The sequence below is a fragment of the Acomys russatus genome, chromosome 13 (genome assembly GCF_903995435.1).
Source record: "Acomys russatus chromosome 13, mAcoRus1.1, whole genome shotgun sequence".
Taxonomy (NCBI): Eukaryota; Metazoa; Chordata; class Mammalia; order Rodentia; family Muridae; genus Acomys; species Acomys russatus.
In genome coordinates this window covers 68,996,283-69,140,461 of record NC_067149.1, presented here as the reverse complement: position 1 = coordinate 69,140,461, position 144,179 = coordinate 68,996,283, and the positions used below count along the sequence as shown (strand labels likewise).

The following is a 144,179-nucleotide window of genomic DNA, read 5'->3' as shown; positions in this document are numbered from 1 at the left end:
AGTCACTGACGTGCACCAGCCTCCCAGCTGAATCCCACAAGGTGCCAGCGAAGAGGCTACAGTTAGGAACTTTTATACAGGAGGAAAGGCGAGCCCTTCAAAAGGTTGATTAATAAACCCAACAAATGAGCCCTCGGGATTCCAGCTCAGTCTCTGTAACGGGGATGTGCTCAGTCAGCGGAGTGCTGGCTTAGCGTCCATCAAGACCTTGGCTCACATCCCAGCATAAAACTGGCTGTGGCAGCGCACTCCATAGTCAGGAGGTGGAGGCAGGAGGATTAGGAGTTCAAAGTCACGCACAGGAGAGCTGGCTGGGCAGTTAGAGGCCCCCACTGCTCTTGCAGAAGGATTTGTGTTCTCGGCACCCCCACATAGCGGCTCACAACTGCCTGCAGCTCAAGCTCCAGGGGGTCTGATGCTTCTGCTCCCTGGGTATCTGTAGACACACACACACACACACACACACACACACGTAAAAGTGATAAAAATAAACAGAGAGAGTGCTTGCATAGCCAGTGTATGAGAAAATGCTTGAGGGAAGAGAGACACAGAGCTCTGGCATAAGGCTGGATGCTGCCTTCTAACCCCTGAGAACCTTTACTGTTTGCTGTCCCACAGCATCTGGATCTTTAAAGCTGCAGGATGCCCTACAGTCTTCCTGCCAACCCCAGTATCCAGGCTTTACCTCTGTACTGTGCTTTCTGTACTGTTGATTTTTTGTATACTGGTGTTGATTTTCTCCAACCAGTCAATGTGGTCAGCGCCGAGCTCTTTCATCTGTAGAGCCATCTTTGCATTCCAGGAGCTCAGCTTGAGGACCGAGCTCTCCGGGGCAGTCCTGCGGAAACAGAACACTGGACAGTGGTAAGTGGAAAACACCTCAAATGGCTCTGAACAATCTTCTTTGACTGACAAGTTGATCTATTTATGCATTTCCTATTACTAAAATGAACCAAGTGGTCATTATTTATCTGTGTAAACAGTATTTTAAAGCCCAAATAAAGCAAACAATTTTGCACAATACGTTTGTGTGTTAACTGAGAATCCAACCTAGGGCCTCACACAGCACCAACGCTCTACCACAGAGGTGCATGCCCAGCCTGGAGAATTGGCTCATTGGCTTCAAGCACTTGTTGCTTTTGCATAGACCCTGGGTTTGATTCCCAGCACCCACCTGGTGTTTCACAACCATAGAGAACTCTAGCTTGACACGATCCAACCGCCTCTTCTGACATCCTGGGGGCTCAAACGCAGTGCACATACACATACACATAGGACGGCAGCCAACCGTTCACGCACATGCTTTTTAAAGACGCTTCATGCATTTTTCTCAGTGCTAGAGATTGAAACTAGGGCCTCACACATGCTAAGTAAGTACACTACCACTGAGCGCCAGCCCTAAAAATAGGTATGTTTGAAATCTCCTTTTATATAGTGAATGTTAGATAGTGGTTGAGGATAACAGCAGGGGAGGAGAGGTGTACAACAGGGGTTGGCACACAAGGGCTTAATGGCAGGCTTTTAATGATTATTAGAATAATTTTCATATATAAGAAGTTAGCTCGGGGCTGGAGAGATGGCTCAGTGGTTAAGAGCACTGACCGCTCTTCCAGAGGTCCTCAGTTCAATTCCCAGCTCCACATGGTTGCTCAGAACTATCTATAACGTAATCTGATGCCCTCTTCTGACCCGCAGGTGTACATCCAGGCAGAGCACTATATACATAATAATAAATACGTTTAAAAAAAAAAAACCAAGAAGTTATCTGAGAGTGTTGACATACATATCAATTCTAAGCTCCAAGCCAGGCGGTGGTGGTACATACCTTTAATCCTAGGGCTTGGGAGGCAGAAGTAGGCAGATTGCTGTAAGTTCGAGGCCAGTCTGGTCTACAATGCTAGTCCAGGACAGCCAAGGCTGCACAGAAAAACTCTGTCTCAAAACAAAACAATTCTAAGCTCCAAACCCACAGAGGACCTGCTGGCTCTGCCAACATCTGTAGCCAAGGACAGGCTAGGGAAGGCCGATCCCCACCCCCCACTCCCATGCACGTGAATGCCGGATGGAGTTATAAGTCTCCCAGACTTTCTCCGAATGCCTTCCTAAGCCTCCTTGCCTCCCCCACATCACTCAGTGCTCTCCACTGGGTCCTGTCAAAGCTTACAGTGCAGGGGTGCTCTTCTCTGAGGATCCTTGAGGGCCCTCGCCAACAATAGCTGCTTCCTGCTCTTCCTGTTCGGCTGGTGGGTCCTGGCTGTGCTCAGTCTCCTGCTCCCACCTATCCTGGAAGAGATGGGGAAGGAAGGAAGTAGAACAAACGAGTGTTTGTAAGAGGTCCTGGTTCCTCCAGCCCCTCGCAGCACAGCCTGTCTGAGGCCCTGCCTTCTAATGTATGCATGGGATAGGGAGACGAACCCTCAGTCCCCCTTGTAGCAGGCTGGGACAGGCTTTCCAATGTTAGCGCCCTCCATGCCCCCCACACCTGACTGTGAACTCCAAAACTTGACTCAAATGATATGGCTGTTCTGGTCTCCTCAAAAACTCAACACCAGCCGGGCGTAATGGTGTACGCCTTTAATCCCAGCATTCAGGAGGCAGAGGCAAGCAGATCATTGTGAGTTTGAGGCCAGCCTGGTCTACAGAGCCAGTTCAGGACAGCCAAGGCTAACACAGAGAGACCTTGTCTCAAAAAAACCAAACCACAACAACAACAACAACAAAAACAAACAAAAAAACTCAAGGGTATCCATCTGTAACCTCGGCCTTCAGGAGGCTGGGGTAGGAGACTTCCAAGCTTACACAGAGAGTCCTGGGGCAGCCTGGGACAGCTATTGATTTATACGCTAGCCTGGACTACATAACAAGGCCACAACAAAACAAGGTCAAATAAAACAAAAGAAAAAAAAAAAAAAGGGCAAGGTAGAAGTGTTTCATATTAAGAAGAGTCTGCCAAGTTACAACAAGTAAGTGCATGGTATAGATCGTATCCCAATGATATTAAAAAGAAAAAAAGTACAGCCCTAAGACGCAAGTTCAGTTCCCAGCTCACAGTCATCTGTGACTTCAGCCCCAGATAATCTGGTGCCCTCTTCTGGCCTCTGAGGGCACCAGGAATGCACATGGTACACAGATACATATCTAGAAAAAACAGATAAACACATAAAATATAAACATAAAGCTTTTAAGATGATATAGGCTGAAAAACCATGTGAGGCATAATTGAGAAAACAGGAATTTTGAGAGAGTGAGAACATTAGAGCCTTTATGTGCAAAACTGCTAATTTCTCTTGCTGTGGTGACAGTATTTTGGGTATGTAGAAGAAAATCTTTATTTTTAGAGATGTTTTCTGAAGGCAGCAGGAACAAACTGTGACTGTTTGGCCTACTTTTAAATGGCATAGTGAAGTGCATCTATTTATACACAAAGATAAAACTAATGCTGTGAGTGCTAACTATTTTAACAGTGCAGCTGTAAGAACCTGGCTGATCATTGCTTCTGTGTCCTCTTGTTATTTATTTGTTTGTTTATTTATTTATTTATTTATTTTGATACTGTCCTGGACTCGCCTTTGTAGACCAGGCTGGCCTTGAACTCACAGCGATCCGTTTGCCTGGGCCTCCCGGGAGCTGGGATTAAAGTTGTGCACCACCAGGCCTGGCCTTTGTTATTTATTTTCATGGCAAAGGGTTTGAGAGAAATAGCATACTTTATTACTTAGTCCATAAAATTCCTTCTTTCCTTTCTCTTTCTCTTTCTTTTTTGTTTTGTTTCAGAAAAATATTAGAGGATGGAGAGATGGCTCAGTGGTTAAGAGCACTGACTGTTCTTCTAAAGGCCCTGAGTTCAATTCCAAGCAACCACATGGTGGTTCACAGTCATCTGTAATACCTTATGGCCTGCAGGTGTACATGCAGGCAGAGCATTATAAACATAATAATAAATAAGTAAATAAGTAAATCTAAAAAAAGAAAAATATCAAATTTATTCTATGCCATTTCAATTCTATACATGCAAAAATGACAAAAATGATAATATCTTAGAACACCTCCCTCCCGCCATCTTCCCCCCGCCCCATCCATCTCTCTCGGAAACTCTACTGTAAAATAGTTCTTCTGGCCTTTGAGGAAGTTTTAAACAAAACTCCTCTGCTTCAAGAAGACAAATTTTAAATCAGAAAGAGAAAAGTTTGGGGTGGTCAGAACCCATGAGTTCCTCACCAAAGACCTACCCCAGCCGAGGCCACGGGCTCATATTAAGCACTCTTCAGAGAGAGTGTGAGTCCTCACGACTGAGGGGACGCAGGTTGGGAATGTTCTTAGCCTCTGCCTGGTGGCTTGCCAGTGTTCATGTCACACAGTGGGTTAACTACTGGCGCCAGGCTGGTGTGCCCACCTCCCAGCACTGTGTGGGCCGCCTTATCTGGACAAGTCCTTGTAGACTTTGTCCTTGAGTTAAAAGTGCTGAAATCAGGTCGTTATAAAGTATCTGGACAGCTTCTACGTCCAGTGAGACTGGGCAAAGTGAGACGGAGGAGAAGATGCAGCTGTGGGAAAGGTGAGGGGAGCCGGAGACAGAAACTGCAGCGAGGCAGCCTGAGCCAGTGCTGGCCCAGAGGCAGTGAAGCAGGAAGGGGAGGGGTCCCCTGGGGATGGAGTCTGAGCTGACAGAATGGATGCTATTGGAAGACACTCTGCAGTCAGGGGACCATTCACACATAATACCTGCTCTAAGGGACCAACGCCAACTGCAATAAATCCCACAACAAAAACAACACATAACACATAGGAGGCATGAGAAAGCCAGGACGACCCCTGAGTGTGGACAGCAGTGTCCGGGAAACTGGCGCCTTTGTCTCAAGGTTACACCTGTGAAGAAAAAGCCCTTGAGGATTTTCTTCCTGCTTTGAGATGTACAGTGAGGTCATTTCTTTATCTGCTGTGACATTTATGTTTCCCTGACTCTTTTTTTTCCCCCAAACAGGGTTTCTCTGTGTAGCCTTGACTATCCTGGACTCACTTTGAAGACCAGGCTGGCCTTGAACTAACAGTGATCCACCTGCCTCTGCCTCCTGAGTGCTGTGCCACCACCACCCTGTTTTTTGTTTTTGTTTTTGCTTTTGTTTTGGTTCTATTGTACCACTGTATCCAAGGCTGACCTCAAACTCCTCATCCTCCTATTTTCACTTCCCAAGGCTGGGATTATAAGCATATACCAACAGGCCCCGCTTAGCTTACCCATTTTTTAGTGTCCATTTTGTAAAGAAGATCAATCTGTAGGCTTTCAGGAAATTTGTCTTTTTCATCCAGTCTGTCCGAGATGTGGTCCATTTTGGTAATTTCCCTTAGTAAGTGGCAAACAACGCAAAGCAAACAGGTAATTACTGTACAGTAGGAGCTCAGGGTGGTCCTCTGTCTAACGGGATTCTGACGAGACCTATGGGACACCCCCAGCCCCAGGAACATCTGCTGCCCTCATACTGACTTTGTCCTGTGTGAGTAATGCCATAGACAGTACATTTTGCAGAAGATAAATAGGAGGGCTGCATAAATATTTGTTTGCTGAATCTATAACTTATTTAACAGTGAGGCCCCAAATTCCAAATTGCTGCTATTTGTATTTGTGTGTAAAAAGTGTCCGAAAGGTAAACAGTAAGCAAATAGCCAAGGGTGGTGACCCCAAAACACAAATTCCAAAGGGTGGGTAGGCAGAGCGAGCTAGGACTGTGATGGCAGTGCCGTGACCATGAAAAGCGCCTGGGAGAGGGTCTCGGGTGTGGTGTGCTAAGGACCACTGTCTTGGAAGACACGCCCACTGTGGGGGGTGCCCATCCCTGGCTGGGAGTCTGGACTGTACAGACAGAGAAAAGGAGTTGGACAGGAGTGTGGAGATGCACTCTTGCGTAAGAACGCAGCGTGAGCAGCTGGGTCAGTCTTCCAATGCCTTGGTTTCTCCCGGCAAGATGGGCTGTGTCTTGAACTGGAGCCAAGATAAGCCCTGTCTCGCATGGCTTGCTTTTACTGTTGTTTTGTTTTTAATTGCAGCAAGCGTGCGGGCTGCCTTTCTCATTGCTGCGAACAGTTCCTGAGAAGGAGCAGTGAGGAGGCGGCGGAGGAGGCATGGGGAGAGCTTAAGGCTGCCTGCTCACACTCAGTCAGCAACCCGGAAGCAGAGAGGCCAGCGGGACCATCAGCTGGGACCAAGTGTTCAAACACACGAGGCTGTGGGACGTTTACTTCAAGCCACGTTCAAACCACAGAATCTCTAACTGTTTAGGCCACCTACAACGTTCTTTATTTTCTACTCTTTATTTATTCTTTCTTCCACAGAGGGCATGACAAACATGCAGGTTTCTGCGGGTCTATACAAATATGAGTGTATTAATACATATTATTCTGAATTTTGAATTTCCTTTCTAACAGCCTACTTGGAGTCCATTTCCTATTGCCACATGAGGACTTCATCTCTATGACTTTATGTGGGGGTAAGTATGATAACTTTATATTTCTGTTGTGTGTGCAGGGTATCCATGGTGTGTGCCTGTGTGCGCAGAGGTCAGAGGTCAACATAAATGCCTTCCTTTCTGGCCCTTTTTGAGCGCCGCTGACTAGGCAAGCCCTTGGGTTCCTCCAGGCTCTGCCTCCCGGCACTGGGGATACAGGTAAGTGCTTTATCCTTAGCAGCTACAGATAAGGGAGCCGTGACGTAATCAGTGTGGTGCGAGCAATTTCCCAAGTGGAAGCCTGAGTCTTGCCGACACTGCCTGGTGATGCCTCATTCATCCGGCTCACAAGTGCTCCATTAGTCTACGTCAGTGAACGTTTGGCTTGAAATGAAAGGAATTGGAGAAGAAAACGTCCACCCTCTGCCTGACCTGGAACTGTCTCATTATCTGTCTCCTGCTGGCCCCGGAAGTCTCTAGGCAGACCCAGATGTGACTCCTGAAAGCCCGCTCTCACTTACTTCACACCTTCAGCAACAGTGACATTTTGGAGAAAATCTCTGTTCTTCTCAGTCAGCTGTTGTTCCCTCCCCTCCGGCCATCCTTGTCTGTAAGGACATCTCATGGCTGAGGGCTGCGGGTGTGACAGCCATTCCTTCAGCACTGCAGGGACAATGGCAAGAGACTGTCAACAGGACCAACAATCTCCTGACGTATGGCTGATTGTCCCACAGAGAATGCAGCCTGTTTCCCACTGCTGCCAAGATGGCTGTCCGTTCTAAGAGACCCCACAGCAAGTGCTTGGGACTCTCTGTTCAAGCACCTGAGGGAGGATCTGTGTGCGACTGTCCCCAAGGATGTAGCTCATGTCTAAGTCTATAAATCACCCTTGAGTGCAGACGCCGTAGAGAAACACACAGCAGCCATGTTGTGGGCAGAACGCTTGATGTTTACAAGTTATTTCTGATTATGTAATATGCATGGTGCAAAAACTAGAAAGAAGAATATAAAATCACTAGTACTTCAGGGCTCAATAACCAGAGCTGGGCTCCAGAGACATCCAGATTTAAGAACTTAACCACTAAGATGGTGCTGGCCTATCAGTTTCCATCCGTAGACCTGATGTTTGTTTTGCTGTTCCCCACTGCTGATGACGTGTCATTTCTATCTCCTCTAGTTTAATAAGCAATGAACATCCTTGCTCAGAACAGTGCACTGAGCCCTTGCTACTCAGGCCACCTTCCTAGAACTGAATTTATTAGATCAAAGTGGGTATCATACAGATTCTTCAGCATTTAGAGAAATATTTCTAATGTTTGTTTGTTTTGTTTTCGAGACAAGGTTTGTCTGTGTAGCCTTGGATGTCCTGGACTCTCTTTGTAGACCAGGCTGGCCTCGAACTCACAGAGATCCACTCGCCTCTGCCTCTCAGAGTGCTGGGATTACAGGTGTGCGCCACTACGCCTGGCTTAGAGAAATATTTCTACACCTGCAGTCCAGGAGAGGGCATCAGATCTCATTATAGATGGTTGTGAGCTACCATGTGGTTGCTGGGAATTGAACTCAGGACCTTTGGAAGAGCAGTCAGTGCCCTTAGCCTCTGAGCCATGTCTCCAGCCCCAGAGAAACATTTCTAAATTGAACTTTAAAGTAACAACAAGAAGAACAACAAAATGTATGGAGTGAGTACCAGGACAGTCACAGCTATGCAGAGAGACTCTGCCTCAGAAGAAATCAAAATAAAAAACAAAACAAAAAGTTTGTATGAAAAATTGTAAACTGAACTTGGATCCTTAGCAAGAGCAGCAAGGGCTCTTACCTAAGCCCAGCCACCTCTCCAGTCCCCACCCCCACACTGAGCAGCCGTGCACCACCAGCAGCTGTGTGCTGAGCCCTGTCCTTCCTTCTGGCCTTCTGGAGAGCAGAGAGTCACGGAAGGGGAAGAGGGAAGGGTTTGGTACCTTAGCAACGAGGATGAAAAGAGGAGGAAGAAACAGTTCACATCTACATCCCAGCACTGGAAAAGCTGTGGCAGGGGGATTACCTTCACTTTAAGGCCAGCTCAGGCTACCTGTAGTTCCAGGCCAGCCAGGGCTACAGTATGAGGCCTTGTCTGAAAACAAACAGGCAGAGAAAGGTGAGACAGAAACAAATGTGAAAGCTGTAAGGAGGTGACGGGTGAGGCCTCTGTTGGTACAGAGACAGGCACATCTCTGGGTCCTGCTGGCGGGCCAGCCTAGCCTGCCGAATCCAGACCAGTCAGAAACTCTGTATCATAAAAATCAAATGGGGCCGTCAAAAGGGCTCAGTGGGCAAATGCACTTGCTACCCAGCCTGAGTGTGACCCCCCAGAACCCATATCTCAGGGAGAACTGATTCCTACATGTTGTCCTTTGACTCCACAAGCATGCCAGAGAAAACATGCACACACATTAAACAGATTGATTTAAAAAAATTAAAAACAAAGAGGGTGGCAAACAGAACACACACACACACACACACACACACACACACACACGTCCGCACACCCACGTGTGCACACACAGAAAAGGAAGCTAACCTGTGTTAACTTCACATAACACCGTAGTAATGATAACAATACTGACTGCACACGTGAGGTGCTTTTGATTAGTAAGGCGCAGTCATTCTGTTGTTTCAATCCATCCTCACCACGGCGCTGGGGGCCGTTAGCAAGGCAGGCCTAAGCTTCACTCTAAGGTAGAGACTTAATCCGCCAGTCTCACTGCGTGACGATCACCTATGAACATAGAACTGCTTTCCTAGGCCTGAGGCGGCCCACCTTCTGACGATAACTTCTGAGCGAAGAAGCCCTCTCTCTAAGCGTGGCCTGCGATGCCACATGCGCTCCGTGCTTGCTGACCACACAGACCCGCCCAGCCTCCCCAGCCTCACCGGATCAGCGCTGCCTTCATTTCAACAGGAAGCTGATGCCTCCTATTCACGGGAGAGTCTGGAAGCACTCATCCTTCCGGGCTTATTAAACAGCAGTCTCTCCTTCCTAATCAACGAGAGTGAACCCTTCTTCCTCCACACACCACAAAGACATTTAGAATTATTACTTTGGGGGGAAAAAGTGTTTCAGTCAAAAGGAGCGGATCAGTAGCTTTAGAAGGCGGCAGCTGACTCCCAGCGGATTGCTTCTCCCAACCCAAACTACCCTCCTAAGAGCCCACTTGTTGGATACTTTGGGATCTCAGAAATTCACCAAGCATTATTTGATAACCAGGGATTTGACGGAGAGACAGCACAGCACGCAGAGTGGCCCATAGCCTTGGCCTTCCTAATCTTGTAATCATCTGTACCTCAGAGTCCTGGGAGTCAGCGCTTGCTTCACTGGGGCTGGGACGTTTGGCTGGAGGTAGCACCTGTGTCTGGGGCAGAGAGGCCTTGCAGTGTGGCCCACACCTGGGCAGGAAAGCTTGCAGTTGGGCCTATGCTCTCTGACATTCTACTTGGAACCCGGCACGTGAAGTTCCTAACTCCCTCCCCTGAGGGTGAAGACCGCAGTGTCCCCTGCCTGCCTCTAACACCAACAGCTTTCTCCTTTTTGTTTTGTTTGTTTGTTAGTTTTTTTCTGAGACAAAGTTTCTCTGTGTAGCCTTGACTGTCCTGGACTCACTCTGTAGACCAGGCTGGCCTTGAACTCACAGCAATCCGCCTGCCTCTGCCTCCCGAGTGCTGGGATTAAAGGCGTGCGCCACCACGCATGACACAGGTTACAGCATGTGTGTGGAGGCCAGAGGACAATTTGTGGGAGTTGGTTCTCTTCTTCCATCACGTGGATGTGGGGAATTGAATTTGAGTTGTTGGGCATGGCAGCAAGCACCCTAACCAGCTGAGCCATCTTGCTGGCCCTGGGCGAGGTTTTGTCTTTTTAAGGCATGGTTTGGGCCACATGAACCAGGCTGACCCCAAAGTCACTGTATAGCCCAGGCTGGCCTCTGAGTGCTGGGAGGACAGGCATGTTAACCAAGTCTGCTGCAGGTCAGCTTCTCGCTCCTCAGGGCCAGCTGGTACTTCTCTTCCCATTGCTCATGTGGCCCACAACCTGTCCACACCCACCAGTGGATGCCAGAAGAGGAGCTCAGAGCTGAGTTCTGAAGCTAAGATCTACTTATTAAAGCATCGGGGTTCCCCCAAAACAAGGGTCTGTGTAAAGGAGTCCTGGTGTGAGAGGTGGGGAGGCTGTGGGAATGCTTGGAGTGGAGGAGAGCCTCAAGGGTGGTGTTTGGCCGTGGAGAGCCCCATCAGCTGGCCTTGATCAGTGCCGCAACACGGTGTGGATCACACCCAGCTGCTGAGGCCACACGTGTTGAAGTCAACAGAGATGCAAAAAAGTTTTGCTTAGTAACATTGAAAAACGGTGTGGTTGCTCATGCTAGCAGCCTCAGTGCTTGAGAGGGTGAGGCCAGAGCTATAAAGGACCCTTGCTCAAAAAAACAGAGCAAAACTAAGGAAATCATATTTGCTGGGTGTGGCAGTTCACATCTGTAATAATAGCCTTGGGAGAAAGAGGCAGGAAGACCAGGAATCCAAAGCTAGTCTTGGCTAAATAGTGAATCTGAGGCCAGCCTGCGCCACATGAGAACCTGTCTCCAAAACTTCTAAGTCATTATCATTGCCACCCCCACCCCCTCCACCACCCCCACCCCACCCCCCCACCCCCCCCCACCCCCCACCACCTCCACCACCCACCCCCACCCCACCCCCACCACCCCCCACCACCACCACCCCCACCCCTCCACTACCCCCACCCCCTCCACCACCACCTCCACCCCACCCCCTCCACCACCTCTATCACCCCCACCCCTCTAACCACCCCCCCCCTCCCCCCTTCCCTCACCCCCACCCCACCCCACCCCCTCCACCACCCCCACCCCCTCCACCACCTCTACCACCCCACCCCACCCCCCTACCACCCCCATCCCTTCCATCACCCCCCCACCCCACCCCCCCACCCCACCCCCTCCCCAACCCCCACCCCTCCACCACCCCTCTACCACCCCCACCCCCCACCCCCACCCCCCTCCACCCCATCCCCATCACCCCCACCCCACCACCCCTCCACCACCCCACCCCACCCCCTCCACCACCCCCACCCCCTCCACCACCCCCACCCCACCCCACCCCCTCCACCACCCCCACCACCTTTACTACCACCACCTCCACCACTACCATCATGACCACCACCACCACCTCCACCACCACCACCGCCATCACCACCACCACCATGAGATCCCAGTTTGAAGAGTGACTACAATACAGTATACCTAAAGGCATGGTCCCTGAGGACAGACTATCTAGATTTGGATGTGAAGCGCAGATCCTTCCCATTGAAGACTTGTTTAGAAAATTAGCTTATGTACATACAAGGCATACAAGAATAGCTGACACATTAGTGAACAGTCAGAAAGCATTTGCTATTATTGTGGCTATTAAATTAGAAGAACTGTGTGGGGTTTTTCCCTTAAAGAACCATGGAGTGCTGGGACACTAAAGAAAAGGGTATAATTTGTTGTTGTTTGTTTGTTTAGGTTTTTTTGCTTTTTCTTTTCTTTCTTTTTTACTTTTTTCTTTCTCTTCAGATTCCCCCTAGGAGATGCTGTCTCCCTGGGGGTGGGGCACATTTAAGGACACGTTTGTGGCATTGGACATACAAAGCCAGGAGAATGGCGCCACCTACAAAGACCCAGCTCACCTGGACGCTCTCCTATTTATCTCATTTTTATGTGACACGTTCGTTTGCTTGAAGTTCATCTTTGCCTCTCACAGAGATTTTTTATTGCATTTATGTATGTAGAAGGGGCAACGCCGTGTATATGGAGGGAGGCTTTTGGAGGGATTCTCCTTCCACTTGAGGAAGCGAGCTCAAGTGCCAGGGTTGTCGGCAGGCAGGCGCCTTTATCCACTGAGCCATCGCACCAGCCTGGTGGACGTTATCTCTAGCAGCACCTAACTAATTAGAGGACTCCCGCTTGCGACTTGGCTGTGGCCTGGCAGAGCTTCTCCGTGAGAACTTTGGCTCATGGTAATTCACTCCCTTCGAAGAATGGATTGAGTGTTCCTTTACGGCATCACCCTCAGCAGTAAAGTAATGCCTCCACTAGGTTATAAATTCCCCGTGGAGCAAGTTCGCAAGTTGGGTGCGTATTATACACCAGAAGCCCAGCATGTGCTGCCCCCTCAGCCAGCACAGGGTGAGTAGGCGTGTGGAGGAAGGAGTACTGAAAAAACAAACAAACAAACAAACAAACCTCAGTGCTTGCCTCAAACCCAAGGACAGGATAGGAAGGCTGGAATCGGGGCCAGGCTACCAGTTATGACCCTCAGCACAGTACGCACAGGCTGGCTTCCGGGGAGATGACCTCCATGGGCCTGTGAGACCTGGCTTAACTACATGTTCCTGCTCATGGCTTCCGGAGGTGATTGATAAGATCGGCTTGAGAAAAGGCTGTCTGGTCAGCATCAGGGTCATGACCTAAGACTGGCCAACGCTGAAAGATGAGAGAGAAAGGGCCCCATGCTTTCAGATCTCTGCAGGAGTGAAGTCTCATTGAATATCCCAGACTTGCTGGGTGGTGGTGGCGCACACCTTTAATCCCAGCACTTTGGAGAGGCAGAGGCAGGTGAAGCTCCATGAGTTCAAGGCCAGCCTGGACTACAGAGCAAGTTCCAGGACAGCCAGAGCTCAGAGAAACCCTGTCTTGGGGCGGGGCTGGGGGGTGGGGGACAATATCCCAGACTGACCTTTAATTTGACATCTCCTGGCTGTGGCTTCCCAAGGCACACACCACCATGCTTTGGCTACAGACTTTAGACACAGGTAGCCAGGCACTGAAGCTCAGGAAGTTGGTTCATGTTGGAGAACTTCCTTCTCTTGACTCTCCAGAGGGAAGTGCTCTTGTGGGAGCAGCACAGGTCCAGGCTGGGAACCTGAATGTCACCGAACCAAGCCAAGAGTGACAGGCGTCTGTGTTGCCAATGGACTGCTCAATTGATTTATATTATATACTTTCTATTTATTTGACACAGTGTCTTATGTAGCTCAAGATGGCCTCAAACTCACTTTGTGGCCAAGGATGACTTTGAACCCCTGATCTCTCTGCTCCCACCTCCCCAGTGCTGAGACTACAGGAGTGCTCCACCACACACAGCTCCTGCATTTTATTTATTAATTATTAATTAATTTTTAAGACACATTCTCACTATGTGGCCTGACATTCATAGCAATCCTCCTGCCTCAGCCTTCTCAGATACGAGCCGTAACTCCATCCGAGGCACAAGCCCTTTTAAGGTAAATTCTCCTCTGTGCAGGAAAAGTTTCCCCAAGGAAGAGGGGACGTCGTTCGTCTTGTAACTAACTCACTGATGGCTTGATAGATGGCTGACCTGTCCCTCACTTTGCTTTCCGGAAGCCCAGAGCACAGATTGCCTCTTAAGCATGTGCTTGGACTGAAGTTACAAGAAACATCTTTACGGCAGCATGGCCTTGGCTGCTGTACTCCATGGTGGAGTACAGGACACATATCATAATAAAAGTCTTCAGGGTAACAGGGCGCCTGAGGAGAATGCAACTTCAGGTGGGGAGACACAGCCGACTAACCCACAGGGCTCTTTCAGGGCGGCTGGGACCTGGAATCGCCCTGGGACCTCAGGGTGAAGGGTCAAAAGACTGGAAACCTTTCTCTGTGCAACTTTAGCCTGAGGCTGGTTGCGCTAACCAGACTCTTCTGTTCAAAGCTCATCTGCAGACCTGGGGCTGGAGCTCGGTCGGCACTGTGCTTGCCTAGCAAGTGTGAAGCCTTAGGTCCCGACCCATCACCTTAAGAACTGGGCGTGTGCACCCATAAACTGGGCGTGTGCACCCATAATCCAAGCACTTGGGAGGCAGAGGAGAAAAGACAGGAGGAGATCAGAAGTTCATGGTCAGCTTTGGCTAGGTAGCCAGTTCAAGGCCAGCGCAGGGTACATAAAAACAAACAGATAAATGAATGACTGGTCCATTTGTTTGCCAATCCACATTGAATTCTATAGATGCTGGGGAGAAGATTAAAAATATCAATTCCGGAGGCCCCGGGGCCTGACGACTGGCAAACGTGCCTTTAAGAGCACATCCGGAGCTCAGTGGTCTTGTCACTCTGACACAGAGAAAACATCGACTTCCACTCTCCTCTTCCTGTTTTTCCTTCCCTGCAGCGAGAGGACAGCAGGGTGGGGGCCGGCCGGCCGTGGACTCACAAGCAGCACCAGCTGAACGCTGTAGAGTCTCTGCGTGGGAACCCCAAGGGGAGGGTGCCTTATGGTGAGCCGCTGGCGTGTGTTGTCCTGAGTCCCTACTGTTATGACACTAATCCTGATGTGGTGAGTTAGAGCATCATGCAAACCTCATGCTGGGGCTGGAGAGACTCACTGTCCTGGCAGGGCCCATGAGTTGGGGCTCTCTAGCAGCTCAGGTGAGTGTGGTGACGCAGCACCCCAACTACCCTGGGTGAGTGTAGGAACCAGGCCCGACTGGGCTGCCTGTCTGTCTTGCTGTTTCATCTCCTATTTCTAGCAGCTTCCGTGTCTGTGTTTATGTTGGTCAACTGGTCATGTTTACTGCTACAAGAGTGCACCCCTCCCCTCCTCGGGACTTTTCCTCCTGTGCGCAATCACCTCTTGAGGGGTTTCCCCTGCGAGTGGCATGCCTGTTTTGCTGCCTATAAGAAGGCTCTTTGAACACTGAATAAAGGTTGTGGCGGCTGCTGCTCTCTTTGCATGAAGGACCCGCTGTGTTATTGTGTTTGTATGTGTGTGTGAGTTAAATCCGCAGTCCCTCGCCCTTGACTCGGTACCATGGTGCGCGGGCGCCACAGGTGAGTGTGTTGCTCCCGACTTAGTGGTGAGAGTTGGGTCAGGCATGGCTGATGCAGTTGGCTCTCTTGAGCCTGTGGGGTCCGGCCCTGGTTGTGGCAGTGGTGACAAGGGGCCTGAAGCACTTTGTCCTGTCCTCAGTGCACAGGCTCAGGTGCTACACAGTAAGAGGGTGGGTGGCAACTGCGACACCCACTGTGGTACTCACACAGGCCTGGATAACACTGGTGGTCAGAAGATTTTAGGGGTGGTAGGGACCGCAAAGGATTCAGGACAGTAAGACCTGTGCTGTCCCTTTCTACGGCTGCTGCTGTGGCACCTGCCCGGGAACAGGACTTGAGGTGACTTCTACACCATGCTTGGGGATGCACCAGTGGCTGGGACTTTTCTCACCTCAGCTCTTAGCGAAATGTCCACAGGGAGAGAGAGAGAATAAGAGTTGGGCAGAATTTTGCAGAACTTCCCTTGGTTGTGGCTTCTTGGAGCTAAGGCAGCAGCCAAGCTTGCTTCCCTCAGCTCCTTCAGGCAAAGTGTCACGATGTTCAGGTGTCACAATGTCACAGTGTTTATGTGTCATAGTGTTCAGGTGTCACGGTGTCACAGTTTTCAGGTGTCACAGTGTCCAGGTGTCACGATGTTCAGGTGTCACAGTGTTCAGGTGTCACAGTGTCCAGGTGTCACAGTGTTCAGGTGTCACGATGTTCAGGTGTCACAGTGTTCAGGTGTCACAGTGTGACAGTGTTCAGGTGAAGCGACACAGTGGTGACAGCTGGCTGTATTTGTCAATGGCTTGATTGGTTTTTCTGAGGCAATGTCTTGCTCTGTATCCCTGGCTAGAACTCACTGTGTAGACCAGGCTGTAGGCCATCTGGTGAGGAAGTGGAGGCAGGAACTTCAGTCCTGTCACACCACAGTCAAGAGCAGAGAGATGAACGCGTTGGATTTGTCCCTTGTGCAGCTCACGCCTTCCTGCCTAGGTAATGACTCTACCTCAGTTAACTAAGAAAACCCCTCAGAGGCACACCAGTTGACCAGTCCTGTCTAGGCAACTCCTCTTTGGGCCTTTCTTCTCAGGCAATGCTGGCTGTGTCAAGCTGACAAGTAATGCTGACCATCACAGGGGATGGGTGTGTGCTGGTGTGTGCAAGTGTGTAAGTGCGTGCGTCCTGGTGTGGGGGAGAAACCCTTACCTGGCCCATTGGTGTCCTCTTGTGCGGACTCCAGGCAGCACTCACCTCTCAGAAGGTGTCTGTTTTTATAAGCTTGGACTGGTTCACAGCTGGGAATGGCTATATTGTTTTTTTTTTCCCCTTTAGCTATCACAGTCATTAGCCCTGTAGTTAAATCTTTAACCCTGCTGTGCTTTTAGTATTATTTATAGGCAAAGTGTCTAATTCTAGAGGTAAAAGAGAATGCATTTTAAAGTTTATTTTCCCAAAATGCCAGCCAGTTTTCTTTTTCTTAGTCAAAAAATACAAAGACGATGTGTGTACTTTGGCACGAGGGTCATCATTGCTTGCCCAGTGTGTTCTCTGTGGGGAGGTCTCTATATTCTGACCTCAAACTGTGGGGAATTTTATTGTTTTTTTAAAATTATCTATCTATCTATCTATTTATGGAGGCCAGTTCTTGCTATGGAGCCCAGGCTGACTTTGAACTTGTGGGCCTCCTGTCTTGCCTCCCAGGCATGAGAGGATCTCAGGCTTGTCCTCCCACATCCCATGGGAGAAGTCTCTGACTACCAAAGTCCCTACCTCACGCAGGAGGGGCCTGAAAGGAGAAGCCTTGGTGAGTGCAATAAGCTGTACCAATCTCACTACAGAACCAATCTCACCACAGATGCTCCTGTGGCCTGGAGGGAGTTGCTGGGCGCTGGATTCCGCTCGTCAGCCAATGGAAGAGTCCCCTTGTGTGTGTTTCTGAAGTGATCCCATCGGACAAGGATGGCACAGTCCCGAGACCACAGACAGGGTCACTATGGCTTTTACATCCCTTCCTCCCTCCCAAGCCACCCTGTAGCCCAGGCTGGCTTCAAACTCGCCATCCTCCTGTCTCAGTTTCTGAGGTACAGACACACCCACACCTGGCCTTACATTTCTTTTTGATGAGTTCTGTTCCACTGTTAAATATGTTTACCGTGCCTCTTGCGCGTCAGCAGCACACGGTACGTCCTGGAAGGGAGGAACAGGCAGCCAGGTGTGATGGCTCAGGCTGTCATACCACTACCCAGAGATAAAGGCAAGGAAGTCAGTATTCAAGGCCATCCTCAGTAACAGACTGAGTTAAAGGCCGTACAGGGCTACATGTGAAAAAACAAAACATATAAACAAACAAAAAAAAACAGTCAAAAAAGGCTACAGTAATTTTTAAATAGGCATTTTTGTGAACTTAGGTGAGTGAGTGAAAGTCCTAAGTATAAAGATGTCTTCCTGCCTTGCTGGTCGCGTAACTACTGGTGTCACTTTTAGTGACTTGTCTCCTCTGAGCTCTGAAAAGGACCAAGCTAAGAGATGCTCTCCAGAGCTGTGGGAACACACAGACATCAAGACCTGAAAGAATCACCAGGCCATGGTGGAATATGCCTGTGGTCTCACAGCTCACCATTTTTAAATAAAAAGAGGGGCTGGAGAGATGGTTCAGTGCTTAAGATCACTGGCTGTTCTTCTAGAGGATTCTGGTTTGGACTCAGCTCTAGTTCCAAGTGCCCTCTTGTGGCTTCCTTGGGCAGCAGGCAGGCATGTGGTACACAGACACACATACAGGCAAAATATTCGTACACATAGAATAAACACTGTAAGATACAGTGAGCTCAAAATGTGGTCAGAGCACCTGAAGATGGATTTCTCCAAAGAATATAGACAAATGGCAGCAAACATGTGAAAGACTCTCATTAGATTTGCACAAATCAAAACCACAGTGAAGAAGTATTAAAGGCCTTTCAGGACGAACCCTGGTGGGAAAGGAAGCCAATAACAGAGTTGGCAAGACCCTGGAGGATGAGCAGCCTTACGTGCTATTGTCAGATAATAAAATAGTGAGACCGTATGGAAAGTAGTGTGTGGGTCCCTCAAAAATGTTTATAATGGAATCCCACCTCACTCTCTCTCGATAGAAATGAATAGATTACAGTAGATGACATATATTGATAGGTTATATAGATAGATGATAAATAGGTTACAGATAGGTGATTGATAATCAATAGATAGATGATAGATTGATGGATGATAGGTAGATAGATGATAAATGATAGACAGACAGACAGACAGACAGACAAGATTCAGGTTTAGACTCAGCACCCACATGACAGCTCACAACCATCTATAACCCTAGTTCCAGGTGATCTGATGCCCACTTGTGGCTTCCCTGGGCACCACAAATAGGTGATGGATAGACAGATGATAGACAGATAGACAGATGATAGACAGATAGACAGATGATAGACAGATAGACAGATGATAGACAGATAGACAGATGATAGACAGATGATAAATAGACATGGATAGAGGTTGGTGGGTAGAAAGGTAGAGGCACACACACTGAAGGCAGGATCTTGAGGAGATCGCTCCACATGCTCCTTCGGCACCTTCACAGTAGCTAAGAGAGAGAAGCCCCAAATATCCACCAGCAGATGAGTGGGTGGGGTGGGGTGCACGCAACAGAATGTTACAGCCTCAGAGAAGAAGGAAACCTGGTCACATCGCACAACAACAGACCTTGAGGTTTGTGTGCTAAGTGAAATGAGCCACTCAAAAACAAGTACTTCACATGACAGGTTCGTACAGTATCTGACAATAGCCTGACTCATAGACACAAAGTAGGGGTCTCCAGTGCCTGATGGCAGGGGTCACTCACAGCACAGATACAAAGTAGGGGTCACTCAGAGCATAGACACAAAGTAGGGGTCTCCAGTGCCTGATGGCAGGGGTCACTCACAGCACAGATACAAAGTAGGGGGTCACTCAGAGCATAGATACAAAATAGGGGTCTCCAGTGCCTGATGACAGGGTCACTCAGAGCATAGATACAAAGTAGGGGTCACCCAGTGCCTGATGACAGGGGCCACACCAACACGCAGCCAGCTCTCCACCTAGGTCTGGCACGGGCCCTAGGGACACAGGGGACTCAGGAGATGTTGGCTGGGCCACACCCCAGTGATGAGCCCAGAGATCCTGAAGACTGGGATGGACGATTTATTATTTATTCTGGTTTCAACGAGGCATAGCCTCATTGTGTAGCTCAGACTAGCCTCAAAATTATAGTGATCCTCCTGCCTCAACCTCCTGAATACTGGGATTGCAGGTGTGGCTTTTTAAATGAGACACTACCAAAAAGAAATCCCCCCTCTTTACCCTGCCAGCTCCTGTTCCTTCTGTGTTTCCTGCTGTCTTCCTGTCTCCCCGTGCGTTTCTGTGTTTATTGACCACATGGTATCAATATTAAACTCAAGTTTCATTTGGTTTCAAGGTATCAGCACAAAATAAAATCTCATTCTGTAGCCCAGGTTGGCCCAGAATTCTCAGAGATCTTGACTCAGTCTCTAAGGACCGGGGCTACAGGGGTGAATCACCTCATCCCTCAACCTTTGGTCCATGTTCATAACACCCACCGAGTGAATGTGCCAGTGTGGTGCTGCCCAGTAGAAACACGCACTCACCAATATGAGAGACCGAGCCAAAAATAGCATAAAGCTTAAAGGCTACAGGTACATTAGTTTAAAAAAATCCCATATATTCCAAATAGCATTTGAATAGTGAATACGAACTTGTTAATACAGCATTTCATGCCTTTCTGTGATACTGTCTTTGAGCACCAGTGTCAGCCACGGGCACAGTCCAAAACCACACACGGCAAATGGCAGCAGGGACAGGCCCCGGCCTGTGTCCACCTTTGCCTCCACACTGGGTCAGGGTTACAGAGACCAAGCTTCTCACCATGAGGATGCAGGCCGTCTGTAGAAAAATACTTGGTGAGCTGAAGACATCCACAGAGCAGGGACACAGCCCTCTGCTGACGGGTCTCAGGAGTGGCCTGTCCTCTGGCTGAGATAAAGATGGTCACGGCCCTAAAGCTCCTCTCAGACCATGAGGGTTTGTTCCACCCACTTTTGTTTTGAGACAGGGATTCATACTGTAGCCCAGGATGACCTAGAACTCTTGAGTGTAGGCAGACTTCAAAACTCACAGCTGTCCTCCTGCCTCAACCTCCTGGTGCTGGGATTACAGATGTGTAACACTGCTCTTTAGGACGGTCACCGTGACAGGTTATCCGGCCAAGACAGGCTGCTGCGAACCTGCCTGCCTATGTGCGGCCCCTAAGGGGGCGTGTGGGCAGACCGTCTCCGCTGGACCCCACTGTCTGCATGAAGCACTTCTTCAAGGCTCAGGCTTTCGCACCTCCAGCCTTGGGTGGGGTCGAGTGCAGCTCAGGAGGGGTGCCAGCGCCTCAACATCAAGGACACCGAGTCAGCTCAAGTGGACAGTGTGCCAATGCACCCGGTCACTGCAAAACTGCACACCTGAGACGCTGGCAGGCTGCTGCCACTTGTCACTTTGATCATCTATACAGTTGGCCACTAGGGGCGCTAGGGTGAGGGGCTCAGAGGGCCATTCGCTAGGAAGATGTAGCACCACAGAGAAAAAGGGGTCTGAACCTGCGCGAGAGCCAAGGGCTTCCCGGCTCCTTCCCACCCATCCGACTTGTGTCTGTAAAGCAGAGAAAAGGACACATGTGAGTGTACGCAGCAAAGACAGTTAACGCACAAGGTGATAGGTATGGCCTGGGTGGGTGGGGCCTGGGTGGGTGGGGCCTGAGCAGAGTCGGGCCTGAGGGATGGCTGGGTATTAGGAGCTTCTCTTCCGGAAGATCCCTATTGCAACTCACAGCTGTCTGTAATTCCCGCTCCAGGAGATTTGACGCCCCCTTGTGGCCTGCACAGGCACAGGCACAGGCATGCAAGTGGTGCACGGACATATTCGCAGGCAAAACACCCATATGCATAAAATAGGATAAAGAATGATTCTTCAGAAAGGCAAATAGGGAGAAATTTAAATACTTTTTTATTTTATTTACTTTTAAAGACAGGGTTTTATGGATCGCAGGCTGACCTCCAACTTGCTATGTAGTTTTAAGGCTGGCCTCAAACTCCTGACCCTTCTAAGTCTTTACCTTGTGGGTGCTGGGATTACACGTGTGTGCGACCACATCTGGTTTACCGTGCTAGGGACGGACCCCAGGGCCTTGTGCGTGCTAAGCAAGCACTCTGCCATCTGAGCTACATCCTAGGCTGGAATTTTAAATCATCTATTTGAGCTATCCCTGGGTTAACTACTGCTTGAAAATGCCTTCTAAAATTTAAATTATTACTAGGAAGCTGACTTATGAGCGCTTTCTGATTACCTCATGATTAAAGGACTGAATTTAAGCTGGGGATTATGGTGTATGGCTTTAATTCCAGCACATGGGAGGCAGAGACAGGTAGATCTCTATGATATCTATATGGGGCCAGCCTGGTCTACACAGTAAATTCCAGACCAGCCAGTGCTACATAGATTCTGTCTAAAAAAAAAAAAAAAACAGCAGCAGCAGCAACAACAACAAATAAAACCCATAAACAAAGCCAATAACAAACAACTGTATTTGCCATTGGTTTCGTTACTTTGGCTGAAGGTGAAGGGCAGTACCCAGCAATCGTCTAGCAGGATACCATGGTCTCCTACATCTGCTCGTCCATCAGGGACCGAGCTGTGTGTCGCCTTCACAAATGCAACTGGCTTGTATACGCTTCCTTATGCTTAAAAAGTGAAATGCAGGGGGCTGGAGAGATGGCTCAGCAATTAAGAGCACTGTCCACTCTTCTAGAGGTCCTGAGTTCAATTCCTAGCAACTACATGGTGGCTCACAACCATCTGTAATGTGATCTCTTCTGGCAAAAGGGTGTACATGCAAATAGAGCACTCATATACAATAAATAAATAAATTTTTTAAAAGTTTATTTTAAAAAGTGAAATGCAGGCCAGTGAGATAGCTGCCACCCATCCTTTGCCATGCCCTGCCACACGCTTGTGTGCACGCATGCACACGCGCACACACAGGAAAGATTATTTGCAGTAACAAAGCTTTACCTCTGTAAACGCAGAACCTCATTTGCTATATCAGTTCCAATACTCCTGGCACCAAGTACGGTGGTCCCCGAGGACCTGCCAGGCACACTGACGCAGGATTGCCTACATGAGTCTAAGTAACAGCTCAAGAGAAAAGTCAATGGAGGACAGTAAAGAGTGTACAACCTATTGGTGGTTTTCTTTCTACTCAGATAATTTCCTAGTTTTCTCCTGAAAAGAAGTAGATGAGGCAGAAAATGGGGCCTTTCACTCTCCAGCTCCAATGCCTGAGCCACTGTGAGCAGTGATCACAGATGTGCCCAGAGTCACCAAGGGCACAGCCATGACCCATGACCTTCAGCACAGTCCCTTCCCTTCTGACCTTTACAGCAAAGCCAGGGACACACCACTGTATATTTCACAGTTCCTTTTGTGTTGTGGCTTATTTTTATTTTATGTGTATGACTGTTTGCTTGCATGTATGTAGGTGCACCAAATACATGTCATGCCTGTGGAGGTCAGCAAAGGGCACAGAGTCATCTGGAGTTACAGGCAAATGTGAGCCGCCATGTGGGTGCTGAGAACAAAACTCAGCTCCTCCACAAAAGCAGCCAGGGCTCTTAGCCCCTGAGCTGCCTCTCCAACCCCAGGTGTGTGTGTATGTTTGTTTCAAAACAGGGTTTCTCTGTGTGGCCCTGGCTGTTGTTGAATATTTATTAAACTCCTGAGGGCTATATTACGACCTATCTAGCCCCCAAATAATTGAGCCAGAAGCCTGTGGGTTTATTTAAACAGCTTTAGCACAATAACTGGGTAGGCATGATTTACACTAATTTTCACTGGCAACCTCCCATTTGCTTTTCCCAAGTTACTCGGCCAATAAGTCGTCCTGTCTGGGCTGGGACTGCTCCATCGGGCCACATCCTCTCTCCGTGTGTGTGTGTGTGTGTGTGTGTGTGTGTGTGTGTGTGTGTGTGTCCCACTACTTCCCTCAGCTTCAAGTCCCCTACCTGAGAGTCTGCCTGGGAACCAAAGCTCCGCCCACCTCTATTCTACCCAGCTACAGGCTCCAGCCTTTCTTTATCAGCCAATGAGCAATAGTTGGGGAGCAAAGTTTACACATCACTTGGTATGTGTGAGAATTGTGCTTGTCTGGACTACAGCCAGATCTTGGGGGCCAGCACCTAGCACCTGAGTACACAGCAGCACCAGACCAACCCCCAACCCTGGCTGTCCTGGATCACTCTGTAGACGAGGCTATCCTTGAACTCACAGATTTGCTTGCTTCTGCCTTCTGGCTTTTGCTTTGTTTTGTTGGGACAGTGTCTCAAGCAACTGAGGCTGGCCTCTTACTCCTAACCTTCCTATCTCCCTTCCACGTGCTGGGATTGCACGCATAAGGCACTGCCGTAAGTGTCTTAGCTACGGAGTCACTTCTTGCCACGGTCTCTGTACCACAAGTAATCGCTGGACACTAAGCGTTTTCACAAGTCAAGTATCTTTGGATAATGAATATATATCCAAGCCCAATTATACAAGATCTTTCATGCCAGGAAAATCTGGGCCATATAAAAAGGAGAGAGAACACAACTCCAACTTTTTAACCTCAAGTAATAGTGTCTCATAAGAGCTTCATCTGGATTGAAAACTATAAGCAATCATATATTCCCGCACAGTCACCTCTATGTGAATACACTTATTGTATATGTCTGTAAAGGAATATTCTTTCTGCGTCCCTCCCTCCCTCCCTCCCTCTCTCTTCTCTCTAAGTGTGGATAAAAGTGTCATCAGCCAGCTTCCAGTCCCAAGCGCCACCATGTCTTCTCCACCACAGTGGACTCTGTCCCTCTAGAAGAAAACGCTTAAAAAATAACTCTTTCTTCCTATGGTTGCTTTTGGCCATGGTAATTCACCATAATGACAGAAAACTAACCAGTACGGAGACTGGTGGGCACGCCAGAGGAAGAACTCACTTTTGGCGTCTACGAGTTTTAGTGAAACATCACAAGAAAGTTGTTCCTTCACTTTGGCGACATCTTTTGGGTGTAAAAAGTCAAACAAATTCTGTCCCGTCAAGCGGGACAGACAGTATCTGTTATATATCACTTTTGGAGATTTCTTCACACACACAGCAGATAAGTACCCTTTCCTTGTTAAAGGTTGATTCCCGCCCCCCCGGTGTAGGGGGGCTCTGCCACTGAGCTACAAGTCCAGCCCCCAAAGGTGGACTTTACTTAAGCTCAGATATACATACAGTGCACCATGCGACATTAATTCAGGTTCTGTCTAAACACAAACAAGAATGCATTCTGAGGGGGGCAGAGATGGCTCAGAGGTTCCAGAGGACTCGGGACCGCAGGGCAGGGAACGCCATTGGTACTCCAGCCCCAGACCTCACCCCTCCTCTGGATTCTGTGGTGCACATGCATGCAAGAGGCACACAGACATACAAGCAGGCAAAACACTCATATACACAAAATAAGCATTTTAAAAGTGCATTTGAAATCATATCTGGATAGATACATATAAACTACATATAGACACCAAGTTCTGATATTCTTTTAAATCTTGTTACTGTGTAACCTTATTTAATATCTGTCAATTCAGGGTTGTTTCTAAGGCAGTAGAATTTAGGCTTTGTCATCACTTTCTCTATGTGTGTGTTCATGTGTGTTTGTGTTTGTGTGTGTGTGTGTGTGTGTGTGTGTGTGTGTGTGTGTGTATCCATCTCTGTGTGTCCATCCATCTCTGGTGAGTGTACATGCACATCATACAAAAAGAACCCAGTGTCCCGCCTTTTGTATGTATGCAATGCGTATTGCGTGCTTTGTTAGTATAAGCCCACGTGGAGAACTCATGCAGCCGGGTCAGGTTTCTGACTCTGAAAAGCCAAGAACTAGACTCAGCATCCCGCAGAGCAGACAGGGAGAGGCACAGTCACTGCCCAGCACCACTAGTGTGGAATTAAAGTTACCTTGAATTGTTGGTTACCAATGTATGTGTGCATTTTGTGTGCACATGTGTGTATGCAGTATGTGTGTTGTGTGTGTGCATGTGTGAATAAGCAATTATCTGTGCACTTGTGTATGTATGCGTGTATGTATGCATGTGTGTATGCATGTATGTATGCATGCATGTATGTATGTTATGCTCCAGTTAGAAGATGGATCATGTGTTCTTGTACTGTGTGGCCCCAGCTGCCTCCAGCTTTGCCTTCGTTGGTCTCCGGCCTCCCACACACAGGTTTGGACACCTCCTGTTATCAGTCTCATTAGCTGCACATCCTAAAACTGAACGCAGCAGAAGCCAGAGAGAGGCAACTCCCCACCAAAGCTGCACTCCGCCTGGGTTCTACAGCCACGTATGTGCTCTGAGGGACTGCTTTGGGGACAAGCTTCTGAGTAGCTGCCTGGAGCAAGTGGAGCTGAGCTCAGAAGAAATGCGTAGCGGGCTGGGCACATGAATGACGTGGCCTGAGCACATGTGCTGCCGGCATTTATTAGACGCATGTAACTTAGTAATGAACAGTGATGCTGGAGAGGCTGAGAGGGGCAACCGGCACTTTTCAGAGACTTGAGTGTGACAGTGTAGTCGGTCGCTACATCCTGCCAGTGGGGACAAAGCGAAGGTTCAGAAAATAATGTCCCTCTCCATGTCTGCAGGAGACATCAGTGATGGGCATAAGATTTCACTGTCCCCACCGTCTGCCATCTCTCTCTGAGCTCTAATGTAGCGACAAAGGGAAGGAGAGGCCAGATACAGATTTAAAGCAGGATTTGTTAAGAAGAATTCAGTAGATTTTTTGTTTGTTTTTTTTGTTTTTTGAGACAGGGTTTCTCTGTGTTAGCCCTGGCTGTCTCGAACTCACAGCGATCCGCCTGCCTCTGCCTCCCAGGTGCTGGGATTGAAGGCGTGCGCCGCCACCACCTGGCCAAATTCAGTAGATTTAAAGCAGGATTCGTTAAGAAGAATTCAGTACCACATGGAAAACACCGCAGCTTGATACCTGATCACAATGTAGCATCTTGGAGACGGACTTTAAAACAAAGAGAATTTTCCCTCTTTCACAGCCGACCACGAACAGGAAGCCTTCTGCTGTCTAGAGTTAAAACAAACAGAAATAGAGTAATTTCTCTAGCACTCATTCAGCTATCGAGGAGATAGCTGGGGCACCAAAACCCCTGGGGCCATTAGGAAGCTGGCAAATCTCAGTCTAAAATTTGTGTGCGATGTGTAAAGGCTGTCGAGTTGAATTGTCGTCTAAAGCCTTTGGCGTGAAAGATTTAGCTGTAGAAGATTCGGCTGAGGTATCTCTTATCATCAAACCACTTAATGGTGTGCGTGGGGGTCGTGGAAGTAGAAAGCAGACCGTGAGAGGAGAGGAGACGTTGGAGGAGGGTATGGAACCAGAATGTGTGACATGAAAGCCGAAGTGGGGACCATTTGGGATGAGAAAGGAGCCAGCAAGAGGGGAGCAGATCCTCTGAAACTGGGAATACAAACAGCTGTGAGCCACCGTGTGGGTGCTGGGAATTGAACTTGGGTCTTCTCGAAGAGAAGCCAGTGCTCTTATCCTCCAAGCCATGTCTCCAGACTGGACACTCTCCGTGGGAAACCTTTCTATGCTTTTTCATTTTGTTTTGATTTTTTGTTTGTTTGTTTGTTGGTTGGTTGGTTGGTTTTTCAAGACAGGGTTTCTCTGTGTATCCTTGGCTGTCCTGGACTCACTTTGTAGACCAGGCTGGCCTCAAACTCACAGCAATCCACCTGCCTCTGCCTCCCGAGTGCTGGGATTACAGGCGTGTGCCACCACACCCAGCCCCTTTCTATGCTTTTTGAATTATGATGCCACATATTAAAAATAAGTTTTAAATATTCTGATCTGTCCTTTATTTCTGTAATGCTCAGCCGGCAAATCACCGTGGGTAAGCCACCTGCCCAGAAAGGGGCAGAGCTGGACAGGGCACAAGTATGCTGTTCTGTCTCTTTTGAAATAGTCTCATGTGATTCAGGCTGGACTGAGGCTTGCCCTGTGGGGCAGGACAACCCTGACCTCCCAATCCTCCTGCTGGAACCACCCATGTGCTAGGATTCCAAGCGTTCGTCACCACACCTGGTTAAGCAGACCTGGCGCTCAAACCCAGGGTTCTGTGCATGTTAGGCAGGAACTCTGCCAGCTGAGCTGTACCCCAACTGAGCTGTACCCCAATGTTCTAACTCATTCATGCAGGCAAGAATAGGAGAAGAGACATGTGCTGGGGTACCAGGAAGGACGAGTGAGGAAAAACCGTCATGACTAGTGGCTCCCAGAGCGCTTGCTATGACCATCCACTTGAAAGATGCTTTGTGTACACAAAGTTCACTGCTTAGGGCCAGCAAGGGGGCTCAGGGGGCAAAGGCACCTGCTGCCAAGCCTGAGGACCTGAGTTTGAATCCTGGGACCCACATGACGAAAAGAGAGAATCAACTCCCACAAGTTGTTCTCTGATCTACACACACAGCCACACGCCATGCCATGCCTTCCCCTTTCCTGACAACTCAATACAATAAAATGCTTTAAATTAACCGTCCAGGGACTGGAGATACAGTTAAAAGCACTTGCCTTTTCTTCTGAAGAGCAGAGTTCTGTTTCCAACACCCACATCAGGGGACTTGAACCCTGTAACCCTGCTCTAAGAGAACTCTGTCCTCTGGGGGCAACTGCTCCCCCCCAACAAAACACACACACAAAACACATGTGCATGAATAAAAAATAAATCTTAAAGTTTAAGTTAAAAGTAACTTTTTTAAAAGTTTGTCGAAAGAATATCTTGTGTCTGTATAGTGACTTCACCTGTCAATAATAAATCTGATGGCCTACAGCTTAGGCAGGAAATGTGAGACGCAGGAGATGTGAGACGCAGGCTCTCTGATGTCTACAACAGGGTGACCCATCCAATTCCGGGGGTAACCACTTACCTTGAGGACTAGGTGACTAAGCTCCTTGTTCTGAATACATGAAGGTCTAGAATTTTCTCCTATGTAAGACCTAGAAACAAACAGGCCAAAATTACTGGAAATACAGTGACAGAAATTTAGTAATTGTTGAGTCAACACTGGCCTTGCACTGCTGCTGCTGCTGTTGCTGCCATAATAACCTGAGGTGGTGGCTACAATGTCTTGGGACCCTTGTGGCCATTCACTCTTCCTCCCTTCCTGTTGGGGTGAGCCACTGTGCACTGTGTGAAGGTTGTCTCTGTGTTTTCTTTTTCTCTTTTTTTTTAATTTTAATTTTTATTTAATCAATTTATTCAGATTACAACTCAATTGTTATCCCATCACTTGTATCCTCCTGTTCCTCCCTCCCTCTGAAGGAAGCTCAGACAGCTGTGCTCTCTGCAGCAACCCCAGCCTGGCGAGGCTGCTGAGGAGCCCACAGAACTTCCTGATCTCTGAAAGCCTCGCTCTGTGCTTTGCTTCACTGAAGAGATCTAAACAGGAACCACAAGGCAGCCAGCATGTATTCCCTTTTTTACACTTTTGTTTGTTTGCTTGAAACAAGGTCATGTAACCCAGGCTATCCTTGGACTTCATATGTAGCCCAGGCTGGCCTCCACCTCCCGGTGCTGGTAAGGTCTGACACCCTACCTTCTCACATGCAAACGAAAGTTCAACTGAGCACGGTGCGGGTAAAGTGGACAGACATCTCCACAGCCAGGAAACCACAGGGTAAGAGGACTCTGGTACAGAGTGGACGCTTGGCCCGGAGCAGCCGTCCTCCTGACCTACCTCTCAGAGACCTCAAGTACTGTACCGCCATCTTCAAGACGCTGAGCTTGTCCAGTTTGCAGGCTGTGGGGCTGCGTGGAGGGATCATAGAGGACAGCTCCTCAGTCAGGTGGTTCCTCCTGTCTCTGCGCCGCTTTTCTGTCTGGCTGTGAGCATCCCTGTGAGAGAGGAAGAGCCTCATGGGTAATGTCCACCCAGCACCTCTCTGTGTCTAGAAAGTGCCTGCACCCTGCTCCGAAAGTCACCTGCACTAACTCTGGTACTACTGTTGCTGAGGTTTTTACCCCAAGCCTCTGGTCTCCAGCTAGCTCCCTGAAAGCACATGGTCCCCACTGGCGCTGTCACTCCCCAGGCCCTGCTCCAAGTTTAAGATCACGGCAGCTCAAGCCTGTCACGCTGCACTTTGGAGACTGATGCAGGAAAAAAGACTGCAAGTATGAAGCCAGCCTGGTCTACACAGCTAATCCTGTCTCAAAAGCAGCAAACCAATTATAAGTCCACAAGCTGCCCACCATTTTAGAAAGTATTTCACAACTTGTATTTCATTTACTGCTGCTGCTGCTGCTGCTGCTACTTATCAGCATCATTGTCATTATCATTCTCATCATCATCATTACTACCACCACCAACATCATTGCCACCACCATCACATCATCACCACCATCATCATCATCACCATCACTGCTGTCACCATCATCACCATCATCATCATCACCACCATCACCATCATCACCATCACTGCTGTCACCATCACCACCATCACCATCATCACCACCATCACATCATCATCACCACCATCACATCATCATCACCACCATCATCACCATCATCATCATCACCACCATCATCACCACCATGACATCATCATCACCACCATGACATCATCATCACCACCAATCACCATCACCATCACCACCATGACATCATCATCACCAATCACCACCATCACCACCATCACATCACCATCATCACCATCATCACCATCACTGCCGTCACCATCACCACCATCATCATCACCATTGGGGGTACACGCCACAACACGCAGATGGAGTTCAGGCGACAGCTCTGTGGAGTCAGGCCTCTTTGCACTTTTCACATGTTCTAAGACGTGAGCTCAGGTAGTCAAGCTGGCCAGACCCTGGCCCTCTGCATCTGCCCTGGCTTCTCTGACCCTTCTACTCCTCATTTTCCTTGGTTTTCTTTGCTCAGCTCAGCACCTTAAATGATTTGCTCAGCTTCCCTTCTCCTTAAATATTGGTGTCACCACGATCCCCTGCTTGGTGCCTTGTAGGCTCAATTTTTTAGTTTAACATATTTTATTATAACTTATTAACCGAGTGTATGTTTCTTATAACCCGATTAACCAAAATAATAGGAAAAGAGAATTAAAGAACACAATAACAAAACCGTAAGGATATCAGTTTTAAGGAGCGATTTTTCTGGCGTAATTAGCAGGATTTCTTCTGCTGAAACCTGGAGTAACCAGAACCAAGAACCTCAGCAGAAGCCGGATCCCTGAAGCCTTCCCTCAAGTAGTTCTCTCTAGGAGCATCTGGGGGGGAGGGGAAGTCTCCAAAAAGCCCCGCCTCCAGTTCTGGGCTCATTTATATGTCTCCTCCCAGAGTCTGTTCACAGGATCTTTTCAGCTGGCAACAATCGAGCTCCCGCACGAGGTGGTTGGTCTTCTAGTGGATTAACCTCACCTGTTCTCTCACAAGACTGTTCTGATCCCACACTTGGGATCATAAAAAACAGGTTTATCTCTCCTTCAGTGCCTGTCTTCCCTTTGCAGAGCACCGAAAGCTTTGCATGGCTCCCTGGCTCTGTAGTATGGCAGCATCTGGCCTTGGAGGCAGTCCTGCCCCTGAAGGCCTCCCAAGAAGTCTCCACCTAAAGAAACTCCAAGCCAAATCCATTCCCTGCACCTGCCCGCTCGGCATCTCCTTCGTCCACTCCCCCGCACCCCTCCCTCAGTGTGGTGGATCTTGGCTGGTGGCGCACAGAGATTCATTCTCAACGCTCCCTCTTGTTATCCTCAAAGGGTCTAATGGCCACGAAGCTTGGTAGAGTCTAGTTTTTAGAATATTCCACAATCACGTCTGCTCCTCTCCAGCCACCATCAGCCTCGCTCTGGCATCTTGCATGGCTCTCCCAAAGCTTTTTTTTTTTTTTTTTTTTTTTCCCCGAGACAGGGTTTCTCTATGTAGCCTTGGCCATCCTGGACTCACTTTGTAGACCAGGCTGGCCTCGAACTCACAGCGATCCACCTGCCTCTGCCTCCCGAGTGCTGGGATTAAAGGCGTGCGCCACCACGCCCGGCTCCCAACGCTTTTTAAATGGCGCTTTCTTCCTGGGTCCTCCTCAGCTGCTCTGTGCTACCCCACCTTCCAGACCTAGCGACCCTCACCCAATGGCTACTGCTCTCCATCTGAGACACAGTGTGTCTCCTCTGTGTTCTAGCCTCTTACTCTACCAGGTTCACACAGTGGGTCCTTTTTGTTTTTAAATTGAGAGCTTGAGAAATGGCTCGTTGATTATGGGCACTGCTGTTCCATAGAGGAGTTGAGCTCAGTTCCCAGCACCCACAGGTGACTCATAAATGCCTTCCCACTCACACACAGTGCCAACCTAACATTTGTCCCTAATACTTTAACTGTGTAATCCTAGATATGGGAGAGTAATTAAAGAGTATCTCAGGGGCTGGAGAGATGGCTCAGAAGTTAAGAGCACTGGCTGCTCTTCCAAAGGTCAATTCCCAGCAACCACATGGTGGCTCATAACCATCTATCATGTGATGTGGCGCCCTCTTCTGGCTTGTATGTGTACATGCAGACAGAGCACTGTGTACATAATAAATAAATAAATCTTAAAAGAAAAAAAGAAAAGGATGTCTCAGGTGACCTGTAGTGGATGTAAAGATGTTTTTGTTTTGATCCCAAGTGTGGGATGTGAAACAGACTCGTGTGAGGGTGTGAGGTGTTTTCCCACTGGAAACAGACTTGTGAGAGAACAGGTGATGTTTGTCCACTGGAAGAGGAACCGCCTCTTGTGGGGGGCGGGGCATGGTCTTTGCCAGCTGATAAACATCCTCGTATGGACTCTGAGAGGACATATGTACATACATTATGAGCCCTGAAACAAGAGGATTGGATTTTTTTGTTGTTTTGGTCTTGGCATCATTTCCTGTTGTTTGGCTGTTCATCGCTCCCCTTTGACATGCTGCTAAAGAGAACAGTTCCAGCAAACGCTTCAAGGTTCTGGCTCCCACTTTGGGTTCCAGCAGCTATGGTTGCAGTCACCTTTGCTGAATTGCTGGTTCGCTGTTTAACGGGTCGGCTGATAGATATCCTGACTATGAAGACAGGAATCGCTTCCAGGAACTGAGTCTAAGAAGGTCTACTTATCCTGTTCCCACTAACCTCTCTTCTCTCCTATCTAGGGTAGGTGGGTTGAAAGGGACGTGTAAGCATTAAAAAACCCCAAATAAAGCAGGTTTGAAAAAGTTTAAAGGCTACAGTGACAAGCTGTGTAAGAGGGAGGGAAAGACAGACAGACAGACAGAGAGTGGAGGTAGGGTGAAGTGTGGCTCAGTGGTAGAGCACCTGCCTAAAATCCTCCAGTGAGGAGCTGGGGTGTGGCTCAGAAACGCAAATCTCCCCTGTAACACTCAAGGTCCTGGGTTTATTCCAAGCAACAGAAAAACAAACAAATAACAAGGGATTGTTTTATTTTATTTTCTTTATTATCTACATGACTTATATGATTAAACTGACCACAGATCTCCAAGGCTGGTTACCCTGTAATTGTTGAGTCAGTGGTCAGTGAGGGGAGAATTATTATTATTATTTTTTAAAGATTTATTTATTATTATGTGTACAGTGCTCTGCCTGCATGTACACCTGCATGCCAGGAGAGGAAGCCAGATCTCACTATAGATGGTTGTGAGCCACCATGTGGTTGCTGGGAATTGAACTCAGGTCCTCTGGAAGAGCAGACAGTGCTCTTAACCGTTGAGCCATCTCTCCAGCCTGGGGAGAATTATTTTTAAGCCAAACATTGATGATGAGGGAGAGGAGTCAGCAGTGACCATGAGCATTGTGTATTGATTATACCCCACCATCTCCTTCAGATTCCAGCTGACCCTCCTGGACGGCCATCAGCACCAGCGCTGGAAGGAAGAAGGCAGCGGTCGGGGTGACCAGCTCCATGCTGCCACAGACTTAGTGATTTAAGCACGGTTCATGGCATTAGAACAACAGGCACTTACTGGGGCAGCTCTGAGCCACTTCTTTTGCGTTTCCTTGGAAACTCCACTACAAGACAGTTGACAGGCCCAGGGGCTGTGACTTTTGTCGCTGGGGTCATGTGACTAGACACCGTCCCAGTAGGTGTCTGGCTCTCTATCAGCCCTTTACCTGGGAGTGAGAAAGCACATGAAGACGTGTTTCAGGCACCAGCTCTCAGCTTATGCATTATTGTATTATACAGGATTTAAACAGCGGTTCTGTCTTGATATCTAACCCGGGTGGGTAAGAAACACAGCTCTGAAATACACAGCTGAGGTCGGCTGCTCTGACACGCCTGTGGTCAACCCAGGGCTGATTATTACAAGGGAGAATTACTGAATTCAACACCAAGGGGTAGGACGGGGGGGTGTAGATCAGGCTAGAGCACTTGCCTAGCACCCACATACGGGCTGTGGGTTCCACCCTTAGTACCCCCAAACCCCACTGTTGTGGTAACACCCATCAATCAGCACTGAAAAATACAGACCAAAGGGCCTTAGGGAGGATGAGAGAACAGGAGCCAGCCCATCATTTCCCATGACTTTGGTAGTAATGAAAATTGTAAATTTTTAGCAGGCAATCTGAAACACAGTATCGAGGGTCATAGAACACACTGCCCCCGAGCCGGCATGCATTTCTTTGAGTGACCCTAAAACTACAGAGAGTTACTAAGCCTTTGCTCTGATGGGTTCATCAAGACCTTTCCACAATGGCTCAGTGTGACGTGAAAACCTGTAACCCCAGCATGCGGGAGGCGGCAGCAGGGAGTGGGCAAGCCTGGGCTACAGGAGCTCTCATCTGACATCTGACTGTGGAACCACATCCTCTAGCACCCTCGGATAAACCACAGGACCAGAGGAGAAGTCAAAATCAGGTATCGTGTCTGTCAAGATTCAACCGTCACATCCTGGAGACAAGATCAGGTGAGAGGTAGAGGGCAGACCCTCACCGGGCAGCAACTTCCGTGTGGACCGTCATGGAGGCGGAAGATGCGGCCAGGGGGAGCAGCTGGGGCTCCTTCACTGGTCTCACTTCACGGTAGTTTGGGCTTCCCTTTGGGTCCACCAAGCACCAGCGCAGCGCACAAGCTGATTATGGGCCAGTGAGGTCAGAGGCACACCGGGGAGCTTCAAGTTCATTGGATTTGGTCAGTACGGAGCCCAAGCCTGCCGCCCTGTCCAGCGGCCCGCAGCAGTACTTCATTGTTCTGTTATGGGAAGGAGACCTAACTGGTGGCTTCTTGGCAACCCATCTTCATAGAAACCTTCCATAAACCTCAGTTATGTTTGAGGTCCTACTAAGCCTGGTTAGTACACTCCGCAACCTCGAGCTCACCTTCAGCTGAACTCTGCTCTGTGCAACCCAGTCTTTCCCCAGCAAGGTTAGTAGGTCTTGCGTAGCCTTCATTACTCCTCATGTGTTCATCGCCTCTGACACATGAGAAATGTCTGAGCGAAATGGATAAACCCCACCCACGGTTTATCTTTTATCTTCCTTGGAGGAGACACTCCTGGGGGACCCCAGCAGCAGGGCCTCTCAGCCTGCCTGTGGCCAGTCCACCGAGCCAGCCCCACCAGCTCCCTGCTGATCCTCACTTAGTAAATGCCTCCCACACCTCTGCTCCTCTGCCTGACAGCCTGACACTTGCGCCTGCCAACACCACTCCTTTGTTAGGATGGTTTTGTGCAGTGTGTATTCCAATGCTGATTCCTGTGCCCAGAGCTCTGGTTGTTGTCGGACTTTGGCACTGTCCTTACTGTGAAGCATCGCCTGTCTCGGTGTGTGGTAAGCATTGTACTCCACCACCTTCTGATTGGTCAAATAAAGAGCTGAACAGCCAATAGCTGGACAGGAGAGGATGAGGAGGAACATGAGCCCAGTGAGAAGGGGGGGTCTCAGGTAGGGAAGGGAGAGAGGGAGGGAGAGGGGGCAAAGAGGGAAGGGGGAGGGAAAGGAGGGAGAGAGGGAGAGAGAGAGAGAGAGAGAGAAAGGAAGAGAAGGAACAGCTAGGGTGAGACTAAGCTGGCAGGTAACGGCCATGTGGCAGGAAGTAGGCCAGGCCTGTATTACTGGGTTAGAACAGCTGAGTGTCTGCCCAGCTACAGTGCCTGAAACTTTTAATAAATACAAAAGTTTCTGTGTCATTATTTGGGAGCTAGGGCAGGCATAGAAAGTCTTCCCTGATACAGTGAAGGCCAGCACTCCACTCTCCCTGCAAACAGACAGGCTCTGCCTCAGGTCACAGGAAAGACAGCCGAGGAAGTACTGCTGTCCAAGGCCAGGCAGAAAGGTCACGTGCTCCGGGGGCCAGTTCTGGGTTCACATTCTGGTTCAGCGTCCTTCCTTTTCAGGAGAGATGCTAAGTCCTCAACTCCTCAGTTCCTTATCGGGAACAGAGAATAAACTGGCACTGTTCTCACACAGCTGCTGCAGAGCCCGTGCACTACAGCCCGGAAGGCGCTCACCACTCACACAGTAAGAGGCAGAGGGTGAGCTGTTAACTTCCGGTGAGAATCACTGCCCGAGACAGATCCGTGTTCAAAGGGCAGGATAAAAGCCCTTGATGACTGTAAGGAAACTGAGTCATGGCATGCATGAGACAGTCAGAGTGGCACAAGCCCAAAGACCGTCTCTGCTGACGATGTCCAACCAGGACAGACGAGAGCAAGACAGAGATGCCTCCACCTGCTTCCAGACCTGGTGGGCCCCACAGAAGACCTGAGGCTGTGGCAGGTTTCCAGAGGGCCTGGGGTGGCTCTCAGTGTTACACAGGAGCCATCACCTCACATGAGAAACCCAGCCCACCAACACAGCTCCAGAAGACAGACGGATACTCCATATACTCATCATGCGGGATAATTAATGTCAGTGCGCTGGGCCCCAGTGGCCACTCAAGGAGGAGTGTTCTGCCATGCGAGTTAAACCACGTCAGCGGCTGAGGAAGGATCCATCGGTGTGCATAAAATACTTGCATGTCTTTTCAAAAAGCGTCAATTGTAGTACAAAGGGGCCTAATGAGAAGAAAAGGAAACCTCCACTATCTGAGACTGTGTGAGGGGTGAGAGTGAATGTGTGTGCGTGCGTGTGTGTGTGTGTGTGTGTGTGTGTGTATGTTTGCCTGTGTGTGTGTGCCTGTGTGTATGTGTGCCTGTGCCTCTATGTGTGTGTGTGTGCCTGTATGTGTGTGTGTGTGTGTGTGCCTGTATGTGTGTGTGTGCCTCTGTATGTGTGCCTGTGTTTCTGTGTGTGCCTGTATGTGTATGTGTACCTGTGTGTGTGTGTATGTATGTGTGTTTGCCTGTGTGTGTGTGCCTGTGTGTATGTGTGCGTGCGTGTGTGTGTGTGTGTGTGTGTGCATGTGTGCCTCTGTGTGTGTGTGTGTGTATGTTTGCCTGTGTGTGTGTGTGCCTGTGCCTCTATGTGTGTGTGTGTGTGCATGTGTGTGTGTTTGTGTATTTTGTTGAGAGTGTGTGTTTATTTTTGGTTTCTGTTTTGTTTTGACACAGGATATTGTGTATTGCAAAGCTTGGCCCTGGCAATAAGATAACCCTATCATTTATACCTTTAATACCACAGTTACCATAGCAACAGTGGGGCCCAGAATCTAAAATTGCTGTCAGTCCCTAGAGGAAAAAAAAAGTCATTTCTAAATCTTTCTCTAAATAGCTTGTGCTCACAGCGTTCTAAACTCTGAGGTGCGGATCTGACATCCATCAGCCATTTTGCTTCCTGTGTCATGGTGTTTCCGGCTTCCTTAAATGTTAGCATTTATTGCTTATTGCTTTTTAAAAATTTTATTTGTGCATGCTTAGTGTGTTTGTGTGTGTGTGTGCACATGTGTGTACATGTGTGTGTTCAAGCATGTCCCAGAGGTGACTGTGGTGATTATGTAAAGGATGGCCTAGGGCACAAAGCACCTGCTGCATCAGCCTGAGGAGAGAATTGACCTCTGACCTCCAGAAATGCGTATGTCATATGCTTGAACCAGGACACAAGGCAAGCTGGGTCTGATCTCTATTCTCTAAGTCAGGGTGGTTGCCCGAGAGACCCACTGAAGCTGTCTGTGGTGGCCTGTTGGAGTTCAGGCCTGTGTCTCCGTGGTAATGCAAGAGTCCTGGCCTTCAGCTGCCACACAAACTCAGACAGGACGTTTAATTCTCTAGTCAGGGAGCTCGTACACATCCAGAGTGACAGCTGGCCTGGGGGCTCACACCCAAGATTTCATCAGAATCGTCTGTTCCTGTAGGCATCTTTCTACAGAGCACTCAACTCAACCTCAACTGCGTTGACTGCATGCTAGCTTTAAACACCTGGACCGCCAGGTGCAGCGGTGAGTGTTTAAACACCTGGACCGCCAGATGCAGTGATGAGTGTCTGTAAACACAGTGTTCTCCAGGCTGGGTCAGGAGAAACTGGAGTTCAAGGGAAAGCTGAGCTACATCATGGATTCTAGGAGAGGCTGAGAAATGTAGTGAGATCCTCTTGACTAAGAAGAAAAGGCAGTGTGCGTGTGTGTGTGTGTGTGTGCACGCACGCGTGCGCTAGGGGGTGGGGTCGGGGGAGAGGGGGAGGCAGAATCCGTGTCTATTTTGGGTCTATGTGTTTGGTGCACTAGTGTGTGGAGGCCGGAGGACAACCTCCGGTGTCCTCAGCTGACATCACCTCTTCTGGCCTAGAACTCACCAAGTTCACTAGGCTGCTTGCCTGAGCCTCTGGACTCTCCTGTTTCTGCCATCTCAGCACTTTTCATCAGGCCTTCCCGCCCCATCCCCCAAGAGCTCTGGAGATCAAAACCAGGCGCTCCTGCTCTTCCTGGCCCCCAGATCTGTGTTTCTAAGAAAGACATTGGACATTTCTCTGAGTGTAGCAGGGTCCCTAAAAGCCTCCTACTGGCAGCGGGTATGGTCGCACACACCTTTAATCCCAGCACCTTTAATCCCAGGCAGAGGCAGGTGGATCTCTATGAGTTCAAGGCCAGCCTGGTCTACAAAGTGAGTCCAGGACAGCCAGGGCTGATACACAGAGAAACCCTGTCTCGAAAAAACCAAAACCAAACCAAACCAAACCAAAAAACAAAAACCAACCAACCAAACAAAAAAACTCAGCCTCCTACTAAACAACTAGTTGAAGGTGGCTTTGTTCATGGACACTACCCTCCCCAGGCTCCTTGTTGATAAACCTTCATTATGCATTTATATTAGAAGTCAAAGCTAAGGGTCTCAGCTCTGCTCTACAGAGCTCTGCGGGAAGGGTCTTTGGGTACCGTGTGTTTTGGTTTGGTTTTCCTGGTATGAGCCCAGGAACCAAAAAATAGAAGACGCATGCATCTTTCATTCTGGAAAAGTATGTGTCCCTCAAATGGACTTTCTGGGCTAACTGTTCACATGGCCCCACAGACCTTTTTTCTGGGGAAGTCCAACACAGCGCGGCAACCTCGGCAAAGTTGGCCTTCCTCTCCCAGATTCCAAAATCACGGAATACAGATGCCACACCCTTCAGTCACCCCCACTTTCCAGTTCTGTGACCTGAAAAATGTGCTTGCCTTCTCGGAGAGATAACTACCCAGATGCTAAAATGCGCCCTCTTGATAAATTACGAGGTGTCTCGCCGATTTTGAGGGGTGGGGGCTCATCCTCAATGGCTAGGCTGTTTTGTTTTGTTAATACACCGTGACGCTGAGGTCCACGTCTGATGTAGTTTGAAGGTGATGTGTCTTCTGTAGGCTCTCGTTACTGAACACTTAGTCCCTGGGTCACTCGCTGTGTGGTTTTGGAAAGTTGTGGAATCTTTCGAGGTGGGGACTCTGGAGTGGCTCACGGGGCTGTGCCTTAAGGTTTTAAAGCACAGCCATGCCTCCTGTCTGTCCTCTGCTTCCTGTGGACACAAGGTGAGCAGTGACCTCATACTTGCTCTCCCCACCATGGTGACTGCATCCCCTTGAACTGTGAGCCACGATAGACCTGCCTCTGAGTTGCTTCTGTGACATATTCAGTCAGACTCGGGGGAAAGTAATGACTAACATCTCACAACACTGCTGAGCTCTCTAACCTGGATGCTGGTTTGCACTGTCTACCTGTCTAGTCGGCACAGTGAACTTGATGTGTCCTTCACAGGTGAGTCGGCCCTGTGCGCTCCTTAAGCAAAGCCCCATTCCTTTAAGAGCTACAGTTTCTACTGGGCACTCACTAGAAGAAGAAATCAGAGAAGGGAAGGGTGACAAGAGCCTACTCCGCCCCCCTGAGACCAGCACACTGAGGTGGAGGCACGAAGCCAACACAAATAACTTGTGCCAGAGAGGAGACAAGAAGACTGCAACGTGAAAATAGAAATAAGAAAGGCTTTCTGTGGTAAAGATGGTGCCCTGGGGAAAGGCCATGAGGAAAAAGGAAACTGAGGGCCCAAAGCACACAGCTGGTAAACAATGATGTGTTCCTAAACAGATTCCCCACCATAAACAAATAGGAAAGAAATGATGCTGTGACTCACAGTTCAAGTCTGGGAAGATTCCACGGGCCTCGGGGGGTGGAGCCTAGCGGTAGGGCATGAGCCTGGCATGTGCAAGGTTCTCAGGACCACCAGAACAAGCAAACACACACACATCTGAAAAAAAAAAAACCCAACAGATTCTGCATGGCTGTGTGTGGATTTTGTGTGTAAGTATTTTGCCTGTGTGTGTGCATATGTGTGCTCTCTATGCCCGCAGAGGCTAGGGGAGGTCATCAAACTGCCTTGAACTGGATTTGGTATTAGAGACAGTTGTGAGCCACCATGTGGATGCTGGGAATTGAACCCAAGCCAAACCCTCTGTAAGAGCAGTCAGTGCTCAAACCACTGAACCATCCCTCCAGCCCCTAAATATGCATCTCAGTCTCACCCAACCCCAGGGATCCATAAAGGAGAAGCCTCTGTTGTCCCCGTTTTACAGAGATGTTAGATGCTGGAAGCTGGGAGGAGCCAGGGCCGGCCGAGGGCAAACACCTGGGCAGGAGAGAGAATCTGCAAGGCAGGCAGATGTCTCAGCGTCCCTCGGGCCATGCAGGATAACACTGGGTCCCAGATAACGCTAAGTGGGTTCTGGGCTGACCCATGCACCCAAGCACCCAAGCACAGAGCCCACCCTGGATCAGCTTGTGAGAGGCGTTCCCCGAGGCGGTCCTGGAGGAAACTGCCTCGGACCCAGGCCAGGAACAACAGCTTATGCAAAGCAAGATGGGACAGCAGTTTAGCTTCTGAGTCACACACATGAATTCAAGCCACTACGGTTGCAAAATGACACATCAAACGAGCTGGGTCTGATGATGTCACAGGTGAGGTGAGCTGGTGAAAGAGGGGAGGAGAGGGAGTGACCCTGGGGCACTCCGGCAGGCTGTCCTGGCCAGCGAGTGGAGTTTTGGAAGAGCGCTCTCCAAAGCTCCAAGGGTTCCGAACCATCTTCCAAGAGGATGCCCAGCCGCTGGGCAGCAGGCTCAAGAGTTTTGTTTTGGTTTCATTTGTTTTTCCAGACAGGGTCTCTCTGTGTAGCCTTGGCTGTCCTGGACTCACTTTGTAGACCAGGCTGGCCTCGAACTCACAGCGACCTGCCTGCCTCTGCCTCCCGAGTGCTGGGATTAAAGGTCTGCGCCACTACGCCCGGAGCAGGCTCAATGTTTAACCCATAAGATGGTCTCACAAAATGTTGAGTGGGCAGGCAATTACATTTGGCTCCACCTAAGGTTTTGTGGACATTTTCAAAACAGCCCTGAAGTTGTAAGGTCGTGTTGTTGCTGTCATTGTTTTTCACAGAGCGTAGGCCAAACTGCGTTGTCCCACTGTTAGCAGCAGCAGCAGGCACAGGACGTTTTAGATTATATTTTCCCCTCAGCACCCCAGTATCAAACGGAAGGACTTGAGGGTAGAAGTGTCCCATGTAAAGACCTGTTTTGTTTTGGGTTTCAGTTATCAATCTTCACTTTCCTGTAATCAGACGAGCCCACATTTCTGCAGTGTAGCCAAGCCGTAGTCACTCTTAGACAATGCTTGCACACTGGACACGAGGGTCCTTAAACCAAAAGGTGTGTACAGCTGATGTTCATGGGGTTTCCCAGGGTTTGGGCTCAGTACTCCAAATGCATTTGCAGCTTATTAGTCCTCGAAGTTGCATAGTGTAGACATGGTGGTAGCCATTGTGCCTGCCCACTTTACAGGGAGGAAACTGAGGCACCAGACAAGAATGAAGCAAAGCTCAGAGCAAGAAGCGACCTTCTTCTCAACAAAAGGCTTTGAGCACCACGTGGAAAGCCACGCGAGCCTCTGAAAGGTCACAGACAGAAATGCCACCCTTTACTAAAGCCAGCACTTGGGGCGCAAGTCCAGGTCAAGTTAGTGGTATAGCAAGCCCCAGGATAGCCAGGGGCTACACAGCAAGAAAGCAGTGAATCAATCAACCAACCAATCAACCAATCAACATCAGTCAGCCTTCGCGTCCGGGCCAGTCTTTATTTATTGGTGAGTTTTTCCCCCCTCCTGCATCCCACCTACCTTAACTAACAGCTTTTTTGTTTGTTTGTTTTTGTTTGTTTGGTTGGTTGGTTTTTCGAGACAAGGTCTCTCTGTGTTAGCCTTGGCTGTCCTGGAGTCACCAGGCTGGCCTCGAACTCACAGCAATCTGCCTGCCTCTGTCTCCCACGTGCTGGGATTACAGGCATGCGCCACCATGCCCGGCTTGTTTTTTTTTTTTTTGTTTGTTTTGTTTTGTTTTGTTTTTCGAGACAGGGCCTCTCTGGCTGCCCTGGACACGCTTTATAGACCAGACTGGCCTTGAACTTGCAGGGATCCGCCTGCCTCTGCCTCCCGAGAGTGGTGGGATTAAAGGCGTTTGTCACCATAGCCGGCTTAGAACGGCTTTTTATGATTATCCTCTGTGGAGTAATGGTCACAGTATTCCGGGAAGACACAACTCCAAGTTTTATCACAGATTGCAAGAGAGGCCAAACAAGGCCAATCTCCTAACTCACAACCCGAGAGGAGCACGCTGACGTCACAGCGCTGGCCCAGGAGTCCTAGGTGCGATCCCCATCCCCAGTCCAGAAAAGATCCCCCACCCCAAGTCCACTGCATGCTTTATGGAGACCGTGATGAGAAGGCTGCCTGCGCTCCCCGCCCTCCCCAGGCCGGGAAGTGGGGGGCTGTGCCGCAGCTCACCCTCTGCAGGGCGCGACCCACACCCAGGACTGGGTCCAGGAGGCGCTGCTGCATCAGCTCCAGGGCTGCAGGCACCCACTGCTTTGACTGCTGCTGTCTTCAGATGAAACCCTGGCATAGACGTGCGGGGACGACCCACCCTTCCCCCTCCCCAAAGCATAGCATCAGGGGATACAGGCTTCGCCATCAGGGACCCCCAACATGGGATGGAGGTGCTGGCTCACCGTCATGGACCCCGGGGCACAGTGTTGGGGTTTCCTCAAGCCACTCACCTGGCGCAGCCGTTCTGGTTGCAGCCATCGCACGCCCCGTAGCGCCTCTGCTCCCGGCAGGCGGCCTGGGCGCAGCCAGAGCCGGGTGCGAGCTCGGCCACCACCGAGACAGGGTTTCTCTGTGTAGCTTTGGCTGTGTAGACCTTGACTTGCTTTGTAGACCAGGCTGGCCTCGAACTCACAGGAATACACCTGCCTCTGCCTCCCAAGTGCTGAGATTAAAGGTGTACACCACCACACCGGTTTTCAACCAGAATTCCAGTTCCAGGGAGCTCTGTCATCCTCTCCTGACTTCACAGGCTCCTGTGGCACACACACATAAATGCAGGCAAAACACTCAAACACATAAAGATAAATCTTAAAAAAAAAACGAAAAAAAAAAAAAAAAAAACAACTCAGTTGATAAGTGGGGTAAAAACTACAGATGGTCAAGGAACACAAAAAAAGTGTTCAGAAATGCAAATTCAAACTATGCCGAGACCTCATCTCTGTCAGCAGGGCAGACACTGGGAAAAACAACTGATGGCGCATGCTCAGAAGGACTGGACAGATCTAACAGCGCATGCTCAGAAGGACTGGACAGAGGATCCCTAATAACGTCTGCTGGGGACCCACCCAGCCCAGCCGCTATGGAGCTCAGCATAGAGATGCCTTAAAAACCTAAAACAGGAGCCAGGCATGGTGGTGCTCGCCTTTAATCCCAGCACTCAAGAGAGGCAAAGGCAGAGGCCACCCTGCTCTACAAGTCAGACAGCCAAGGCTACAGAGAAACCTTGCCTCGAAAAACCAAAACCAAGACCAACCAAATAAACAAACAACAACTAAAATGGGGCATTTAGGTGACCCAGCTACCACCAGAGACACGGAAACATCGATGTTTACTGTAACCCTCGTCACAGAACTAAGTTTTACAAGCAACCCACGTCTGTCAGCAGGTGAGGGGGTGCTTGTGGTATGTGTGCACAGTGGGATCTCATTCAACCACAATGAACAGAATTATGTCATTCGCAGGGAAACGGGCAGAAGTGGAGATGATTATACTAAATGGATTAAGCCAGGGTCAGAAAAATGTGGTGAGTCCTTAGATCTTATGAAGTTAATATAGATGGTAAAACTCCCGATAGGGGAGACGGGCAAGCGGCGGGGAGGATGCGGGCAAAGCAGTTTGTATGACGGTGTCCCCAGGAAACCCAGGACAACATGTAATGAACACACAGCAATTAAAGAGAGAGAGAGAGAGAGAGAGAGAGAGAGAGAGAGAGAGAGAGAGAGAGAGAGAGAGGAGTATTTTGGCAAGGTCTCTCACAGATAACAGAAAGGAGAACAGAGGAGAGGTCAGGTCACCTCCAGAGTGGCGCCCTGCATGGCGGCCAGCGTGCTTAGCCGTGAATCACTGCAGTCATTTCTTGCAAAACCCCAAAGGGAAGAGTGCAGAAAGCAGGACGCTGAGGGCCCAGGCAGGGCCAGTTTCCTTGGGGGTCTGCGCTCTGCCTAGTGCCCTCACCCCTTAAGGAGACGGCATAAATGATTCATAAGAAAACCTCCATCAATCCAACAGCCCCAGGTTGTACAAATAATAAACGTTCACCAAGCATGCGACACAGAGATAAGACCAAAAAATGGGGGCTCAGTTTCGCTGGAGCTTCGTCAAACATCTGTGCTGGCTTTGTGACTTTTACTGTTCCCATAATTTAAATGTGTGTCCAAGTGTGCTAGTTCTTGGATGCTGTTTCTTTCTCCTGACACCAACTGCCTGGGACTCAAGTTTCACCTCTAGGCTTCCTGGCCAATGGATTTGGTATAATAGAAATTCAAATGTTATTTAAATATAGATAATTTTAAAGTTGTTTTAAACTGTTCTACTGTATTACCAGCTCTGAAAATGGGTTATTATTCACCCCTTTTCAGACCCAGGCATGTTTTTAAAGTTCAGGGTCAAAGGCAGGATTATTGACTTATAAATCATTGGATATCATTAAAACTCATAACTTTGGATTAGGTCATCTTAAACTATGTGACATGATCCCAAAGCTACTTTTTAAGTTGGAATATATTAATTTTAGAGACATTGAATTGTTTACACTGCTAGAACTTCTGAAAATTATGATTATGCTGTCTTCACTCTTAAGGTTAAAAATCACTGCTTTAAAAATGTGTTTAGCCTTGTTTTTGCTACTGTTATTAATCTATAATATAGATTTAGATTTTTATAAGCTATAGACTTTTTATAAACTAAGTCATACAGGAAACTGTTATGCTATATAGCAGAACTCCATAATAAGGTAAAAAAAAGTTCCCAGTCTTTTTATGGACTTTTAAAAGATTTATTTATTTATTATGTATACAGTGCTCTTCCTGCATGTACGCCTGCAGGCCAGAAGAGGTCTTCAGATCACATTATAGATGGTCATGAGCCACCATGTGGTTGTTGGGACTTGAACTCAGGACCTCTGGAAGAGCGAACAGTGCTCTTAACCTCTGAGCCATCTCTCCAGCCCCTATGGACTATGTTTAAATATTAATACATTTTATTTTGATACTAGAAGAGCTTCAATTTAGAATAATGATTTTTAAAGCTCTAAACCTAACAGGGTGGAAGCTAAGTCCAAGTCTTTAATGATAATTAAGAAATACAAGTTAACAGTCATTCACCTTATAAATGATCAAGTTCTTTAATGTGTCCAGAAATATATTTGTAGTCATGCTAAGAACTAACATGGTTAACTGTAAGATTAAGCTCTGTTTAGCCTTCTGTACATGTTTTCAAAGTTACGCAGGAAGTAACTAGAAACAAGCAAAGTTTGTCTATTTAGATCTATTTGAGATAGACATGGTGCGTCATGGTCCTCCCATCTAACAGGCTGTTTGACCCAGCAAGTTGTTTGTAAACCACCAGCTCCCTTGATGCTGGGGCCAGACCCCATAGGATCAGTGCGCAAGGGGGCATTCGATGAAACAATGGTAGCATCCGCCTCCATATCCACAATGCCTCTGATCTCAACCACATCCAAGAATATGGTCATTCAAGGGGAATACTCAAAGATAGAAAGGTTCTGCTGAATGGGGCGCGGGGTTTCCCTCTTACTGGCGGGGCTGAGGGTTGCCCCGGGAAGAGTTTAAAGGAGGGACAGATCTGCAGTCGTTAGCCCAGTGTGGCATCGAGGGCATGGGGTGCGAGGTCAGGAGGATAAGCCCTGCCCCCTTGGGCATGCACAGTGGAAATGGCCCAGTTGGCCACACCCCCAGCGTGTATGTCTTTGAGAAAGTTATCTGTTATCTATAGCCAGGCTCTGCAAAGAGGACCCAAGAGCCTTGAAGGGTGCCATCGTGGGGTTAGTATCTTTGGCAGCAGTGACCCACTTATGAATGTCTTCAGTGTGGATGGCTGCGGTGACATTCCGGGTTGCTGTGGAGGCTCCTTCCCACACCAACTGTTTAATCAGAGCCTCTCTAGCTGGACCAGGGGAGGTACATTGGTCCACCGACTCAGTCACACAAGTAATGAAGATGGTAAAGCCCTCTGCGGGCCCTTGTACAAGGCTGCAGAAAAAGGTTTCTGGCTTGCTAGGAAGGCAGGGCTTAAGGACCTGTAAAGAGATAGATTTAACTTGGTCAAAGTACCCCTGAAGGCCAGTGGTGGCTTGGGTGACAGGTCATGGACCCACATCCATAAGTGTGTCCAGGGAAATAGGAACCCCAAGTTGGAGTTTGCTGCAGGCCTGGGATTCGGCCAGGTCGTTATAGGCAGCTTTGCACTGAAGGAACTCACTAGGAGCGAGTACCTCTTTTAAGAGGGAATACCAGTCTTAATGGGTTTGCAAGTGAACGGCCTATTGTAGAAGAACCTGCTCCAAGTAGGGGGAGTGGACATCAGACTCTAGTGGGGTGGGAGACTAGGGTCTGGCCGCCATGTCACGTCCAACATTAACAGAGGAGGCAGCGGCCGGAGGGCAGCGTGGTGGAAGTTCCACCCCATAGTTACTGTATGGGGGGTTTTGTGGTTGGTGAGCAAGAGTGGGAGGGTGAGGTGTGAGAGGTGGGGCTGTTGGAGGAAGGGGGAGGTGTTGTATCGTGGAGGAGGAGCGATAAGAGTCGATTTCCGCCCATGGATAGGTGGGGGAGGCTCCAGTTGGGTTTGCACTGAATGAATGTGAGGTGATGCTAGCTGTGTGGGGGAGTAATCGTCCTCCTGGTCAGGAGTGGGAGGAAAGAGGGGAGGAGGTAAGCGCTAGCAGAACATTAGCCACAGTGGGAGGGTGGAGAGAGTTTGGGGGTTCAGGTGGCTTGACAGCACAGCCACAGGCCTCCCGGGAGGGCTGGCTGATGCTGCGCCCAGGGGTCTGAGAGCGGGTTGGTCAGGCCCTAATGAGATCCCCTTGGGAGGAACCAAATGAAGGGGCCAGCCCATAGTCGGAGCCATGATAGAAAATACGTGGCTGGGAATGACAGAAGGAGGGTGGCTGCATGCTCTCCCACGAGCATCCAGGAAGCTCACAGAACACAGAAGGGGTCTATCACCCAGAGAAACTGGAGGTGTCTCACCAACGTGGAGTGGGTCAAAGCCACGCTGGGTGCCAGGTGTTGCTCCTCCTCCCAAGAGTCTAACCTGTGGGTGAAGGCAGGGGTGTTCAGGCTGAGGGGGTGCGCGGCGGGGAGTCACCACACGGACACTGATAGTCTGGTGAAAGCAAACCACAAACTCAGGAATGGCTCCAGGAAGAGCCGGCAGGTTAGATGGCTTTGGACGACCAATCAGGTTCTTCCACGTCATCTCTGAGCTGGCCAATGGATACTCCTCCACCCCACTGTTTCTGCAGAAGCTGCCCAAGGCCTCCAGCCCCAAAGGCCTTTGTCAGCAATACCCACAACTGTCCAACTGGACAGGCAGGACTCAGAGAAGTCCACTGGCAGGCTTTGCCTAGACAAGGTCCTTACTAATTTCTGCTTCACAAAGAAGCGGGCCAGATCTTCTGGCGGCCAAAGATGGATGGCTCCACCAACACAGAGGAACCTCGGGTGACTCCAGGGAGCCGGGAAGCCTCTGTCGTTTTTATAGACTTGGGAGCTGCTTGGGCTGCACTTCCTACCTATTCAAATTTATCCTTCTCAGGTCTCCATTGGGTTTGAAGAGTAGGCTAGTGAAAGATTTATCACTTTAACAGCAGAGACCAAGGCTGCGGATGCCTTCTCAGACTTCACACCTTACATGTAAAGATCAGGCCGTAAGCCTCACTCTCCTAGAGCTGCAAGCGCTAGGTCTAGACATAGCCTACCTTGTTACCAGACTCAGAAAACAGACGGTTAGCTCCTCACCCCATGGTAATCCACCACCGTTAGTGAATTCATTAGCTAGCTGAAACTACTAGGCACTAGGGCTCTTATTAAAAAGGCAGCCAGGCTTGCCTTGCTCACAGGCTTCATGCTAAGCGATGAACAGGTCTTCGATGCAACGTTTTATTATTCCTTTATCTAAGAGAACTTGCTTTACGGTGACGGCTCCCAGCAATCTCACCTGTGTCTCACGGTAAATAATTGGGTAGGAGGGAAAATGTAAACTTCATGTAAGGCCTGAGGATATAGAAGTTATAAAGAAAGCATTTTAGGGTCTAAGAAGGTGGCTTAAGGCATACAAAAGGAATGAAAACCGCCTCAGATCTCCTCCCCTCTCTACGCTGCTCTTGTAGTAAGGACTTCAGAGCTTTGACACTAACTGGTGGAGCTCTGATTTATTAACCTAACTCTGGCGAAACATCCCACCATGTGACCCACTATCATAGTTCCAAGCTCAAGCTTTTAAATGCCCTTTGGTTGTCTTTTGGTTATAGACTTAAAAGTGTTTCTCACTGTGCTGGGCTTATATACATCCAGTCTTCTGGCCAGAGAGAAGACGCCCCTTCACGATGTGGAGTCAGACTGAAAACCAAGATGGAGTGAGCCTTTGCCCTGCTGCTCCATGAAATGTTTCTGTCTTTTCTGAGCTCGTCTTCTTCAGAAGAGAGTTCACGCCTTTAACCAAGAGTGTTCCCCACACTTCTGCTCTGCTAGGACACACAGATGCGCCTACTGCCACCTCTACAGTGTGGATTCAGTGCAGATCACAAACGATAACGCTAACATGTCCAAAGCTTGGCTCTTTCTGTGAACTTCAGAAGATTCCTGTAGCTTCAGGAAACTCTCCTCTCAGTTCAAGTGGATGCCAGCTAAGCACTGTCAGCCACCATATCTTTCCCAACTATCATCTACTTCAGAGGTGAGATTTCTCACCCTTTCCCTGGTTTTCAGACTCCCCTCCCCTCCCTGCAACTACCAAGGCCATGGGGCTAAAAGTTTCAAATGTACACCTAAGAAAAAAAAAATTTCTCCAACCTATTTAACTTAACCTTTTGTTCCAGGATCCTGCCAAGCCCAGGTGTTTGCTGCATCCAGGACAGCGGCAAAGCTGTTGCCCATGGACACTCCGGCTCAGCCAGGCTGCACACGTTCTCAAGCTCCGGAACAGCAGTGAAACAGTCAGTTCTCCCAGTACCTAACTAGCACCCCAATTTTCTTAGGGTCCCCAAAGATGACACAGTCCCAAATCAGCTAGAAGGAGCCCATAAAGAACACAATGTCCACACTCCTGTCACACCACCTTTCTAGTCCCTCCCTTTTAATTAAACAAAAAAGGGGAGTGCTCTCTCTCTCTCATGGACCACTCCCCTCCCTGCTCCTCAATACACCTCCTTTATACAAGATCTGCTGTGTGGCATTATTCCTCAAGTGGGGCCCACCATGGTGCCACCCCATGGCTGCCCCATCATCTTTATTGATCATCGCAACCAGGAGCTTGAGGTCATCCTCAGCTCACAGTGAGTTCAGGGCTAGCCTGGGCTACATGAGATCCTGTCCTAAAGCTAGAAAGATACTTTCTCCTTGGGGAAATTTTTGAGAAAACAGATTTGAAGCCCAATTCACAGAGTTCTGGTCAACACCAGTTGGTCCCTAGCTCAGAGCCCAGGAATGGCCTTGTGCGCAGGGCCCCTTGCTTACCCTAAGGGGGCAGTTGCTCTGCTTCTCTGCTAAAGGTTCTGTAAGATGGATTTTCAAGAAAGAGCGAGTAATCTTGTGCTCACCTGGGTAGGAGCCTGCTTCACAACCATGACTGGAGCCTTTCCCAACAGCTGGGGTCAAACAACAGCACAGATATTTTCCAAGATTCACAAAAACAACAAATATCCAATTCTGTGCTCTTAAAGAGTTTGAACAGAGACAAATCTACTGGTACTTCAAACGACCGTCTCCTCTGTCTCTGGCAATGATTCAGGAAAAGAATCCCCGGCTTGTGCTGTGGGTTGATGAGTGAGAGCTGTGTGGGGAAATGGAAAAAAATCTCCAGTTTGTAAAGACTGACAGAGCCACTGTGGGCTTCTGGGATGAAAAGAAGCACCTGGGTTTAGTCTAAGGTGTGTGTGTGTGTGTGTGTGTGTGTGTGTGAGAGAGAGAGAGAGAGAGAGAGAGAGAGAGAGAGAGAGAGAGAGAGAGAGAGAGAGAGAGAAGAGAGAGAGAGAAGAGAGAGAGGGGAGAGAGAGAGAAGAGAGAGAGAAGAGAGAGAGAGAAGAGAGACAGACAGAGACACAGAGACAGAGAGAGAGAGAGAGAGAGACAGACAGACAGAAGACACTGGGAGCCACGTGCGTTCACAGGAGAGGGGAGAATCTGAGGGATGCAGAGGAACTTGAGGAAGGCCTTTTAAAAGGGGGACACCTAGGGAGTTCTACTGGGTAGTGTGAACCCCGTACTGCTCACAAAGCTTGTGTTTTCAATGTCTTTAGAATTGTTTTTATTAAAAGCCAAAACCATTTAAAACTAGTCTTAGTTACAGAGCAGGGTCATCCGGCGCTTACCGTGTGCTACGCTCCGTGGGGCTTGTTCTGCTCCTGTTGCACACGGCCTGGGACTTTACACGGTTGTTCTCGCAATACACAGTACTTGCGGAGAGTCTGCCCGTGGCCTCTCTCCATACCCAAGAGGACAAGAGCGTGGTCTCAGCTCCACCCCAGTGTGGTCTCAGCTCCACCCCACGGGCTCCGGTCTTAGGGTGAGACATACTGCCGAGTTGTTTCAAAGAAGGCCCAGCAGTCTCGTGCACTACTCCAGGGATGCAGTACCCCAACTGTTAGAAATGGAAATTTCCTACACTAGGCTGTGGGCAGAGCAAGGGGAGAGTATTTCTCCAAACAAGAGGCCAATAAAGTCCTGAGAAAGCCACAGGCAGGTAGACTCAGAATGAGACTATCCGGCTGCGACAGGAGCAGCTCCAGCTCCTCCTGAGGACAGGAGTTTGGCTCCCAGCACCCACCTCGGGCACTTCACAACCACCTGTGAACTTCAAGGGACCCGATGCTCCCCTCTGGCCTCCGGCAACACTGCGCTCTCAGGTGCAAACCCACACATACACACTTTTTCTGTACAGAGAGGTCTTCCAGTTTTGCTCAAGAGGATACTTTACCAACACGGCCAAGTACAGACAGTGCTAGGTCACACAGCAGCTTCCCTTTCCTGGTAACGTGTCCCTTGGGAAGAGGCGTCAAAGCCATCTGACCACGGTTGCTCCCGTGAGGAGGTTAGGAACGCCTTCCTTCCTAACCTAGACACAGCACTTGAGTCAACCGTAGTGGGACAACCAACCTTGCTGGGGCGAGGAATTTAGTGTGTGTGGTTGCTCTCTATTTCCTCATAACCATTTTAAGGGGAAGGAGCCCACAGACACCACCTGGGCCAGAGGACAGAAGCGTCACCCCCTCACAGCACAAGGAACCTGGCCCCGGGCACCCAGCAGTGGTTCTCAGGAAGAACAAGGAGCAGCCTGCGACTCACCGGCTGTGACAGACCGAAGTGTTGCGGCTTTCTACTTCCTCCACCTTCCTTCTTTGAGGCAGGGTCTCACTGTGTAGCCCAGAGCAGGCTTGCATGTGTCTACATTTGTTTCTAGGGCCCTTTGACTAACTGAAGACTCTTGCAAGGACCCTAATTTGGTTTCAGGCATCCATAGGTGTGTAGCGAGGCCTACCTTGGTACTAGGAACCTAAATCCTTATTTAAGTCAACAACCAGCCCAGGTGCCAGTTAGTTAACAGTTAATACAGTCACAGCCAGTAGGGCACTTTCTGGCACGGCATTTTCTTTGCTCTTAGGATTTTATTTTTGTTTTGTCTAGTTACGTGAACGTGTGCCTGCAGATGTCAGGCACCCGATCCCCCTGGAGCTAGAGTTTGCAGGTGATTGGGTACTGGGACCCAAATTCAGGTCTTCTGTAAGAGGAGGGCTCACTCTTAACTGCTCAGCCCTTTCTTCAGCACACTCAGGCCCTCTTTAGGATCGCGGTGTGACACTGAAGTCTCTGCAGCAAAGCAACATGGATGACAGCGGTAGTAAAATGGAAGGGCTCGCGCGCTTCATGTTTTGCCATCCTGAACTAACCTAGAAGAGAGCTTGTGATCTTGTGTGACACGAGACCATTTCCTTACTGACGAAACCACTTCTACCTGCCTTGTATCACCTGTACTCGTTACTACTCCACGGGCACCTCTGTCATCTCACCTGGATCCGCCAGTGGAGCACGCTCTGTGCTCTGGAGCCAAGAAGTACTGGCTCGGGGCTCCTGGGCACTCCCATGTTCTGGTGACTCAGTTTCTTCGCAGAGCAGTTGTAACACATCAGTAAGTGAAAGCACACTTATGAATGTAAGTGGTTCCACTACACACTTCTGAGAGCGGGACTTAAGGTCTGAAAGTCTGCACTCCTCGCATTCTGACCTCCAGTGTTGCCACTGTTCTCACAACAGCGTCACTGACACTGACTGTGCTGGGACACAGAGCACAACTAGGCTGGAGTGGTGCTGCCGGGGTCCAGGGGATCCTGCCTGGCTCTCTGGGCTCAGTGGCAAGTCTGAGGCTGTGGCTCCCGCAAGAAGTCCCATTTCAGCTCTTATGAGTACAGTTCTGACCCACTTGAGGGGGTGCATAAAAGATCTATGCCCAGCAGGTACTATGGGTCTGAAAATTTTGGTTGCTGTTGTTTTGTGGTTTGTTTTGTTTTTCAAGACAGGGTTTGTCTGTGCTGCTCTGGCTGTCCTAGACTCGCTCTGGTAGAGCAAGCTGGCCTGGAACTCAGACCCGCCTGCCTCTAGACCTCCCAAGTCCTGGGATTAAAGGCATGCACCTCAATGTCCGGCTAAAGATCTATTTTTATTTTATCAACACTGGTGTTTGGCTGCACATGTGCCTGTGTGAGGGTGCTGGGTCCTGGGACAGGAGTTAGGGACAGTTGTGAGCTGCCATATAGGTGCTGGTAATTGAACCTGGGTCCTCTGCAAGAGCAGCCAGTGCTCTTAACTGCCAAGCCATCTCTCCAGCCCGGATCTGAACAATTTTAAACCCAGACTTGTTCAACTGTCTTGATTCAAAACTTCAAATACTTTAATCTTTTCATGATGTAATCTTTAAAGTGTCTTGGTAATTTCATTCACAAAATAGTATTTCTTGAGTTTTGGATTACACCAATCTTTAAACTCAGCAACAAAACAAATCAAAACACATTGACAGAACTTTTGTAAACATGGTTTTATTCTCAATGTGCTGTCAGTGAAGAGGCTCTTGCTGCCCCGCAGTCTTCCCAACACAAGACTTGGGAGTCTGATGTTCTGGACAACTGCTGGATTATATTGCTTTGAAAATAACTACAATACACTTTTATTACTTTAATCCTTTAAAAAGCATTATCTACTCACATCTTATAATAAAAATCTAAAGTATTCTAGTAGTCTCAAGTGTCTCATATTTATTAAGTGTTGGCTTCCTTAAGATTTTTCAGAAATAAGTACATTTCTGCAGAGAAAATAAATTTGGGTTAAAAATAATCATGATTGTGGCAAAATAGTTGCTTCTGAATTTTGTGAATTTTAACAACTCAAAGAGAGAATGTGTCAGGTAGTCAGGGACTCTTTTTATGACCCTCAAGGACCTTACTTGTAGACCACCAAAAGCCAGGTGGCTATTTCTTATGCCAGCAGAGAATGGCTGGTGGATGGTCTAAAGGTTTTCTACACCAAAACACCAAAAATAAGTATGTTTCAAAATATTTAAAAATGTATAGCTTGTAAGTTATGCATATGCTAAAAAGCTAAGCTGATATGGAAATAAGCGAACCCAACCGTATGTATCTATAGCGCACAGCTGGCACTGAACAGCGATGGGTCACCTGTGGTAAGTGGTCAACGCCAGGGAGTCAGACGAAGCGCTCTGTCCCTCTGTCCCTGCGTCATGGACACATAAGCTGGGTGATCTCAACCTACCCCAGTCACCTGGATGTGACCACACTGTCATCCTGCAGTAGTAGGTGGTGGTCACACCTGAGCTAGAGAGCTCAGCCAGGTCTCTGTACCCAGCTAGTCACCCTCACGCTAGTCAAGTCCCTACAGTTGCGGCCTCTGCTGCTCTTTGGAACAAATGATTTGGAGAAGCTCATAGGCCTGCAGAAAGGAAGGCAGCTCTTTAATCACAGCCACCATCTTCTGTGTCTTTCTCCAAATAGTCGGCCACGGGATCAGGCTACCGCAGACCCAGTAGGTCAGTGGGTGAGCAGGCAGCTGACTGAGCAACAAAGCGGGACACACGAGCTCTAAAAGACTCTGCAAAATACGTCAAGAGCTGATGGCCTTGAAGAAAGAGGGTCACAACACATGGCTCAGTCCCCTCAGGAGAGCCCATCGCATCACAGAGGAGAAACACAAGCCCTTCCCTGAGAGGCACAACTCACACCACTGATGCTCTTCAGAAAGCTGTCTGAGGATCAAACGCTGAGCAAGAAAAGATGCCGTGATCCTCAGGGGGACACCAGAGAATCCGACGGCCGTGCCCAGCATACCCTCACCCAGAGAATCCAACCCTGGAGTCCCCGCCGTGGCCTGCGCACCCTCCCGTGCACCCGCTCCCTTTACGTCACTGGTTTTAACCGAGGGGTGAGCTAATGGTTAACGGGCTGGCCTGTCAAAGGTCTGTACGGTGGGGTGCAGCACCCCTGGAAAGTGGAATTCCACTCACCGCCGACAGCTACTGTTCAGGGTCTTTGGTTCATTGGGAACAACGGCACTAGTGCTATCAGAGGGTCCCTAGCAATGGTATGTACCAACGTCTGCAGAAAGCAAAGCACGCCACGCTGTGCCCTCCATGTGTCCATTGACAAAATCACAAGTTTGACATTTAAAAAAATAGTTTAATAAAAATACACTAGGTTCTACAAGCAGCTTTCATGGTCATTTCTGAAACTCAACTCACTGCCATCCAATTAAAATAATGCTATGTCCACTCGTTAAAAAATAAGTCCTTGTGTCACAAGAAAAGTAGCTGGCAACTGCTCAGGTGCAGCAGCACATCTCCTATGCTCAGCACAGCCGGCCTCCGTGGAGTTTGGTGGGGTGAGAACGTCCCATCTGGACAGACGCTCGTCTTCCCTACCCCAGGGTCAGCTGAGAGCCTGACAGGAAACTAATGTTGAAGTCAGTGCACTTCTCCTTAAGTTCCTTAGAGCCATTGCAGAAACTGTCCTCATGTACAGCCTAGTGTCCCAAACAGCAGTTCTAACAGCAGCTATGGAAGATGGCTTTTTACTGATTCTAGACCCCGGAGCTTTGCAGAGAAGCAGGACACCAGGAGCGGCTCAGGCCGCCTCGGCCATCAGGCTACGCAGGTCTGGCTGGATTAGTGTTGCAGTCGGGAGCGCCTGGGCAGAGTGGACCTCAGCGTGCACGGAGGCGACGCAGATAGGAGGGAATGTCTGCTCCTTTGTCCCAGTACCTTTGTATAATAAAGTTAATTCAAATAGTAAAATCCTAAAAAAAAAAAAAAAAAAAAAAAAAAAAAAAAAAAAGCAGCGGCCTCGGAACCCCACGTGTGCTGCAGAAGCTCCTCTGGCCTGGAGCCTAGGAATGCGGCTACCTGAGCTCTCTCGGCTGGGGACTGCTGTCATTCATAACTTCCCAGCTTTCATGTACGTGGGGATGGAGCCGCGCTGAGTCAGCCCTTCAAACCTTTTGTAGGTGTAGTTGAGAAACACCCAGTCTTTGGATTTGTAGTCGGGCTCTGTGGTATTCGGCACTAGAAAGAGAGAAAAGTCAACCAAGGAGGACAAAGGGATTTCATTAGCGACACGTGGTCACCGCTCAGGTGGCTGCAGTGTGGCTGTGCTTGGGAACCTCTTACCCGGCTGTAAGATATCAGACTCAGGGAAGTCATCGAAGTTGGAGGTGTCGTCGATGCTCCTGATCTCTATAGGGATGGCCGCCGGCCTCTCCCTGCAAAACACAAGTCAGCAGCCACGGTAAAGTCCTTGGACTTGTAACTGTCCAACGAAGCACTCTTGGGAAGTCTTGCACCACCAGACAGGAAACCCACGGTGTCTGCCACGGAGCTCAACACAGCTAAGTAGATGTCAGGATGGCTGAGTGCAATTTTACTAAAATGTTTTCATTTACTTGACATTCTATAGTTTTGCATGAAGACTTTCTCATGCTTCCCAGTTCACCACTGGGAACTGAGTTCTTACTCAGATTACCCCAGCATATCATAGGACAATTTTATTTTTAGGTGAATGAAAAAAAGAGAAGAATTTTTACTGAAAGTGAGACAGTGGGTTACGATTTATCTAAGTAAATTAAGGCTAGAATTCTAGTGAATTAGTAAATACAAAGACATCTGCAAAAAAGAGGGGGCACACATATGTGTGATAAAATCTGAATGCAAACACTTGTCAGTCATATATATATTTTTTTGTTTGTTTTTTGTTGTTTTTTTTTTTTTTCTTCGAGTCAAGGTTTTCTGTGTAGCCTTGGCTGCCTAGACTTGCTTTGTAGACCAGGCTGACCTCGAACTCATAGTGATCCACTTGTCTCTGCTTCCCAAGTGCTGGGGTTAAAGGTGTGCGTCACCATGCCCCGCTAGTCATATAAATTTTAAGAGGTCCAGACAGGTCAGGTTAAAAAAGAAATCTATTCATGAAAATGCCTTCTTATGCTAAAAACATTGAATTATAGAAATAGTTAAACTATCACTTAAAACTTTTAAATTAGCCAGGTGGTGGTGGCGCATGCCTTTAATCCCAACACTTGGGAGGCAGAAGCAGGCGGATCTCTGAGTTTGAAGCCAGCCAAGTGAGTCCAAGCTAGCCTGAGCTATAAAGAAACCATGCCCTGAAAATCAAACAACAGTAAAATCCACCAAATTCCAAACAAAACAAATAAATAAAAAACATTTTAAGTTATATTTATGTATTTACACAAACACACACAGCAAGCGTAGCGGTCAAGGGACAACATTAAGCAGTTGGTTGTCCTGCTGCCACGCAGGACCTGGAACTGAGCTCAGGCCGTCAGTCCTGTCCTGTCGAGCCACCCCAACAGCCCCTCGTCAACTTCTTTTTCTTCAGCAAGTATTTAAAGGATCTACTAGGTGCTAAGCATGCCAAGTTTTGAAAAAGCATGTACTGTCCATATTCCTTTCTTGTTTTGTTTTGAAGACAGTGTTTCTCTGCATAGCCCTGGCTGTCCTGGACTCACAGAGATTCAGCTGAGTGGAGAGAGCCGCAGGCCTCTGTGACTCAGTTTTCCTGTCCCTAACTAGCAGTGTGAGTTTAGGCAGGCAGGGCCCTGCTCTGTGACCGCTTCCATGAACAACATGCCCTGTCTATAAATTCTAGCCCAGCCCCATGGACAAGACACTAACAGCTCCTCAGGGTAAGGTGAGAGATATACAGGACGCACTGCCTCTTGCACTTAGCCTAACGCTGGCTCTCCCTTCCTAGCGCTGTGGCCCTGTACTACAACTCCTCATGCTGCGATGACCCTTGACTATGACTATGACATTGCTTCTGCTGCCACTTTGTAACTGTCATTTTTCCTACTGTTATCAATCACAATGTGCTGCGTTTTTTGATGGTCTTACGCAAACCCTGTGAAGGCAGCCAGATGAAAGGCCGCAGCCCCAGGTGGAGAACCACAGCTAGAAGAGACAGCCTCACGGCAGGACCGAGTGCAGACGCTCAGGGGCTCTCTCAACACGTACCTGATGTGCCCCCAGTCTACGCCTTCAAAGAAGGGGTGGCCTTTGATCTCTTCTACACCTCCGTTCCCAATTCTGCTCTCAGAGTCCGTACAGAACCTAGAGAGAGGGAGACAGCTGTCAGGCGGGTCTCACAGGACACTCCCGCTGTCAGCTGCAGGGTCGTCAGAAAGCACTGCAGAGATCATCAGACTGTTCCAACCACTTATAAAAACTCTCATAAACTCCAATTTTTCACAACTAAAATAACACAAAAATATGACTAACTAACCTATGTGGTTATATATGCGATTAAATTCCTCAAAACAAAACTGCTAGGTCAAAGGACATGCACAGTTTAACAATTTTACACAACATGCTGCCAGCTGGCCAGTCACAAAGCTTGTCCCAATTCGCCCCCACCCCTTGCAGCAGTGCCGAGCCACCTCCTCCCAAACATAGGCGCACCGGTCACTTTGGTGGCAGGAACTTCTGCTCCTAACACATTTAGTCTCCTTTGCTCTCTGACGCACAGAGCCCTTGGAGTCTAACAGAGACACTTTCCAGTGTGTCTAGCAAGAACTCCTCTCTCTTCTGAGCCTCATTTCCCCACAGACTTCCAAGTGTTTGCAATTTGTGGGGCTAGAGAAACAGGTAGCGAGGAGCACTTGCTGCTCTTGTGTGGACCTGGGTTCAGTTCCCAGCATCCATGTTGGGCGGCTCACGTCTTTCTGTCATACCAGCTCCAAGGGACTGTGTAGCCTCCATGGGAAAAATGGCACCCACACACTTACACATAACAATAAATCTTTTTTTTTTTTTCTAAAGAAGTTTGAATTTTGTAAAACCCTTTTTCTAAAACTGACCTTCTTGATTAACCAGATCGGTGGTGTTTTCCTCCCAAACACCTGCCCAGCCTTGGAGACACAGACCACTCATGCTTTTGTGACGTCTTAAGAGTCACTAACCTGAGAATCAAGTCCTTGGCTTTCTCAGACACGGGCACTTCTGGAGGAAACGCCAGCGTCTCCTTCCAGCTCATAACTTTTCTGTATGTTTCTTGAGGTGTCTCAGAGCAGAATGGTGGAAAGCCTGGGCATCCGAGAGACAAAACTCCTCAGGTTTGTGACCGTTCCGCCAGACCCACAGGCACGTGCCGTAGGAAGCAGCCGTGCGTGCAGCCAGTCACCACACAGTCACCAGTGACGTCCCTAAGGGTTAAAGCCCCACCTCGCTGTAGCTGAGTCCTGCATAGCCAACTTGGAAAGGAGAGCCAAGCAAATCAACTATCTCCTGCCAGAGAATCCCCAGAGCAGCCACCAGGCATTTATACACATGTACTTAACACTGAAGAATGTGGGAAACAGGCTGACAAGGACCCTGCTCCTTCTGTCCTTAATAGCTGCAATATGTGCAGGCAACGGCACCAGAAGAGATGCCTATCAAGCAGGCAAGGAGAACCTACCTATTAGCATCTCATACATAATCACCCCCAAGGACCACCAGTCACACAGCTTGTTGTAGCCAGTCTGCATGAACACTTCTGGAGCGATGTAGTCTGGCGTCCCGACTGTGGAGTAGGCCTATAAAGAAGCAGCCTGTCAGCCTGGCACGCTGAGCCGCACATAAAGCATCTGCGTATGATTTACAGAGGAAGCGACCCCGGAGCCAAGGTTTCCCTGTGGGTGACTCTGCGTTACACGTAAAGCTGACTGACAGGTGCTGAGTGGGGCACTGTGCATAGAACACAGGATTCTGGCCCTAGGAGAGGCCCTGCCTCCACTTCAAAGAGAAATAAAAGGCTGAGTGAGTGGGCCTGACGCCCCTGCTCACTACTCATGTGCTCCAAAGATCCAGCTGGGGATCTACAGCAGCTTGATCTGAGTCTAAAACAAGAAAAGGCACACGCCCTGTACGTGCAGGCAGCTTCCTTACAACTAAATCCAGGCGTCACATCAGGGGCGATGTCAAATCTTATAAAGTCTCTCTAGGAATCCTCCAGAGTGTCATCTCGAGGACCTAGGAATTGTCATTGTTACCAGATTGGCAGCTGGTGGCTGGCTGAAGGCTTCTCCCTTGGGAGCCATGGACCTAGATGATGGCTCCTGGCCAAGAGAAGAGTGACTGTGCACCACGCACACTGCTGCATCTGGTCACTGTCACTACAAACCCTCTGCCGTGTTTGTATCTGTCTGAAGACGGGGTCTCACTGTGACGCCCAGGCTGCTTTCAAACCTCACGACTCCCTGCCTTAGCCTCTCAAGTAGTGGGATACAGGTGAGCGCCAATGCCTGCTGCTCACAAATTTTAAGCGTTATTCGCTTCTTCCTCTTTAAAAACAGGAAGACTGTAATATTCTTCTCAAATGTAAAATCTGATCAAAAATGACACATTTAAAAATAAAATGAAGGTTTTTTCCTTAATGCACAGCTAAGCACATTTTTAAAACTCTGAAAGCTTACTAGAATATGAATCTGCCGCTAGTTGGCAAATGAGCTCAGAAACGCAAAAGGTCATTTAATTCTGTCAGAGGCGCAGACTATCATTACCTCTCAGGCTAGCTCGTCCCAGGGGAATGGGGACATCAGCAGCTTCTTCACTGTTTACTTGAGCTAAACAAACCCTGACAAGGTGTCTGTACATGTTGGGCATTGTATAAGAGACCAGGAAAACAAAGTCAAAGCCACATTCCTAATCATAAATGTTGACGCCCCAGTTAACTACGTAACTGCAAAGAGGAACGGAAGGAAGCAGCCTTACATTCACTACAAAACAGAGTGCAACAGCACAGGCTGAGAAACAGCTGTGAAGTCCAGCACTCAGGGTCTGGGACCGAGGGACTGGGTCTGCCCACTAAAGTGCCACTTCACACCCCGGACTTCCGGTCCCCTTGGTTGGCTGTAGAGATTGGTGGTGGATGTCCAGGAGCTACACTGCACCCGGGCAATGAGAACACCTGCGACACGAAAAGCAGACATGTCTCCTGTTCAGGGACTTAGGGTCTGAAGGAAAAGGCCAGTGGTGGTGGCAGCTGCAGCTCTGACACCTTCCCTTGGGAAGCACGTCAGGCTCCGCTGCTCTTTCACACATGCCTGCCTCTGAGGTAGCTAGCGCACACATTCAGTTTCAAGCCAGCCCCATCTGTCTCAGGAAGGAGACCCACATCACCCACTGACAGCTAGCCAAGCAGACCTGCAGCCTCTTCTCTGTGGCCGGAGAACAAACTGTACTAACAGCACCCAAGACGCCTGCAGTCCAGAGAACTGGCCAGGCTCAGCAACCACCTCAGAGCCTAAAAGACCTGAAATGAGGAATCTCAACACTTCTCCTAAGGGCTTCCAGCACCACCACTCTACTGGCTTTCTCTTACTTTTCCTTAGTTTCTCACTTTTCTGAAATCCTCTGTAAAAGACATGCTGCCCACTCCCACAAGTCTCTGGGTCTTTAGTCCCCACTGGTGAGAAACAGTGAACTCTGGAGCCACCGTCCCAGTCAGCCTTTGGTGACCCTAGGTCCTTGGGTCAAGTACAGCTGAGCCAAGAAGGGCCGTCCCGCTCAGCCTGCAGCAGTGAGAGCCCTGAGGAGCCGTTCTGAGCCAGGGCCGGGCAAGCGCGCTTCAGACTTGGGCGACTCACCAGCTGCCTCCTGTTCTTCTTCCAGGTCTCTGCTTTCCGCTTCGAGTTCATGTTCTGAAAAGCTAATTTCAACAAGACGCAAGAGTGACCCGAGGCGGAACTTACAAAAGATGAAACTGCACACCTACATCTAAAACTTAGCAGCTTAGGAGGAGCGAGCCTCTCTTCCTCACAGAACCAAAGTGCAAACAAAGGAAAAAACACAACTTACAGAAGTCGCTTGGCGGGTTGTGTGAGAGGTTTCTGTAGAATTCAGTCCTGTGAGCTTTCTTTAACCCCGTGCACAACCCAAAATCTGATAATTTTACATGTCCCTAAAACAACAACAAATTCCAGTGAGTTAAACTATGTTAACTGTGAAAACAAAAGGCCTTATGATAAACTTTTAATGCAGTCATTACGAAGATCCCTAACTTAGAGCACACACAGCTGAAATATAACATTATACATGTTTGAGGATGGTTTTTAAAAGTGGAAAGCAGAGGGCGTATTTTAAGAAGCCATTTCTCCATGGCATCAGTCCAGCAGTCACTTGCTCTACCTTCTAGTTAACCCACAAGGACCTAAACCATGGCCGGGCGGTGGTGGCGCACGCCTGTAATCCCAGCACTTGGGAGGCAGAGGCAGGCAGATCTCTGTGAGTTCGAGGCCAGCCTGGTCTACAGAGCGAGTTCCAGGACAGCCAGAGCTGTTACATGGAGAAACTCTGTCTCAAAAAAAAAACCCGCCCCCCCCCCGAAAAAAAAACCCTAAGCCAGGACCACTGTCCGCAGCCAGGAGCCTGGCCGGCCTGAGGCCTCCCCTCACGCGCCTTGGCGTCCAGTAAAAGGTTGTCTGGCTTGATGTCCCGGTGGATGAAGCCCAGCTGGTGGATGGCATCGATCGCCAAGACCGTCTCTGAGATGTAGAACTGTGTCTCCTCCTCTGTCAAGGTGTCCTTCTTCATCAGCAACGTCATCATGTCACCTGAGTCGGACACATGTGTAGGAGCCTCAGCCTCAGGTCCATTTTTCCTGAGTTTTAGTAACTGTGCTCGGAACCCTAGTACTGGTACTACGGGCATGTGGCAGCACACACCCAGCTTAAGGGGAATATGCTGCAGGTATTTGATCACATGGTGAACCCCAAGATTGTGTTTACTGGAAAAACCTGTTTCTAGTTGTGGTCTGGCTCAGCCCTAGGACGCACCTTTAATCCAAGAGCTTTCTGTTTGAATTAAATAAAGTCATCCATAGGTCAGGAGGCAGAGCAGGCAACCAGTTGACAGGGAGTGAACATAGGAAAAACCCACAGCGAGTAAGAGGAAATCAGGAGGAAAGACAGAGAGGACAGGAAGTAGATGGGAGGGACATAAAGGTTTGAAGGCTTTTCGAGACAGCTTGGGGAAGGAGAATTCCTTTTTCTTCTGGGACACTGGCTGAGGAGGAAGGTCAGCTGGATGCTTCCTCTGCCTCTCTGAGCTAGCAGGATTTCACCCCAGCATCTGGCTCCCAAGTCTTTATTGGTAAAATTGAACATCTGAGATTTTGTTAAAACATTTGGAACACTCTTCCAGACTTCCTCTATATATACAGATTCTGTCAGTTTTGCAGTTTTATGACCTGTCCAGTGCGTGCCATGGTGCAGTGGGAGCGAGTAGAGTTCTCAGGGCAGAACTGCAGCTCAGAGGCACGAGGGGGAACACACGCACCTAGAAGCCAGAGTCTTGTTTTTCTGTATGCAGGGTTCACTAACCTACAGTGGGCTAGTGTACACAGAATGACAGTGTTTAAAATGTCAGCTTAATAGGCCTTCAACATCACAAGAGTTGTGGCTAAATCATCTTCCATTATCCTGGAAGTAAATACTAAAAAACAATGGCTATGTATAAAGTCAATAAAAATCAGTAGTAAAACTCACTGACATTGTTGCTGCACATGCAGATAGCTCAAGTCTGCCTGCCACTGCTTACCTCCGGGAAGGAACTCCATGATCAGATAGAGGTTCCGCTTGTCCTGAAAGCTGTAGAACATCTTCACCACCCAGGCGCCATCTGCTTCCACTAAAATGTCTCTTTCTGCACGAATATGAGCCACCTAGATGAACATATTTAGACAAGATCATAGACCTCTTCCAATTATCCATCCCTGACCATCACTCGGGAGATCTGTAGTTTTAGCAAGTACTGCAGCAGACACATGTCCATCTTCTCATTAAACACGCAGGACCCAGGAGCACTTATTTTAGCTTATCTCTGCAAGCCTCAAGGGGGCACAGATTTTGTAACTGCGAGGTCAGCAGATTCCTGTTCCCTATGTGAGTGTGGAGGGAAGGAAGCAGGAAGCATCAGAAACTAAACCCCACAGAGTCTGCCGACCGTGAACAGACCACGAGAAGGGAAGGCCGCTGTTGTTTTCAGCCTCCACGCTATGCTGTCTTCTAACAGCAGCTTCTTTTTATAATTTCCATGTAAGCACTACTCGAAGCCCTGTCACAGGAGCCCTCGGCAGCGCACGCGTGCTGAGACACACCTGTTCTTTCTCCAGCATGTCAGCTTTCCTGAGGATCTTCATGGCGTAGATGTGCCCCGTGTCCTTCTTCTGGACCAGCCGCACCTACAGCGCACACACACACACACACACTTATGGGAGGTGGCGTCTCTCACATCCCCGGCTGACGTCGAGCATCTGGTCCTCCTGCCTCCGACTCTGTACTCCTGAGTGCTGGAGTACAGAGCTTTGCCATCCCCTGGTCCCTATGTGCCGAGTCAAATGCGGGGAGGGCTCTGTGGAAACTACGCAAGCGCTCTTGCCAACTGACCCATGACCTCAGAGCCCAGGAAGCGTCTCCTTGCAGCAGTGGTGACCTGAAGGAAGCAGCTCACCTCTCCGAAAGCTCCCCTTCCTATGACCTTCAGGGACTCAAAGTCATCCAGGCCAAGTCTGGTCCTCTTGAGTCGTAAGAACTCTGTTTCTTTACGAGCATGCTGTGATCGCCGTAACTTTTTCTATTTAAAGAAAGATTTTAAAAAGATGATTTTAAAGTAAGGCATGTATAGCTTTAAAAGATGATACACATAAAAAGAAAGCCATGGCAGCTGGAGAGATAACTCAGCAGCTAAGACGCAGGATGCTCTTGCAGAGGACACAAGCTCAGCTACAGCATCCACGTTCAGCTCCAGGGTGTCAGCCCATCCTGGCCTCTGCAGGCTTTGCGCTCTCATCACAAATCCACACTCATTCACACACATAAATTTTAAACAAACAAATAGAGGCACACTATCTTAATTATTGTATGTGTCTGTAATCCATTTGCCCAGATCAAGTATTTATTAAGCAAGGGAAGAATAAAACAGTATTAGCATTCTTTAAACAATTATGACGTCTGTAGCTTTGAAAGCAGACTTTATGGATTACATAATTTTAACCAGTTTATTACAATGTAAATCACTGCCTTCTGAGTGGTAACTTAACTCACAGAGATACATTTTAGATAATGCAAATGCAGGGGTATTCTGACATGTGTATGTTTGGTTTTGAGATAGGATCTCACTGAGTAGCCCAGGTGTGCCTGGAACTCATGGCAATCCTCCTGCCCCAGCTCCTAAGTGCAGGGGTTACGGTACCAGGCTCTGATCCCTCTGACACTCATTTTTACTTTGTCAGGAGATCTGTACCAGCTCTTTTCTTTTCAAGGTGCTGCCACAGATTCTGAAACCTGTGATTCAAACTCATGGGACAGTGGCGTTTCCACAAACATTTAACTGTTTCTTGCATAAATTCACCAAATTGCTTGAAACTTCATAAAACTTTCTAAAGACATGAAATTGCAAAATAAAAATTACAAAGTACCAGCCGAGCGGGGTGGCGCATACCTTTAATCCCAGTACTTGGGAGAGGGAGGCAAAGGCAGGTGGATTACTGTGAGTTCAAGGCCAGCCTGGTCTACAAAGTGAGTCTAGGACAGCCAAGGCTATACAAGGAAACCCAGTCTTGAAAAAAAAAATTTTTTTTTTTTAAAGAAAGTACCACTAAATACCAAAGTTAGCTGGGCATGGTGGCACACACCTTCAATCCCAGCACTCAGGAGAAAGAGGCAGGCGGATATCTTTGAGTTCCACGTCAGCCAAGACTATATAGAGACCCTGTCTTGAAAGAAAGAAAGCAAGCCAGGCATGGTGGCTCATGCCTTTAATCCCAGCACTCAGGAGGCAAAGGCAGGTGGATTGCTGTGAGTTCAAGGCCAGCCTGGTCTACAAAGCGAGTCCAGGACAGCCAAGGCTACACAGAGAAACCCTGTCTTGCCAAACAAACAAACAATTAGTAAGCAACATTTTAAACACCTGAAGGCTGCATTTGGAAATCATTCAATTTCTTGTTGTAGCCGCACTGACCCCTCATCTAGTAAGATTCAGGCTCAGGCCACAGGGAGAGCTCTCAGTGGGGCAGCACCAGTGGGCAGTAAAAGCACTGAAGGCATCCGGCTCCTGCTCATGTTCACGGGACCCCATCAGTGTTTCACAGCTGGCGCTCAGACACACCGTGCCCTCATGCGGCTCAAAGCAGGGCCCCTCACCTTCCCAGCTCCAGCCTGCTGTAAAGTGTCAGGTGTGCAATGAGAAGCCTGTGTATCACAGACACGGAATCCTAACACGTGTCGCAGAGGAAGTGGGAAGCCAGAACTGTCTCTTCACTGCACATAGCTCAGTGAAGCAAATTACATGTTTAAATTTTAAATTTGTTTTATTTTGTGCATGTGAGCATTTTGCCTACATGTATATCTGTATACCATGTGCATGCCCGGTGTTCCGAGTTCAGAAGAGGGCATCAGATTCCCTGAAACTCAAGTTACAAATGGCTGTGAGCTGTCACATAGGTGTTGTGAACTGAACCTGGGCCCTGGGCAAGAGCAGCCAGTGCTCTCGACTGCTGAGCCATCTCTCCAGCCCCCGATTTCATTGATGTGATGTGTCTGTGGGTTTTGAGTAGGAACCAGGCAATACAGGAAATGAAGACACAGCCAACACTGCTCTATCAAATGCTCCCGTATCCAGCAGTTATATGTTGCACTTGTCTTGGGGTTTTCAAACCTTAACCCTTTAAGTAGTTCAATACAGCTGAAGTCATATCGGTGCCACCATAGTGCAAAGCGTGTGACATGGTCTCTTTTCCTACAGGAACCCCACCAGCTGCTGTTCTGTGCATGGGGTGGCAGCTCGGACACACAGCTTGTTTTAGGTTCTGGAACTGGAGCTCTCTTCGAGAGGCCACTTGGTGGCATGTTAGCTAGCACTGTGTCTCTTCTGCAATAAGAGGGCTTGCTTTAACTTGTAATTACACATAATAAGTGACGTAAGAATGTGTGTGTGGGGATTCTGAAGTTTTCCTTTTCATGGTCACAGAATACCACAGTCACGTTTAGCTACAGAACGCCGTCTCCTCTAAGCAGAGGAGACCTGGCTGTGCAGCTTCATAAAGTGTGCTTACGGTCTACAGACGAGAGTCTACAAAAAAGCAAACCAAAACAAAAAGAGCGACAACAAAAACTATAGTCGTCAAGTATGTGGTAGGCGCTCACATCTACCAGAGCACAGGCCTTCCTTCAACAACAAAAGGGGTGTGTGTCACATGGTCCCAGGGAAACCTACTCAGTGACTTTAGCCCCTCAGTCAGCACTGCAGCCCAGGGACAGCTGCAGAGTGTGTACTGAAGACAAGATCTGTGCTAATCCATCCTTTCCCTCCTACTGCTCCATAGCTCTCTCCTGCAGCTTACATAACTTATTTTGGTTTCTCCTTTAATAAACATCCATTTTTTATGATTCTTGATTAATTAATAGCCCACACCATACTTTGAATCAGAGTCACACTGTGTAGCTGGCAGTTTGTCTCCTCTCCCCGTGCCTAGAGGTTCCATTCCTTTTCAGATGGATCAGCTTCTCAACTGCAGGAGCCCAGGCAGCCTAAAGCAGAAAGGGTATTCCAGAGTTCTGAGACAATAAAGGGTCTCGCCCTCAACTTCATCTCAGCCACTGATGGTCGTAAATGGCCACATGGTTTAATCATCTCTCAGGGCACTCATGAACTATGTCACAGACCGCTTTCTATGACAGAATGAGTTGAGCAGTTTAGTTCGCATTGAAAAACGACACTTGAAGCAGGCTCAGTTGACAAGTGCTTACTTTGCAGACACAGGGCCTCAATCTAGGCACAGGCGCAGGCGTGAGGAAGTGCGTGCGTCTCAGCAGGGGAGACAGGGAAAGGTGGGGCCCTGAGGCAGCTAGCCAGCAGCTCCAGGCCAAGAGGTGGGGCCCTGAAGCAGCAGCTCCAGGCCAAGAGGTGGGGCCCTGAGGCAGCAGCTCCAGGCCAACAGGTGGGGCCCTGAGGCAGCAGCTCCAGGCCAATAGGTGGGGCCCTGAGGCAGCAGCTCCAGGCCAAGAGGTGGGGCCCTGAGGCAGCAGCTCCAAGCCAAGAGGTGGGGCCCTGAGGCAGCAGCTCCAGGCCAACAGGTGGGGCCCTGAGGGAGAAGCTCCAGGCCAACAGAAGGAGCTGCACAGTGCTGCTGAGAACCGGCACTCTAGGCTGGCCTCTGGCCTCCACATGCCACATACTTAAAAAAAATTTAAGTGTTTTTTTGGGGGGCAGGGGATGTTTCAAGACAGGGTTTCTCTGTGTAACAACCTGGCTGTCCTGGACTCACTTTGTAGACCAGGTTGACCTAGAATTCACAGAGATCCACCTGCCTCCTGAGTGCTGAAAAGTTTTTTGTTTGTTTTTTTTTAAGAAACAAGAAATCCTAATTCCTTATAACTATAGTTTCAACATTAAGGTTGAACGGATTTGTTGTTTTACGCACAATGTTGTAGAGGACTGTTAATTCAGAACACGGCTGCTTGGCAAGAGATCACATCCAAAGACCTTCTAGGTCTGTATATCTGGCTGAAATACAGATACACCTTTAATCCAGGAGACATAGGCAAGCAGATCTGAAATCAAGGCCAGGCTGGTATAAAGCAAGTATCAGGAAAAGAAAAGCTTAGATTCAGGCATGATAGCACATGCCTTTAATCCCAAACAATAAAAATAAAGTTATTTTGTAGAAGGAAGCACCCATGTTTGAAACTGATGTCTGAGTGGCAGAAAAAGTAACAAATCAGCAAAATCAGACAAAATAGGGCTCGCCCAACTCTCATGAGGAGAGAGAGGAAAGGGAAGCTACTTAAGAAGCAGGGGAGGGGAGGAGGAGGGAGAGAAAAAGAACACTCTGGTGAAGACCAAACGAGCCAGAGAATGAGGAGGAGCCAGGAGATTCGAACGGATTGTTGAGTTGGTTTGAGGCCAAGCAGAGCAATTCAGTGGCTGACAGAGAAGCCAGATTGAATAAGTCAGCTGAGAGAGGAGTTTGAGAACAGCTGAGTTGAACCAGCCAGCCCAGAGCTCAGTAAGAACAAGAAAGGGTGAGCTTATTCGGCAGTAAGGCTCAGAGGCTGAGAACATTGTAGGCCGAGGTTAGATTGTGTGGAGGCTGGAAACTCCCAGGACTAGGCCGAGGTTAGTAACCTTCCAAGACAACAATTGAAACGGGAATAAAAGTTCCTTTTACACCACATCTTCAAGGTCCTAGCACATGGCCTAACAATAAACATATAGGAATTTTAAAATATCCTTACAGAAAAAACTGGGATGTTTAAAGCAGATATTATGAGCCACCAACCTTTAGAAGTTAAATGAGTTGACATTTTCTATAAGCTATTTATAAGAATTAAGAAAAAAATAAAAATAAATTTAAAAAGAGAGAAGAAAAAAGAAAAAATACCACAAATACCCATCAGGGGGCAGCAAAGGCCCGCTACAAAATGAGCCTTGCCAGACAGTTCCTGACTCCCAAGTTGTTTTTAAAACTCTCTCCTCACTTTGCAAAATTTTAAAAAGCAAGAGACTTTATACAAAAGTCCAGACTCCCAGACCTTGCACAAAGGACACTGACCACAGTGGGCTAATGGAAGGAAGAGCAACTGTTCTGTAACTTGTCACCTGACATGGCTGCTCCTGAGCTCTTGGTATGTGACAAATGAGCAGGCCTTCATTAACATACAGTGTGAGAGCAAATGTATTTCAGAAAACATTTCTTCCTCCTTTCTCTTTCCTTTACTATTTTCCTCTGAGACCAGGCCCTGCTCTATCACACTGGCTGTCCTTCAGTGCGTTCAGCTGGGCATCTGTTCCGGGAACCTCTTCCTAGACTTTAAGCTCCTGTGTTTAAGATTTCCATATCAGACCAGGTGCAGAACCACACACCTGTACTTGGGACACAGGTGGATCTCGGTGAGTTTGAGGCCTGGTCTATAAAGTGCGTTCCAGGACAGCCGGGGCTGCTACACAGAGAAATCCTGTCTCAAAAAAACAAAAACAAACAAAAAAAGATTTCTATTCATCACAATTTTTACAGCTATAAGAAAGTTATAATATTAATGAGAAAATAAGGAAGATGTGCTCCCCTTTCTTTACGGACTAAGAGGAAGTCCTTAAATTACTGCCTCTCACTAAAGTTTAACAAGATAAAATGGTGTTTTAAAATCTTCTTAGTTTTACGTAGATAATAACTGTAAATGTATGTTTGCCTTCCCTAGCCTTCAGAAGACGTCAGCTGGCCGCTGGGCACAGCGCTAAGGAAGCTGCAGGGTGGGCTGGCCTCTTGGTTCAAGCCATCATTTGGTCAGCATTTTCAGTTCAAGCTCCTTTCGAACCACTCAGCCTAGGTATAACTCATTCTCACCTGGAAAATAAAGCTCTTTTTAGTAACTGCCCTAAATCTAGCTTTCCGTGCCTTCAGCTTCCTTCGTCACTTCTTGGTGCCCACCTCTGCATGCAGTCACTATTTCTGTGTATAGGACTGTCTGTGAAGTAAACTTTCCCATCAGGTAAGATTCAAGTCAGTTGCTAAATTTTCCATAAATCTTTTCTGAGGCCCTGTTTTTGTCTTTTGTCTTTTTTGGGGGGGTATCTGTGTATTTCCAAAGTTTGTTATATTCTGTAATGCTTACATATTTTGACTTACTGTGTGGAGGCTGCTGGTACTCAAACCATGGCTTTGCAAGCATTCTATCTGACCGACACTAGCAGCTCTATAGTTTACACAGGTTTTCACACATGTGTGCGGCCCATGTCAAAGCATATAGTAAGTCCTCTCTCCTTCCCATTCTGAGTCCTTGATGACGAGGAGGCCACTGCTCACCTACAGCAAAGCATCCATCCAGCCGTCTGCCTGCTCTGGGTTGATGTGTCTTTTAAGGTTGTCACAAGGACAGAAACAGTGCTACTGTGGAAGGTAGGACAAGTACATGCGTGACTAGGGAGGTTTTCCCAGTGAAGTGAGACCTACTGTGGGAAAGCTTAAGCTTTGTCACAGGTGGAAGCAGTCTTGGCGGGCTTTAGCCTTAGGGCACCCCATGAATACCTTGTGACAGACTGAGTGGAGCCATCCTGGGTCTGGAATTCAGGAAGCAGACCTGGGAACCCCACCTGGACTATTGTTTTTCTAATTGACCCTCACCTAGGAGAAGGAGACTTGACTCAGGCAGTTGGGGAGGAGAGAACAACAAGTTGAGCCTGGGGGGGAGAGCGTAGGGAGCAGCGGACTGGCTGGACCAGCACGTGGGCCAGAGAGACACCTAAGAACCCGTCCAGTGGAACGGATACCGGAAGGTTCACTCTTTTGTCCCATTAACCTTTTTCCTTCTTGTATAAGCTAGTTGGGTTGTATAATAAAGTTTAATTGTTAAGAAACAGAGTTAACACCTGGCGCCCAACGTGGGGCCCGATGGGTTCCACAGTCCCTAAGGGTATGGAGGAAGAGTCAGTATTCGAAAGTATAGAAATGCTGTTTCAGGGTATCAACAAAGTTGCAACTGCTGTTGCAAAACTTTTTCCTGCATTATACTTATAGGGAATTCTGTTTTTTCATTGTCCTTTTATTACAATATTTCATGCTTAGAAAGATTAAAAAAAAAGGCTAATGACATAAAAAAGCCAGAAGGGTCAGTAAGTTCTATCCTTTTGGAAAAGATTACAGATTTGACTGGACAGATGAAAGGCTGAGGAAAAAAATAAAGGGATGGGAAAACAAAAGAATTTTTGGTAATTGGTAGTGATGAAGAACAGAAAATAGAGAGACCGGAAAGCCAGAAAAAACCCAAGAGTCAGTAAGCTCTGTCCTTTTGGAAAGAATTACTGATTTGACTGAACAAATGGACAAAATACACACACACACACACACACACACACACACACACACACAAAAACCACTAAAAGGGCTAGAAAAGCAGAAGGCACCTTTGGTTAAAAAGGGTGGAAAAGGTCAGAAACCAGAGACAAAGGAAGCCAGACCGACCAAAAGGTCTTTGGAAGTAAATGTCCCAGTGGAGGACACCTCCACAGTCGCCCAGACACCTTCAGCTTTTCCAGTCACTGTAAGACATGTGCCCAAACAAAATGGTGCTGAGGGTTATGACGAAATGGCCTGGCATCCTGTAGACATGATGGATTTAAAACATTTTTAAAAATCTGTCGTCAAATATGGTATGCACTCTACCTTTGGTAAACAAATGTTAAACAGCTGGGCCACTCAGAATAGACTTGTTCCCCAAGATTAAAAAAATTTAGTTTCAGCGGTATTGGAAACAACACAACAGTTACAGTGGTTGTCATGGTGACAAACAGAGGCCATAAAAATAGAACAAAAAAATACGACACAGGGAATAAATATTAATAGAGATCAATTGCTTGGTAAAAGACAATATACTAACATTAGAAAACAAATCCAAGCTAAAGATAAAGTGATTAAACAATGTTATAAGACAGCCTTAAGAGCTTGGGAGCTGGTAAAGGAACCTGAAAAAACAACTATTCCGTTTACTAAAGTGTTCCAAGGACCGCTGGAGCCCTTTACAGAATTCTTGCAGAGATTAAGATCTACTATAGATAAGGTGATGCCAGATTCTGACAACAAACAAGCATTAAAACTTATCATGGCTTATGAGAATACAAATGCTGATTGTAAGAGGGTACTTAGACCATTAAAAAAAAAGAGGCGCTCCACTAGATGACTGGATAAAAGAGACAGTTAATATCAACTCTCAGGAGTATCCAAATAATATTGTGGGACAAGCTTTAGCCAGAGAGCACAGATATCCTAATACTCGGTGCTTCAATTGTGATAAAATTGGTCATGTACAAAAAAACTGTAAAGATAAAAGGCGCGATAACCCAGGAAAAAACGTAACTCGCAAGAGAGAACAAGGAAGTTCTGGTTATGATGGTAATGAGGTGCCAAGACTCCCAGGGTACTGTAGTCGCTGTGGGAAAGGGAAACATTGGTCTCGGGATTGTCAGTCTAAGAGAGATGTGCAAGGCAATATCTTGCCAACAAAAAACGACAGAAGTGGGCCATCGGCTTGGGCCCCCGTAAACAATGCCAGCCGAATTCCTTTGGCCAGTCAAGAAGTGACAAACCAACAGGAAAACGGGAACTGAGTGTTAGTGATCTAATGCATGCTACTGAAGGCAGTGCAGCCTTGGATCTGGCTTCAAATATGTCTCTTACCCTATCTCCCCAGGTTGAATGTTACAAATTAAATACTGGTGTTTTTGGACCTTTGCCTTCAGGCACAGTAGGAATGGTTCTGGAAAAAAGTGGGCTGACTTCTCATGGTTTTATTGTACATCCCGGTATTATAGACGGAGATTCTAAAGAAAAAATAAAAACCATGACATGTGTAAAAAAAGAAATGAAAATCGATGCCGGGGATAAAATTGCTCAACTCCTACTGTTTCCTTACATTAAGGACAAAGCCGCTGCAGTGGAAAGGACTGGTGCATTCGAAAACACAGGGACCCGGGTGTTCTGGCAAACAGTAATTAATGATCAGAGACCTAAGTTAATTGTACAATTGAATGGTATTAAAATAGAAGGCTTGGTAGACAGCGGAGCCGATGTCTCCATCATTTGCCACAAGTCTTGGAACCAAAACTGGCCACTTAAGAAGGTTTATACAGAAATTGTAGGAATTGGTAAGCTATCTCAAATAAAACAAAGTGTACAGTGGCTTGAGTGTGTGGGACCAGACAGACAGATAGGGAGGCTAAAACCCTATGTGGCTGACATTCCCATAAATCTATGGGAAAGAGACCTCTTACAGCAATGGGGTACTCAGATTACTATTCCTGCAAATACCGAGATAAACAAGGTTGAAACTATGGGTGAACTGGCACGCGCTTCTGGGGAAGAGATTCATGTAAGTGATCAGGGGCGACCACAAGCTATGCCCATTGTCCAACCTCAGAACTCTTCAGGTTTAGAGTGTCAAAATTTTTAAGAGGGGCCACTGCTGAGATACCAACCGCCTTGCCCCTAAAATGGATTTCAAACAGACCTGTATGGCAAGAACAGTGGCCCTTAAAAAAAAAAAAGTTACAGGCGCGTCACGGTTTAGTAAAAGAACAGCTAGAGGCTCAACACATCAAAGAATCTTCCAGTCCCTGGAATTCCCCTGTGTTTGTGGTAAAAAAAAAAAAAAAAAAAAATCAAGTAGATAAAGAATGATAACAGATTTGAGGGCCATAAACAAGGTGATTCAACCCATGGGTTCACTTCAACCTGGAATTCCTTTGCCTTCCTTGTTACCTAGGTCTTGGCATATAATTACAATTGATTTAAAAGATTGTTTTTTCACCATACCTCTACATGAGAAAGACAGGGAAAGGTTTGCTTTCTCAATACCTACTCTAAACAGTAATTCTCCAATAAAGAGATATCATTAGAAGGTACTTCCACAGGGAATGTTAAATAGCCCAACTTTATGGCAGTATTTTGTACAACAACCTTTAAAAATAATTTGTAAACAGTTTCCTCAATCTATCATATACCATTACATGGATAATATTCTACTAGCTGATTCTGATCCTAGTGTTGTAAAAAAAATGTTTCAAAAAGCACAAAGAATTCTACCACGCTGGAGATTACAGATTACCGTAAAAAAAAAAAGAAAAATACAAAGAGGAGATTCAATTACTTATTTAGGCTATAAAATAACTGAACAAAAAACTCGGCCACAAAAGGTACAAATCCGTAGAGATCAATTACAAACTCTTAATGACTTTCAAAGATTATTGGGAGATATTAACTGGTTAAGGCCTACAATCGGGTTAGCTACCTATGAATTAAGTAACTTGTTCCAAACTTTACAAGGGGATTCGGATTTAAACAGTCCTAGATGTCTAACCGCTGAGACAAAAAAAGAGTTAATTCTAGTGGAACAAAAACTTCAAAAGACATATGTAGATAAAATTGATCCTAAACTTGGTTACATTCTGGTTATTTTGCCTTCAAAACATTCTCCTACTGGACTTCTTATACAAAGGGAAGACAAGATCATAGAATAGATATTCCTGACAATAAACAAAACAAAAAATTAAAAACATACATAAAAAAAATTTCTGAATTGATTACAAAGAAAAAAATAAGGTTACGCCAACTGTCAGAAATGGACCCGACAGAAATTGTAGGTGCCTCTTACTGATTCTGAGATTATGTCTTTATCGGTAATTAATAAAGATTGACAAAAAACTTGTAGTTAACTATTTGAGAGACATTAACAACAGATACCCAAAAAACAAACGTATACAGTTTATAAAAAAAACTAATTAGATCCTTCCAAATACTGTAAAAAGGTCACCAATCTCAGGGACACCCACCTTTTTCATTGATGCAAATAAATCAAGTATGGCTGGTTATAAGTCTGAAAAAATGACTAAGGTGATTCAAAGCCCATTTACATCAGTTCAAAAATCAAAATTATATACAATCCTTATGGTATTGTTAGATTTTCCTAAATCTCTTAATATAATTACTGACTCTCAATATGCTAAAAGAGTTGTTTTACATATAAAAACTGCTAAATTTACTCCTGATAACACAAAATTGACTACCTTATTTATAAAACTACAACAGGTCATCAAAAACAAAAATTATCCCTTGTATATTACTCATATTCGATCTCATACAGGTTTACCAGGCCCATTGACACAAAAAAATAAAGAGAACGACAAATTATTGATAAGTAATGTATTCAAAGCCTCAAAATTTCATGAAAAACATCATGTCAATGGTTAAGGGGTTAAAGAAAAGATTCTCTATCACTTGGGAACAAGCCAGAGAAATAATTAATAAGTGTCCTACATGTTCCTTATATAGTCAACTACCATTACCTGTTGGAATTAACCCTAGAGGTAACAAAAGGAACGAAATTTGGCAGATGGATGTGTTTCATTTTGCAGAATTTGAAAAAAATGAGGTATGTGCATCATACCATTGATACATATTCAGGTTTTCAGTGGGCAACGGCCTTAAGTTCTGAAAGGGCTGACTGTGTGATTACTCATTTGCTGGAAATAATGGCATTTATGGGAATACCTGCACAAATTAAGACTGACAATGCTCCTGCATATGTGTCCCTTAAGATGAAAAACTTCTTTATGTATTATAATATAAAACATGTTACTGGTATTCCTCACAACCCCACAGGACAAACAGTTGTGGAAAGAGCTAATCGTACCTTAAAAAAAATGCTTATTAAACAAAAGAGAAGGGTAAAGACACCCAGGGACCGATTAAATAACGCTTTGTTGACTCTAAATTTTCTTAATGTGAATGATGAAGGGACGTCAGCTGCGGAGAGACATTGGGTGATAAAAAAAACTGAGGAGTTGGGATAACCAATATTCTACAAGGACTTGTCAAGTATGAAATGGAAACCTGCGGTAGTTTTGAGATGGGGTCGTGGGTATGCGTATGTTTCCACAGAGAATAAAAAAATATGGCTACCAACCAAACTTATAAAGATTAGATCTGACCATATAACAAGTAAATCTTAAGAGCTACCTGGTCTTAACAACTTGACATTGTTTTTTACAGCTTGGAGAACTAATGCCCTCTTCTGTCCTGTTGGTGTATATGCAGGTAAAGCCCCGTATTTACAAAAAAACAATACTAAAGACAAAACAGACAACATGGGTGATTTAACCCCAAAAACATGCCTCTGGCACCTTGATCAAGGTGCCTCAACTGATGTTTCCTTTAAAAATTATACATGTACTAACATCCGTACTAATGATTTCAAAAGTCTGTGTACTTTCAGAACAAAAAACAGGACAATTATAAAGATCAAGCTTCTGCCTCTGGCACTACTGCTTCTTCCAAAAATTACATACATATTAACAATAAATCGGCTAGCCAAAAGGATCAATCCCAAAAGGACTAGACAAAAACAGCTAGCTTTTCCAGCGCTTGGCCAATATTTTATTTTTCTAAGATACCCAAAAAAGATTTTTCTCCTAAACTACATAAAGTAATTTTGAAAACATGATGCCCCCATTCCCAGTAGGTGGGATGGGTGTTTTTGGTGGGTTACCAATGCTCATCTTTGCCTAACGGGGTTAGTTACAATTAATAAAAGTTCATTTGGGGTTTTCTTTCTTCTATCTTTCTTTCTCTCTTACTTTCTATCCCTTGTACTATTAAAGGAAAGGAGGGAAGGAAGGGAGGATACATGTTTGTAGAATAAAAGGTAGATTATTGAATCTACTAACTTCAAAAATCTTACATTGATATTGTAGATTGATAAAAATTTAACACTTTTGATTGATGGAAATTTAAGACTTCAACTTTTGCTTCATTGATAAGAATTTAAATTGTATATTGTCATTCATTTTTGCCTTATGTATTGTATGTTATATGTTGACAAAATATTATATATTGTATGTTAGAAACTTAAGTTCATTTTATTCAATGTTTATTTAATGTATTATTCATGTACCACTAATGTCTTAGGAAAACTGTTCAGGAAGATCGGGGATAAAAGTTGGTATTTAGTTACGTAGAAATCCTACTAGATACTAACTTACTTTGTCATACAGCAGGTTTGTTTAATTTCTTGTATATGTCTTCAAAGGAATAGTTGATAACTGTAGGAATAGATAGAATTGGTCTTCAAACTCTTCAGAGATCCACAGAATATGGCATTTAAGGATGAGGGCTTTCCTGACAGAGAGAGACACCTGCTCCTGGCCGCTTCTCCATTTGCATCATTGAAGATGGGGGCTTCAAGAGACGCAGGTGACAGAATGGTCACTGGATGGAGAAACTGCTTTTATCTCTACTGCTGATGACAGGCTGACTGGCTGCAATGATCAACAGTGATGCTAAAAAGTTGATTGTCCAGCTATGAAGAGACTAGATGGACCAGACAGTCGGATTTCCTGCTTCAAAAAGCAGTTTGTTGGATGTTTTGGGCCGATAAGGCTGAAGACTGATTGCCCCAATGAAAGAGAGAATCCGGTGACTATCCAGGCGGTCTGCTCTCTCTGTCCTATGCAACTTGGAAGTTGCCTGCCAGCACATCCTTTATTAGATAGATTTTCCTTCTTGGGTCTCTGATAGGATTGAAGACTAGATAGCCACAGTGTTACTAGAAGCTTTAGTTTAAGAATTAAAAACACATTTATAGATTGATAATTGCAATTTCTCATGAAAGAAAAGGACTCTCTTTGGTAGGATAGTGAAATACTTTCTCTCAGGTTAACAAGTATACAAGGACTTGGTTATGTACTTGATACCTGATGATTATGTATATATGTATATGTGTGTATATAGTTCTTAATTTTTTTAAAAGAGAAGGGGGATGTGTGGGAAAGATTAAGCTTTGTCACAGGCGGAAGCAGTCTTGGCGGGCTTTACCCTTGGGGCACCCCATGAATACCTTGTGACAGACTGAGTGGAGCTATCCTGGGTCTGGAATTCAGGAAGCAGACCTGGGAACCCCAGCTGGACTATTGTTTTTCTAATTGACCCTCACCCAGGAGAAGGAGACTTGACTCAGGCAGTTGGGGAGGAGAGAACAACAAGTTGAGCCTGGCGGGGAGAGCGTAGGGAGCAGCGGACTGGCTGGACCAGCACGCGGGCCAGAGAGACACCTAAGGACCCGTCCAGTGGAACGGATACCGGAAGGTTCACTCTTTTGTCCCTTTAACCTTTTTCCTTCTTGTATAAGCTAGTTGGGTTGTATAATAAAGTTTAATTGTTAAGAAACAGAGTCAACAACCTACGCTCTTTGAGGAATAACTGCAGTTAGAGAGGAGTTTCAAGCGGCAGAAATAAAATGTGAAAAGGGCCAGAAATAAGCAGGGAAATTACAGGAACTCGGCCCTTGTCAGCTGGATGGGATGCCAAGAGCTAAGGCTGGAGAGACAGAGGCCTGCACTGCATGGCCAAGGCCACTAGGAAAGCGTCCACTCAGGCCTTTCGGTCCAGAGACTAGTCCATGAGCACAGTTACGGCAGCGGACATTTTGAACCATAAGCAGGAAGCACGGAACAAACTTGAAACAGGGGTCTTTAAACTCTCAAAGCCCACCTGCAGTGACAAACCTCCTGCAAGTCTCTCCTGCCTTCCCAGAAAGCAGCACCACCTAGGGACCAAGCATTCAAACATCTGAGACCATGAAGGGAGGGCACCAAGACCTCCCTGAAACCACAACATGCAGGAGGGATGGATGGGGACCCAGGCTTGTTTTCAGAGTGTGGAAAAACTGGGACGAGAGGAAGAGACCATTTCAAGACAGTCACTCGCCAGCGAGACGCAAGGGGACCTAGAGTTCAAGTCAACTGTTTAAAAATATTCAGAAAAAAATGTAAGAGGGAACTACAGATGGTGTCTGGAGCCTGCCCCTGTGCCATACACCCAGAACAGGTGGAGGGACGGTGTCTGGAGCCTGCCCCTGTCCCACACACCCAGAACAGGTGGATGGAAGGTGTCCAGTGCTTGATCCTGTCCCACACACTCATGATGCTGAGATGGTGATGAACACATGTATGTTCTTGGGGGCAAAGGCCATCTCCTCCTAAGGTACCCACAATAGCAACACCGTAAGAAGCCATACTCAGATGGAGAAACCTCCACAAGCAACCCCCACAGCCAACTAACACTGCTAAGAGCTCACTGGCCCTTCCCGTTAGCGGAGTTGGTTACGTTACCTCCTCATCTGCCAGTCCTTCTTCTTCCATGGCCACTTCTAACTTCTTCTGCCTTTTCCAAAGAAAACGTAGACTTTTAAAATATGCTCCCATTTCCATTTAAGAAATACAGATATGGGCTGGAGAGATGGTTCAGAGGTTAAGAGCATTGGCTGTTCTTCCAGAGGTCCTGAGTTCAATTCCCAGCAACCACATGGTGGCTCACAACCATCTATAGTGAGATATGGTGCCCTCTTCTGACATGCAGTTGTACATGCAAACATAACATTGTATACATAATAAATAAATAAATCTTTTTAAAAAGAAGAAAGAAAGACAGTTATTTATCCAAGCCAAGCACTGGGCTATGCTAAGAAAATCTTTCAAATTGAGCCAAGAGTCAGCTATTTACCACGATCAGTGTTCTTTCTTGAGACTTAGCATTTGATCCTGACCAAAGCTTTACAGTTTTATCTCCCCGTATGAAATGACCTTTATGAGTCTTAAGCTTCACTTTCCCAACTCAGGAAAGACTGGTGGCAAGTGCATGTATTTTATTAAAATTCTTAGGAAACTGAAAAGTCATTTACATATAGAATCATAGCCATCAGTCATAACATTGTATTTTTTCTAGGAATGAGCAAGTTCTGTTACTCAGGTTTTTTTTTTTTTTTCTGTTTTGTTTTTTTGTGAACATGAAGTTAGTTTTGTCAAGCTTTTCTGAGAGGGCTGTGGATGGTAACGATGGCTCTGGAACACGTTTTACCACTCACTTTTAAGTGAATAGTATTTCATGTCTACAGTGTTGGGTTTTTTTGTAACTGTGTATCTGGACAAATCATTCTAATTATCTTTGCATTATGCAAGAAGACCAGCATGCCTGCATTGACCCAAATGGAGTCAAGGACTTAAGATTTCACCTACCAGAGTGACAGAAGCCAGGCTGGCCTGTGACACTGCCATGCGGCAGAGCAGCTGCAGTCCAGGATGGCCAGGATCTGCTGAGTCTTCTCTGCAGCCCCTCCTTCCCCTTACATGGGGACAGTGCTCTTCCCTTAGAGCCCTGTTCAGATGTCACTTGGGAAGTTCTCCCACGCCCTAGTCAAAACACGTGTCCTTTCTGGTCCCCCCTTCACTCCCCACTCTCTCATGTAGCATCTGTGGGCACCAGCTCCCTTACCACAGCTGGGGCAAACTGCAATGCCACCCTACCTTCTGCAGTAACTCTCTCACTGACACAGGCCAGCACCGCGGTGTGATGCACTAGTGATTTCTACAGTAACTCTCTCCAGGGAAGCACAGGGCTTACCACAGTGCCCCAGCTGGAAAGATCTGTTTAAGATACAAGTGGCCTGTGTGCATGTGTGCACAGGGCTCTGGGAGCCCAGGCGATGTAACAGACAGACACAGGTGTACTGTCAGTACAGGAAACAACACAAAGACCAGGGATCCCAACCAGCCACAGGAATCTAAGTCAACTTTTAGCCTTTACCGTACCTGGTTTCTCTTTCTTCATGCTGCAGAATTAGATTGCTGTAAAAGTTCTCCAGTGTGAGCTTGGCCACAGTCACTCTTTCCCGGGTATGGTTGCTCATAGGAAAGGCAGTTGCTGCCCCTGCTGTCATTGCCATAGTAACAGGAACTGAAATGACATTTTAAAAGCAAGTTCTTCAGCAGTTAAAAAAACAGCAAACAAACAAAATCAACCTTCCCGTTTATTTTATCTAACTTGAAATTTTTTAGACTTCTACTAAGGATAACTCTATTAGTTCACAACCCAGGTTTCCTATTATAAATAATGCAAAACTAGTAATAAATAGGTACGAGCCAGGTATGGAGGCTCACACATGTAATACCCAAGTGCCCCCAAAAGGTGCACTGGTCCCAAAGCCAAAGAAGTTAACTCAGCCCCGGCGAGCCCAGCAGTCAATGATGGAAAGGTGTATTAGCGGCCGTCCACACATTAACAGACACACTAGCTCACAAAAGGCCATATGTGGCGTGCTCAAAACAAGGCAGCATCAACCCATTTTTCAGACCACATGTGAAACTTTATAAGATTCTGCCAACAGTTACATTCCCAACAAATGTGTCTCTTAAGATAGAATGTGGTTTCAATTATAAGCATAGCTTCTGCTGCACAAACCCTGTGAGACTTGGGATGTCTACCAAACACGCATGCAGGCGTATGTGCATGCAGGTGTATGTTTTAGGCAAAGGGTCATGAACACTCTGTCCATTCTGAATGGCTACTGGGATGGCAAAGGTGTAGCATATTTTTCCAGACTATGAGGCACATTTCATTTTCAAATGGAGCTCAAATGCATGGATGTATGTCCACTCAGCGGCATCCAAGTGGCACCTTTTGGGAACCACTTGTGTGAAGATCATTTTAACCCTTAGGAAGGCAAGGAGGTTGGTAAACAGCTACTCCACAGAACGACAACCCCACAGGCACTGTGGTGCTGCTTCTGCAGCATCTGCCTACCGCAGGCTTGGATAAGCCAAAAAAGCAAGAGTAGCTCATACATTAAAGGAGTTTTGGTGCCTTGAAGAGTGTCCTAACAGACCAGTCTGGACAAGAGAAAAGAAAGTTTGTCAGGTGAGCATCCCAGGTTCCCTTCAGCTGATCAGTATTTCCCACAAACCTTCTAGCACCTGCCACTTTAAACACAGGGAGACAAGGGGCTCTGCCCGTAGACCAGAGCTGGAGGCAGGGCAGGCACAGGTTAGAGGTGTATGATTTAACCATGATGAACTCTCGTTTCTCTTGTGTCATTAACTAAAAGTGACAGTGCACTACACAAGCCTCCAACCCACTACAAAGCTGTTCTTCTGAGAGCGGTTGATTCTCCATGACAGGCTGACTCCAGCCCTTGTTAAAACCTTCCATGGCTTTCCCTGCACACAGCACACCAATTAGATACAGAGCGCAGCTGGCTGACACCAGGATGGCCATCAGGACAACTGGACTGCATTCCTAGACCAAGGACTTAGAGCAGCCTCCACTTCAGCCAAGATCACACACGGGAGTTAGGACTCAACCTCAGCTTGCTTTTGAGCATTAACCATGGTCTTCCTCTTGCCTACAGTCCCTCACATGACCTCCCTGACATCACTTAGGAGTGTGGGAATCTGCTGGTCCTCTGTGGGTCTACCTTGTCTCTAACCTTCTCTATGACAAGGCACTGCTTGTTCTTGGGTGGGCGGCCTCTGCATCTGCACAGCTCATGCACTGGTGAGCCCAACACACCTGCCCAGTGCTCTAAATTAGCACTTCTCTGGGCACTATCTCCCTAACTCCTTTGAACATCCACCACCACATCATCTCTGACACAGAGCAGACAGTAATGATGAAGGAAACCACTTTATAAATCAGAACATCAGAGGAGATGAGAGAGTTAGAAAGAGCAAGGTTCTCTGACACTAAGGGTCAGAAATACAGTTCTAATACTATTGGCATAACGTTCTTGTGGACTGTGCACAGGTTACCCTGCTCATCAAATGCTGGCTTCTCTACCCCACTATCTGGTTTCAATCCTGGACACTGCATTGTGATGTTTACTCTAGGTATCTCCTGTCTCAAGTTTGTGTAAATATGTCACCATTTGTTCTCTGTATTGCCAATAAAAACCAACTAGCCAATGTTGAGCAATACAGAGAATAGGGTGGAACATCCTGGTGCAGTGAGGGGAGGAGAAAGAACAGGAGGAAGTGGGGGGGGGGGGGGGAGAGAGGCACATGGAGAGGACAGGGAAGCACCAGGAGGAATGAGCCGGACCTAGGATAAGAGTAAAAGGCAAATATAATGTGGGAAATCTGAATGGGAGGAAACTATAATAGCCTGAAGGTTTGGGATGCAGTAATTATTGTGCAGCATTGTGCTCTAGGCTAATTAAATATATCTTAGTCTCTCTGTGTGGTTATTTGGGTATAAAGCTGGTTAAAGAGTTACTGCTGATTTATTAAAATAATAAATCAATATCAAATATTAATAACCATTCAACATAATCCCATTCAGATCATGAGGCCTGAACACAGGCACCTTTCCCCAGAGGGTTTGCAACCTGTGCTCTGCTGACTTCCCAGGCTTTTCTGAGGCCACATGAGGCTAATGCCCAGGAAATCCATGGAAAGTCAGGGTTGCTCATACCAAGGTAAAGTACCTATGTAAGCACTGCATGTAGCTTCATTTAAAAATAAACTGCTGCACAATGTAATAACAACACTTCTTTTTAAATTAATAATAATAATAACAACAGTAATAGAAAGTGCCTCAAGAGTTTTCACGGCCACAAGATCTGTGAGGACTCCACTGCTTTAACTGAACCCTAAGTAAAGCTAATTTTTCCAACATAATATTTTTATTATTTGAAAATTTCACATAATGTATCCCAATCACACTCACTTCCCAGTCCTCTCAGATCCCCCCAACTCTCAGTAATACCCCCCACAAGTCCAATTTGTGTTGCCCACTGGAGCATGGTCAAACTCCCAGTGGCCAGCCCCTTAAAGAAAACCAAGCCCTTCCCACCCGCACCCCGGCACCCGCAGCCCAGCACCCCAGCACCCGCACCCCGGCAGATGCCATCAGCTGTGGAGAGCAGCACCTCAGCATCATCATCACAATTAATAAGGCTTTCTTCAATGGCCTCCTGTTTATACTGTTATTATTTTTTTTTTTCTTTTCTTTTTTGGAGGGTGGTGAGGGTAGGCGTTGTCACAGAAGCCTTCCACGGCTCTCTTTTTCAGCTGAGTCTGCAGTCACAGACACCACGGCAGAAGTAGCTGCCTTGTCCTTTACATTCAGGGGCAAACGGATCGTGGATGTCTACAGTTTCTGGCGACAGAATGGACCGTAGGCATCCATATGGCCTCTAGCATCAGCACAGCTTGCTGGCCTCAGCATGGTCTCTGGCGGCCATGCAGACCACAAACCAACACTACCCTCTGTTGTATACAGGCCACAGAATCAACGTGGCCTCCATGGCACAGCCAGACACCAATATGGTCCCAGGCAGTAATCCAGCCTATGCGGATCAACGTGGCTTCAGGTGGCATCCACGTGGCCTTCATTGGCAGCACGGGCTGTGGCTCTCAGCACCATCTCTGATGGAAGCTCAGACCTCAGACATCAAATAAAACCCCAGAATCCTGGGGCTCACGCTCTGTTTTGAGATCAGCCGTGGAAAAGGTTAAGAGCTGAGAAAGAGAAACGGCTCTGTCACACAACCAACATCTTCTAAATCATGTCTGCTGTGAGGACTTAAAGGAGAGAGGAAGGACCAAGGATTCAAAGCTTTCCAGTAAAGGACATTGCTTGGGGCAGGGCTTGCCAGCTTTCCTACATCAAGACATGTTCACCCTCAAGGGCACAGGCATGCCATCTGCAGGAGTGTCCCAGAGAGCTTCCTCAGGACACATGGGCTCACACACCTTCGAAGCTTAAGGAAGCAAATGTCGGCTAATTTTCTCAACAAACACTATTTTGGGGACAAGGGCCCCTAAAAGCTCCAACCAAGTGAAATCCTTAAACACGTAGGATGCTTTTTTTCGGTGGCAACAAGCAATCATGAGCAAAGAAGTGTCCAGAAGATGGCAGCCCAGAGGAAAAGCCAGGCAAGAGCCAACAGAAGCCTTTCACAAAGCTAAGGAAAAAACAAGCTTTTCAAAAGGCCTATTTAAAATCACAGAATGAGCTAGGTGGTAGTGGTACAGCACTTTGGAGGCAGAGGCAGGTGGATCTCTGAGTTTCAGGACAGCCAGGGCAAAAACCCATGTCTTGAAAACAAAACAAAACAAAAATCCCAGAGGTGACATGAATCATGAGATTCCATGGCTTGTAAGTAATGCTTGGAGAAGGGGTGGGGAGGCACAGCGCGGGAGGAAGCAGGCTGGCTGCAGCGGGGAGGCGCAGAGTGTACTCTTGCTCAGGCAGCCAACATGCAAGATCCGGTAGCCAACCAAATTCTGGAAGCTGCTTTATGCTGACCAAGCTTACAGAAGACTGGCACACAACACAGAGAAGCAGTAAGGAGGAGCAGGGCCTGCAACTTGCACAAAGTGCTCCATCCTTGCAGGCCAGCGAACGAGCGCTCTGAATTAGGACGGGACTGTTGCCAGGAAACCAGGTTGGTGTCCAGAGAGAACAGGCACTCAGCATGAACATTCAGTGACTTCCGGATGGATTGAGGGGCGTGGCCAAAGACGGACTGATCTCTGGCTCCCTGGGGCCCCAGCCACTGCTAGTGCTGGGCCAGAGGGCAGTCTCCCTTAGGGGCAGGTCTGGGGGCCAGGGGAGAAAGGAAGATGGTTGGTCAGACCTTTGAAAGCATTCTTGTGTAACACAAAAATGTGCAAGGGAAATGTAAAACAACCCCCAGGCCCTAGAGAGCCCCTACATCAGAGATGCAGAGACAGATGAGGTCCTCAGACACACGCTTGAGACTCTGGTATAAAGGAGCAAGCAGACGAAGCCTCCAGATGACGTAATGAACTTTACTCCAAAACCCAATGTCAATGAAACAGTAGTTTTAGGCACTTTATAGTTGTCATTAGCATGTTCCTGCCATTCTTGTTGGACACGCCTGAAAGTCTGTATAGCTTGATCAGAAACCAGGTCAGAGCAATGCTGCCCGTCGCCTCTGTGACCAACACTGGCAGCAGTAGGTAGGCATTCCGCACGCCCTGTGAACAATCTACTTGAATTTAGTGACATATAGTTTCATGGGTTCAAAGCTACAAAACCACATGGTGCTGCGTAGCTGGGTTTTGCTACTCTGTGGGTTCACGATCAGGCACCTCCACGGCCAGCTCCAGGGACTTGGTGACGACAGGACACGTCATCACCAGCTGCCAAGATAGCACACACTTCTACTGCCGCCTGAGCTGCATCACCTTGTAAAGGACAGTCCCCTTCCCTCCCTCTTTCCCACCACTCTTCACCCAGGGACACTCTCTGTTTCCCCTCCCTTAATACACCTCCAGTGACACCTGCTGCATGGTGTGACTGTGGATTCTGCCATATAGTTCTGCTGTCTAAATCCCAACAAGAGTTCTGTGAATCTAACTTCTTTCTTCTTTGAGCATGACTACCAACTGCCACCAGCTCCCCTAACTTCCACCAACCTCCAACACTGCCTATTGGGCCTAGCATTTATGCAGCCTCTGAAAAGTTCCCAGAACTCCAAACATCACACAGCTGCAGAAAGCATCTGCGGCTGGCAAATCACATCCAGCTGCGGTGGATGGTCTGAAGCAGTCCGACACCCACACACCTCGGATTAAAATATATTCTTATACTACTATTGTGTTTGTTAAAGAAGCCAAAATTCCAGATTCTCACTACAGCTGTGGCTACATTACAAGGAAAACCTTCTGAGACGGGTGTGCGTAAGCCCAGCCCCGTTCTCTCCTTCAACAAGGAAGAACTCTTCTCTGCTAACCTGACACAGTCTACATTTTTGATTATACAAAAACTAAGAAGCCCTCAAGCTTTTCAAAGAGTGATCCAGGTCAGCAGCTATTACACTGCAAAATCACACCTTTAACTGACTTAACACTAGTATTAAAACCAGAAAAAGGCAGAATACAACCCATAAGCCTAGAATTCCACAACTGAAAAACATAACAGGAGTGATCTTTAATCTCCTGCTCACTTTAATAAGTGACCCCCAGTCATCAGGGAGCAGCAGCAACAGTGAAGGACAGCGTCGTCAGCTGAGCGATGGAGACAGACACAGACATGCATGTCTATGAACAGAGCGTGCTCCATTACCAGCAGCTTCAAAGGCAGAAAGCAGCTGCTGGACCTGTCAGTTTTACTTCAGCATTTTCAGTACCACTTGTGAAGTCTCCTAATCCAGTCTGACTTGTGGTGTAGATTCCTGAAGCTGCAGATCCCCACACTGCTGGCTCCCCAAGGGAGGAGCAGCCAGCCACAGCCTCTTCCCAGGCACAGAAGAGGAGGCCAGACAGCCAGTGCGTGTTCATCCACTGCATACATTAAGTGTATATAGATGCATATACAGCTTTTAAACACCAATCTGCAAACAAAGACCTTGATAAAGACAAGACATAAAAAGAGCTTAAAATATACAAATGTTCACTGTTACCAACCAACCAAAGCATAGAGACTCTAACATGGCACAAGATGCTCCTTGCAGTGAAGGAGAGTGCTCCTCCAGGTGTCAGCAGTGGGACCGAGAAAGGAATCAACCTACATCACGGCATGGAGCCGAGGCCCTATCCACAGCCTGCATCACGGCATGGAGCCGAGGCCCTATACCACAGCCTATATCACGGCATGGAGCCGAGGTCTTATCCACAGCCTCCATCATGGCCTGGAGCCGAGGCCTTATATAGAGCCTGCATCACGGCATGGAGCCGAGGCCCTCTACACAGCTGACCTGGGTTTTGTTCTGTGAACCAAAGAACTATGACAAGAGCACATCATGGAACAGAACTAAAGACAAAAAAGGTGACTAGTGAGGAAAATGCTGAAGTGAGTTTTTCTGTCACGTCCCAGACTTCCCTTAGGAAAGCAGTCTCTTACAGTAGCCACAAACTGCATTGTTTACATGCCTCAAATCACCACCGCCTTTTCAAGCGCCTTCGCTGCCAGTGAGTGACTCAGAGGCTTACGTTAAAGTCACAAACTAGGACGGCACAAACCCGAGCTCAACTACCTTCAAGTGTATTTAAGGGAAATTCTAACATGGAGAGAAGAGAAACAAATACAAGTTCTAGGTCTGAAGAGGAACCTGCTGCCTCGCCTGACAGACCAGACGCAGGTACCGTGCTAAAACTGAGGGCTTGGTGTGAAGAGAGAACAACCAATGAATGACAAGGCAGGAACCAGAGATGAGTGGTGAGAGGTGGTGTGACCTCCTATGGGGGGAGGAGCCAGCTGGGAACAGGCCTGCACAGGTGACTCAGCCAGGCATCTGGGGACACTTGCTGTTCACTTTCCTAAAAGTGAACTTCTAACAGGACACACACTCATTGTCTGTCACATACATACACACACTCACACACACTCACACATGCACACACACACACAGTCATTCACACTCAGAGACAGGGCATGAATTTGTGGTTAATTCTTTCAACTGAAACTTATGATCAGACTAGCTAAACAATTCTGAAGTCAAGGGTCTTTTATGTAAGCAAGAAATTAGTACTAAAATTAAACACAGTATCATCAAACATATAGGCTAAAACCTAAATAGCCATGAGTGACTTTTACTAATTTTGAGTCATTTAACTCTCCAAAGAAACTTTGGCCATCACAAGTGACTGAAGAAGCTGCTTCCAGCTAAAAGTGGGCACATGGGACTTGTGACTGGCACTGTGCTGAGTACACGGACCTCAATGTCAGCTACCCTGACAAGATCATCCAGAAGGGACCTGTCCAATTAACACACACACACACACACACACACACACACACACACAAATCTTTAAGACTTAAAAACTGCTAATGGGCTCTTTATTGGCATCTGAAGGGTACGACACTGAGCCCTGAACAGCACTGAGGCAGTTTAGTGAGGCTTCAGTGTCACTAATCTTCAGAACACAACCTGGACTGTTTGGAAAATATACATGGGAAGAAAAAACTACCTAGAATGAAATAAACTGTGTATCAGGCTGTCATCAAGGGCACCCTTCAATTAAACTTAAGACCTCAGGAAACCCTCCATAAAGCCATACCCGACTTCAAGTCTATTAGATTTTCTAGATTCTTCTACAGGGTCCAGTATGAAAATACAGCTGAGCACAAGGCAAGAATTTCTAAAGCCAGTCCTGCCTACAGAAAGCCAACACTTATTTGCTGTTAAGTGACAAAGCCCCTCACCTTACAGAAGTGAAGCCCAGATACATGGAGGACAAGCTCTGTGGCCCACAGACAGGGGTGCTGCAGCGGGCTGTGTAGTAGCCTGTAGTGAAGCTCGCACTATGGCTGGCAAGTGCACAGACAGGGGTGCTGCAGCGGGCTGTGTATTAGCCTGTAGTAACGCTTGCACTACGGCTGGCAAGTGCACAGACAGGGGTGCTGCAGCGGGCTGTGTATTAGCCTGTAGTAACGCTTGCACTACGGCTGGCAAGTGCACAGACAGGGGTGCTGCAGCGGGCTGTGTAGTAGAATACAGTGACGCTCCCACCGCGGCTGGCAAGTGCACAGACAGGGGTGCTGCAGCGGGCTGTGTATTAGCCTGTAGTAACGCTTGCACTACGGCTGGCAAGTGCACAGACAGGGGTGCTGCAGCGGGCTGTGTAGTAGAATACAGTGACGCTCCCACCGCGGCTGGCAAGTGCACAGACAGGGGTGCTGCAGTGGGCTGTGTATTAGCCTGTAGTGAAGCTCGCACTATGGCTGGCAAGCGCACAGACGGGGTGCTGCAGCAGGCTGTGTAGTAGAATACAGTGACGCTCCCACCGCGGCTGGCAAGTGCACAGACAGGGGTGCTGCAGCGGGCTGTGTAGTAGCCTGTAGTGACGCTCCCACCGCGGCTGGCAATTAAGTGCACAGGCAATGGCAAAGGACACTGACCATCCTGCAGAGAAGAGCTCAGAGGAAAGTAAGCCCAGGCGTCTGGAAAGCCACAGATGGCCGCTACAGAAGAACCGTGGCTCTGTTTGTTTTCAGGGCCTAACTGTGATCCGGCTGGCCTGGAACTCCCCATGTAGCCCAGGCTGAGTGCAAACTCCCAGAGACCTGCCTGCCTTTGTTTCCAGAGTGTTGGGCCTCCAGGTGTGCACTGCCATGCCTGTCCGCCTGACTTAAGTCTTTTGCTCCACTTTCCTATGGAAAAGTTCGTTCTCTGTCAGAGACTGAGAGCACATCTGGCCACAATAACTATCACATCCCATTTAAGTAACTGAAATTGTGCCTTAATGCTAACAGTTAAGTAACTTCAGTGTTCCAAAAATGAGAAAAGACTCACAAAGTCTGAGCTCCTGGACCTTGTTTCAGGAGAATGGGTACTTTCCCGAGCTCCTGGACCTTGTTTCAGGAGAATGGGTACTTTCCCATGAATCCACAGCATCACATCAAAACTACTACACATAATTAACAGACTTAAAAGCTTAAGTAAAAATAGTTGTAAATTAAGATTTGGGTACCAAATATTAAAAGTTTATGAGTCATTTATTTGAGCCAGCATATGTAACTTACCATGTGTGTATAAACATATATGCCTTTGGTCGGTATGAGTGTGGGGAGGGGTGAATGTGCATGCCAGGCCTCCCTGGCCACTTTGTTTGAGGCAGGCTCTCCTTGCTGTTCACATTGACTATGCCAGGCTAGCTGGTTACGACCCGAGGATCCTCCTGTCCATGTCCCAACTCACTGCAGGAGAGCTAGGGTAACAGGGTTCAAGCTACCATGTTTGGGTTTGCATGGGGTGAGGGTCTGACTTCAGGGTCTCACACTTGCATGGCAAGAGCTCCACCCACTACGTCATCTCTCCAGGCTGTTTACTTATTAGTTAACGCTCTGCTGGTCATCACCCAAGCATCCTCCCAGGGCAGCAGGCTTTGCTTAGCACGTTCAAGGCCTCTCCTGTCACAGCCCCTGAAACTATTCCAGAGTTCTCTAATAGACACTGTCTATGCTCTGTGGCCTCATCCACTTATCAAAACAAGGGAAAGGTTTCTGAATGCTCTACTGTCTGAGCAGGAAGTTTAGTCATCACTGAAGGGAGATAGGATCTCGGCAAAGATGCCACTGCCAGAGCTAGGGGTGAAGTTCAGGACTGAGCTGCCCAACAGTCTCAGGGGTCCACAGGGAAGAATATTCGGGCAGGTGCTGTCTCCTAGCACTGAAAAAGCAGCTCCTCTTATCTGTTTGGCAGCCTGTGCTCAGAAAGTTCTTGTTACAGCTAACCTAATTCTCTTCCACTCAAAGTCAAAGTCATTTGTTTTCTCATATTTTCAATGAAAATGAAAATCCTGACTGCATCAAGCATTTTGCTCCAGTGCTGGGGGGGTGGGGGGGCTGGAGTGCACACTGGCTCTGGGGGGGCAGGGCTGAAGTGCATACTGGCTCTGGGGGGCGGGGCTGGAGTGCACACTGGCTCTGGGGGGCGGGGCTGGAGTGCACACCGGCTCTGGGGGACGGGCTGGAGTGCACACCGGCTCTGGGGGCGGGGCTGGGGTGCACACCGGCTCTGGGGGGTGGGGCTGGAGTGCACACTGGCTCTGATTATCTTTAACTGCACAACTGTAAGCTCTTAAATGTCCATCCATTTTGCTAAGGGAGGAACTACTGTTACTCAAGAAATTAATTTGTAGATATGCCAACTCTTGAAATGTGCATATATCTGAAATTGCTATTTGAGAATTTAAAAGGAGGGCGCCCCAGCACTGACAGGTCTTATGATAAAATAGTGACAGCAACGTATGCTGGCCTGTCAGGAACGGTGCCCAACGTGCACTGTGCACAGTGTTCTTTCATCTTTGCTGTGTATGAAGTAGGTGACTTTCAAATTCAGGGTGGAAGAGACAGGCTGAGTTACATTACCAGTTATAGAACTAGCCATGTATTGTGAACATTTGTGGAGACCAACTGGGGCCTTGGGAAACAAAGCAGACAATCCTCCCTGAGCCCTACCTAGCCCCAGAAAGCCTCCCACACTGAGCAGAGAATGCTGTTCTTAACATCAAGTTCTGGGCAACCAGTTTTATTTTTCTCATTTCTTTCCATTGTAAAACTTACACAAAAGCAACAAATCCAAGCTTTCACAAACTAACCCATCATAAGAATGTAAGCAGAAGGGGCTGGAGAGATGGCTCAAGTAGTTAAGAGCACTGACTGCTCTTGCAGAGGACCTAGGCTCAGTTCCCAGCACCTATGGGGTGGCTCACAACCTTCCAGAACTCCAGTTCCAAGATACCTGATACCTAACTCTGTCTTCCATGGGCACCAGGCACATACGTATGTACAAACATACATACACACACACAGAGGAAAATATTCATAACATAAAATAGAATAAATAAATAAATAATCTTAAAGAATGTAATAACATTCTTAAAAAGTAGATGAGGAGCCCAGTGGTAGCACAAGACTTTAAGCTCAGCACTTGGGAAGCTGTGAGTTCAAGGTCAGTCTGGTCTACATAGCAAGTTCCAGGTCAGCTAGGGCTACATGAGTGAGACTGTCTTTTAACAAACAACCAAATAACCAAACAAAAAAGGGCTGGAGAGACAGCTGAGGTTAAAAAAAAAAGTATGACATTAAGACTAGATTGGTGTGAGCAACTGCAGAGCATGGCCGACTGACTCAAGCCTCCTCTCTCGGTGTTACCACATGAGATCAAGCTCTTGTTTTCAGAACTCTTTGATGTTTCTCAGCATCTGTTGGGAATCCTCTCACCTCTGCCCTCAGCTGCACCTTCCCACAAAAATTTGGACTCTGTGGTCCACCACTCCAGCGTCAGGCTGATTCTGGCTCCCTTGCCGGGTGTTTCTACCACCTAGGGGAGCCGGAGCCGAATGAGAGCCCTTTCTAAAAGCTGCACACAAACCAACAGTGTCTGCTATAATTATAGAAACAAAACAGTGTACTTAAAACTCTCTAGTGAGTAGGGGTGAGGGTACACACCTGCAATCACAGTACTTCAGGAAGACTAAGTGTTTGAAGCTAGCCTGGGCTACATAGCTGGATAACAAAGCAACCAACCTCTCTGTGTTTGCATGCTATGTGGGTTGCCAGAGCAACGGTAGTAACACAAATCAGGTAAGTTAATAGTGGGTAAGACTGACACGATAGTCACGCCATATAACTGCGGGTGTACTCGGCAGAGAAGAGTAAGTGAGGCATGAAACAAGCACAGTGTGTTGAGTCTACAGTATGACTGAAGCAGAGGAAGACTAACAACCCATGCAGACACGCAGGACGGTGACTCTGACCACAGCAGCACTTCAGAACAGGGCAGCCGGGAGCGGCAGGGCCAGACACAAGAAGGCAGCTCAGCTTTAGCCCAGCGCATGCCATGTGGCAATAGATACTTGGTGACAGCTAAAGCTCATGAAGGCCGGGGCTGGTGAAGGACACCGTAGTCACAGTGCCAGCGCCTGGCCAGACCTGGGTCCTCACAGTCTGACCGGCCAGTCCCTGTTCCATGAGTCCTGAGTCCACCCAGTCTACCCAGCTTCCTGACACGATGGAAATTTACTAATACATGCAGAAGACCCGGTGTGTGTGCTTGCCTATTTATGGAAAGAGGTGGTTCTTCCCAAAATTACTGAGTCAGAAATTTTACCAGCACTAGGCTTGGTTAAAAAAAAAAAAAAAAAAAAAAAGGTGGGGGAGTTATTTTTAGTTAAGTGAATAGAATAGACATTCTGTCTCCCTCCAAGAGGCAAAAACTAATGCCACACACACACCTGGGAAATTATTCCAGAGGGATTAGGGCAGAACTTGCTTCACAAAAATTTAAATCACAAAAACAATTATTTAACGTGAATTCTACGGTTATTCTGATTTTTAAATCTTACTCATTTAGTAGACATAAAAAGTCTGCTGATTTGCAGGCTGCCATACGATGTGAGCTGGCAGTGCACGCTCATGAGGCCAAGTTTCTCTACCTACATGTTTTCCCAGACACCACTCAGGCAGGGACCACGGCCTTGTTGCGGTATTTTCTTTGCAAACAGAAAGCTCACCTCTAAGCTGATTGTCAGCCAATCTCACTAAAGTGAGAAAGACTACTTAGCCCTTTGAGTTTCCTTCCTTACTTCATGTATAAATTTAGAAGTAACTGTTGTTGCGTTAAATGAAACACAGCACACAGAGGCTGTGCAGGCCTCACATAGTCTCACAGCACACAGAGGCTGTGAGGATGCACAGGCCTCACACGGTCTCACAGCACACAGAGGCTGCGCGGGCCTCACACGGTCCCACAGCACACAGAGGATGCACAGGCCTCACATGGTCTCACAGCACACAGAGGATGCACAGGCCTCACATGGTCTCACAGCACACAGAGGATGCATAGGCCTCACATGGTCTCACAGCACACAGAGGCTGTGCGGGCCTCACAGCACACAGAGGCTGCGCGGGCCTCACACAGTCTCACAGCACACAGAGGCTGCGCGGGCCTCACAGGGTCTCACAGCACACAGAGGATGTGCAGGCCTCACACGGTCTCACAGCACACAGAGGATGTGCAGGCCTCACACGGTCTCACAGCACACAGAGGCTGTGCGGGCCTCACACGGTCTCACAGCACACAGAGGATGCATGGGCCTCACACGGTCTCACAGCACACAGAGGATGCATGGGCCTCACATGGTCTCACAGCACACAGAGGATGCACAGGCCTCACACGGTCTCACAGCACACAGAGGATGCACAGGCCTCACACGGTCTCAGGACGCTTTCTAATGAGACACAGTGGAGGCCACGCAACATTATGCTTCACACCTAACCGCTCCTAGCATGCATTTCAAGAAGTGCACACAGTGTTGCATACAGTTCCCCACAGACTTCAAGCCCGGCTGTTGATGAGAGAGAAAACTGCTTTGTGAAGTGAAGAGCAGGGCACCAGCTACGCCTGCGGACGGATGGCAGCTGGGTTTTACTGCACAGCAGGGTGAGTGCAGCCTGTCTGTCTTTCTCAGAATAAAGTGTGTTAGTGAACTTCCCACTGCTGTGCAAACACTGTGGGCCTACAGGGAGGCAGAGCTCTGGTTCACGGGGACCAGGAAGTAGCAAGACAGAGAAAGGCCCAGGACAAGTCAGCTATCAAGAGCACTGTCCCAGTGACGCGCATCTCCCAAAGGTCACGTCCCTACAATAACGCCATCAATCATGACTCCATTAGTGAACTGGACTGACGTACTGATCAGGTCAACAGGATGCGGTCATCTCAGCGAGAGCTGGGCCCAGTGGCTGGTGATCAAGCTTTAACACACGGGCTTTTCACAGGGAGGCAGTTCACATCCGAAGCACAGCAGGAGAAGCAGCCACCCCAGGTGACAGTGAGAGCTGTCCTCATGGCCGGGAGGGAGAAAACAGACAACAAAGTAGACTCGGTGTGGATGGACCAGACCCAGCGTGGCCCACTGTCTAAGCTGGTAATGGGTACGTGCACACGCATGCTCCGCCCCGCATCCCTGCGAAGTTGGGAGGGAGATGCTTATGAGAGTGAATACTGATGCCAAGGTGGCAGGATCTGGAATCACCTAGACGACAAATGTCATCAGAGTATCTGCATTAGGTTGAGGGGGTGACACCTTAGATGTGTGTAGCACCCCACAGTTGGAGTCGTGGTCTGAATAAAAACGAAAAAGGACACTGAGCGCGAGCGCTCACCTCTCCCTGCTTCCTGACTGAGGGTGAGACGTGGCCAGCTGCTTCGGGCGCCTGCTCCATGTCTTCCTCACCACGGCAGGCTGTGCCCTCAGACTGGGTCAGGATAAACCTTCCTCCCCTGAACTGTCTTAACTGGGTATCCTGTCACAATGACAGCAAGACAGCAGGTGTGCCGGCACAAGCCTGTGATTCCACAGGAGCCTGTGAGGTCAGGGTGAGCCTGGACTACATACTCCCATCACAGAAAATGCTTTGCCGTATTTCACATTTTTGCCCACCACAGCGAGGGACAGGCAGGCTAATCCTCCTGTGGCCACTAGTCAGTGGACACCTGGTCCTTGGCTTTCAGTTTACCTGCTGAGAAAGTGCAAGCGCTGCTGAGGCGCTTCAGCTCATCTTCTGCTACAGCGTAAGGATTATAATTATAAACAGTTAAGAACTCTTGAGTAAGCCAGGCGTGGTGGAGCACGCCTGTAATCCCAGCACTCGGGAGGCAGAGGCAGGAGGACCTCTATGAGTTTGAGGCCAGCCTGGTCTACAAAGCGAGTCTAGAACTGTCAGTGCTACACAGAGAAACCCTGTCGGGGGGTGGGGGGGAAGATCCACTGCATCATTAGTACCGTGCACTGTGCTCACATGGAGCCCATCATTTACTCACGGGTGTCAGAGAATGCGTCCATGTGCTGATGCTATGGACAGGATGCAGTCAGCACAGTGCAGAAAGCACCAGTACAGCCAAGTCTAGTGCTCAGCCTGGCAGACTGCAAACAGTGGCCAGGGACAGGACTGGACAGGACAGCGGGACCAGACAGGGCAGAACTGTGAACGTGAAGCCAGGAGGCCTGAGTGCCACTGTGGAAAGCAACAAGGAAGCCACGCTAGAGACTGCAGCCAGGAGAGGAGGGCTGCAGTCACAGTGTGAGAAGTCAGCACATAGAAGGTGGGTGTGGTGGGTGACAGAGGAACTTGGAGGTTAGGGAAGGAGGCTGACTTGGTAGTTAGGAGACACTGAGGACAGCCCAGCAGGCTGGGGTCCTGAGCCACAGCACCATCAGAACAGAGAGTTCTAAGACCTCATTAGAGGGGAGGAAACAGAAAACAGTGAGTTAAAGCTGTATGGAACACTCACTGTGCAATAGCAGCAGAACGCTCCTTCTTAGCAGGGAAGACTGAGACATGCCCAGTGCAGCCACACGCCTTTCAATCCCTCAAGATACGTAGACCACTCAGGAGAAAGCCTTAGACTTCACAGCTCATCACCTGGGTTGCAGCTTCTGGGGCAACATCTTGCACACAGTAGGTGCCTAATTAATGGGGACTGTATTTTGAAGGTAACAAATGTTAAGCACAAAAAAGCATAGTTTGTTCGGCTGGTCCCTGCCACGCTGTGCGGGTGGTAACTCCTTGCTGTCTGGCAGGTCTTAATACAAACGAAGAAGATAATTTACTTTCGAGGGCTACATGTGCTTGCCATCTTCACGACTTCAGTAACTATGTAGACTCTGCCCATGTGTGACATAATAGGCTTTTCCCCAAGAGCTGCCTTACATCTGTGCCTCAGTCAGCCTACATGACTCCAGCTGCATGGACCTTTGCTTCAACTTGTACAGTACAACAGCATTTTTTAGCGAGCCTGAGGCCAGCCTGGGCTACAGGAGCGTGTTATGGTGGAACGCCTGACTGACAGGCAGGCCTAAGTGAGTTAAGAGATACCTGAGAAAGAAGCATCATTTCAGTAGCTTTAAAAGTTAAACACAAAAATGTAGGGCCCATCTTCTAGACACACCTCACTGCTGATGACTGCTGTTCCGAAATTTCTGCCTCTTTTAATTACTTCTTCCCCTGTTGAACAAGGGTCTTGCTACACAGCACAGGTTAGCTCTGTACTCTCGTCTTCCTACCTCAGCCACCCAGGTACTGGATTACAGGTGTGTGCCAACATATCTATTGGTACCAGCTTGTATATCAAACATCAAAACCTTGCAATTGCAGTATTCTACTCCATATTCCTTTTTTTAAAACAATATTAACACTAGTCCAAAGTTATTGACAATGACAATGTAATTCTTAGTAATTCATGAGCATTATCTGTGTGCCAGGCAATCTGATTAATACGTGACACACATCATCTCTTTGGGTGTGGGTGCTCTCGTCATCCTAAGATGTCACTTCATTTTGCAGAAGATGCTGGTGCTATGAAAACATACGTATCTTACTTCCCAGGCTCCTAGCCAACATCAGCCTGACTCCAGCCAAGGCCTCTCTGGCACTGTGCAGTCCTGTCCCTCCCAAATGATGTTGGGTATCTGGGAAGGCACTTACTATTTCTGGCTTAAGTTAGTTTGAACCTTGAAAAGTTGATGGCACTTAGAGAAGCATAAGTAAGAAGGAAGGCACTGGGTGGCTCAGTCAGGCCCCTCCTACTCTCCCTCCAGGACTGAGCTTGGCTCTAAAAGCAAATCACCTGTTCCCTGGGGAATCAACAGAGAAGACAGTCCCCACCCTTGTTTAAAGAAAACAGATAAACTCACAAAGAAGATAAAAAAATCACACACAATGTAAGCATAGCACCAAGGTCCTGAGGGTCTTTCCTTTTCACACCCAAGGCTCCCTACAGCTCCCAGGGGTAACTACTGTTAACTGTTGTCTGTCCTTGTACAACAAAAGCACTAGGTTCTTCCCTCAGAATGTAATCCTCTTTCTTTCTTTTAAAAATGGAGTGTTACTGTAGACCATGCTGGCCTCAAACTCTGCATCCTCCTGCCTCAGTCTTCCTTGTGCTGGGCTCACAGGTACCACCATGCCCAACTCTAGATTCGAGATCCGAAAGTCCCTTGTTTGCAAGGGCGGCTTTGTTTCCCTACTATTCATTTCCTCACCCACAGTATCTGTCAAACTTTCTGCTGTACTGGGCTGCGAGAGAACACAGAACAATGCGCAGGGCAACTCCATCTCAAGGGCAGTGGCCCACCCTAGAACAGACAAGCGAGAACACAGAACAATGCGCAGGGCAACTCCATCTCAAGGGCAGTGGCCACCCTAGAACAGACAAGCGAGAACACAGAACAATGCGCAGGGCAACTCCATCTCAAGGGCAGTGGCCCACCCTAGAACAGACAAGCGAGAACACAGAACAATGCGCAGGGCAACTCCATCTCAAGGGCAGTGGCCACCCTAGAACAGACAAGCGAGAACAGAGAACAATGCGCAGGGCAACTCCATCTCAAGGGCAGTGGCCACCCTAGAACAGACAAGCGAGAACACAGAACAATGCGCAGGGCAACTCCATCTCAAGGGCAGTGGCCACCCTAGAACAGACAAGCGAGAACACAGAACAATGCGCAGGGCAACTCCATCTCAAGGGCAGTGGCCCACCCTAGAACAGACAAGCGAGAACACAGAACAATGCGCAGGGCAACTCCATCTCAAGGGCAGTGGCCACCCTAGAACAGACAATCGAGAACACAGAACAATGCGCAGGGCAACTCCATCTCAAGGGCAGTGGCCCACCCTAGAACAGACAAGCGAGAACACAGAACAATGCGCAGGGCAACTCCATCTCAAGGGCAGTGGCCCACCCTAGAAACAGACAAGCGAGAACACAGAACAATGCGCAGGGCAACTCCATCTCAAGGGCAGTGGCCACCCTAGAACAGACAAGCGAGAACACAGAACAATGCGCAGGGCAACTCCATCTCAAGGGCAGTGGCCACCCTAGAACAGACAAGCGAGAACACAGAACAATGCGCAGGGCAACTCCATCTCAAGGGCAGTGGCCACCCTAGAACAGACAAGCGAGAACACAGAACAATGCGCAGGGCAACTCCATCTCAAGGGCAGTGGCCCACCCTAGAACAGACACGTACAGTGCAGTCCTCATATTGGATCTGGATTTCCTTCTAAGACAAATATGGAATCAATCAGAGTGACGCCCTCCACAGAGTTCATTTTCAGTCCTTATTTGACTACACAAAGGCGGGAAGGGGGAGACTTTCCCTCTCCTTCCTTGAGGAGGCAAGAGAGGAAAATATAGTATTTAAAGTTGATGGCACAATTTAAAAACATTTCCACTAACGTGCACACCCAGCTGAGTCATATGCCTAAGGCACCCTGTCCTGGCCTTCTTAGCCATGGTCCGTCCAACTCTGCCCATCCTGTCTCCTTGAGGCTGAAGGAGTGAGAAAGCCCAGTATGCTTACTTAGTACTGACTTTTACTCATGGAGTCTACTACAGACGAGTCAGTAAACAAACCACAGCCAGTGAAAACTGTGCCTGGAAACAGCCAATTGCCATGGTAACCTCAGCTTTATTAACAACAACAACAACAACAACAACAACAACAACAACAACAAAACTCCTAAGCCAATGAGAGCTTTAAATGCAAAACTAAGGTGAAGAAAAAAAATATCTTAATCTCAAGCCAAGGAGCAGACACTTCCGTGAGTTTAGCGACTTTGGCTATGTTAGAGTCCGCACTGCAGAGGCTGTGAAGACAGCTCTGTCAGTAGAGCATGAGGCCATGGATCCAACCCCAGAGGCCACAGCCTGGCCTGGGGTGTAGTCCCAGCACACTGATGAGGTGAGGTCAGACAGAGCCATGGGGCGTGCCAGCCTGCCAGCCTGGGCCTCTTGATGTGCTCCAGGTAGTGAGAGGGTCTGTCTCAAAAATGCTTCTCAGAATGGTGCTTGAGAGAAACACACACACTCTCATGGGGGTGGGGGTGGGGCACTAGCATAGCACTCTGGCGTTTTCTACTCACTGACCCTCTCCATGGACAGAGCCTATGGAGGACTGAGGTAAAGTGTGGGCATGTACAATCTTTCAGATCACTGTGAACTCACTAAGACCCATGAAGTGTTCACATGAGACCCTCTAGCAATTCAGCTCCCAGCACTTGGGGCGGAGGCAGGAAGATTAGAAGTTCATGCTCATCTTTGGCTACACAGGAGTCAAGAATGGCCTGAGTTACAAAGAGACCTTGTTTCAAAACAACAACCACCACCATCACCACCACTTAAGATACATTTGAGCTCCCTGGGCTACTACTACACATCCCCAAGTCATATGAGGTCTTCAACTCAATACAACGTAGGAATAAAACAATAGGGCACTGGCTAGTTTTATGTCAACTGACACAAGCCGTTCCTGGAACAGAGGGTGCCTCCCTCCATGAGATCAGGTTGCTGACAAGCATGCAGGACATTTTCTTAGTTAGTGATGGATGTGGGAGGGTCCAGCCCATTGTGGCTGGTGCAATCCCCTGTGCTGGTGGTCGCTGATTCTATAAGAAAGCAGGCTGAGTAAGCCACTGGGAGCAAGGCAGTGAGCAGCACCTTCCATGCCCTCTGCATCAGCTCCTGCCTCCAGGTTTGGCCCTGTCTGAGTTCCTGAGCTGATTCCCTCAGTGACTGCTACATGGGAAGCGAGCTGAGAAAAACCCTTTCCTCCCCAAGTCACTTTGGTCATGGTGTTTCATCACAGCAATAGCAACCCTGACTAAAACAAAGTGATCTGAACAGGCAAATAAATAGATTATTCCCCCCCCCCCCCCCCCCCCGCAGGGGAGGGAGGAAGTCATAGCAAACAATGGTACTGAAAGCTGACAATTATGGGTAATAAAGTGTGTGGCATGAATAGCTCATTGTCACAGATGTGCAGAATATTCAGGTCTGTGCAGAAGGGTTCATTTCCATATAATAAAGCCTTTAAAATGTCAGCATACAATAAAGGTCACATCAGGAGCAGGTCTGTGTCACACAGAGGAAGGATAGCACACCAGTGACACTGTGACCGTCGTTGGGTAGCTGTCTGCTTCAGGCACTGGTCTCAGTGCAGAGCCATCTCACTAGTCCCTGGGACATTTAACACGAGATGTTAACATAGATTCTTCTAGGACTTGTGTCTCACCAGATGTAACTCGGGATGCATTTTAACCTCAGAGCCACCCAGATGGGTGCAGGAGGAAACAGCACTAAGTAAAGAAGTGGCCCAGACATCCTCATCCCGGATCCCGGTGGCTGACTGGCCCTGAGGCATCAAACCTCAGAACACCTACAGTTCTTAGAACTAAAAGGCTACTTTCTGTTGTATAAACATGGACACATTTTTCTTTTTTCCCCTTTGTGATTCTCCTGGAGGCTGAAAAAAGAAAGTAAGTATATATAAAGTGAGAAAAATTCTAAGTGGAATTTAAGAATCTGAAACTTTCAAGATTATGGCAGTCTGAGACCAAGGGTCACATTTGATACAGGCAGAATTCCTTAAAAGCGGTCTATTTATATTTCAAATCAAACTTCTGAATTAAAGATTTTTTGGGTTTTTTTAAGCTAGGGTTTTACTAATAAAATCAAGAAAAGAAATTTCTGGTTTTGTTTTTCATTTGTTTGTTTGTTTTAATCAAATTTTCCTTTGGTGGAAGCCAGTGGAGAGAGAGCAGCAGGCTCACTAATGGGCTGTCCACCCTCTAGGTCACCTTCACAGGAGACCTAGGAGCCAGCAGTCTTATTTTACCCTAACGGCAGAGTCTCACTCTGTAGCCTTAGCTGACCTGGAACTCCCTATGTAGACCAGGCTAGCCTCAAATTCCAACTCACAGAGGTCCACCTGCCTCTGCCTCCCAAGCGCTGGAATTAAACGTGCCGCACTATGCTCAGCCTGATAAAGTATATCTTTAAAGACAATGCTTTTGTGACTTCAAATGTTAAAACATATGAACTCAGAGTTAACTGTCTTCTGTGTTCTTATGTGGCGGAGGCCAGCGGCTAACTTCTGAGAGTTCTTGACAGTGCACTTGTTAGCCTGGCAGTTTACCACAACCCAGGTCTCATCTGCAACTTGACTCACTCAAAGATGACTTTAGCAGTATCCACAGGCGACTGGCATCTTTTAGAAGGAAATACAATGACGCTTCAGTAGGAAAAAGGATAGAGTATGTTAGTAAATGGAAGCATAACATGAATGCCTCCACAAGGCAGGCATGGCCACGGCTTCCCCCACAGCTGGGACTATACAGTCCGCCCCGTTACAGCCAGAAATCCTGGGCATGCAAGCTTAGAAAGAAGGAAATAACCAGAAAGAAACATTTAACTTTCTTTTACTCAATCATTAAATTTTTGAAAATGTATTTTGTGTGCACACATGTGCACGCTCATGCCTGCACCACATGTATGTGTGAAGACAGAACAGGGTACTGGATCCTCTGGAACTGGAGTTACAGGTTGGTCACAGGTTGTTGTGAGGGACCCAATGTAAGTGTTGTGTCCTCTGAAAGAAGAGTAAATGGGCCATCTCTTTTAACCCCTCAATAAATCAGTTCTTTAATACTTAAAAGGAAACCAGGCGTGGTGGTGCATGCCTGTAATCCCAGCACTCTGGAAGGCAGAGGCAAGCAAATCTCTTTGAGTTCCAGGCCAGCCTGATTTACAAAGCAAGTTCAAGACAGGGACAGCCAAGGCTACACAGAGAAATGCTGTCAAAAAAAAAAAAAAAAAAAAAGGCGCCAGGCATGGTGGCGCACACCTTTAATCTCATCACTTGGGAGGCAGAAGCAGGTGGATCGCTGTGAGTTCAAGGACAGCCTGGTCTACAAAGCGAGTCTAGGGTAGCCAAGGCTACACAGAGAAACCCTGTCTCGAAAAACAAAAACAAAAAAGAAAAAACAATTAAAAGGAAATGTAGCTGGGTGTGGCATTTTACAGTATAACCCCATAATCCTTTAACATTTAAGGTGACAAAAGCACTGTCTTTGAAAACATTTTATTATGTTGGGTGTGTTGTTGCACACCTTTAATCCCAGCACGTGGGAGGCAGAGGCAGGTCGATCCCCATCAGTTGGAGTTCAAGGCCTTGGAAAGCTGAGGCAGGAGGCTCATGAAGTTCCAGGCCAGTCTACATAGGGAGACCCTGACTCAACAAAAAACAAAAATAAAAAGAGGAGGCACATATTGCATGACGTTGCACACACGTGTACTGCACACATGGATCTCCTGTCCCTTCTAAGAAAGAGGCCAGGAGGAAGCTGCTGCAGGCGGCAGGAGCTGTCTTCTCTCCTTCATACCTGCCGGCATTTTCCAAGCTCCTGAAGAGCACTGTGTGCCTTACTCCGGGGAGAAATTATGAAGTAAGCTCAGCCTGCACGTGTAGGAAAAGCTCTTTCTATTTTTATTAAAGGTGGCTGTGGACGTGTCCTTTGCCCCGCGTCTTTGACTCTAGAGCATCCCTTCCCTGGGTTAAGCCATCCTCCACAAGGCTGAGGCACTCACCCATACCTTCTGGCTCCATCTTCTCACCCAATCTCACGTTTCTACCTCTGTCTACATTTCAGCTTACACACGTGAGAGTTAACTCGTATTTACTTATCCACACCCAAGGGACACACCTAACTTCTCCCCATAGTCAGGCTGTGCCACTCCCACCATGGTGGTGTCCCCAAAGTCAGGCTGTGCCACACCTACCATGGTGGTGTCCCCTGGGAGGCACTTGCTCTTTGTCTCCATTTTGCTCACTTTAAAGTCCTTCACCCCACCAGCCCTGTCCTTCACCTCCACCCGACCGTGCTGCAGGGCCGACCTCTGTCTGCCACGGCAGCATGGCGAGGGCTTACAGATGCCAGCCTCTCACAGGGAGGGCTCACAGATGCCAGCCTCTCACGGGGAGGGCTCACAGATGCCAGCCTCTCACGGGGAGGGCTTACAGATGCCAGCCTCTCACAGGGAGGGCTCACAGATGCCAGCCTCTAATGGGGAGGGCTCACAGATGCCAGCCTCTCATGGGGAGGGCTCACAGATGCCAGCCTCTCACGGGGAGGGCTCACAGATGCCAGCCTCTCACGGGGAGGGCTCACAGATGCCAGCCTCTCACGGGGAGGGCTCACAGATGCCAGCCTCTCACGGGGAGGGCTCACAGATGCAAGCCTCTCACGGGGAGGGCTCACAGATGCAAGCCTCTCACGGGGAGGGCTCACAGATGCAAGCCTCTCATGGGGAGGGCTCACAGATGCAAGCCTCTCACGGGGAGGGCTCACAGATGCCAGCCTCTCACGGGGAGGGCTCACAGATGCCAGCCTCTCACGGGGAGGGCTCACAGATGCCAGCCTCTCATGGGGAGGGCTCACAGATGCCAGCCTCTCATGGGGAGGGCTCACAGATGCCAGCCTCTCATCGCTACCCACCGCTCCTAATCTAGACCTGGGATAATGCTACAGCTTGGCTCAAAAACTTTTAAAGTCATTCCAATCTAAACTTCTAGGCCCAGTTTTTATTAAGTCCTGTAATGTGATCCATCCTAAGTATGTAAGTTTATCTTCTACCATTCATTAGTCCCTTCCCTCAACAACCAAACAGCATGTCATAATCAGCCTCACCACCACCAAGCCTTGACGATCTAATTAAAAATGGTCCTTCCTTAGGGCCTGGAGGCTCAGGGCAGAGATTGTGCTTAGCAAGTATACCCAAGTTCAATCTCCTGTACCACCACCAAACAAACAAAAACTGCGGTAGGGAACTAGCTCAGTACACAAAGTGTGTACCACGCAGTCATGAAAATCTGAGTTTGATCGTGAGAACTTAGATAAAACAAACAAGCAAACAAAGAAAAAACAAAACAAGCACAGGGCCTGAAGAGATGCCTCATGAGTTAAGAGTGATTGCTGCCCTTCTGGAGGACTGGAGTCTGGTTCTTAGCACCCGCATCAGGTGGTCTGTAATTCAAACTTCAGGGGATCTGACACCCTCTTCTGGACTCCAACACAGATACACATAAAAAATATTAAAATTTAAAAAAACTACACACTAACACAGTACACAGCAAACCTGAGTAACAATAACCAAGGTTGACCTTTGGCCTCTATAAGTGCATACATACAAATATAAACACGTTCCTTCTTTTCCCTACTACCTGTATTTAAAGAATGTAACGGATTTCCCCTCCTTTGCTAGGATTTTTATGTCTCCAACTTCATTTTTGTTTCAGAACTTCTGAGGCACTTAATACCAACCTCACACTAAGGTGTTAAATCATGTAAGTCGTGAAGGCTGACTTCCAGTCATGTGTGCTGTGACCACACAGTTCCATACTCTGTGGTCCCCAGGGCCCTCATACCCACTCCTCAGGGTCCTCAGGACAAGGCTAAAAGTACACCAGTGCTCAAGCGCTGCTGACTGACGACCAAGCTTTAGCCTCGCTAACAAATCACGGCACTTTGTGCAGGTCAAGCGCAGTCCTAAAGGAGTGACCGAACACTGCCGCGATGCTGTTCTGTGGGCGGCCCGTCAAGTGCAGTAAGCCCTACACCAAAGACAACAGACTTCTTCTGGTACCCTCCAAGGAGATCGTACTGAAAATCTCAAATGTTTCCCAGCTCCAGAGAAAAGGCGGAGTTTAAAAGGTGTTTAGACCACAGAGACAGTCAGAACTGCCCAGCAGATTCCTGCTTGAGAGACGCGGCCACCTGGACCATGAACCTCTCTGGGCCAGCCATGCTGCAGGCCGCTTGGGAAGACGCAGTCCGCACACACAGCGGCACACACCTGTGTTCATCCCGTGCTTCAGCTCTCACGTTTTCTAAGTCTGCTGTCCTTCTCTGACTGATCATGAAGTGCCCTATTGAAACAGCTCATACAGAAAACACGTGCTTCATTCTAAGGGCACTGCCCACACGGCTCCTCATATCATCTACACCCAAGAGCTACTTCAGAGCATCAATGGTTGGACGCATTTGCACAAGAAACTTGCTGGCTGTGGTGGTGCATGACTGTCATCCTAAGTGGGAGGCTGGGCAGCAGGTCTTGAGGTCCAGGCCAGTCTGTCTCAATAAACAAATTATAATAAAAATGTAGTGTTTTAGAATGTTTAACTTACTGATACCCATCAAAAGTTTTACAGTGGTTTCTCCCTTCCTAAGGAAGTGTTCTAATTTGTCTATTTTATATCAAATCAATTAAAATATATGGAATTTACCAAATGTAAACTACAAAAATTATTTTCTACAGTTTGGGGCTCAAATCAAGACCTCAAAGATATTAGACAAATACTGCACTACTGAGAGACAGCCTTAGTTTACATTTGTTTTACAAAACTGATACTTTACTTTAAATTTAAAGACATATTTGAATTCAATTTTAACACTCAATGACTGGGTTCTCAATACAGGCGTCACTATTGCCTGGACTCCAATTCAGGAGACATGTTTTCAAGAAAGTCACTACTGTTGAGTCTCTTTCTACCATGTGGGTGATATGGAGGAGACAGAACTGGAGCCTGACTGCTCTGTGCCTCAGCGTATAGGAAGGACCTTGCTGGTGAGGCCAGGAAGAATATGCTGATCACAAGGACGATCAACACTGTACGGCATACAGACTGAACGCTGAAATCCACAAGGCTTTATAAATGTTGGCGAAGAGCACACCCTACATAACACCTGCCTGGCACTTACCTCCTCGGGAAAATGACTTTAGAGTCAGCACCTGTAAATGACGTGTCACAGGGAACAGATGAAAAGGTGCTAGCAACGATGTGACTTGGATCCCTCTCCCTCGCAAACCCAGCAAGCCCATGAGACCGTGACTGGAAGCCGGTGTTCAGCAAACCAAGCACTTGACCCTCCAGCTGCAAGGCAACATGGTGCTACTGAGCATCACAAACATGGAGGGTAGGGCAGCGGTCTGTGCTGGATGCAGCAATGGCAGAAGAGCAGAGGCATCAAAGGCTCTGATGCTCTAGAGACAGGAGCTGATACAGAAATGAGCTGAGGAAGGGTGACCTCAGCTTTGAGGATCTCTGCTAGAACTCCCCCACAGCTAAAATCAAGATCCACGGAGTGCCTTGCTAAAATAGCCCATTATGTCTCATCCAGTGAAAGGGACATTCTAGACATCAACATGGCCACTGGGAGGAAGTGAGCTGACTGAACGGAAGGCAATTAGGCACAGACTTCTTAAGTCTGCTCTGCTAGCTGGAAACAGAATGCGGGACACAATCAATGAACACAAATTACAAAATGTTCAGAACAAAGAAAAGAAAACCCTGCTTGAGATGCTAAAGGAAAGTGTGAGTCATGTTTTAGAATGCCTTCAAGAATAGAATTCCAATATGTTAAAAAAAATTCCAGGGGCTGGAGAGATGGCTCAGAGGTTAAGAACACTGCCTGTTCTTCCAAAGGTCCTGAGTTCAATTCCCAGCAACCACATGGTGGCTCACAACCATCTATAATGAGATCTGGTGCCTTCTTCTGGTGTGCAGGTGTACATGCAGCCAAAACCACTGTATACTTAATAAATAAATAAATCTTTAAAAAAAAAAAATCAAGTAAAATTGGCTTTGATTAATTAGTTCAACAAACACGAAGCTTCACTGTGTCCCAGCACTGCTCTTGGGATACAGGTCACTGATACAAAGCACCTTATGGTCTAATTGGGGTGGGGTGATGCAAAGCCTAGGAGCTCAGACACAGTCAAACTGTATGGAAGGTCATGGGGAAGATTTCATCACGGGTGTTTACAGGAGGTGGGAAAGGGTGACCTGGAATTCTGGGAGAGGAGGGTTCTTACTACCCATGCTGTTATTTCTCTTGCCAGCAAAGCTCTGGGACTTCTCTAAATGATTTCACATGTTGCACTTTACTACGGGAGAGGGGGAGGGGCTAAGAATTAGATGTATTTGGAGGCTGATGAAACATGACTCAGAAGGGTGGATGCACTGGCCAATACCTGTCACCATCCTGGTTCTCAAGAGGCCGAGACAAGAGAAAGGTCAGTTTAAAGCCAGCTTAGGCTACACAGTGACAACATCTTGAACCACAAGGGGTGGATGAAACCAGTCACCAACACCAAGTAATTCCAAGATGTGGCTGTGGAAACCTGAAGTACCCCAAGTCCAACAGCCGTGAGAAAGATGCAGCTTCTGAGAGGCAAGCGTAGAGTGGTCTGAATGAGATGCTCCCCGTCCTGAGCACTTGAATGCGTGGTCCCCAGCTGGTGGCCCTGGATGGGATGGATGAGGAGGTTGTCCCCAGGGCAGGCCTAAGGTTTCAAAAGCCTCCTGTTGTCCCTAGCGCACTCTTGTTGCCCCTGCCTGCAGACTGAGATGTGAGCGCTCAGCTGCTCCAGCCTCTGCAGGGAGGCTCTAGGAACCTCTGGAAATCCTACATGTTTTACTCATATGTCTTTATTGAGGAGGCACGCTGACCTCATGTGGAAATCAGAGGACAAGCTGTGGATGTTGGTTCTCTCCTACCTCTACCTCCAGGGATCATATTTAGGCTGTCAGGTTTGGCAAGATATGCCTTCAGCCACCAAGTCGTCACACTGGCCTGTCACTGGAAATCTTAAGTGTGAGGACTACACAATTAGAATCCTATGGCAGCCAAAAGACTGGAGGAGGACAAGACACAGCAGTGGAGACTGCTGATGTCAAGACAGCGGCACTAGGAAGGAAGCTCAGGTGACCAGTAAGGAGGGGTGTCATCCCAGGGCACTGTGAGGCAGCGGTGGCAGCTGACCTGACATTAACTCTCAGCATGGACCAAGCACCAGCACCTGGCCTCCTCTAAGCACACACGACTCGGCCTCTGCACCCAGGGCCTCCCACAGCTCCACAGGTTTCTGCTTCTGCCCTTTGTCTTTCACTTTCCCTAGCTGTGCCTTTGCTCATAAATGTTTACTGTAGCCAGTTATGGCACTAAAGCTAACACGGCTGCCTACCCTGTCCTGGAAACACAGCAGGCATTTCCTACCTGCAGTCTGCTATTAACTTTTCGGTTGTCCTCAGAGACTGCTCAAGGTGTTTCCACAGGAGAGAAGAGCCTGCACTGCAGAAAGCACACTGCATCAGAATTCATTATGACCACAGCAGGTGGGGCGGAGAAGGCCTGACCGCACTTGTGGGTCTGTATCCCATAAACCTTAACAAAAAAACAAGCAACGCTTCCCCACCACAAGGCCCTTCCCAGGGCAAGTGGTCTCACCGCTGAGCTTCACAGCACTGTCTGTACAAGAACCTGAGTAGGTCCCTGCACACACTAAAGGCATTCAGTGAGTCCCTAGTGACAGTGCTGCCACTTGCTCTAATTTCATAAAATAAAAGCAAAGGCAATCTCTTGTGGAAACTGCTCTGGCAGGCTGGACGAGGGCTGCTCAGCAAAGATGTTTCAAGCCAGCCTATGCAAGACAACAAAAACACTTTTGAAAGGTCAGGGCAAAAGTAACACCAAAAAACACTGCAAATAAAACACTCATTTATCCTGCCCAGCCTCAGGCCCCAACATTAAAACAACCCAAGGGCTTGTGGCCCCCAAATGTCTCAGTCTCCTACATCACTTTATAGTGTCTTCCTGTGGCTAGTTGGCCTTAAAATGTCCCACTTACCTTCAAATGGCAGCTCACACACTACTCCTTCCTGAGACGGAAGTCACGGCTCCTAAACAGGTGCCATTTTCTTTATGCCATTGCTCCTGCAGCTGTGGCAGTCGCAACACTGCACTAGGAGTACTACCGTGGAGCTGATGCCTGGCTGCCCGCCCAGCAAGGACAAACCCTGACTTTCCAGCCCCACATCACCTAGAGAGCACAGGCAGGCACCTGAGCACACAGGAACACCCAGGGCCTGAACGTAAGGTCAGTGCCCACCATTCCTGTCCCTCCCACCTCATCGAGTGGAAAACATCAAGACTACCTAGGTTATTTAGTCACATTAGTGGTCCACCATTTCTGGTCTCTGTTCTCTTGGGTTGTTCCCTATGTATGCCTACCAGTGTAATCTTCCTAAAGCACAACTTTAATTAAATGTACCAAGCTGTGTGGCTGAGATGCTAAGAAACACCTTTCTCCAAGTTCAACACCTCAAATTCAATTGGACAATAAATTTACATAATTAGCATGTAACTTATTAGGTGATATAGGAACACACCCAAATGATGCTAATCTCTCCCTCGACCTGGCTTGTCCTTCGCTGATCAATTCACAGTTTAGTTCATAAAAGAAACTTTGCTATTTACCCACTAGCAGTGTCTGCTTCCTCTCTCTGCTCTCCAGGTGCCTCGCCATGTTTGAGCTGCAGTTACTTGCACCCACTCACCACAGCACTTACAAGACAGAGCCCAGCCCCATGGAAGGATGCTACCTCACACTGTCTGCTTTCCAGGCACCTAGCACCATGCTGGGCAAGATGCTGAACTACACTTAGCCTCACAAGAAGCATCAGGCGTCTGTGACTCCTTCAGTCCTGACCCGTATTAAGAGCACCAATGGGGCAATATGTGCAATTCAGTATTAAAATTTTTCTACTCCAGTCACGGAAATGGGAAAAATCTTTTCTGTTTGGCTTGATAACGGTGGCCATATGGAGAATTTCCTCACTAGATGTGAAAGATGTGTCCAAAAGAATGAAATGGATCTCTATTGTAAAAACACAGCAAAGGGCTATAAACCAAACCACCATCCCCTGCTGACAAATACACACACACACACACACACACATGCGCGCGCGTGCGCGCGCACGTTTTTCGATAATGGAGGCCTGCCGCAGGCCAATGTCTAACTAAGTAAAAATGCTCATGGCTAGTAAAAATTAAATTGCATGAAGCACAACACTGGTAAAGATATTTCCAAAAATTCATCATTAAAAAGTCTCTGACCTCTCAAAGAACCCACCTTCCCATCCTGAATTTTCTACAACACAGGGCACTGTAAGGTACCTCATCTCCAAGCCCAGTGGCACACACCTTTATCAGGAGACAGATACATTTCAAGTTCCAGGCCAGCCAAGGCTACCTAGGGAAACCTGCCTAAAATAAATATATACAAACAAACAAACGAGTAAGACCAGCCTTGCTCACTAAGCCTGGCTCGGACCCTCTGTTCTTTTACTTGCATCTCTGTCCGCCTCATCCCCTCCTCCGGCACAGTCATCCTAGTTAGGAAACAGGCAGTCGAGCGCAGGACACGCAGACAGCAACTTAACTAATAACTAAGACTGAGAGTTTCATGATTAAAAATGAAGAACTAAAATCCAGCCGTACAGTTTGACAAAATCCAAAACCAATGCTTGAGGCTCAAAACAATGCCACTGTTAAGGAAAACACTGTGCTGTAATGTTTAGTCAACCCTAACTGGTTTTAATTAAGCATTGTTTATTTTGGCTTAATTGTTGAGGGCAAGACCCATGTCTCATCAACTAATTTTTTGGTTCTCAGCATAGTCTGTTTACAGTGGATTTAATCTGAGACAGCCAGCGTGCCCATGGTCATGTTAGGCTTGCGCACTCAAGTTTAAGTGTCAGCTCTCTCTATTTTGAGATCTCAGGTAAGTTACTTACATCTTCTCTCCCTCCCTGGATGGCTGTCACAGTGGTGTCCTCACTACATACCCTGAGTAAGTATCAGCATGTATAAAAGCGAGTCACAAAACTGTAAGACACACACAAGGTGCAACTGGTAGTGTTTAGATGAGCTTGCTCCAGGAGCAAGCCCCTTGCTGTGAATCTGAGAACAGTTGTAGATTTCCCCCCCAGGGAAATTTATGTTTGACATGAAAATTTGTGAACAGCTCCAAAGGGACATTATCTAAGAGGCAGGAGGGGAAAAAGAAGTCAGGTGAGCCTTGGAAAGGGAGCAAAGCCAACAGCAAAGGAAAGGCTTGCACGATGAAGTAAGAGGAGAGCAAACTGGGTCTTAGGAGTCGCTACCTAACTACCTCTATTCTCCCCTATTCCCCGCCAAGTCACCTCCTCTCCCTGACAGTAACCCATAAAGCTCCCATGGATCGCCACACACACTATTTATGCTACTGTAGTAAGTTAAACAGCATCTGAGAAGTTAGATGCACAGCTGTGAAAGCAGAGTGAGGCCTGTGCAAGGGGAAGACAGCAGCTCTGAATCACACCTATGAACCACCCTGGGAGACAGAGTTCGAGCAATATAAAGCAGTTTTGATGCTGAGGGAACCACAGTCAAAATCCCAAGTCACAAAAGCTGCGGCTCCTGCACACACACGAGGCACGTGAAGCCACGAGGGTGCAGGGTAGTGTGTATGGTCAGAACACCGCATGGCCTGGACCTGTCAGCTTTCCTTAGGTCTGCGTGGAGACCATGGGGGAGGAGGCATCACGCATGCTTCAGGACTTTTTCAAAAGAGGCAAAGCAATACACATGGGAAAAAAATGTTCTCCAATTTTCCATTCCCTTTGCTCTCCCTCTGATGAAACAATTGATACCTCTTTATTCTAAGAGGCTTTCACAACCAAAACATTACTTAGGAGAACCCTGTAAACCAGTGGCTCTCAAACCTGTGGGCCGTGACCCTTTTGGGGTCAAATTACCCTTTCGTAGGGGTCACACATCAGATACCCTGCACACCACATATTTACATTATGAATCGTAACAGTAGCAAAATTAGTTGTGAAACAGCAATGAAAATAATTTTATGGTTGGGGTGCCCATAACAAGAGGATCACAGCACTAGGAAGGCTGAGAACCCCTGCCGTAAACTTTTTTAACTAGTAAAGTCAACTTAAAAAGCATCTCTACTAAAATTTAGGCTGATGATCTAGAAGAAACTGTCAAAGGTACAAACAGCTAAAAACAGTAAGACAATGAATGCTACCTGTATATATGATGTGATCAGACTTGCAGATATGTAAACACCGTACATGCGGAATCATTAAAACCAGCAAGATGACAAATGGAAACAGTGACTTAAGGTGAGTGACAGGGCTGGAGAGATGGCTCAGTGGGCAGGAGCACTGACTGCTCTTCCAGCACCCACATGGCGCTCACACTGTCTGTAACGCCCAGATCTCACACACTCACATAGGCATACACGCAGGCAAAACATCAACGTACATAAAAATAAATTATCTTTTAAAAGGTGTGCTAATAGCTTACTTTTTGCTATCTTTGTCTTATTTTATGGACTTTAAATACTGACAGCTCTACTACTTTCCCCATTTAAGCTCATCATCCATAAATTAAAAGGGGGGAATCCTAGAACCTATCCTATCCATCCAAGAAAGAGCCCTCTCTGTGCTCTTTTGGAGACTGGTCTCTGGATCTCTCCTTAACGAGCATAGATGGCTGGGCTGTGGTGGCGCACACCTTTAATCCCAGCACTTGGGAGGCAGAGGCAGGTGGATCCCTGTGAGTTCGAGGCCAGCCTGGTCTACAAAGTGAGTCCAGGACAGCCAGGGCTACACAGAGAAACCCTGTCTCAAAACAAAACAAAACACACACATACAAAAAAACAAGTACAGACAACAGAGCAACAATGAAGGTGAAGAGCCTGCTCTCCCTGGACGGCTAGCTAAAGCAGGTGGGGCGCTCTAATACTCTCCATACACACACTTAAGTTTAACTGAATTCACTGTAATTCCGGTTTTCAGTTAACCACTAACAAACTTTAAGCATTATAGTGAAAATTTTGGAATTTTGGTTTCTTTAAAAATCAGCATATTATAAGAATACGTTTTTGTTTTAACCCCAGGGGTGGGAATATGGGGCTGCTTTGCAACAGCTGACTATGATTCCCTCGCGCTCTAGCAGAGGCGTGGTTTTGCCAGCTGCAGATAGTTTCTGCAATTGTATGATGGTTGGAATTCTGGGGGCTTTTCAGGTGGTAGATGTGGGGGTGGGTGGCGCTGTTTGGTGGGTTGGTGGTTATAGCTTAGTAAGTGTGTGTGAGCAATGAAGCAACAAGAAGAAACTAGATATCCTGATAACGAAGATCAAACGAGCCCCAAGAAGCAGCGTTCCAACCCCTGACTTTATTCAGGAATCTCTTTCCTTTCCTTGCTATCATTTTTTCTCTCATATTTAGGGTTAGAGGATTGAAAGGGAAGGAGAAAGGGGTGGAGAAGAGTGGAAGAAAGAAGAACCCACAAAGTAGTAAAAAACCAGCTACAGGGCCTGAAAATTCATAAACAAAACCAGACACACTACGCGTTCAGCACCCATGTCTCTAGCAGACCTACATGAAGCACGGTGCCTGCTAACACCTGTGACGTCACAGCCTCAGAGACCCTGGAAGACACCCCAGCACTGAGTACCGTGGCTGCACTTCTCTCTTTTTACACATGTACAAACCTCTACTCAAAACCTTGTTTCAGACATTATCAGAACAGCTATTATGGAAATAAAAACCGAAAGGGCTGAGGCTGATATCATCAATTCAATTCCAACTTCATAATTCAATCCAAACAATACTTAATGCCAAGCAGCCTTTAAAAACACAAGATAAAATACACAACAGTGGTGAAAGGGTTAGTGTATTTCCAATTTATCTTGGGTTTACGTGGCTGCCGATAGGCAGTAATTCAAAATTGTCAAGTCTCACTCAATGGTTACAAATAACACCAAAAGCAAATTTCCAAAGTGGACTGAAATATTTTACACGCCAAAAAGAACTCATTTGCTGAGTGTAATGGTGCACACCTTCAGTTTCAGCACTCAGGAGGCAGATGTTAAGTGGATCCCTGAGTTAGAACCAGCCTGGTCTACACAGTGACTTCCAGAACAGCCTGGAACTATACACTGCACAGTGACACCTTGTCTCAAAAACCACTGATTTACCTAGGTTTTCATTACCTTGGAGTTTTTAAAAAACAATCCCAAAATTTAGATGCGTTTTCCAAAACCCACTCTTTGCAGCTACAGACCTGAGCAAGACCATCCTGACTGGCAAAGGGGCAGTGGGTAAACCCAGGGTGTCCAGGCCGAGTCAACTCTACCACCGTCCACCTGACTCTGGCACCTCACTCATGCCATCAGCAGCAAGGCAGGAAGGTAAACAGGATGTCTAAGCAAAGGGCTTGGCAGCGGTGGCCCTGTATAAAGTGCTCTCTTGAGGACATACAGCAGCTTACCCAGATCATCTGCACAAATGCCTTTTCCTTCTGAAACCGATTTGCCGTGGCCAAGGCTGAATCCCTCCCTCCTCGGCTTCAGCGTGAGTTTTATATTCTAGTTACTGGAGGGACTCACATCACTCTCCCTCAGGACAGAGACCGCAGCCCCGGTGTACAGCAGGCAACCAACTCTCCTCCCTCCAACACTTGTAAACACTAATAATACCCTCCTAGTCAGCCATACCTTCACCTGCAGACAGAGTGCCTCACTAAATAGTCCCTCAAGACTTGAACCAAAACTGCCGGGGGAACAAGGAAGAGAGAAAAGAGAATATACTTGTTTGTTTTCGTCTACGGTAAGCTTGCTCTCACCACCTCACCAGAGAGGCTGTGTGCTCTTTATGTGAAAACTCAGGGGCAGGCTTTCTGCACATGTCAACTCCAACCCAGTGGCCCACCTGTCAATCTGAATGTGATACCGTATGCTTGCTTAGCTGGGCCTACATTCGTCTGTGTAAAATAAACTCACTGGACGTTACAGTGAGACGCTAACCCTCCTGCTTTGTTGTCTCCTGCTCTCCCCACTCGCTATGGCTGTTGCTCTATCATGTTGCTCTATCAACATGCTGCTGCTGGTCTCTGAGGGAACAGAACTGTTCTAAAGAAAGACAAACTGAGATTAATGCCTTATCACTTTCTATAAAATACGTTTTTCCCTTGTGTTTTGAAATTAAGATCTTTTTGGGAGGGGGGTTGTTGTTCGAGAAAAGAGTTTCTGTGTGTGTATCCCTGGCTGTCCTGGACTCACTTTGTAGACCAGGCTGGCCTCGAACTCATAGCGATCCACCTGCCTCTGCCTCCCGAGTGCTGGGATTAAAGGCGCTGTGCAGTTTGTGTTTTGATTAAGAACTTAAAGTTGAGAGGAGGAGAGGAGCTGGGAGGGCAAGAATATGATCAAAATATATTTAAAATAAACATTGCTTTAAATAATAAGAAACTGCAGAGGACACCTTTTTATTTGCACAATCTTAGTTTTTATACTTTGAAAAGCAGATGCTGGGAGTTCCAGGACTGCACTAATGTGGTTTGTCTAAGTCTAGCTTGTTTCATTACTTAACAGCAAGGCCTTTGGGAAGTGCACTGAAACTACACCCAGGGATGCTTCTAAGCACATCCCAACGAAACTGGAGGCCCAATAGGTCCTCCTCACTAGGAGAAAAACACCAAGCAGAGTGCGGGCAAGCCCCAAACGTTTATCCCTTGTCTGGACATCAAGATTTCCCAGATAATAGAACTTTCATGAACTCATGCAATAAATATCATAATTTATCATACTTTGAACTAGTTTCTCTCCCCAAATAGGCACAAGAGCAGCTAACTCAGATACAATGCCTCCTGGCCACGGGGGAGAGAGGATAATAAGCTTAATTGTTTTATATATATATCCTGGGGTATATAAGAGAAAAACTTTTCCGTGCGTGTGTGCGTGCGATACCGACACAACCTGCTACACAAATAACCGGGCTTATTGACCGATTTAAGCCACCACTGCCAAACAAGGGCAAGATCCGCCCCCCCCCCCCGGACAACTACCACCTTAAAACCAATTAACTTTGCTCGTCTGGCTTCCTGGCAATCGTGAGGCTAATACCAGGGCCACTTCCATAAGTGGCTTCCATCAAAACGCATCCCGAGCCGCAGAGGAGGAGGCGGCGGCAGCGGCTCCGCATCCGGGGACCGGCAGCAGCGCACCTCGGCACCGGCCGCTGCCCCAGACCCACCTAGCATCTCCCCATCACCCTGTCTGCAAACTTCGGGGTCCCAAAGGCGACCCAGAAAGCAGCACCGGCGGACGCGAGGCGGCGGCTTGGGGACACCTTGCTGTCGCCGTGCACCGGCAACTTTGTGCCGGCGCCTCGTGCCCGCCGCGTCCGTCCGGAGCAGGGGCTGGCGGCTCCGCTCCCGGTGCGCAGGCTGCCGCGAGCACCCGCCTCGGCGAAGGCCCCGGTGACTGACAGGCAGGCGCCGGGGGCGCGGCCCCGTCTGCAGCCCGGGGGCGCCGCGCACGGCCGCGGGTCGCTCCGCCGGGGGACACCTGGGCCGCCCGAGCCCCGCCGTCCAGCCCGCGCCCGCTCTCACCTGCCCGTGTCGCTCCCGGCCGCTCAGCCTCCGCAGCTGCCTCAGCCCGCGGAGCGCGTCTGCCGCGCCAAGCCCCGCCCCGGGCCCGCCCCGGGTCCGCCTCTTGGGGCGGGGCCAGAGCGGACGCTCCTGCATCTCGCGAGGCTTGACTCCTAGGTTTTGCAGGGGCCCGCCCTGACGTCATACGCACCCGGGCGGAAGGAGCCTTCTGGCGTCAGCGCCAGTCCCGCCCCCGAACCTTGGCCGGCGGAAGTCCAGGCGGGTCCAGGAGTCTCAGATCAGTGTGGTCCCTACTAGGCTGTCTGGAGCACTTGCCTCATGGCTGTCTCTGGTGAGAACTGGTTCTGCTTTACCCTGAGAACGGCCTGGTGTGATGCAGCTGTTCTCACCGGCCCTCAGCACGCCTTGAGACAATGCAGAGATGGCACGCAATGCAAAGATGACAATGCAGAGTTCAAAAGAGGGGAGATATGCACACGTTGCAATTTTCCATGTCTCTATGACTGACCCGAAAGGCTTAGAAGGAGTTAGAATCTAGGAGGACCACAAGAACCTTGCCAGCATACATGAAAATTTGCTGACTTACCTGAAAGTCCTAGAACAGCGGGCAACATAGCATACAACTGGAGAATAGTGATCTTCCCTTCCCTCCCCTCAAAGACAGGCGGGCTTCAAGACCCAGGGAGTGCCTGAAAGTGAGCCTAGAGCAAAACCGATAACCTCAGATTCCAGCAACCTCAACAGTGTCCACTTAAAAAGCACACCTTAACGCCAGGCACAGTGGATCATGCTTGTAATTCCATCACCCAGGAGGCTGAGGCAGGGGCTGCCGCAAGTCAGACTGGCCTGGGCTACGTACTGAGTTCGAGCCCATCTGGGACTGAGTGAGACAAAAGCAGGCTGCAGCTTCTCTTTGACATATCCAGACGGCCAGCTACTATTGCACTTTGGGTCTGTGAGGAAATAAACACAAGCACCACGTCCTGCAGTGGGCCAGGAGCTCAGCTACACAGCACCAGCACTCTGAGGAACTAGTAACCTCCTGGGTGCACCATGGGAGTGGTGAGAGACTTCACTAGCTATTCAGAATGACATTCAGTTTAAAACGTATGAATCATTTATATCTGGAATTTTCCACTTCATATTTTTAGAACACGGTTGATGTAGGTAGCTGGGACTTGGGGAAGTAAATCTGTGAATAGAGTGAACAGAGAACATCCTATTTGGGAAAACCACTTTCCCATGGATTGACACAGGGGACTGTTTTGGGAAAGCGACACAGTTTTGCTTGCTAAGATAAAACTGGCCTTTGAATAGGACAAATAGAATTGTTCTCAATCACTGGTGGCAGATTTATCCTTTAAACAGTGGGGTTTTATGAAACACCCTCATCTTTTACACTACTAAAACAATATATGAAACAGAAAAAAAAAAAAAAACCTTCATGCAAGAGCCAGAGAGATGGCTCAGTGATTAAGAACTCCTTCTGCTGTTGCAGAGGGCCAGAGCTAAGTTCCCAGCACCAGCAGCAGCTGCCTCACACTGTGACTCCACAGAGAAGAGGACAAAAGTAGACCAAGAACATGAAATCCATGTTAAGGCACAGGAAAATAAGGTTAGCAGTGGCCACAGCATATATCTCTCACCTGGGCTATTACCTGAGATAGATGGATGGATGGATAGACAGACAGACACACAGATAGATGATAGATAGATAGACAGACAGACCTAGCAGGGCTGTCTGACAGCATCCTTGCTTAGAGGCAGAGAGCAGGGCAGACCACAAGCCAGCAGGACATGCCTTCCTGCCTCCCATTGGCTCACGTGTGAACCTCAATCCCAGGCTGGTGGGTCACAGGATCCACCTCTCATTCCTATACTCTCCCGCCTCCCTGGGGGTTGGGTCGCAGCGTTCAGAGGACAACCTTCTGGTTTTATGTTGATTGGTTCCCTGGAAGAAGTAACCCAAACAGGGCTTTCAAGGATCTGAAAATGACTCCCCTTCTTCCTCCTCCCCCTCCTCCTTGGTTAGACCACACAGGGCCCGTGGAGAAAGCCACAGCTTCAGATAGTAGCAGTGAGCAGCCATTGAAGGTTTTAGTCAGAGAGGTGATCAAATAATAAACACTCTGTGCCAGTGCCAATGCGAGCAAGCCACTCTGAGAGGCGCCACGTGAACATTAACAGACCGCAGGAGTCTGAGCTCTGAGCTGTAACCTGTAAACAATAACATGTTTGGGACAAAAGGACCTTGATGAGCAGAAGTGCACATCTGGCCTACTGGGAGTGTGTCTCACCTCAGCAGAGGCCACAAAGGTATGGAAACACAGGTCAGTTATAAAACCACAAAAATCTTCTTCTTAAGGACTTCCCAGACTGATTTCCCTATGGGGCAAGAGTGTGCCAATTAGCAAGTAGAAGCACACAGAAAGGGCTGGGGCCGTACTTAGTTCAGTGGCGGACAGCTGGCCTTGCCCTGCACAAGTCCTTGGGTTGAACTGTACCTCAATACATACACAAGCATGTACACACAAAACACACACAGCAATGTGTAAGTATAAAGACATATTAAAGTATTGCATACAGTACTGCTTGAGTTTATCTTAAATACCCAGTTTTGTCCTGGAAAGAGCTTTAGTATCTGTCAGTGAAGAACCTGATTTTTTAAGCTTTTTTTTTTTTAATGTGTATGTGTGTGCACCTAAGTGGGTTTATGTGCACCACATGTGTGCAATGTCCATGGAAGCCAGAAGAGGGTGTCAGAGACCCTAAAACTGAAGTTAAAGGCACGCGTGAGCCACCATGCAGGTGCTGGGAACTGAACCTTGGTCCTCTGGAAGAGCAGTCTCTCTAGCTCTGAGGCTTACTTTTCAAAAGAATAGTTTTTTGGGCCAACAAGGTGACTTTGTGGGAAAAGGCTCTTGCCCTGTAAGGTTGATGATATGATTTGATCCCCAGAACCCACATATAGGTCCTGGAGAGAGATAACTTCACAAAGTTGTCTTCTGACTTGTGCGTTTATCCCATGGCATGTACATGCCCACACATGCAACAACAATACATTAAAAAACAAAATATGACAATTTGTTATAAACTGCTTCCAAATTCCATAAACACTGTCACTAAGGCCTCATGCGACCTGGATATCTCTATGCTAAGGTGAGCTTGCTGCGACCTGGATCTCTCTGTGCTAAGGCGAGCTCGCTGTGCCCAATCAGAAAGCTGTTGTGAATCTTGTGACATCTGACTGAAGAAGAAAAATGCTATTAAGAACCTTTATAAACACTGAGTGCTTTCATCCAAGGATCCCAAAGCAATTGTGTGTGTGTGCCAGAGGACAGACTTGATTACCATTCCTCAAACACAGTGCACCTAAAAACAATCATGTGTATGAGTGTTCCACATACATGCCTGGTGCCTGCAGGGCCAGAGAGGCCATCGAGTTCCTTGGAACTGGAGTTACACACAGCTGTGCATCACCATCTGGATGCTGGGAATCGAACCTGTGTCCTCTGGAACAGCAGCAAGTGCTCCTAACTGAAGACCCAATCTCCAGCCTTCATTTTATTTTCTTTTAAGACAGATTCTTACTACACAGCTAGCGTTGGGTGTTCCGGGACTCTGTATAGACCAGAGTGGCCTGAAACTCATAAATAATCTGCCTCCCCAGTGTTAGGATTAAAGATCTGCACCATTGGAGCTTGCTGTGTCTAGCCACCCTAACCACTCAGTGAGCTCTGTCTCAAAACAAAAACAAAACAAAAAAAAACAAAGAGGAGAACAGTTTGACACTGACCTCTGGCCTCTACACACTAACATGTACATGTACACATGTGTATACTCTGCAGACATGCACCAAAATAAACAAGCTCATATCAGTTGTCTCACTGGACATAATGCCCTGGCTTCACTCTTTAGGCACCACAGAAACAAAATGAAACAGAGACCACATCAGCAGATTAACAGCATACAGAGATGCCATATGAAGTAATACAATCTGGAGACAAGGACAGACAGACAGACACACACACACACACACACTGAGCAGGTGCGCCACCACCGAAGGTGCTACAGAGTCCTCATGTTGGCACCGCTGACAGCACTCAGAGGGACCATGAGTCAGCTCATAATTCTACGTCCCTGTCTGCTCTCCATCAGGTAAGGGGCATCTTTTCAGACACACAAGCTCTGTGTAACCGTCCCCGGGGAGGCAGACAGGACACCACCAACAGATAGATCAAAGACATGATTCCGTTCAAGTCTAGTTTGGTGAACCAACGAGTTTAATTAGGGTTTGCTCCAGGAGCGGGAGCAGCTGCCTCCACTCTGCGCCCCCCAGGCCTTCAGCCGCCTGCATATCTCAGAGGTCCAGCACCTCCAAGACCTCACCCCTGCAGCTCTCCCGCAACAGTGTTTTCCTATGCAAATCTCCCATTTCTGCTCTAGTTTCATAAGCTCTCTTATCCCGCACTTTTTGCTTGTCATCATCTTTTCCAGCATGACTTCAGCTCTCACTTGTTCCAAGCCTCTTCAAAGTGATCAAGTCTTTCCCAAACTTAATCATGGTCTACAAATGAGAGATGGGGGGCTGAGGTGGGTGGGACTTGCCAGGAGAGGAAAAAGCCTCCCTGAGGAGGTTAAAAGGGCAGTCCAAATGGGGAACTGAAGAGACAAGCTCAGACAGGCTCACTCCCAGTCTGGCCGGGAACCCAGGCTTCGTCCCCACTGCCTGGACATTTCTGAGCATTTGCTCCCACATTTAAACAGGATAGACAAGAGACTGTTTCATGTTTGGCACAGACCTGGACTATTTATTACCAGATTAAAATAACCCATGTTCTTTCTGGTCTGCCATGGAGTCAGCCCCCAGGGACTGTGTATTTTCGGTCTGGACCTTCAGTGAATTCCAATCCCAAAGGGGGTGCCTCTGAGCTCAGGCAGGAAATGGCTCACGAGGGGAGGGGGCAGGATCCGCTGCGCTTTGTGGGGAGTAGCTGCCCTTGGAGGTCTCGCGCCACCCCGTGGGCCTGTGGATACCTGGCCTCTTTGCCTGTTTTCACAGGACAATGATGGCGTTGGACTGGAAAGAACGCCAGTCCCAGTTGGTACTCGCCCCACTACAAAAAGAGGGTTTGGTCGATGGACAGTCTGCCTTGGGTGGGGTGAATGGGAGGCATGGCCTTTGAGAGGAAGTGCCTTCAGCCTTCCAGGGTTTCACTTTATAGAGACAGAATCTGCCTGTAATAGTCGCCATCTGTGTTTTAGGGCATGAGAAAGCTGCAGAAACGACTCAGTCCACAGTTGTGAGGACCTCCCGTGTAGAGACGAGGGTGTGACTCAGCAACTGCCAGGCACGGGATTCGACACTCAACCCCACGCCCCTCCCAGATAAAGGCCCTCTGTGGTGCTTGACATCCCAGTGTCAACCTGACGGGACCTAGAATCACCTAGACAGATCCGATTAAATACAGACAGCAGCGTCCCCACGAGCTGTGGTCCCAGACTGAGTACAAAGGCAGAAGTGGGGGTGAGTGTGAGACTTTATCCCTCTCTCCTTCCCGTGGAAGACGAGTGACCAACTGCGCCTAATGCACCACGGCTTTAGCTGCACCTGCCGTCACGGGCTGTACCCTAAAACCGCGTGCCAAAACAAGCCTTCCCTTCGCTGCTTTTCTTGGGTGGTTTTTCATAGCAACACAGACGACGATGAATATACCCTCTGAAGCGGACCCTAGCTGGAGAGGAAGTCTGGGGGGCTCCTCCGCACCCCAAAGGCCAGGCTTGGGTGTTGGGGCCTCGATGGAGGCAAAGGGAACTCAGAGGTTGGAAGTGGTATTTCTACTTAGCCTGGGTATCTGACTGTGGGCCCAAGAGTTCTAGAGCCGGAGTACCTGGGAGCTGGGGACAAAAAGTAGAGAGAGAAAGGGACAGCCCGACTGTGACAAGGACAAAAGGTGCGTCTGCTCCGATGACCCATCTCAGCAGTGGCTGCCAAGGGCTAGGCTGTAAGCAGGTCTGCCCGCAAACACGGAAGTAGTAAGATGAAATCAGAGGTAAAATATGAAGAAAGACAGCTGATGGAATGCTTAAAGGAGTGTGGAGAGGTGGTGCCGGGAAGGGCGGTCAGGGAAGGACGCTAGCTTCACTCAGCAGGGCAACAGAGCTGCAATCTAGCTCTGCCATTCACCATTGAGCCCCGACTCTACGACTCATCGGGTCTGGCTTTAAGTTAATACTTTTTTTTTTTTCCTGAGACAGGGTTTCTCTGTGTAGATCTAGCTGTCCTGGAACTCACACTATAGACCAGGCTAGCCTCAAACTCAGAGATCTGCTTGCCTCTGCCTCTCCAGTGCTGGGGTTAAAGGTGTGCCACCACAACTGGCAAGTTTTTGTTTCTGTTTTTGGTTTGGTTTGGTTTGGTTTTTGTTGTTGTTGTTGTTGTTGTTTTGTTTGTTTGTTTTGCAAAACAAGGTTTCTCTGTGGATATCCTTGGCTGTCCTGTAGACCAGGCTAGCCTCAAACTCACAGAGATCTGCCTGCCTCTGCCTCCCAAGTGCAAGTTAATACATTTTTAATACTTTTCTAAAAGAGCAGTTTTAGATTCTCAGCAGGGTTGAACAAGAAGCACAGGGAATTCCCATCCACCCTTGGTCCCCTAACCCACCCTACCCCACCCTTGGTCTCCTCCCCCACCCTACCCCACCCCACCCCCGCTACCCACATCTAGCACCAACGATAAGCAGGAACCAGGCCATCTGATGGTTCAAAGACCAGTTTCCCTTGGTTCGCTGCTGGGGGGTTGGGGCGGGGTGGGGTGCCTTCGGTGGGTTTGGAAAGGGCATAATGATTTGTGTCTACGCCATCATAGAGCATACAGAACAGTCCCACCTGACCCCCACCCCTCACCCCTGAAGTCCTCTACGTGCTGCCTGATTGTCCTTACCCACCAGAAACCCCCGGCACCCACCGATCTTTTTGCCATTGCCACACTTTTCCTTCGCCACTTTCTTACGTAGCAAGCAGGGGAGGAGAGGGCTTGCTTGGCTTACACTTCCACAGCACTGTCCATCACTGAAGGGAGTCAGGGCAGGAACTCAAGCAGGGGCAGGAACCTGGAGGCAGGAGCTGATGCAGAGGCCATGGAGGGGTGCTGCTTACAGGCTTGTTTCCTCTGGCTTGTTCTGTCTGCTTTCGTACCGCACCCAGGACCACCTGCATAGGAGTGACAACCCACAGTGGGCTGGGCTCTCCCACTTCAATCACTAGTTACAAAGATGTCCTAGGAGCTTGCCCACCCCCAGATCATTTGGTGGCATCTTCTGCTACAGTGCTCTCAGCCGCCCTAACCCTGCAGCCCTCTACTACAGTTCCTCACGTTGTGGTGAACCCCCAACTACAAAATTATTGTCATTGCTACTTCACAGCTGTGATTTTGCTACCGTTATGAATCGAAATCTAAATATCTGTGTTTTCTGATGGTCTTAGGTGACCCCCGCTGTGAAAGGGTCACTCAGCCCTCAGGTTGAAAACTACTGTTGTCCTGCACAACAGGTTTGACTGTTAGAAGGAAAGAGCTGTTTTTATCTTGGTGTCGTTATGAGAGGTAGACTTTTGTGGGCCCTACTTGGATCGCACACCCAGGCTTGAGTTAGTCACTGTGTCTGGGGACAGGAGGCGAGGTGTGCTAACCAACCCAGCCACCAGGGGAGAAGTCGGGACCAGCAGAAGCAGTTCCTGGGTGGTTGCAGGTCTGTGGGATGGAAGTCGCTCCCTCATCTGAAAAGAGAAAGGGATTCTGGGTAGGCATGACAAATGATGTGTGCCCTCCTCTGTGGATTTGCACCTGAGACCCACAAAGGCAGAGGGAGATGGCTCAGTGCATAAAATGCTGGTTGCTGTAAGCTGGAGGGCCTGCCATCCTCAGCACCCATATAAAAAGCCAGGCAGTTCCCGCACTGGGGAGATGGGAACAAGAGGATTCTGGGAAAACTAGCCAGCCAGCTGAATTGCTGCGCTCTGGGTTCAGTCAGAGACCCTGTCTTGAAAAATAAATAAATAAATAAATACAATACAATACAGTACAATACAATAAATACAATACAATACAACACAACACAATACAATACAACACAACACAACACAATACAATACAATAGAGCAAAGAGTAGTATGAGAAACACTTGCCATTGATCTCTGATCACATGTACACACACACACACACACACACACACACTAAATAATCAGGGACATGAATGAGTCAAAGGGTATTTATCATAGAATCATTGATATCCAATAATAAGGGAATACAACAGTGTTCCGTGTTTAGAAAACGGTCCTTCAAGGATGCTTGTTGTCAAACCCAGAGTCTCGCAAGCTTCATGTTTTAGTTGTTCTTCTGGCCCGAAAACCAAACACCTGACAAGAAGTACCTAAGAGGAAGAGGAGGAGTTTGCTGTGGCTACAGTCTGAGAGGACATAGGCCATTAGGGCCAGGAAGGCGTGGCAGCGGTAGCTCCCTGGGGCGGACACAGCCATGAGATTGCCTGCGCGCGCACACACACACACACACACACACGCACACACACATTCCCTCTCTCTCTCTCTGTCTCTCTCTGTCTCTCTCTGTCTCTCTCTCTCTCTCTCTCTGTGTGTCTCTCTCTCTCTCTCCTCTCTCTCCTCTCTCTCTCTCTCTGTGTGTCTCTCTCTCTCTCCTCTCTCTCTCTCTCTCTGTGTGTGTGTGTCTCTCTCTCTCTCTCTCTGTGTGTCTCTCTCTCTCTCCTCTCTCTCTCTCTCTCTGTGTCTCTCTCTCTCTCTCCTCTCTCTCTCTCTCTCTCTCTGTGTCTCTCTCTCTCTCTCTCCTCTCTGTCTCTCTCTCTCTGTGTGTGTGTGTGTGTCTCTCTCTCTCTCCTCTCTCTCTCTCTCTCAAAGGTATGTCTCCTTAATGCCCTAGGTGTTTTTTTTTTTTCTTATTTTTCTTTCACCGTCTCATGAAGCCCAGGCTAGCCTTGAACTCCCTCTGTATCCAAGGATGGCCTTGCGCTTCCACTCTTCCAGCCTTTGCCTCTCTAGAGCTAGCATTTCGGGGCTGCAGCACTATGCCCAGTTGCCCTAGGTCTGTTTTAATCTCACCAAGCTTGACAATTAAAATTAACTACCACACTATGTGAGGTCTCTACTATGGAGGCACACCCCCAGCCCTAAAAAGTGAGCCATAGGGGAAAACTTAATGCTGGCAACAAGACAAGGTCCCACTGCATAGTCTTGGCTGGCTTAGAACTGGCTATGTAGACCAAGCAGGCCTTAAACTCACAGAAATCCCTTGCCCCTGCCTCCTGAGTGCTGTGGTTGAAGGCGGACACTCCCGTGCCCTGCTGACTCAGGTATCTTGAGCACGTGTGTGGAGCATGGCCCCATTAATTACTTGTATATAGACACATACCTTTTTGTACATGTTTTATTCATTATCTGTGTTTTATTTATATAAAACATAGTGTGTAAATATTTTAAAATTCTAAGAACCATCGCTGTGCTCAAGAGGCTAAGGCGGGAGAACTGGCCTCAGTCCAAGGGGCCAGTCTGACTGCAGAGTGAGGCCCTACCTCAAAACAAAAAGTTTAAAAGGATATTCTTCTTCTTCTTCTTCTTCTCCTTCTTCTTCTTCTTCTTCTTCTTCTTCTTCTTCTTCTTCTTCTTCTTCTTCTTCTTTTGTTTTGTTTTTCAAGACAGGGTTTCTCTATGTAGCCTTGGCTGTCCTGGACTCACTTTGTAGACCAGGCTGGGCTCGAACTCACAGCTATCCGCCTGCCTCTGCCTCCTGAGTGCTGGGATTAAAGGCATGCGCCACCACGCCCGGCAGGACATCCTTCTAATGTTGACTTAACTCATTCTTGTAATTTTATTTTCCAGCTAGATGGCTCAGTGGTTAGAGGACTTGCTGCTCTGGCAGAGGACCGAGGTTCAGTTCTCAGCACCCATAGGACAGCTTACAACTTCTGTATCTCAAGTTCCAGGGATCTTCTGGTCTCTGATGGCACCAGGCACACACACACATGAAGGTGAAACACCCATAAACATAATAAATAAAAATGAAAAGGCTAATAAAGTTCCTGTCAGTTCTAAATCAACCATGTCTCTTTGTGAGAGATAAAACCAGGATGGGAAGCCTTAATTACAATAACAAACATTGATTACACTTTAAGTAAGCCAATTAGAGTGGCATGTTATTCACTGCCTTTCTTCAGTTAGCTAAGGCCCACATGTATTCTCTATTAGGTCACATTTCCAGTTTTTAGACTTCATTTATACGTCCTTGACTGACTTAGAATTAACCGGCCAGCCCCGTGCTCTGAGCACAGGCCAGAGATGCAGACCGCAGCCAGGCACCTCTCCCTGCGCTGACAGAGACAGAGCTGCGGGTTTCATTGCTTTTGAATATGACTGGGTGGAGCTCCCTGTGGCAAGAGGTGGAAGTTTTTCTCTAGAGCACTGGTAATATTGCAACTACAGGGACAGTGAGGAACCCTGTGGTGAGCTCCCTGGCGCCCCTGAGTTGCTGGCTCCGGCTTCCCTGGAGAATGCTGGTGGAGCCTTATCCAGCCTCAGAGGAGCAGGTTGGGTCATGGCTCGCTCCCCAGTTTACCATCCAGGAGTCATTGAGTCAGAGCTTTATAAGTCAAAAGGAAACTTGAATGATGCTGGGGCCTTATAGAGAAATGCAAACTTCAGAAAGAAAGGCAAAGTCCAACTCAACGTTCATTTAGCTCTGCCATCACGCATCCTTCAGTTCGCTTGTATGGAATCCTGTTCTTTTTCAGTTGGCTGACACTGAGTGAGTCACGTTGATGCCACAATGGCCTTTCCCCCTTAGACTAAGCGGCTGTTGTGGAACCCTGTCTTCTAGGCCTGACGTGGTCATTGTTTTCCTGAAAGCAGAGCCAGTGTGATCCCCTGCAAGAGCCCCTCTTGAGGGCTGACATGACTCAGCCCACAGGCATGCTAGCTACACAGGCCTGCCTGCCGAAATTCTAACCAGAGAATCAGGTAAAAAACCACCTGAGATGAGGCCAGGTGTGGTGGCGCAGGCCTTTAATCTCAGCACTTAGGAGGCAGAGGCAGGTGGATCACTGTGAGTTCAAGGCCAGCCTGGTCTACAAAGTGAGTCCAGGCCAGCCAGGGCTACACAGAGAAACCGTGTCTCAAAAAACCAAAAAAAAAAAAAAAAAAAAGAAAGAAAAGAAAAGAAAAGAAAAAAGAAAGAAAGAAAGGAGACAGAGAGAGAGAGAGAGAGAGAGAGAGAGAGGAGAATGGGAAGAGAGACCCTCACAACCCTCCACTATGGTCTAGAAGGCAGCGGTTTGCACCCTAACCAGTCAGGAGTTGTTGGGGAGGAAGTGGACACCTAAATGGGATAGCTGCCTGTCAGTTGCCCATGGTCCTGTAAATAACTCCAATTAAAGGTACTGGTTTGCTCACCCATTGCATTGTCTTTCTAGAGTGAACAGAAATAGGCTCCCTTGAAAAAGTCAGGTTATACCTTTCCAGATTTCTCTGTCTTTTCTTCCCAAACACACACAGACACACACACACACACACACTCACACATACATACACTCTCACACATATATATACATACACACATACACACTCAAACATACACACACTCACATACACAAATACACACATACTCACACAGACACACACAGACCTACACCCACATACACACACTCACCCTCTCACATACACAGATACACACACACTGACACACACAGACCTACACACACATACACACACTCACCCTCTCACATACACAGATACACACACACTGACACACACAGACCTCCACACACACATACACACACTCACCCTCTCACATACACAGATACACACACTGACACACACACACACACATATATACTCACACATACACACACACTCACCCTCTCACATACACAGATACACACACACACTCTCACACACACATGCACACACACTCTCTCTGTCTCTCTCTTTTTGTCTCTGTCTCTCTCTGATACCAAACACTGGCTCCACCTCAGCCTCAGCACACACACTTGCACGGTGACCGCTTACGCCGACGCTCTCGGGCTGACTCTCTGTTCAACTAGGATTCATAATAACTCCAGACACTACGGTGAGACTTGGCTAATGCTGGTTTCTCCTCACTTACGCAATGAAACTCGTGTGCTAACTAACTCCCAGCATGTCATATCGGTGCCATGTTCCTGGCGGATTCCCGGGTATGCTTTGTATCTGGTTCCTGCCTGGGTTGCTGGCTGACTAATCCAATGAGTGGGTCAGTTGAGAGTAGAGAACTTTGGCTGAAAGTCAAAACCCACTGTGAAATCTTCTAGAAAAAAGCACGTGTATAGAGAAAGAACAACCCGGGGTGAGGTTGGAAGCAGGAGACAGAATGACACACATACAGGGTTGTTTTTTCTGAACTGAAGAGAACTGTAGAGAGAGACTACACTGTGGAGCATCTCAGGGTGGGCTGAAGGGTTGTCACCAAAAAAACAACAGATGGGTCCCAGTGGGATGCTAAGATGTCTTGGGTGGTGAAATGGAAATAAAAGTGAAGAGAAAAGAAGAAAAGAAGAAGAAAATAAAAAAGAAAGAAAACGGCCCTAAGACTTGCCTGCCACAGAACACTTGGCCCCGCTGGCCACCTGCTAATTTAGCCTTACTTTTGGCTCAGTGGCAAGTGTCGCTCTTCAGATTCAGCAACGCAGCGGGCTGTGATTTAATGTGGGGTGCCCCTGCAGGCCATGTGTTTGGACAGTTTCCCCAGCTGGTGACGCTGCTGTAGTTGACCATGGGGCTAGTGCAGGTGGCTGCTGGGGAACAGACCCTGGGGTTCCAGCCTGTCCGCTTTGACTGTCTCTCTTCCTGACCATGTAACCAGCCACCTCAGCCTCACACTCTTGCTGCCACACAACCATGGGCCACCAGGCCCATCCTCGGCCCACGAGCCAAAATAAACACTACGTCGCTTCAGCTGTTTCTTATGGGACATGTGACCCTGATGGAAAGAAAAGTAACTAATTACCTTGCCTGCGTCCCGGGGTTCCCTGCCTTGCTTGTGTCCCGGGGTTCCCTGCCTTGCCTGTGTCCCAGGGTTCTACTTTCATTTCATTTCACTACAAATGTGAAAATTTTGTCCCAGTGCAAAATCCAAGTTTGTGACCAGCAATTAGCAACTAGGCAGCATGGCTCAGGGTTAGAAATAAATACTCATGTTTCTCAAGCCAGCCCTGGCCCCTGGTATGGACAGAAGATCCTAGCATGCGCCTCAAGGATGCTCAGTCTCTATCTTATGTCATGACCAGATGCCCATTTCCGACCAGTTTCTGACCAGGCTTGTTTCTAGACCTCTGTACAGTCTACGGCCAATGGGTGATTGTCGTTCCATCCTCTGCTGATACCCTGTTATAGTAATCAGAGTTCTCTAGAGGAACAAGCCTTATAGAATTCATACCTGTGTGTGTGTGTGTGTGTGTGTGTATGTATGTGTATCTGTGTCTCTGTGTGTGTGTCTCTGTGTGTGTCTCTGTGTGTATCTCTGTGTGTGTGTCTATGTGTGTCTGTTGTGTGTCTGTTGTATCTCTGTGTGTGTGTCTGTGTGTCTGTGTGTGTCTCTGTGTGTGTGTCTCTGTGTGTATCTCTGTGTGTGTGTCTGTCTGTTGTGTCTCTGTGTGTGTGTCTGTGTGTCTGTGTGTGTCTCTGTGTGTGTATGTGTATGTATGTGTATCTGTGTCTCTGTGTGTGTGTCTGTGTGTGTGTCTGTGTGTGTTTCTGTGTGTGTGTCTGTGTATGTGTCTGTGTGTGTTTCTGTGTGTCTCTGTGTGTGTGTCTGTTGCGTGTCTGTGTGTGTGTGTGTGTGTGTGTGTGTGTGTGTCTGTCTGTGTGTGTGTCACAGCTAGTTCATCAATGGGCTGGCTATATGAACAGAAAGTCCAGGAATCCACTAGTTGCTCAATCCACGAGGCTGATGTCTCAGCTGGTCTTCAGTAGATGCTAGAACCCTGAAGAAGTGGGCTTTGATGCCAGGGAAGGAGTGGACTTGCCAGCAAGAGCAAGCAGACCAAGAGAGCAGCTTCCTTCTGCCATACCCTTCATACAGGCTGCTAGCAGAAGGTGTGGCCCGATTAAAGGTGCATCTTCCCACCCCAAAAGATTCCGATTAAAAGTGGTTCTCCCTCACAGGTGTGCCTGTCCACCTGGGGTTTAGTTAACTCCAGATGTAGTCGAGTTGGGAATCGAGCGTAGCCACCACGCTTGTCCTACTCCATTTGGATGGAGATGGTAGGTTTTGACAAGGGGGCTGACCTTCCCTGGTGACACTTGGACTATCGGGATTACGGCTGGGTGCAAAGAAGACTTGAAACAGCTCAAATAACTGCCCTCCACACATTAGAAATGTGCTTCCTCTTGCGTAAGATAAGTCTAGGCATCACAGCTGAAAGGCAAGACTAGCAGTAGTTGCTAGTCTGCAGTCTGTCTGCAGTCCTGCCCATGGCACAGGGTCTGCCTCAAGGCTGCCCACACTCACCAAACACCACCGCATGCTAGCATGCCAGGCAGAAAAGAGTGGGAAGAGAAAGAACCTGTGGGTATCTGCCTAGGGAAGAAAATTCTACAAGGCTCTGTCTACTATCTTAGCCACTGTTGGGCAACAGTTTCCATCCTGCAGGGAAGCCCTTTAAGCAGAAATTTAAACAACTCAAAATAGCTTCCGGAAATTCTTGAAACCGACCAGATTCATCAGGCTCCTCCCTCCCAAAGTAAGCGATAAAGCCTCTCAGAGCTGCTCCCTGGAAGAAGCAGAAAGCAGCCGAGCTGCCTAGAAGAGCTTAGACCAACGGAGTCTCCAACCTGTTTAGCTTAACTGTAGGCTGTGCAGTGCGCTCCAGGGTCCCAGTTTTTTTGTGAGCCGCTGTCACCTGTGCTGGCATGGGCCTTGGTGACACAGCTGTCTTGAGTGATTTTTGCTTCTGTATGTAGCAGCCCCAATAAAACTTATTGGTTCACCAAGTTGGACTTTGGTGATATCTACACGTTGGCCCCTGTGGACTCCCTATCTGGGGTGAATAGCGTCTCCCCGTAATGTTCTGTCACACAACAGTCACTGTTCTAAAGCTGTGAAGAGTTGCCATGAGCACTGCAACTCACACAAAAGGAAACAATTAATTGAGGGCTAGCTTACAGTCCCGAGGGCTAGCCCACTATCACCATGGCAGGAAGCAGACAAGCATGGCGCTGGAGCAGCCGCTGAGACATTTACATCCGGGTTCACAGGCTGGAGGCTGAGAGAGCGACAGGTCTCCTTTAACAAGGCCATACCTCCTGATCCTTCCCAACAGCTCATCAACCAGGAGCTAGTGGGCATTCTTATCCAAGTCCCCACACTTGCCCAGTCTAAAGGAGTGTGGTAAGTTTATTTTTCAGGGATGCCAAACAGTGTAGAGCTTGGGCGTGCACATGCTGGAAGTGTAAGGTGAACTTTTATTCCCCCTTCTCAGTTGTGTCTGTTAACCTAGGCCTCGTCCTGGAAACTTCTAGCCTCTGTGCAATCTAACCTAGATCTACAATGTTTTCAGCCTCTGAGCCTTACTGCTTAATAAGCTCACCCTTACTTGTTCTTCCTGAGCTCTGGGCTGGCTCGTTCACCTCAGCTGTTCTGGCTCAAACTCTTCTCCCGCTGACCTATTTAATCTGGCTTCTCTCTCAGCCTGGAATTGCTCTGCTTGGCCTCGAACCAACTCAGCCATCTGCTCTAATCTTCTGGCTCCTTCTCATTGTCTGGCTCATTTGGTCCTCACCTGGGTTCTCTCTCTGTTACTGTCCTGGTAAAACTGCCTCCTCCTCTCTTTCTGTTCTTAAGTAGCTTCCCTTTCCTTTCTGTTCTCATAAGAGTAGGGTGAATCCTATTCTGTCAAACTTTCTCTGATTTGTCACTTTTTCTGCCACTCAATTAGACAGCACTTTCAAACATGGGTGCTTCCTTTTACAAACTAACTTTACTTTCATTGTTTGGGATTAAATACATGCACCGTCATGCCTGGACCTAAGCTTTTCTTTTCCTGATACAGCTCTATACTAGGCTGGCCTTGATCTCAGATCTGCTTGCTTCTGTCTCCTGGATTAAAGGTGTGTCTGTATTCCAGCCGGATCACACAGACCTAGGTCTTTGGATGTGATTTCTTGCCAGAGCAGCCATGTTCTAAATTAAAATTCCTCTACATGGACACATTCCTTCTTTACTTGGCTTGCATAGTTAATAGAGAGCCCTGAATTTTTATTTGCCAACCAGGCAGCTGTAACATTTTCATTTGATGAGACGGATTGGAAGTTCTCTGTCAAAGCTGAGCAGGGGGTTAACAGGCTCCACCTTCTACCCTGAGGGGTTTTCACTATTTTTCTTTTTTCTGTTGTTTTTAATTTGGTTTTTGCTTTTTTAACTTATCCTTATTTTTTGTTTTTATTGGTTTTATTTATCTATCTGTGTGTGACATGCGGGTGTACATCCCCTCAGAAGGCAGAAGAAAGCTTAGAATGCCCTGGAGCTGAACTTACCGGTGACCGTGAGCTACTAAAGTGGATGCTGGGGACCAAACTTTGGTCCCCGGAAGAGTAGGGAATACTCTTAAGTACTGAGCAATCTCTCCAGCAGTTTTTGTTGTTGTTTATTTTATTTTGTTTTGTTTTTGAGACAGGAGTTTGTGAACTCTTGGGCTGGCTTTAGTGTTTATCTCTTTGTCTACCATTTTAAAAACATTCATTTAATTCTTTTTAATGTTTTTAAATTATATGTATGTATATGTGTGTGCCTGCATGTCTGTATGGCCGCTGAGAAGGCCAGAGCAGGGAGTCAGAGCCCCTAAAATTGGAGTTACAGGTGGTCATGAGTCACCGTGACGCTACCCAAACCTGGGTCCTTTCCAAGAGCAGCCAGCAGAAGACAGCAAGTGGGGCTGGAGAGATGTCTGTTCTTCCAGAGGTTCTGCATTCAATTCCCAGCAATCACATTGATGGTTCACAACCATCAATAATGTGACCTAATGTGCACTGTATACATAATAAATAGATAAACAAATAAATAAATCTTTCTTTTTTTAAGAAGAAGAAGAAGAAGAAGAAGAAGAAGAAGAAGAAGAAGAAGAAGACAGCCAGTGCTCCTAACTGTGAGCTGGCCCATCATCCCCTTTTATGTCATTGTTACCTAGGACGCTCATCATTATGTCCAGAGTAATTAGCCAGCTTTTCTTTTCAGTCCATCCATGGTGCCCCCGTTATAATATTCCATTTTAGCAGCATGATAGAAAGCGTGGTTTCCCTTGAGAGTTAATTTCAGAGAGAAGCATTTCGTCTAAAGCAGAGGACAGTGACAATAGAATCCTCCTCACTGAACTCTGCAAGGTAACTTCGCCTAAATCTCTGAGTCCTTGTCCTGTTTCCCGTCTCACTCCCTTGCACCACTTAGCACTGCGGTTTTGTAGTTAACTTTAAGGAAACAAACACGGGACTCGAATGGTGATGTCATCATATGAAAGTGGGGAAGTGGGGGAAGCAGTGCCTCATCATCCACCGGGAGGCAGTCAGCTAACATTTAACACCAACATGTCACCAGTAGGTGAGCATCCAAGTTATTTAAAGTTCTTAAAGAGCATGATTCATCCGCTCCACTGAAAATGGAGAGGAGGGCTCTGTTGACGCGGTGTGGGAACTTATCTTCCTGGAATAATAAGCAAGAAGCATAATAATTAATCATTATGCCCAGGAGACTAGGCCTCAGTCATCCATAAAGCAAGCAAGGACACCTGTGGTTCAGAACCTCCACACACAGGGCTCCACGCTCTTTCCCATAAGACGTAAACACACGTGAAGGCAAAAGGACTGCTTTTTTTTTAAAAAAAGAAATTCCTTCTAATGTGAAAACTAGTAATTTTAAGGTCACGGAGTCAGCAGCAGCAGGAAGTGGGCTGAAGACCCAGCTGCTCCCTTGCCTGTGGTGGCTTGGGCAATCCCAGAGGCCTCGGTCTGGTAACACCAGGGGTTTGCTTGACCACAGAGGAGACGTTCCAGATGAACCAGTATGAAGCGGAGATGCAGCCTGTTAGGAAGACGGCATGTGCGCCCCTGTGTGTGTGTGTGTGTGTGTGTGTGTGTGTGTGTGTGTGTTGTGCAGGTCCTCTGCAAGAGCAGCGCATGCTCTTATCTGCTGAGCCATCTCCCCACCCCCAATGAGGAAGAGATTTTATATAGACTTAACCATGTGGTTAATGGCAAGGTTTAAAGAAAGGATAAGGTGAGCCGGGCGTGGTGGCGCACGCCTTTAATCCCAGCACTTGGGAGGCAGAGGCAGGCGGATCGCTGTGAGTTCGAGGCCAGCCTGGTCTACAAAGTGAGTCCAGGATGGCCAAGGCTACACAGAGAAACCCTGTCTTGAAAAACCAAAAAAAAAAAAAAGAAAAAAGAATGGATAAGGCGTAACCATGCATGGGTGTGGGCATGGGCACAGGTCTGGGCTCCTCAAGAGAGACTCCTGGGTGGAGGCATTGAGCTCTGTGGGTAAAAGCGCTTGCCTTAGAGTCTGAAGATCTGAGAGTTCACTGCTAGAACCTACATAGTGGAAGGACATGCTCTGTGTCGCACACCTGCGTCAGGTCATGTGCACACCCCTCCCACCTGCATCAGGACATGTGCACACCCCTCCCACCTGCATCAGGACATGTGCACACCCCTCCCACCTGCATCAGGACATGTGCACACCCCTCCCACCTGCATCAGGACATGTGCACACCCCTCCCACCTGCATCAGGACATGTGCTCACCCCTCCCACCTGCATCAGGACATGTGCACACCCCTCCCACCTGCATCAGGACATGTGCACACCCCTCCCACCTGCGTCAGGTCATGTGCACACCCCTCTCCCCCAGGTAAATAAATAGACTGAGAAATCATATTTTGTTTGTTTTGGTTTTTCGAGACAGGGTTTCTCTGTGTAGCCTTGGCTGTCCTACAGATCTACAGAGCAATCTGTAGACCAGGCTGGCCTTCAACTCACAGAGATCCACCTGCCTCTGCCTCCTGAGTGCTGTGATTAAAGGCATGCACCACCACATCCAGCAATCAATAATTTTTAAAAGCACAAAATTGAGAATATTACGGGGTTGTGGGATGGCTCAGAAGGTAAGTGTGCTTGCTCCCAAGTCTGGTGGCCTAAGTTTGGTCCCTAGGACCCAAATAGTGAAAAACAGAGATCTGACTTCCGGTGTTCTTAGACCTCCACACATGTCCTATGGCACACACACATACATGCACACACACATACATGCACACACACATACATGTGCACATACACATGCACATGTACACATAAATAAATGTAAATAAGAGAGTTGTGTTTAAGTGTCCATTACAATTTTTGTGTATAGTTTATTGGGTTCTGAAATTATATCCCCAGAGGCTTCATTCTAAATGATTTAAATAAGATCATAGGCTAGTTCTGGGAGGGTGGGGTGGGGGGGGGCTTGGAGAGGACATTGGCTGATAAGGTGAACCCCTAGTCTGGCATGCTACACAGAAAGGTGGGGTCTTTTCTTACCATAAACCAAAGCTTATTTACTGTTTTGAGACTCCCACAAAATTGCAGCTTCGCATTTGTCGAAGGGGTAACACCTCATGCACTCTGAGGTCATGTACACTGTGGCCTTGATGTTTACCTGGGTTCTCTAAAGGCACACTGTGTGCGCGCGCAGGCAGCCCGTGGGCTCTCTAAAGGCACACTGTGTGCGCGCACAGGCAGCCCGTGGGCTCTCTAAAGGCACACTGTGTGTGTGCGCAGGCAGCCCGTGGGCTCTCTAAAGGCACACTGTGTGTGTGCGCGCAGGCAGCCCGTGGGCTCTCTAAAGGCACACTGTGTGTGTGCGCGCAGGCAGCCCGTGGGCTCTCTAAAAGCACACTGTGTGTGTGTGCGCGCAGGCAGCCCGTGGGTTCTCTAAAGGCACACTGTGTGTGTGCGCGCGCGCGCAGGCAGCCCATGGGCTCTCTAAAGGCACACTGTGTGTGTGCGCGCGCAGGCAGCCCGTGGGTTCTCTAAAGGCACACTGTGTGTGTGCGCAGGCAGCCCGTGGGCTCTCTAAAGGTGCACTGTGTGTGTGGGGGCAGCCCATGGGCTCTTTAAAGGCGCACTGTGTATGCACAGGCAGCCCGTGGGCTCTCTGAAGGCGCACCGTGTGTGTGTGTGTGTGTGTGTGTGTGTGTGTGTGTGTGTGCGCGCGCGCGCGCGCGGGCAGCCGGTGCAGCCACCGCCAGCTGTACCGCAGTCCTGGCGTCTTACCCTGAGGCTTCAGCCACACTCTGACCGGAGCCTCACCTTTTCCTTCCTCTGTCCCTTTAAACTTCCTTTTTTCCTACACCATTGGTTTTGAGTGGTGGTTGTTTAGGGTCTCTGGGGCAGCAGGATTTTAGGTAGGAGGCAGTGATCCACCCACACACTAGGAATCATGTATTTACAACTCTGTAGCCCAGGGGCAGAGACTGTTCCCCCACGTTACTTGATGACATGACACTATGCAGAGCCTGTTTTATATTAAGCCATGAGATACTGTTTTGGGTGGGGCTCTGTTAAACAGATCGCTCTGTGATAATTACCGGGTGTGCTGTTACCTCCGCCTTCAGTACAATTGCTTCCTACTGAAAACACTATTACCGTGTGGACAGGATGCAATATGTGTTTTTCTTTCTTTGTGTTGGCGGCAGAGATGAAATACTTCATTTGTTTGTTTGTTTGTTTTGTTTTGTTTTTTCAGAAATTTTAATTTGAAGTCATTTACATTGGTGTTGCTCATTCTGAAGTAAGACGTTCATCATAAAAGTTGGAACAATAGGGTTACATAAAGCATGCTGTACTGGATAGTGTCTGTCAGTGTGCACACTCTCAAACATGCACCCGTGTAAGGGGAACTTTGACACTGGAGGGCTCCGGAGACCTGTGTTGTAACCACTGGCAGATGTGACTTTCACGGCTGCATCACTAAAGGCGAGCAGGCTGCAGCCTGGTGCTCCCTGTCTGGACCTGTTACTCCAACTCTCTGGCATCCCAGATGCCATTTCAGAAGTCTAGCCGCGCCCATTTTATTATCTTTATTCTTTTTATTTTATTTTATTTTTATTCTTATGAAATATACAGATATTAAAACTGTATTTTCATAAACTCATTCCTAATTATCTTAGTTACTGTTTTACTGGTGTGAAGACACATCATGACTAAGGTATCTTATAGAAGAAAGCATTTAGTTGGGGCCTTGTAACCAAACTTTTGGCTACTTTATTGGGTTCTTTTTCCTACCTGCCTACACTACCCATATTCCTTCCAACCCCCCCCCCAACACTAGGTAGGAGAGAAAGAAGGTTAGAGGGGAGAGGGGAGATGATTTCTTTAAACTACTTCCTGCTGATCAGGGGTGTCGAGTTCCTTGGGGCAAGTTTGATTTTCACTGACAGGATATCCAACTTATCCTCCTCCTCTCTTTGTGCAAAGCTATAAACAAGCTTTGGCTTATAGCTCCATGGCTAATTTACCCACATGTGTGTGCAGAAAGGACGTTCTCTCAAGAACTCTGTGCTATACAATATAACTCTGCTGTTCAAAAAAACAAACAATTCCCTTAAAAATAAAATAAAATGAAACTTCTTATCAGGGGTCAAGCCAGACGTGGTGGTGCATGCCTTGAATCCCAGCACTCAGGAGGCAGAGGCAGGCGGATTGCTGTGAATTCAAGGCCAGCCTGGTCTACATAGTTAGTCCAGGACAGCCAAGGCTACACAGAGAAACCCTGTCTCAAAAAAAAAAAAAAAAGAAAAAGAAAAAAAGAAAAAGAAAAAAGAAAAATCAGGGGTCAAGCAATTCTCTCAGGGAGTCAATGATACCGTGAGCAGACGTTCTTTCCGGATTTGTTTCCTGACTGTTCATTTTATTGTAAATCACACAGGTCCTAAGTCCTCTCTAGCAATCTAACTCACAGCTGACCACACACCTCTGATTGTCACCTACAAGACGAAATATTCACAGTCAGCTTCCGTGGAGTCCAACGTGACAAAGGAAGCGCCCTGGAGTCGTTCACTGACCCCAGTGTGAACCCCGGTGTGAAGCAGCTGCTGGTGGAAGTGTTCACAGCTAGAATTAAAGAGGAGAGTGGGCATGGGGGGGTTCACAAATTCCAAGAAGGACGTTGCCATTGGTTAACTGTGCAATGTCCCCCACAGGCTCAGTGTCTGAACACTTGGTGTCTGGCTGAGCATGCTGCTCTGGAGCCTGTGGGGTCTGTAGGCAATGTGGCTAGCTGGCAGATTAGGGCCAGAGGGAAGGGAGTGGTGGGTGGGTTCAAAGCTGGCTAGAGCCTTGTCTCGCTGTCTCTACTTCCTGGTCCCTCGAGGTACAGCAATCCCAGGCACACTCTCCTGCCACGAGGGCTTCCCTGTGCTCTCCTCCCCACAGCAGGCCTTCAGTCCTCAGCCAAAATCAATCCCCCTTCCTCTTAATGTTTTTTGTCAGGTATTTTTTTCTCAACAATAAGTTGAGTTTTTTTCAAGACAGGGTTTCTCTGTGTAGCCCTGGCTGTCCTGGACTCACTTTGTAGACCAGGCTGGCCTCGAACTCACAGCGACCCGCCTGCCTCTGCCTCCCGAGTGCGGGGATTAAAGGCGTGCACCACCACACCCTGCTTCTTTTCTAAGATCTTGCATCTCTCTGATTTAGAAAATCATAGGGGGAAAAAAAAAAAAACAACCCTGGAGGTCCATTAAGATCAAACCATAGATGAGGCATAGTCATTCGTGAACTCACTGGTTCCTGAGCAGCCGGGAGTAAGAGTGGAGGGATCAGGGTGAAGGAGACGGAATACTGGGAGAAGGGGCTGAAAAGGGTGGGGTGGGTGGCTGTACACATGTTCCCTGCCTCTGTTTAAGAAACAAGCTATCTTACTTAGCTCCTGGGAAGGGGGAAAAAAAAAGGAAATGAGTCTTGGAGGACAGTTCTCCTAGCAGCACCTCTTAGCTTTAGGCAGGAAAAGCTATTTACTCCTGGAGCACAGCGTCACTAAGTCCCCCATGGGACACTGACAGACTGCAATAGAGGGGCCTGAACATGTCACACCTGAATTGACCCTCCAGATAGAGACCAGGGAAAGAGGGCCTACCCATCTTCCTCTTGAAGCGGTCTAAAACCTCAGCCAACTCAGAGCCTAAGGTTGCTGCAGGGCCACAGCAGGGCCAGTCACCTCAGAGCCAGCCATGGCAGGGCCAGTCACCTCAGAGCCAGCCACAGCAGAGCCAGCCACAGCAGGGCCAGCCACCTCAGAGCCAGCCACAGCAGAGCCAGCCACAGCAGGGCCAGCCACCTCAGAGCCAGCCATGGCAGGGCCAGCCACAGCAGAGCCTGCTACCTCAGAGCCAGCCACAGCAGAGCCTGCTACCTCAGAGCCAGCCACAGCAGAGCCTGCTACCTCAGAGCCAGCCACAGCAGGGCCAGCCACCTCAGAGCCAGCCACAGCAGAGCCAGCCACAGCAGGGCCAGCCACCTCAGAGCCAGCCACAGCAGGGCTAATGAGCAAACTGGAGATACACACTTGAGGCTGGGGCTAGAGTTCGATTGGCAGAGTGCTTGCCTAGCATACAAGGAGCCCTGGCTGTCACATCAGCTCTGCATGGTGACTGGGTATGGTAGACTACAGCTGTAATTTCAGAACGAGGAAGGTGGAAGCAGGAGGACCAGAGGTTCAAGGGTACCAGAGCCCTGTCTCAAAAACCAGACAACAACCACAAGAAGCCTGCTTTCCTTCAGGCTGAACGGTGCCCATCCCTGCCCCAACACTGGGTTGCATCAGTGTCAACCTGCCCTGCCACCAGGCCTGCCGAGCAAAGGCCACACACACAAGCATCTGAAGCCAACCCAGAGGGAGAGGAGGAGGGCAGGCAGCCTGCGTCTGCCCTAAAGTGAGCACCATGACAGCAGTGGGAGCTTGCTCTTATAGATGAGATGGCTGCAAAGGACCACAGGTGCTGAGTTCTACAGACTGTGGGAAAGGAGAACCCACCTCTAGTGAACAGGGCAATAGCAGAGTCTAACTCACACATACACACACACACACACACACACACACACACACACACACGGATACACACACAAGACACACACACATCACATGACAGACACACAGATACACATACACACATCACATGACAGACACACATGCACACAGACACACACAGAGATACATATACATAGACACATATACAAACACAGATACACATGCGTATATCACACAGACAGACACACACACAACAAGACAAATGGAGAAAAAATATTTTAAAGAATTTAGTTGTTAAATTCTGTGTGTATGTGTCTCTGTGTGTGTGTGTGTGTCTATGTCTATGTGAGTGTCTCTGTGTGTGTGTCTATGAGTGTCTGTGTCTGTGTCTATGTGTGTGCCTCTGTGTGTGTCTGTGAGTGTGTGTATGTGTGTGTGTGTGTGTGTGTGAACATGAGTGCAGGTGCCCTGGGTGGCCAGAGAGGGCATCTGATGCCCTGGTGCTTGAACCACATGTGGTTGTGGGCTGTGGACACAGGTGCTAGGAACTGAATTTAGACTCTTTGCAAGACCAGTGCTCACTCTTAACTGCTGAGCTGCCCTCCAGGCCCCTGCAGGGGTGGGGTGGTGTGGAGGTGCGCACTAACCATACTATGCAAGGCAAAGAACTAAAGGCTACTACAGTAAAAGATGTGGCTTGGTGGTAGAGCACTGTCTGGCATCCAAGCACAAGGTGTTGGATTCAGTCCCTACAAGGCAAAAATCACACAGTAACAAGCCAAAGAGCATATATAAATAACAGAAAGCTAGTCAAAGGTCACAAATTGGTAAACTAAAAATACAAATAGCCTGTAAACAGCTGGGAAAGGTTTAATACTCAGGAAGTCATATTAAAACAATAAAGAAAGAGCTGGGCGTGGTGGTGCATGCCTTTAGTCCCAGCACTCGGGAGGCAGAGGCAGGTGATTGCTGTGAGTTCAAGGCCAGCCTGGTCTACAAAGTGAGTCCAGGATAGCCAAGGCTACACAGAGAAACCCTGTCTCAAAAAACCAAAGAAAGAAACAAAGAAACAAAGAAAGAAAGAAAGAAAACTGTTCACTCAGTTGCCTGACAGCTGGGAGCAGTCTGCAGCCCGTGCCTTCTCTGCAGGTGTGTGACATGTGGCCTTTCTCTCTGAAAAGCCACTTGAGTTGTATCAAAGCATGGCATGCGTGCTCTTCAGTGCAGCGTGCCACCAGTGTGGGACCTGACTCCAGCACAATGGAGAGCTTACACTTTGTGACACCATGAACACCACTCCGTAGAGCTGGCCAGGTTAAGGGTAGGGCCAGCACCCTGTGCAACCTTAAAGACAGTGATTTCAGGCTGGCTTCAGAGAGACAGAGGGCCACGCCACGGAACTGTGGTGCTGCACCCTTGCCCCTCGGCACAGACCCTTATAACCGATCACATTAACATTCTGACACTGGCTGCTTGTCTTCCACACTGCCACCTCGGTCCAGCCTCAGAGCTTTTCTTGTCTCTGCCTCTCTTCCCTCGCTCCCTCCCTCCTTCCTCCCTCCCTCCCTCCCTCCCTCCTTCCTTTTTTCTTCCGTTCCTAGTTAGGGTTCCTACTTCTGTGAGGAAACACCATGACCAAAAACAATCTGGAAAGGAAAGGGTCTATGTGGCTCACACTTCCACACCGCAGTCCATCATTGAGGGGAGTCAGGGCAGGAGCACGAGCAGCGGGAACCGGGAGATGAGAGGCCACGAAGGAGTGATGCTTGCTGGGTTGCACCACATGCCTTCCTCAGCCTGATTAATGGGCTGGCTCTCCCACATCAATTAAGAAAGTGGCCTAGGGCTGGAGAGATGGCTCAGTGGTTAAGAGCACTGCCTGCTCTTCCAAAGGACCCAGGTTCAATTCCCAGCACCCACATGGCAGCTCACAACTGTCTGTAACTCTAAGATCTGACACCCTCACACCAATGCACATAAATTAAACAAAAAACAAAAAACAAAACCAGCCTACAGCCGGGTGTGGTGCACACCTGTGATCCCAGCACTCGGGAGGCAGAAGAAGGCAGATCTCTGTGAGTTCGAGGCCAGCCTGGTCTACAAAGCGAGTC

The 144,179-nt window shown here is 48.0% G+C and overlaps 1 protein-coding gene across 1 annotated transcript; it reads right to left on the bottom strand.

Moving 5' to 3' along the window:
• Positions 1-55,586: 55,586 nt before the first annotated feature.
• Stk38l (serine/threonine kinase 38 like) lies at positions 55,587-117,732 on the bottom strand. The gene is made up of 14 exons (XM_051155606.1): positions 117,603-117,732; positions 81,166-81,310; positions 79,690-79,741; positions 64,489-64,611; positions 64,136-64,219; positions 63,577-63,700; positions 62,437-62,591; positions 61,837-61,939; positions 61,626-61,687; positions 59,456-59,573; positions 58,959-59,082; positions 58,015-58,110; positions 56,158-56,249; positions 55,587-56,052 (listed from the first exon to the last, which is right to left on the bottom strand). Exons 1-14 carry the CDS (start codon positions 117,607-117,609, stop codon positions 55,925-55,927), a joined length of 1,413 nt encoding a protein of 470 aa, XP_051011563.1. The 5' UTR covers positions 117,610-117,732; the 3' UTR covers positions 55,587-55,924.
• Positions 117,733-144,179: the final 26,447 nt, after the last annotated feature.

What these genes read in the sequence shown, in the direction of transcription:
- Stk38l (XM_051155606.1), bottom strand. An exon ending in ACCTTTTACTGGACGCCAAG is followed by an intron (nt 61,940 to 62,436) that starts GCGCGTGAGGGG and finishes TTGTTGTTTTAG; the next exon opens with GGACATGTAAAATTATCAGA. An exon ending in CAACCCGCCAAGCGACTTCT is followed by an intron (nt 61,688 to 61,836) that starts GTAAGTTGTGTT and finishes TGTTGAAATTAG; the next exon opens with CTTTTCAGAACATGAACTCG.